The sequence below is a fragment of the Chrysoperla carnea genome, chromosome 3 (genome assembly GCF_905475395.1).
Source record: "Chrysoperla carnea chromosome 3, inChrCarn1.1, whole genome shotgun sequence".
NCBI lineage: Eukaryota > Metazoa > Arthropoda > Insecta > Neuroptera > Chrysopidae > Chrysoperla > Chrysoperla carnea.
The window spans coordinates 47885035-48009244 of NC_058339.1; the positions used below are offsets into that span (position 1 = coordinate 47885035).

General features: G+C 28.2%; 3 protein-coding genes across 3 annotated transcripts in view; 2 read left to right on the forward strand and 1 right to left on the reverse strand.

Moving 5' to 3' along the window:
* Positions 1-5253, forward strand: part of LOC123294785 (sodium-independent sulfate anion transporter) — a 17374-nt gene extending 12121 nt beyond the window's left edge. Inside the window, exons 3-10 of the mRNA XM_044875929.1 lie at positions 380-575; positions 1393-1613; positions 1671-2013; positions 2202-2363; positions 2847-3133; positions 3508-3658; positions 3737-3913; positions 4978-5253. Coding sequence (XP_044731864.1) covers positions 380-575; positions 1393-1613; positions 1671-2013; positions 2202-2363; positions 2847-3133; positions 3508-3658; positions 3737-3913; positions 4978-5183 — 1743 coding nt within the window. The 3' untranslated portion in view covers positions 5184-5253. The remainder of the gene's footprint in view (positions 1-379; positions 576-1392; positions 1614-1670; positions 2014-2201; positions 2364-2846; positions 3134-3507; positions 3659-3736; positions 3914-4977) is intronic.
* Positions 5254-8702: 3449 nt separating this feature from the next.
* Positions 8703-94115, reverse strand: LOC123295679. The gene is made up of 8 exons (XM_044877101.1): positions 94019-94115; positions 24061-24190; positions 20419-20888; positions 13288-13573; positions 12483-12749; positions 12192-12356; positions 11975-12122; positions 8703-10930 (listed from the first exon to the last, which is right to left on the reverse strand). The coding sequence occupies exons 2-8, from the start codon at positions 24157-24159 to the stop codon at positions 9492-9494; spliced, it is 2874 nt and encodes a 957-aa protein (XP_044733036.1). The 5' UTR covers positions 24160-24190; positions 94019-94115; the 3' UTR covers positions 8703-9491.
* LOC123295681 (trypsin-7-like) lies at positions 31138-32323 on the forward strand. The gene is made up of 3 exons (XM_044877102.1): positions 31138-31190; positions 31248-31477; positions 31650-32323. The coding sequence occupies exons 1-3, from the start codon at positions 31154-31156 to the stop codon at positions 32154-32156; spliced, it is 774 nt and encodes a 257-aa protein (XP_044733037.1). The 5' UTR covers positions 31138-31153; the 3' UTR covers positions 32157-32323.
* Positions 94116-124210: the final 30095 nt, after the last annotated feature.

A 124210-nucleotide genomic window follows, 5' to 3' on the forward strand; every position in this document is an offset into this window, starting at 1 on the left:
GACAGGTTCAGTTAGGAACATTAGAAGTGCGATGCACACAACTGGTTAACTGAACGCCAATGACGAATTCTGAATGATTCCTCGTCCCCTATGATTCTTCCAATGAGCTCCTGTTTTGTCGCGGTTCAAATGTTCTTTAAATATTATCGCAAAATAATATTTAATTCTTTACGTTTTTGTAAACGTACGTTAGCAAAATGTGTGTTGAGTGCCTGTTATGTGAACATATCATGAGACCTGAGACAAAAAATTTCGTAGAGTCAGCAAAGGAACTAGCATTTTGTCTAATACTTGAATGTATCATGCCTATAAAATCTCTGCCAATATAAGTCCGATAAGCCGATTATTATTAATAATAATCATAATTATTTACTTTTAGTTTGGATTATATTCAGCATTTATGGGTTGTTTTATTTATGCAATATTTGGTAGTTGTCGTGATATAACAATTGGACCAACAGCTTTAATGGCACTAATGACTTATCAACAAATTTTACATAAAAATGCAGATTTTGCAATATTATTATGTTTTTTATCTGGTGTAGTACAATTAATTATGTGTTTATTGCGTTTAGGTGAGTAAGCACGCATCAGTTAATTGATAAGATGTAGAAATTAATATTTTATTCAGTCATTCAAGTCATGTGTGTTTATTGTTTATTTATTCTTTCAATAGAATTTATCAGCAAGCAAAAAAAAATTATACATTTTTTATTATTATAGTATTTGAATTAATAATTGATAATAAATTATAGTTATTTCTAATATTGTCTTCCTTGAGAATATTCATATTCAACTGAATTAAAGATATAACATTTCATTCATTATATTCAGTTATTTACAATAAAATTTATTGAATGACATACAAAGTAGGGCAAAATTCAAATCGGCTAAGAGTAGTTTAATAGAATCGCTTTTTTCAAGATCATTTTGTATGATTTTTATGCTAATTTGAGTATTAAATCGAGTATAAATTCGCAAATATGGCGAATATTGTACAATTCGCATAATATTTTATAACATGTTCGTATGTTTCAATTTTGTTGGCGAAGCTGCTTACCGAAAATACATAAAAAGTTCGATGAATATGGCAATCTATTGAAATTGGGCTAACCTCTTGAAATTATATAGGCCAATAAAATCAAGTGCCTTCCCTTCCCATTCCCTCAAAAAAATCAATATATCGTCAAAAGACTTGATTTTTATTAGGTTTTTGTCTATCGTAATTACTTTGAATAATCCATAAACTCAAAAATCTGATTGATTTAAATCGAAATGGAACGACGGATCTCTGTGATATCATACGAAGAAATTAACAATTACAAATTGCTAAATTTTAAATTTGTGGAGAAATAATATTCTAGTAATCATTTAAAATTTTCTATTTTTTAGGTGTATTAGTAGATTTTATATCAATTCCAGTCACAGTGGGTTTTACCTCAGCCACATCTGTTATTATTGCCATGTCTCAACTAAAAGGTTTACTAGGCCTGAAATTTACTTCGTCAGGCTTTTTGGATACCATTTTAAAAGTTTATTATCATTTGCCGGAAACTAGACCGTGGGATTGCTTACTCGGTTTTTCATGCATAGTAATTTTATTAGTTTTAAGGGTAAGAATTATAATAAATTTTCGATTAAAAATTATTATAAACAAATTTTGTTTGTAGCGAATTAAAAGTATTAAAATAGTATCAAAAGGTAGAAAACCAAATTCACATGAGAAAATTATTGAAAAATCCATTTGGTTATTATCAACATCTCGGAATGCATTAGTGGTTGTAGGATGTTCCTTTATGGCCTATTATTTGGAACAAAATAATTATAATGACGTATTTATTTTAACTGGAAAAGTACGTTCTGGTTTACCAACATTTGCACCGCCACCATTCGAAACTAGAGTGGGTAATCAAACATACAATTTTATACAAATGTGTAACGAATTAGGTGCATCAATTGTATTAGTACCTGTTATTGCCGTTTTGGGTAATGTTGCCATTGCTAAAGCTTTTGGTAAGTATATTTTAATTAGTTTAATTTTTATTTTAATGAGGCCATACTTAAAACGCATAAACCGTACAGAGAATAAAAATGAATTTTTTACAAAAGACGTATCAAAGGGAGGATTAATTCATAAATAAGATGAAAACTTCTTTAATTCTATTGATAGTTACGTAGTATAATTTATATATTCTTTCCAGCAAGTGGAGATAGCGTAGATGCAACTCAAGAATTGTTGACGCTGTCTATTTGTAGTATTTTTGGATCGTTTGTGAGTTCGATGCCAGTTACAGGATCATTTTCAAGAAGTGCTGTTAATCATGCAAGTGGTGTGAAAACGCCGTTGGGTGGGGTTTATACAGGTAAAATTGATTATATCAAGTAGGTAGTCGCCTTCCACCGAATGTATGTGTTTTTCGAACAAAACATTTCAACTAAAATGCTAGTTTTTTTCAAGAAACTTGATAACTTTCTAAATTAAATTGTGTTCTTCTGTCTCTTATCAACTAGGAACCTGAGCTAGTTGATTGTTTGAACTCCGAAGACCAAGGTCAAATTCAAGGTCTGAATAAGCTGCCCCTTGCAATTCAATAATTTTTACCAGAACTAGATTTTTTATTGCTTGTATAATTTCATAAAAAATTATTTCTTCTAAAATTACACCCAATACGGCGGCTATTAAGATATCGATATGAAGATACCTGACCTGAATGAGATGTGGTATATTGAAACTGGTTTTATTTGCAATTTAAAAGGCTTTCCAAAATAGAGCCACGTAGTTTAACCGTAAAGAAAAAATTTTATTGTTGGATACTTTTTTAAATCATTTTCTTTATCGATTTCAGGAGTGTTAGTAATATTAGCACTAACATTTCTCACACCATATTTCTACTACATACCGAAAGCATCATTAGCAGCTGTTATTATTAGTGCTGTGATATTTATGATTGAATATGAGATTGTTAAACCAATGTGGAAATCAAGTCGTAAAGATTTGGTGCCGACATTTGTCACGTTTGTCTTATGCTTAGCTATGGGTGTTGAATATGGTATCCTTGTTGGTGTTGCTATTAATATATTGATACTGTTGTATCCATCAGCACGTCCAAGTATTCATGTTGAGAAGAAGATGGTGAGTTTATAACTTTTTTTATATTCTGAATTTATATATGATATAAAATGGATTAGTTAAAAATTAGATTATCATGTCGCTTACATTTAAACGTAAGATAGAGTCAAATAATTTAAATACTCTTAGCCTGGATTTTTAATCTATGCCTGACAAAATGAAAGAAAGTGGGAAGTATGCAGCCATGAATGGCTTAGTTAGGAACAATCCCGGTTCTTTCTGCAAACCTAATAAAAAACGATATGTAGGGTAGCCGGCACCTGATACTAAAGACCAAATGCCTCCCAAGTATCCCTCTTCCTTTTTTCGAGAGTTAATTAGTAGAATGATAAATTGTTTATTAATGCTAATCTAATTTTAATTGTTTTTTTTTACAGACAAATCATGGCGCTGAATATCTTCTTATAACACCCGGGAATAGTTTGTACTTCCCAGCTGTGGATTTTATAAGGGCTTCTGTTGGTAAAGCCGGTGTAAAGTTAGGATCTTCACAACTTCCAGTTATTGTTGATTGTAGATTTGTATTAGGTAAGTTAAAGTAGATTATTTTGCTTTGCCCGGACAATTTTTATATGAAACCTTTTTTATTTTATTTTTTCATTATAGGTGCTGATTTTACTGCTGCTAAAGGAATTGCTGCCCTCATTGATGATTTTAATAAACGTAAACAAATGATATACTTTTTTAGACCACGTGATGATGTAATTGCTGTTTTCAAAGGAGCTGCTTTGGAAGATTTCCAATACGTAACAACGCACAGTGAATTGGATTATATTTTATATTGTAAGTCTGAGTCGTTAATACTCGATTATCAAGTACTATTATATCGAAGTTTTACGTCACGAAGTGTAAATATTATGTATTTTTTGTTCTTGTTTGATTTCTATTTTCTATAATCAGTTCTTAAAAGAATTATAAATAGATGTAGTGACTAAAAGGTTGACTTGATCGGTAATTTACTCAGTGGTAGTTTCCTGAATAATATTAAACTAAGTATATAAGTTTCCTTTCAATTGATTTGATGATTATGTTGAATCTAAATTTTAAATCCAACACATTTTGTCTATTTGGTTTATTCACACTGTCACAATTCTCTAAGGGATTGATCACTTAAGAGTTTGGATACTGCTCAATGTAACAGTCAAGTATCTACCACTTTAGTGATAATTTTGAATTTAGACCCAAAAATCAGTATTAATTTGAAAACTACAAATTTAACTGTTTTCTTTTCAACTAGATGTGTTTTATACCAAGTAAGTCTTCTATTTAACTTCATTTGACTGTGGAAAACTGACACCGTTCATTTTAACAGCTTGACACCCTTCTTTTCTCAAATTGAACGTTATTTGAACGAATTTCATTTCGTTAACTTATTATTAACATTTATTCAATCAATATTGTATTCTATCGATACTGGTCTGTAGTTTTTGTGAATCTGTATTTGCATCCACATCAATGGGTAGAATAGCAGTATCATCTGCAAATGTAGCTGTTATCTGTGTGCCATCGACCGGTAGATTTGCGGGATAATTTTAATTAAGAGTTGGTCCCAGAACAATGCGCTGTGATATCTACACTAGATTGGGATATGAAATAATGATCAAAATTTAGCATGTTTACGATTAATTCGAAGCATAACCGCGTATAAAATAACAAATCTAATCTGGAATTATGCAAATTATTTCCAATAAATTAAAAAAGAAATTATCTGTTATCTCTTTAAATAGAGGAAATTAATTTGGTTTTAATTTTTTATTTGGTATTAATTTCCATAGCTTGTCATTCTAGGGACGCTATCAGTTTATTGTTCTTTCGAAATAATTTAATTTTATTCTTACCATTTTTAGCTAAAAAAACAGAAGCAAAAGACGAAGAAATGAAATTATTGCCAAACAATTCAACGAATACTACAAAATGTTTAAATAGTCCAAATTCGTATGAAGAATTAACAGAAATAACCACATATGCACCAAGTTCACCAGAATTTTCATCAAACATTGTCGCCACAAGTAATAACCTGTCCGTGTTACAACAGAATGATAAACGTATGTGATATAGAATCTCAAATATGAAGAAAATAATTTGTGACTCGACGTAATAGTATTATTATTTTATTTTACTTAATATTATTATTAATAATTTGTTATTAATTTTATTTGCCAAAACCCTTTTTTGAATTTTTAAATTTACCATTGTATTTTACAAACCATAAGATACAACAATGAAACATTTTTATTATCAATTATACAATTTTTTTTAAATAAAACTTTTAAAAAATTTGTATTGTTTTTTTTATTTGTATGTGTGTGATTTTGGTACATTTGAGTCGTATTTATTTTTTTTTATTCGCTGTATTTTGTCTCGAAATACTTGACAGAATTCCTTTTTATAAAACTAAAAATGTGATACGTTTTTATTTGCTGTACATTTCTCGAAATATTCTATTGAAATATTGTGTGATGGTTGCGACTTATATTTGTCATACGCTACTCAAGGTTGGTGTAAGAGGTTCATTGATAGTCAAATAGAGACAGAGTGTATCAGAGTGTAAAACAGAGTGTATCTGAATATCTATATATAATTTTTATACCATGTATATATGAAATATACATAGTATATTAAGTTTAGTCCCAAGTTTGTAACGCTTAAAAATAATGATGCTAGGAAAAAAATTTTGTCATAGGTGCTCATAAAATCACCTAATTAGTCCATTTCCGGTTGTCCGTCCGTCCGTCCGTCCGTCCGTCTGTGGACACGATAACTCAAAAACGAAAAAAGATATCAAGCTGAAATTTTTACAGCGTACTCAGGACGTAAAAAGTGAGGTCAAGTTCGTAAATGAGCATCATAGGTCAATTGGGTCTTGGGTCCGTAGGACCCATCTTGTAAACCGATAGAGATAGAACAAAAGTTTAAATGTAAAAAATGTTCCTTATCAAAAATTAACTTTGCGTATTCCATTCAAAATTATTAATTATTCCAAAACTACAAGTATTGGTTTTTTCGATTTTTTGGAATTTTTTTAAGGGGTACCCTTTATACAAAATCGAAAAAATCGAAAAAAAAAATGTTGGCTACGATTTCGATAAAACTCTGTTTATAAGGAAATTTTGACCCATAATTTACAAAAATCGTATTTATATAACGATTAGGAAACTAGTTTCGGAGATATCGAGCCAAAATATGGGATAATGGGTGATATTTCAAAAACTATGCTTTCAATCAACAAATGAATACGATTTTTGAATTTTTTGGGTCAAAATTTCCTTATATACTAAGTTTTATCCAAATCAGAAACCATAAATTTTTTTCGATTTTTTGGAATTTTTTTAAGGGGTACCCCTTTACAAAAATCGAAAAAATCGAAAAAAAAATGTTGGCTCCGATTTCGATAAAACTCTATTTATAAGGTAATTTTGACCCATAATTTACAAAAATCGTATTTATATAACGATTAGGAATCTAGTTTCGGAGATATCGAGCCAAAATATGGGATAATGGGTGATATTTCAAAAACTATGCTTCCAATCATCAAATGAATACGATTTTTGAATTTTTTGGGTCAAAATTACCTTATATACTAAGTTTTATCCAAATCAGAAACCATAAATTTTTTTCGATTTTTTGTTTATGTACTTTAGTTTATGTATATGAAATATACCAAGGTAAGTTTTGTCCCAAGTTTGTAACGCTTAAAAATATTGATGCTATGAACAAAATTTAGGTATAGGTGTTCATAAAATCATTAAATTAGTCCATTTTCGGTCTGTCTGTCTGTCTGTCGTCTGTCCATCTGTCATCACGATAACTAAAAAACGAAAAAACATATCAAGCTGAAATTTTTATATAATGCATCTAAGTGAGCAGTATTATATACATGTGTTCTCTCCCACTCTATGCAGGCACACAACAGAAGAACTATTGTATAGCTGAAAAGACATCGAAGCCACGATACAAGTCTTTTTTGCAATTTCATATAACATCTATAATATCTCTTATTTAGATGCATTGCTTAACGCATGTACTTTGTCATACTCGCGATATTTATATGCCTAGATGTAAATCGAACTAGTGGTGTATGTGTGACATGTATGTATGTGTAATGTGAAAGAGTAATCAACACTGCCTATACATGGTATTTCAACAATTAACTCAGTCAATTGTTTGTTTTCACTTGTTAATATTGTGTTTGGAATTTACGGAGATTGTCGATGTATAACGAAGCCATCCGAATTGTGTTTTTTAACGGACTTTACTGAAGTGATGAGAAAAACTTCCACCCTCCAAAAAAAAGTTTTCACTATCTTATAAAGCATGTTTTGTGAAGTAAAAAAATTTCCAAGTGGTCATTCCATTGGAAATATGAAAAAAAAAATTTAATTAAAATAAGCTAGAAAGTTAGGGTTAATACATAGGAATACTCTTCTAGGAATTTAGAATTAAAGGCACATAAAAAAGCAGCGTTGTATAACACAAAATAATTTATTTTTATATTGTATACACAAATCAAATTAATAAAATAAATTCTTTACTTTTACAAGAAATATGTAATTATATTTTAATTATATAATACGATAAAATACTTTATAAGAATTATTGACCCACGGTATATTCCCAAAACCATTAAAAAATATTATCATATTTGATATATAATTTAAATTTAAAACCCCCCTCCCCCCAAAATGTATTTACAATTAATGTTTTATCTGATCATCACTTTTATTCGGAAAATGTAATTTTCTTTATTTCATACTATCAAATACGATGATATTATTTACAGAATTTAATTTAAAAAATATTTATCCATATCCAATTTATTTAATGTATTCAAATTTATTTTAATTACTACAATCGTAATTTTAATAATAAAATTTAATTAAAATTTATATTGCACATTAGATATTACTCTTAAAATAAATTATTATTGAAATAGTGTGTAGGTATTACTAGGTATCAAGAGAAGACCAAAAGAAAAATATTATTTTTAATAACAACAAATGAGTCCATTTCCGTAAGAACCGATATCCACCGTAGCCAAGAATTCACTTATTGCGTTTCCTATGTTTATACAGCTTTATGGAATTATTTCGAAAGGATGAAAACCAAAATTATTTAACTCGTGCAAATATTGCTAAGCATATCTGTTTAGTCCACAATTTTTATTATGGCTTTCGGTTTCGGGTTTTGTATTGTTATTTAATGACTTGATAAAAAGACTGAGTAAAACTAAAGATAACGTTTTTCATCAAAGAAAATTATATTATTTTTTTTGTCATTTTTATCAATCGGAAAGCCTTTATTATTGAAGTTATACAAAAAGGCTGAAAACTGAATCGGACTCGACGGATTATAAATTCATTTAACTTATTTTACTGAAATCTTTTAGAGAAATATTGATTTTTTTTTTTAAATTATACTAAATAATAAACATAAATATTGAGATCTAAACCCAAAAATTTTGCATAAAATTTTTTGGATGAATAATACATAGGTAATATTTTTATAATTTTTTTTTGTGCTTTTTTTTTTTATTTAAAAAATCTATGTTATTAACAGTAAGACTACACTCCTATCTTAAATTTAAGTACAAAAGGCACTAGTGGCTCAATAATTTAATGTCAAAATCGCCTACATTCTTCGGTTGTATATAATAATCTGCTTTTCAAGTTTACCACTTTATGTACGTTTTATTCAACTCCTTGTAAAATATAGGTGAAGAATCTTTCCGAAATTCAGGGATTAATAGTTAAATCAATGAAGGATATAATTAGCACTTTCTACGAGATTCCCAGACCAGTACATCCACTTCGTAAAATTATCGAATTTTATACTTGAGTTATTTCTTAAGGGAATAGTTACAAATTTTGACATTATCAAAAACAAGAACAATATATCTGGGCAGGTTCTAGTCATAATTCGTTGCGTACTTTATACTGCGCGTCAGGATGTCTAAGTGATTGAAAACAATTGAAATTGTTCAATTGGTTGAAAACAAAAGACAAAAAATTGAAAACAAAAGACAGCTGGATGCGCTGTACAAAGCCACCCTCTCCACTCTAGTTTAATATATATGATCAAAATCCTTCTTGACCAAAATCCTTTTGTGGCATTCTGTGTATCGTTGCACATGCTTACAATCAGTGCTGGATCTAATCTTCAAAGAAGAGTGTCAACTAAGTTCAAACTAAGCTTTTTGATTACCTAGCAGGCAATGAAAGAGATGTACTTAGTCCGAACTGAAATTAGTCAACGACTCATTAAAATTATACTCTGAAAAATTCTTCTAATAAATAGTATAAATTTAATTAATATTTGGGGTGGTGAAAACAGGTACTTTTCAAGATCCTTTATTTAAAGGAGTTTAATATAAACCAGATGGTAAATCAGTAACTTTACTAATAGAAATTTGACTGTTTGTTTTAGCCATTGCCATTGGTGACATTGACCGATAATCACTTGATGGTATACTAGATATTAGTTTTCTTCCATGATTGGAGCCACTATACATTCCAGCATTACATTGTCCCCGTTTTATTGAAAACGTACTAGTACTATGATTGGCGCTATCATTTGGTAATATTGATCGATTTGTTTGTAAATATGATATAGATTCATTGTTTGTATCGAACTCATTTGATGGTAGAAAAACACGATGTTTATCTTCATAATACGAGGAGGACGTTAAGGTTGTAACATTTTGTTGTGATATCCCAGAACCTGTGTTACTATTACGATTCCTTGCCACATGAACAAACACTTGTGGTGGTTTTGTTTTATTTTGTTTTAAACTTTGTTTACGTAAACATTTATTTCCTACACCATTTTGATAATCTGATGTTAAAACAATATCGACCATGGAATTTAAACCTTCATCAATTCGATCTAAACTTTTTGACTTGATTTTATCTGCAATCGCTTGTTGATCAATGGTTGATGTTTCCACAATTTGTTTATTATGTTTTAAAACTGGTGTAGCTGTAGGGGAATTAATATCAACGATAAATAAGCCATCAATACTGCTGTGTTTCACTGATTTAATATTGGCATCTTTAACGTTAACATTTGGAGGTATCAATGGTTTATCGTAATATCGTGCTTTTTGTCGACGTCTTTCATATTCTTCAGCACGATCTCTAGCATCCATAATACTATTTAATAGCGCACGATTGTCATGTGAATTTTCTATAATTTCCTGTCTATCGACACGTGGTAAATTTTGACATTTTGATGCACTTAATAGTGAATCAGAATCATCGTCGGATGTGAAGAGTTGATTTTCTTCTTCATCAAAGAATATTTCTTGTTGTCGACATTCATATTGGTCTGAATCATTATTTGCTGGGAAATATAAATGTATTAAACTTTTTGTTTTGCGTGGAGGTTGTGGATGTAAATTAGATGGAACTATTTCAGCTTCAATATTTTCAATTGATGGCTGTGAATCAACTTTGATTTGTATACAATTATTTTTATTTTCGGTAATAACATTATTATTTGCTTTTGAGTTTTCTGTTTCAGCATCGTTTATAATATTTTTTAATTCTTCGATAACTTCTTCAATTGTTGTTTCATCCTCGTGTCCATCAATTTGTGTATGGTAATATTTTTTACTGTTGTTTATTTTGTCTATTTTGTTATTGTTTTGAATATTACGTTGACTGCCTTTTGTATTCACTAATATTGTATCATTTTGTACATTGATTACTTCATAAACCATTGGTTCCCTTTGGATATCATCGTCTGGTGATAGAGATCTTTCTGACGATGATATACCCTCATCTTCAGCAGGCGTTGAATCTTCTGGAATAAAAGTCTTTCTATTAATATCAAAGGAAAAAAATACACTCAAGTAATAATATTAAATAAATTCAATAAGCGAACTAAAAACATTCCAACGTAGTAGCATATTATTTTGATTTTAATTTTAAGAGCTTAATGGCGCTGAAGAGGATTGCCAAAGCAATCAAAATCGGCTACTTAATTAATAATAAATTTTATAAATCTAGCTAAACATTTTTGTTGTGGGTCCTGAAGGGGATATATTTTAATAAAATTTATAATACAGCCCATAGAAATGCTCATCTTAATTTGTTTGTTCTCAAACGATGAAGTAAATTTTCGTCAATCGTCGTTAAAAACATATTGATGAAATTAGATATCACATAAAAAAAGTTAATTGCTCAATCTAATCCGTGTGGGTGCTACGAAAGCTATGCTTCAAGTTTATTGTCAAATATTGATAAAATTATTTCATGATAAAATAATTTTGTTAATCTAAGCAATGAGAATTTAGAGAGATTTTCTGGTGGTTTCTCAGTTCTCCATCAGGAGTTTTTTTATTCCTGAGTCAAAGGGGTACAAGGCAATAAGATGAATCTTAGACAGACTCCACCTCAAATTTGCATTGGTTTTTCACAAAATTTTAGAAACGACTTTGCCGAACGATATTTTTTAACATTTTTTACCAATGTTAAAGACTTTCTTTCGATGCTAGTCATGATACCAAAGCGCACAACTGGAGTACAGAACGAGAATTGGAATACGAGTGATTTACTCCGGATAACTTTGACAAGTATTCACGTTGAGAATACTCTACAACATGAAAATATTCAATTTAAATGCGCTTGTTACCGGATTGCAACCTAAAAGATCTTTTGAAAGATGGTTTTTCGGCTTATTTCTGTTATTATAAACACTCTCAGCATAAAATATTTTCTTCAGCCCTTTAGTAATAATAATGCAAAGAATGGCTACAAGAATATTATTGCCAATTGTGGATTATAATTTTTCAATTTTTCCAGTAATTTCTCATTTTTCTCAAATATGTCATATACGAATACTAACCTCGTTTACTAGAAGATGCTCTTCTTGCATTTATAATTTTATTTGATTTTCCTTGCTGCTTATTCGAAACTTCTTCTTGTAATTCTGAACAACGATCCTTTAAACATTGTTCTAATGACATTAATATACCTTTTTCCTCTTGTAAAATCTAAAAGAATTACAATATATTGTAAGACATTGTTTATAATAATAATTATTTTAATATATTATCACAGACCTTAACTCTACGTTCTAATAATCTCATTTTCTCTTTTAACGAATTATTTTGTCGTTCAATTTCTTCAGCATGTGACGTCAACTTTTGTATATCAACATGACTATTTTCCCATTTTTCCAATTCAGCAAATACACGTTCTGTAAATGGCGAATTTATGGGAGTAATCTAGAAATAAGAAAAACTTATTAACTGTCTATTTAACGCAAGTAAAATTCGTTGAAAACAAATAATTTTCTTTCAGAAAGATAGAAAACTTGGAAATTTAATTTTAGAAATTGTGATTGTACAAACCTTTTTAAAGACATTTATGTCAAATCCAGCTTGTTCCAGTTCAGCTTGAACATAAAGTCGTTTTTGAGAATTGCCTGCACTTAACATAAAAGCATTTAAAAATCGTAAGCCAGCTGCTAATAATTCACCGTGATTTCCAGATGAACTTAACACACCAACCAAAAATCGAAAACGGACAGGCTCACCAAATCGCAATCGTAATGTGGATAACGATTCTGATACTGGTATATGCCCATTTCCTGGTGGTTCACATGCCATTGTAAGTAACTGAAAGAAAGAAATTTATAAAATTGAATTGAATCTCTTAGCTGGAAAACTATAAATGCTGCCCGCTTTGGTCACTCCTTGGCATTAACAGGATGGCAGAGTGATAGCAGTTTATAAAATTACTACGTACATCGTGCGATCCGAAGAATAGTAAAAATTGTAGCCAATAATCTACCAATGATTAGGGATACTTCAAGGAATCGTGGCATATTGCATATTGCAAGGAATCGTGACATAAAGCTTATTTTACGATGGTTCGGAAGTTCTTCTGGAGAGTTGGGCTTCAAAGGCATGCAGTACATCATAATTACTCTTATATCTAAATAATCCAGAGACACAAAAAATTTATTGATTTTGTAATTAAACGACATATTTCTGCAGTATCGACTGAAGAAATTACTCTGGGATATCATACCTTGTACCAGATTTTAATCTATTTCTTAGAAACTATTCATCTTATCATCAAAGAGCTTATAAAACTTCAAAACTCGATCAATAATTTGTAGTAACCCTGTAGGATAATCAAGGATTGCCTTACCTTAAGTGCAATAATTCTCGATTTGCTAACATTACTCATAATACCAACAGCTAATGTATACAGTCCTGCTGGTGATGATGCTAATCGTCGTATAGCATCGTTGTGTCGTATACAACAGCTAATTAAACATTGTAAGCATACAAGTTCATCTAAGAGAGCACGTCGTTGTATTGCTGGTGGAACACGTTGCATTGTACCACCCGCTTGACTCAATTGTACACCACGTAATAATTCCAATAATAACGTAACTCCATCCAACGGTTCTCCAACAAATTCTTGGACAAAACTGTAAATAAACATCAAATCTTATTAATTATGTAACATTACAAATACGCTGAATAAGGTAAATAATCAGTAGATGCAGCAAAGAATCATTCTTTCCGGGCACCTATTTAAGAAGTAAACGCTTAAACTTAATGGTTAAGGGCATAAATAAAAAAATACGTTTCCAATTTTTGAACACATGAAATATTTACATTAAAAGGCAAGAAGGGAATCCGAAAAGTTGAAAGTGTCAAAAAGCGCTTCCTCAACATTTAATTACATCATATATAAATTTTGAAACCGCCCCCCCCCCACTCAGTTTCATGAAGCTATAGAGGTGCATAAACGTTAAAAACAGAGGAAATACAAGACGTAGCCAGCGATGTGAAAAGTGCGAGCGGTTTCGGAAGCGCAGTTCGCTTTATTGAGTTTTTTTTTCTCAATTTTAGCTTAGTTTTCTCAACGGTTTTTGGCATTTTTCTTGGTTGTTTCTCGTTTTCGTTATTTTTTATAAGACGAGATTTCATTTTACAAAGCGAAGTTTGATAAATTATTTCCCTGTTTTTATTGCATTTAAAAAAAATTTTTTTTTTAAGTAATAGAATTGTTATAAAAACTATTGACAAATGGAGTATGCGTAACAAATTTGATTGTGTATCATCAAAGTATCTTGTTTTACAAGTTATTCTTCTTGCATAGCGCAATAAACTATTCGCACTATATAAGATTATCTTAATCACTTTTTCTCACACAATAAGTAATCTTATGTAATTTGATAATGATTGTTACAGTTTGGCAATCACATTAATAAATTATTAATAAATAAAAAATTTTATTAAAAAAACAATGATTAAATTTTGCTTTTTAAACAGTTTTATGAGATTGAAACTTTAAATAATGTTGTTAAGAGATTTTCAACATCCACGCGCAGATAATGACTCCTAACCTTTAGGGTTGAATCGGCCTGCGAGTAATTTAATGTGAGTAATACGGGTTGTGAGTGAATTGTTGCGGGTGAATTGCCATTGGTGAATTGTATACAGGGTCCGTCACCATATGTGGTACATTGAGTATTTTAAGGCGGTATCAATTTAATTTAATTTAGTATTTCATTGGATATATATATATATATATATATATATATATATATATATATATAGATAGATATGGACACACACATAATATTTTTTATTTTTAGGTAGTGGGAGATTTTGGTACATAACAAAAAATAATAGTTTTAAAATACTCAATGTACCACATATGGTGACGGACCCTGTATAGGCGATTTGTTATACAGCTTTAAAGTGACACTCTTAGCCCTGTTTTAAGCCAAATAGGTATGTATAGACGTTGTAAAACATAATATGTATATTCGGCCACCAGCATTTCATTGGGATACATCAAACTGTTAAGGTTCCCGAAAGATTATGTTTTACGAATGGGAGTGACTAAAATTTACATTTAAGGAATATGCCCGAGTATCATATTACTTAATATTGACGTCTGATTTGAGTAAATATGAGCGTTAATCGAATATACTACCCATGAAATCTGGACTAGCACTATAAGCCATCAGGCGCTCGTATATTCTTTAACCTTTCGTATCATAGGATTATCTTAATAACTTCTCATATAATGAGTAAATGTTCTTAATGTAATTTGATAATGGCTGTTACAGTTTGGTAATCACAATACGAAACATGTTTTATTAATAAATAAAAAAAATGATATTAAAAATAAAAATAATTATTTCGTATATTTATTTATTATTGATTAATAGCTGGGTTACAACAACAGTTGTTTGAACCTGCTGTAACGAATCTCTGAAAGTAATTAATATCTTTTAATTCACTGAACTTTTTAATGTATCATATAAGTAGGTATTATATTATTGTTTGCAATTTTTTAATAATATTGGTTTTATGATGAGAATATCAAATATTATAACAAAAAAAAAAAAAAAATTCACTCACTCAAACTCATAAAATTTTTTAATTTTGAGTTTTTTTTATTATTTTTCATATTTCCCCCAAAAATATAGACTTATGAACTGTATCGAAAATTAAGGGGAACGGGCGGGGACTTGTTATAAATTTGTTTCACTACCCCCAGAAAACTAGCATCCCCAGCCCCCTCCTTAATTCGAATGAATAGAAATTTGATAGAATTTGCCAGCCAGATCGATGAAAGCGAGGTCTTATTTTAAAAATTTATATAGAATTTCCAGGAGAAAACAGCTTTTTTCGACGTTTATACTGCTCCGCGGCCTTTGTAGCCTCTCCAAGCTAACCAGAAGAGTTGAAAATTGGTATGTAAGTTGGTTGGTGTTAAGGATGTATACATTTTTAGGGTATCAATTTCCCAGATCTCCTTTTCTCTTTTTATATCACGAAGTCGTGCATTTTCATATTTTTTATGGCTTTGAACACCTGCACAGTCCCTTCCAATTGAGCTAAATGCATGTGCCTGTTGAGGATGCCAAAAATTATATCCTTGAAACCAATTCCTGGGCCCCTCTTAACCCTTTTTGTAACACAAAATCACATTTCCATGGTTTTTAAGTTTTTTCATACCTTTAAAGGCTCTCTAAACTGAGCAAGAGGGTTGCAAATTTGTATATTAGTAGAATTAGTGACAAAAAGACGCCTTTTGTGGGTGTCAGCTTTACAGCATACTTTCCCTCGTTTTTATAAACTCTACAGTCTACAGTACTCAAATACGAGTTAGGGGAGAGGGTTTAAAATTTGTATGTGAATTGAGTTGATGTTAAAAAATGACCTTGTGATTGTATAAGTTTTCCAGCGGGGGTTCCGCTCTTTTTTTGTGGAGAATACCTACATGTTTTCAAGAAAATGAAATGGGAAAGCGCTCATGGGAATAAAAATCTTCTAACGAGAAAAACATTAAATTAGGGAGCAATATGACTTTAATAATGGACATCTACTGTTCACGAGGTATTTTATATGAGAATGAATAGGATATTAAATATAAGTAGTAAATATAAAACTTCTTGTTAATAAATTTATAAAGAACTAGCTGCTACCCACATGCTCCAGACAATAAATCTCCAACTTTATGTACTACCAGGAATTAACTCAGTATACTTGATCGAAATGTTTTACATGTTCTACTATGTTCAAGAATATTGTTTATTATATAGGAATTAAATTCTTAATAAAGACAAACTTTACTTTCAATGACGAATAATTTTAATTTTATAATTTTGTTTACGTGTTTTTCGGTTTTGTTAATTCAATTTCTATCTATTTTATTGTTTAATTTTTATTTAATTTTTTTAATGTACGAATGAATTTAACAATTAAACGCGTCGTTCCGCTAGTAAAATAAAATAATTATTATAATTTTTTAAAATAATTTTACTTTTAAGTTTAGTATCTAACTACGAGCGTAATTAGAATTTTTTTCAAAGAGGAGCAATATGTTTACACAAAAGTTTAATAGTTTAGTCCTCATAAAAAGGTACAAATGTTTTAACAAATTTCGTGGAACTAAATCAAAAATGAATTTCATTGTTTTAAGTAAGTATCTTTAAATGTTACCTTTCTTAACAAATACTTCCTTAATTGAATATTATATATCTCTCTAAATTTTTAAAGTTTAATTTTTCCTTTAAAGTTTTTCTTCTAAACTTTTGTCATTTCTACAGAAAATGTACAGAAAATACTTGTACCACCTTCACTTAGTTTTTTCGATCTTTCTGACATTTCTTGAGAGCTCTGTTGCTTATGGTGAATATTTTTGTGAACGAAATTGAAGAATAAGTTATTTGAAACAAAAATTGTGTCCCGAATGAAGGAACCAAAAAGCGAAGTTGATTGTAATGCTTTATTTTTGTATTCAGATTATCTCTAAAATATTGGAATTGATGTCAAATATTGACATTAAAAAAATTAGAAAATAAATGACCGATTTTTCAGAAAATATATTATCACTCTTTCCTGTTAGCTTACTACAATTCAAATTTACAATTTTTGATGCCGGTGTTTCGAAGTAGAATTCCTGTAAGCTACACACCTGTGTCTAAGTAATTTTTTTATGCAGATTCTCTCACTTAATTTTACATTAATATTTGTTTTGTCTGTCATTCTTAAAGAATTTTATAATAGATTATAAAATAAGTCTACCATAAAAATAATGCAAGTCCTTGAAATGCGTATAAAAGTTATTTTAGTTCATTAAATATTAATATCTTCTCAAATATTGTATTGTTTAACTTTTTCTCAGCTTTATTCGCTAACAATTATTTTCGTTTTTTTAAAACTAATTTCAACAGAAAATCATGTTGAAATCTTGACCATTTTAATACGCTGTTATTAAGTTCACCTGCAGCTTTATAAAGTTGTAAGCAAATCTTAGTTATTCAGTCAGCTTTTCATTGGGTGTGTTTTTGGTTTAATATTTGGGAAATTTATTGGCAGTACAATATAATCATAGTGCGAGAGCCCATGTTTGCATGATGAAACGAAAATTTTATGATTTGTTTTACCTACCGTATTGAGCTTTATGGAAATCGAGTTTTTCGATAAGATTTTAATTTTTGCAATGGCACTTTTTCAACCATTTAGATAGTTGGAAACTTTCTGGCATGTTATTTTACTAATTTAGTTACCTGTGATTTTCTTGTCAAACTTATTTTGCCAATCCTCCACAACCCAAGTAAAACAAATCATAGAATTTTCGTTTCGTGCTCATGAGATATCGGAATAAATTACGAAATAAAAAACTATGTAGTGGAAGCGTCGAAAAACATATTAAAGACAGTGGTGTATGTAGGTTTAGGCCCGTGAGGCCAAACTTTAGGGCAGCAACATTTAAGGGACGCCAAAGTTGAAGAGATTCAGGTTGAGTTGTTGATTTTGACTATAAAAACCGTTATTGAAGCCCATCGATATGAATATTGATGTATATTTCGTTATAAAAAAGGTGGGGTAGAATGCTCAGGTTCAAGGAGGCCATCACCATTAAATCCATCATTGACTATAAAGTGTAGGTCCTAGTTTTAATTAGATTTTTAGGATTGGCGCACATTGTTGCAAAAAAGCGTTGTTTTTACTTAGCTGTACTTTAAACAGGATAGATTGATTGTTTTGTATTGATACAAACGTGGTTATAAAAAATAGTTTTATTGAGAAAAAAATGTTTGATGAGTGTGTGATGAGGATGACATTGAAGAATAATGCTATTTCAACTTTTTGACGTACTGATCAGATATAAACATTTTTTCGTTTATAAATAAAAGCGTGTTAAAATTTGGTGAATATCCGCATGAAAAACTTTAATAAACGCTCATTAACTAACAAAAAACCATACCTACTTTATAGATACTTCTTAAAGATTCAAGTTCAGTATTACTTTAATGTAAAATAATGAGTTCAAATACCTTTAACATTTATCTGATATATAAACAGTTCAAATTACTTGTTAAGTATTTAAACTTGAAAGTAATTATAACATAATATTTATACAATTACTTACATCATAACACTTGAATATATTCTACATTTCTATGTGTAATTATTTCTTTTTTTAAATAAAAATGTCGGAAACTTGTTTGAAACTTAATATATCATTTATCATTCATTCAATAATTATAATTATTTATGTAAAACAAATTAACAAATGTATATTTGAGGAGGATAAATTAAATCAAACTTCATTGCTGATGAAATCTTATAAAACTTACTTAGCTTCTGTTAAAAAAAAAAATCAAACATATTTAGGCCCGTAGATATCCATAAAATTTAATAATAAAATTTCCATTTAATTGAAAATTTAAAAAGATAAACATATCCGGTTCTTTGCGTCAAATTGGCAAGGATTTTAGACATTAATTCCTGCTCATTAGGTGAGTGGGTCTTGAAAATGATGTATTTGTAAAATACTGAACAATTAAAAAAAGCAGATCAAGAAACCAAAACTATTCCAACGTATGTGCATAAAGTCTTGAATATTTTTACCACCATATACAGTTTTCTTTAAGGGGATCATTTTCAGACAATCTCCCTTTCAATGTTAGTTTGCGTGATGACTTAATAGAGTAATTTTATTTTATAAAACATTCCCATACAAAAGATACCGCTTAAAACAACGAGTATAAATATTTATGATATAATTCTTAAATTGAATGTAGTTATTGTTAAAAAAATGTAAATATACCCTAAGGAGGAAGACAGTTCAAGGTCATTTCAACGTAGCATGACCAATCTTATTATTTGTAATTGTGAATAAAACCATTAAATTAATTCTTCTATATATTTATATATTTTTTTTAAATAAATTATTTTTTTAATTAATAAGTTGCCAAAGAGACATGACTAATAATGAAAATGGCGGCGTGTACCTAAGTATCACCCTAAAGGTCAATGTTTATTTTTATAACATGTAAGCTGGCCTATTTTCTAGATAAAGCCATTCTTTTATTCTTTAGCCTCATTTCTTTCAAAATTACCTAGCAGTTTTCAATTCACGAGATACATAAGTAAAACAGAAATTTAGGATCATATTATGATTATTATTGTGAATATGTTGTGTAGTAAATGGACTATATTTTGTCCAAAACAAAATAGCCTTGTTATTACCTCTAAGAAGCGTTGATTTACATGAAATTATTTCTAAATTAAAATGCCATGACCCCATGTCTAAAATTAAAAAGAAATTTTATTGATGTCCCAAACCATTTTGCTATTATATCAAATTAAAACCTAATTTGATCACTCAGTACGTCCAAGATAAACCGCGCAATCTGGTAACATTAAATACTATTCATACTTAGCATAAATATAACACCTCTAAATATAAAGTTCGCTGACTTTAGTACAAATTTAGATTATACAGTAAAATATTTACCTTGGAAATGCAAAACGTAAATCCGCACGTAGTTTTGATAATAATTCTGATACAGAACTAAATTGTCTTAAACTCATTTCACCAGCTGCTGGAGTTGTTAACATTGGATTTCTATAATCACGTAATAATGTACAATCACCTAAAGCCATGTTCATATTTCCACCAGGTGAAGAACCCCCAGACATACATAATGTATCCGTTAACAATTTATTATTATTTCCAGATAGTGAAGAGCTGTTTGATGTCGATGGTGGTGCTGAATTTGTACGTGATGAACGGCTACCGGTTGTATTTGTATTACCTTGACTATTATTGCTACCACCGGGTGATTCATATAAGCCATATTGTTGTTTTTGTCCATTTAATGTTTGTGTACCATTTGTGGGTGTGTTATTTGATGATCGTTTAGCCCATTTTCTTAAAGCAACAGCATAATCTTCTGGATTGTATATGGGAGGGCGTTGTTTTTCCTAGAAAGAAAATATTAAAAAACATTTAATTCTGATGTATGGGATAATGTTTATAAAAGCCTTCGGCAATAAAAGTTTGGGACTAAATAATCAAGTATTTATTAGATAGAGTTATTTGAGTTTATTGTCTATCTTTATCAAGAAATCATTTTGTGAATTCATTGGATTTTAAAGAGCATTGTGAATCTGATATCTCGAGAATCATAATGTTTAATAGGCTATTATTTCTCAATAAATGTTATTTTTTACAAAGGAATAGGAACTGATATTGTTTCGGTCACACCGACTATCCTCTTTAGGAAAAATTCTACATCAATGAATGAAACTTTGCATTTATAGTCTTTGATTCATTTCAATAAGAAACCGATTAAAATTCTTTGCTCAGTGAATAACTTCTTAGAATATTTTAAGCAAGTTCGTACAGTTTCATATACGTTATACCATCTCTGGAATTCACTGAATCTTCCGGAAATACTTTTTCAATATTTGTTTTTTGTGTGTGCACATCACACTTTCTAAATTTTGATACCAAGAGTGAACAGATTATAGAAAATAGAATTATAGATATATCACAAGACTTTTCAATAAGCATTAAAATAATAATATCATTATAGTTTTAAAAAGGTTTAGCTCCAATGAATAGGAAGAGTTAATAGTAATTATAATAGTAATTGAAGATAGGTATTAACTATATTAATAAAGAGTCTTCCATTAAGAGTGATACTATTACTTAGTGATAAACTTAAATTAAACAACTTGAGATATCATATAAATTTTGTTTTTATTCAATAGCAATTATATTGAATAAAATTGCTTATTGCTTATAATTGCTTGCAAATTATTGAACTTTTTTTATCCAAATGAGTTCAGTTTGAGCAGTTTCTTATGGACTTAATAATTTTTATTGTTCCATATTGTCAATATAAAATTTCTATTCAGCGTTTAGTAAGATCATTAAATATCTCATATTTATAATAATATCTCATGTGACCCTTTAAAAGTAAGCTAAATTTTATTTCTTTTGTAGGTACACTCCTCCCTGCGAAGCTTCGGATCTTATACAGTGTGATCTTTTCAAAAGTATCCACAATAAATGACTGTTGAGCTGATGTGATTATTGTTTTGAGTGAAAACACAACGATTTAGATATCGAGGGGGAAGTTCAAAAATGGTACCTCGAGAATTTTAATTTTCACCCCTTTGCTCCTAGCCACAACAACTTTGAAATTTCAAATGGAATCTCCTACTTTGTTAAACATAATTCTAAAGGGCATAAAATTCTCTATTCACGATAAAAAAAAAAGTGAAATCGAAATTTTTGGTTTCATTCCTTCATCTCCACCCACACCGACTTTGAAATTTCAACTGGCACTTCCTCCTTTATGATACCTCATTTGGAAAGGCATAAAATTCTCTCTTCTGGGTAGCCTATTTTAAGGACCAATCGATCGAATTCACTTTTTTATCATGGTTAAAGAGAAAATTTTAAACTCTTTCAAATGAGGTATCACAAAGTAGGAAGTGCCATTTGGAATTTCAAACTTTATGAAATGTTTATGTTGAATTTAAGTTAAAAAGTGCTATCAATCTTAATGGAAAACCTTTGAATACCTGGTATAATCATTATAGGAACGGTCTATGACTATAGATTATTAATACACACCACCAACTATGGTCAGAGGTGGTACAACTATTGACGATAATAATAATGGTTATTATAATAAAATATAGACGATTTAATGTATTCTTTATGTGTTTTTTCTTCCATAATATAAATTTTCACTTATATAAAATCATTAAGCGTGTACGTTACTTTAAGGGGATTCGTATTTACATACAGAGTGGAAAAAAAAACCGATCAAACACAAGTGCAATAGACTCCATCATAAAACAACGCATTACTTTTAATATTTTGTAAATATGACCCAATTTTGTTAGTGATAAATTCAAAAAAAATGAATGTTTCTTGAGAAAATGGACCAACATTGGATTTTTGTTTATATTGTCTTAAATAAACTGTTTGTGAAACCTTTGGTTCTGTATTTATGATAAATGGAAGAAGGTATTCATGAATTGTTATATATTTTCTTCATTTGGTTAAAAAATATCTACTAAATTTATTAAAAATTAATTTTAATTAGCTAGGCCGATTAATTTTAAATATCTGGATGACCGAGCTTCGCTCGGTATTCTTAAACAGACACAAATTTTATCACGAATAGAAGACCGTTTTAAATGTCTCCACACAAATACCAATTTGAATCATTAACTACGATATACACCAATGGATGTCAGGAAGAGTTATAATTTGCATTGTATTTCATTAACTACGATATACACCAATAGATGTCAGGAAGAGTTATAATTTGCATTGCCGGTTTCAGTTTTTCATGAAAAAAGGAATAAAACGACGTTTTTTTAAAATGAAACCTTGTTAGATCGACTTATCGCCCCAAAAAACCCCTACATACTCATTTTTTAGAAAATCTTTGGAGCCATTTCCAAGATCGTAAATATATATATACAAGAATTGCTCGTTTAAATATATAAGATTTCATGCAGTTTAAATTCAGCAGGAAAAGAAAGAAGAAATATGTAATATGAAAACAAAAATTTATTAACGAGTATATTGAAAATTTTGCACTATTTCGAATATTTTTTTGTAATTATTTCCATTCTTAAGTATGTTCGTAATTATTTCATAATATATTTCATTCGATTAGACTCGGTCTATATACTAAAATTGTAATTAACAATAAACAATATAAGTCTTTTAAAAAAAAACTAATTTTATGTAGTTACTAATAGATAGTTCTAAAGAATCATTAAAAAATATCGTAATGAAATGATTGATAATAATTACTATCATTGTATTAATTTACACCGTATATAGGTTGATTTGATAAGCCAATTTTTTCAATTCCAAAAAAAAAAAACAGAAAATTAAGTAAATATGGAATTAATCGTAATATATGTGTTATACTGAACGCTTTTAAAAATCTAGTAATAATAAATAAAATTAGAATATGAGCTACTTTTTTAATCACTCAAGTTTTTAGAGGCTTTCGTTATTTGATTCATTATTTGAGGTATACTTTCTATAAAATTCGCCATTAAAATGTAATATAAATTATTCAGTAATTACATTATTGATAGATTATAATATACATACTTTGCTGTAATCCTCTTCGGTTAACCAGGACTGTTGTGGCTCATTTTGTTTTTTTACTGTTGTACCAATGCGTCTAGTTTCGTCAGAATTTGGTGGCATTCTGGTTGGAAGTAGATCCGATTGTAAATCACTGTAACAAATAGAAAAATATCCGTTAGTTTCAAATTTATAAAATAAAACAAGCCATGGATAGATCTGGGTAGTGGGCAGCGCGGTGCGATCCTTGATCCATATTGCCGTTAATGTGCTTTGATCGACACCTCAACGAAGTCGATATTATTTTTGTTCTCGTGATATCGGCGACGTAAAAATGACTACGTACGTACGCACATACATACTTTTTCTCCAAATTTTTGTTAATGCCTTGTCCTAGCCATCAAACGTGAAGATATGTTGAAAATTTCGATTTCGAAAATCGGATCCATTACAACAACTTCCTATATTTTAGTTAATAAATAATTTTCGTATAAATATTAAAAAACAAACACTGAATAACTCGATTAATAGGCAATTTTTATTTAGAAAAATTCATGGTTTTAAAAATACATTGAAAAAAATTGAATCCCAATTCTGGTAAACGTTAATTTGCTAAGAGATAAGAAATATATTTATATTAGTGTATGTATGTAATATACTTACATATTGTATACAAATTATATACAATATATTCGTTTAACAGTTCAAAATAACGGGTATTTGGAATATCTTAAGCAACTCTTGAAAGACGAGTGATAAACAACATAAACACCATCTTTCATTATATTTGTTTGCGTTTTATAAGAGCTGAGCAGTGAATAGGTCCTAAATGAGGTAATTAACACAACAATTGACCAGGATGGCGCATAATTAGAACATTTTAATATCGAGAATTCTCTCTCTACTACCTTTTAGAGCTTGTAAGAGTATGGTTTCTGAGAAGAGTATTTAAAGTATTGTCGTCAAGTCATCTTGCAATCATGCTAAACAAAGCAGTAGTGTCCTCATAGCTAGAGTTAAGCTGTGGTAAAGCGGGTTCACAAAAAGTAATTTCCAAAAAATTACTGATAATGCCCAAACTTTTTAGAAATTGAAAGCGATATGGTAGTAATTTTAGGAATTTTTTTTAGTTTTCTCAAGTTTTGAAAGAGATTGTTCAAGATTTTTCAGGAAGCAATTCTTGCTTGAAAATCAAGTTAATTGTACGTCGTCAATAAGTGAGTATAACAAAAGTTTGAGTCGCGACCAGAATTTTAATAACTGACTAACGTTAATTTACGATTTTTGTTTTTTTTAAACTTTGTTCGTCTGAAATATAGCTTACTTAATAGATTAAAAATAATTTTTCCAAATATAGGTTATATAGTAATAACCTATACAACTTTTATAATAAATTTAAATAAGACTGAAGGAACAGGAAACGAGATGTATTTAAAAAAAACTGGTTTTTGCGACCTTTGGATCTTAAATACCTATGAACGCTGAAAAGTGCAGACCATATGTGACTTTTGAGTCAACATTTGTACTATCAAATTAAAGATTTATACAAATATTCAGATAATTCCGTTAGATTTATAGGTTGAGCCCTTTCTAACTAAGATAAGCGGATTATTTTGCCCAGCTTTAATTGAAACATGCATGAAATTAAAATAATAATGGTAAAGTAAGTAATTTATATTTATAAATTTATTAAATCGGACAATCAGAACAAAATAAATAAAGTATAAAAACAGGTTTCCTTTTAAATTTGATATTTTTATAAGGTGACTTCTCTTGGCTACTGTTATATTATTATTAACATTATTGATTTCAATGTTAAACTCAAAAAGAGTTATTTAACATTTACAGAAGATATTAAAGTAGTAGTGTGTATATAGGTATCCATATACCACAAAAAATATAATAATAATAATAAAACAGGAAGCTTACTGTATTCGGAATCAAAATCAAGAATATATAACACAATACAACATAACAAAAAACTTCAATCATTCATTCTTTATAGAATTACTTTTTAACTTTTAACATTTAAGGCATTCTAAAAAAGTAAAATAAACAATTGAAAATAAACAATTGACGGAATTAACTGATGAAATAACCTGTGTTATTGTCTAGTTTTCGAAAACTGTTCGAAGTATTTTCTAGAAAACTTTTTTTTTTCCTTTTTTCAAAAGTATTTTATAAGGCTTACTAATTGAAGCTACCTACAAATTTTCTTTTCCCTATCTTTTATAGTTTTGGAGAAAATGGACACCAAAGCTCTGCACTAATTTGCCCCTCATGGAAAAACAATGATGTCCCCTCATGGAAAAACAATTAACTTTTGTTCCAAGACCCAAGACCCAATTGACCCATGTTGATCATTTATGAACGTAAATTGACTTTGTATGTCCTGAGCACGCTATAAAAATTTCAGCTCGAATATCTTTTCGTTTTTGAGTTATCGTGATGACGGACGGACAAACAGAAATGGACTAATTAAGTGATTTTATAAACACTTATACCCAAATTTTGTGCGTAGCATCAATATTTTTAAGCGTTACGAACTTGCGACTAAACTTAATATACCTTGATATATATTTCATTTATACAGGCAAAAAAATGGAAACGGTTATTGCTTTCTAGACAAATAAATTTGGTAAAAATTTCAAATCATAAATCTATTTATAGGCTAGCTTTTTATTTATTACAACGGAACACGAAGTATAATTTTAACATGGTTACCAAAAAGTAAGTGGATGCGAATATTTTAAATTAAGCTTTCAAATTTTACCCAAATACAGCATTAGGGTGCCAAGAATGAAATTCATTTTTGAAAGATATTAATTTTTATAAAAATCTGAAATGTACCAAATATAGAACCAGCCACTTAAGAAACATTATTGGACTAACCTTTAAATGCAATAGATAATTATTGAAAAATTATTAAAAACCGATACGCATAAGCCTTACATATAAAGTTCTAATAAAATTCAGGTCAATTCATGAGCAGTAGAACAGATGTTCTATATTAAATTTTGCTGGATTTAAGAAAAAAGTTCTGTGAGTAAAAATGGATCGAAATGCGATGTTTAAATCGACACTTTGTTAGAATGCCGAATAAGAGTTACACCCTGTTTATAATAGAATTTGCAGGTAAAAATACAAACTTTAACTGCCTTTAAAAGGAACATTAATAAGTGCACTTTTCTTTCTTATAAGAAAGTATAAAATCAGTATTTTCACCTGTTTGTTACATTTGCCATTGGTTACAACTTGAGACCTCAACGATAATGTTTATTTTGAAATTTTTTTCTTCAATTTATTTTTTAGTTCACAGTGTTAAAAAAAAGGTTACTTTGAAAATAGTTGATTGATTTAATCACACACTTATTCTTCTCGACGCTTCCAATATTTTTTTCAAGGCTGACCAAAAATGTCTGAAAAAACACTTTTTGACCGGAAATACAACGTAAAAACTGTTGCTTTAGAAAAAAATTTTTAGGGGCAAAACTGTGTATCTATAGCTCAATTGAAATATTAGGATTCCCTAGTTTGATTTTAAGATTTAACCTGTTTAAAATTTATCTTTCCTTCCAGATTATTTACAAGTGAGACTTGGTTATTTTACCAGTAAGTCACTAATACTGTAACGCGTAGATTTTGACTAAATTCTTGGAAAATCGAAAAACAAGAAGTAATTTATTACAAAATATGCATCCATGTAAATGTAATAGAAACAATTTCTAATATGGTAGGCCATAAACACTATTAATTATGTAGACAATTAATACTTTTATTGCTGTGTCCTATAAAAGTGATTCTGTGACGCCAAAATAAAACAATTTTATTATATGCCAATATATACATAAAATATTACGAGGTCTTAATAGTTATGTTATTATAGAACAATTTATTTTTCACATCTATTATAGAAAAAAATGTATGTAATTCATAAAAAATCATTTCATTGTAAATTATTGCGAACATTGTTTAAATTTCAGTACTAGTTAGCAATAAAACAATGTCTCTTCCTTCCGTAACTACATCAAACGCATCTTTGATTTATTGATTTCCATATTCTATATAAAATAGATACTCTTGTACTACTTTACTAAAAATTATTTCAAGTGCATATGTAATTTAAAGTAATTTTAATAAACTTAGTCATGTATAACATAAACAGTTAAACTATTGACATAAATCTATAAATTACTAGTTTTGTATCATATTATAGTTTTTTTTTAAAACAATAATAACAATAATCATATATGCAAAAATACACACAATCGATTAAATACAAGATAATACAAAAATAATCATCTATTGATGTGGTAAAGTAGTAGCGTATACAGGCTTTTCTTTAAAGATTTAAAATTTAAATCAAACTCATAAAGATTATATCAATTATTTATCAATTACCGATATTCGGTTCATTGGAAAGATAATTTTATGTCATTTGTGTTAAAATATGACTTTGGACCCAATGGAACCTAGTGAAAACCACACATAATACAGGAGTCAATTTGAATTTAGTAGATAGTTTTTCCTTGATATATTTTGTTATTCGTCTGCTTAGACCTATGGAATAATAAAGCATAACAAATATGTAAAATTGCAGCATATGTGTGATCTTATATCTGGTTTATTTTTTCTCGAGATATGTAAATCTTGCCGATAAACCAGACACATAAAATTAATTGGAATCCTATATTTGCCTTTATATTGATGGCGGGCATATGCCTAACTGCTCTATACAAAGGTCGAAAACTCGATTTCCGATTTTTGTAATGTTTCTAATGGAAAATGAAGTTTCTGATTCCTCTAAACGATTTTCTGAATGTAACTATTTCTTGGCCTATGTTTTTTTCTCAAAATCGCCGAAAAATTACGTTTTACGTTTCTAAAAAAAAACGAAAACAATTCGATCTCAGAAAAATTCATGAGGATATGCGAGAAACATAAGTATATGTTCGAATAGACAACACCAAAACAAAGTAACTACTGGTGAAAGGAATCTTAGTTAACGCACTTCTGGTACTACAAGGCCGATGTGGCCTGAGTACAACCGTAGGCGCTTACAAGCGCCGAAAATCTTACGCCGCCTCATTACGATTGTTGCAAGAGTTGCAACAGTGGAAACGATGTCCTATCTTCTTTGCCACTGTCTAGCCATGGGGAGATAGATTCACTTGAGCAGGATTGAAAACCTGTATGGCCTGAAGTACGTTGACGTCAAAGCACTCCTGCTGTTTTTAAGCCGCTCCAAATGGTTCATGGATTAATGGGTGAGGATGGATCAATATACCTACACAACAAATCTTATGATCTAAATGTGTCCCACCTCAGGCAGGCATTCCAATCAAACCTGGCCTACTTTGTAAACAATGTTTTTTCCAAAAGGTCATTCTCGAAAATGTTTCTCTATTTAAAACCACGTCTATGGAAATAAAGTTTAAAAGAGTTCAATAAACAAACACAAAGGTACGTGCATAAATATATACATTTATTTATAAAATGTTTAGAACACTTATATTGTATTCAAAAAATATAAATCACCAGAGCGTGACTATCACTGCAATATTATCATCTTTATTTCAACTATTATTTTGTTTAAGATTTTTTTTTCTATGTTTTATAGAATATTTTAAGTACACGGGAGATTTAAAACACAATAAAATAGAATACTTGATGTCTGGCTGGCATTGAAACGTATAATTATTTTACCAAAACCAAAAAAACATTTAATGCTATTGTTTTTCTATGAGAATATATGAATACACATCTGCATGAGTGATTCTAACTTGGGAATCGACAAAAAGGTACTTCTCAAGTATTTGCGAGAATTTTGCATGTTTAGGGTTTCAATAAAAGCAAATTAATGCACTTACTAACACGGGAAAAAAATTCTTAACATCAACCGATATGAGGTTGTCACAACTTCATCGCGAGATCTAATATGGCAAATGGAGCTACGAATGTGATACAACTACCGTATGGGGTTGAGAGGTGAAGTGGACACAAACGCATGAGATGTATGAAAGTATATACTGTCTAACAAATTTCAAATATTGTTGTTTTGAAATGCAACATAGTATTGTGGTGTTAAATTTATATATTTGGGCTTTTTTTTGCGTTGACCTTTAAAAGGCTAATTTTCTTAAGAAAAATTTTGAAAACTAATATTCATTAGTTAAAAACATGACAAATATATAAAGAAAATTATAGCAAGCGGCACTCTTTTTTCTATAAAATACAATTAAAATGATTAAATTGTATGCATTTGTAAGTTATTTCTTCTTTCTATAAGTGATTTTCTCTAAATCTTTAGGCATCAATATTTCAAAAGCTATGGTATAGACGGAAAATTTTACTCTTAATTTTCGTCTAATTTTCCCAAATTCTAACAGAATTTATTACTAAAATTCGAAACAGAAGTCTCAAGAATCATCATACAAAAAGTCAAATCAGTTTTGGTTTTGGTCATTATTTGATATTTGAGATACGTAAATTTCGAATTTTGAAGCACAGTAAGAATCCACGTTTTCGTCATTAGTGTATCTCCTAATTACAATTGGCACATGAGTAGTGCCCATGCATTGTTAAAAAAGTTGATAAAAATATCATTACTACTATCAAGTCACACATTGTTTAATTAAAGTTAATGATCGAAAGTTTTTGGAAAAAATAGAATCGACACAAAAACAAATTAAATCCTATTATTTTTACCTATAATGAAGTTTAATTAACCATGTTAAGAGACCTTTTTAGATATAAGAGTATTATTTAAAGTTATTTACGCATAATCAAATGTTGAAAAAAATTGTTTAGTGCCAGTAAATTGTTTAGTACTCTTTTAGAGTGTTTATTTTTAAGACCAGCAACCTTTTGCGCTGGATTTTTCTTTAGTTTTTGTTATACATTTCTTTTTATTTGAAGATAGTGCTCCGTCAGTATCGTTATCCGAAACCCTTAACATTAGCGAGAAGATACATTACGATAAATAATATAAATAGTGTTTTTTTGATGTCGGTTAAAAATGCAATCGCAGAATTTTAATGATGTGGTTCAGCTTGTATAAAATAGCTCGCAGTGTCTGTAAAAATATTTTCCAAACTGAATACAAAATCAGTTCAAAATGCTTTTTTTTACTGTTGCTGTTTTGTGCTTTTCATGTAAGTAAAAAATTCTAACATTTACGTATTTATCAGATGTAATTTTATTCTTTTTAGTAACATCAAGCTCACCCTTGACAAATCGCATCATTAATGGCACCCTCGCACCATTTGTACCATGGATAGCAAATATTTTAACAGAGTATAAATCAGTACCTATACCATATTTTCCACAAGCTTCGTATATATCAATCGAACGTGACTGCGGAGGCAGTATAATTGCTCCTAATTGGGTTTTAACAGCCAGACATTGTATTTTTACTCATGAAAATAAACCTTTGTCTGAGGTAAGCACATTATTTTTTGTTAGTTAATCTGAGCCTCACTCAATTCGAAATTTCAAATTATGTATTTGCAATTTACCAAAAGCGCTGTATTTTTCAACAAATGTTTGTATTAAAAGCTTCTTTTTTTTATGAAAATATTTTAAAAAACTAGACTACAAAATCATATTTGTAGGAATTCCATGTAAGTGTTGGAAGTAATAATTTGTATAGCGGTCAAGTTATAAAAGTAATTGACATCGTTGTCTTCAATTCCGACCCTGAAGATGATCTTGCTCTTTTGAAATTGGAAAGTGATGTAAAGATCATCCCAATCAAAGTACAGTATGAAGATAATTTGCATTACGAAGGAAGATTAGCTACAATTTATGGATGGGGCAAAACAGAACTATTTAATTCGACAAACCTTTTAAGAAAAACTAATGTACAACTTATAGATCGTGAACAATGTGGACAGAAAAGATTTATTTGTTTTGATCCTAGCCTTACACATTCAAACGCTTGTTCTGGAGACAGTGGTGGACCAATGATTGTTCAAGAAAACGGAGAAACACGATTAATTGGTGTTGCTCATGCTGTATACGTCACTAAGGACGGCTCATGTGCAGAAGGTTTGGGTAAACCTTCGTTGTATGTTAGTACAGCATATTATGGTTCGTGGATTCAAAGTGTTATTGGTTAATGACTTTAATGTCACATTACATGGATATTTTTCGTTTGAATTTATTGAAATAAATTGATTTATTCAAACATTACATAAATAAATTGTTTCTTAAAATTATTTCCGTCCTGTCGCTCTATTAGCTCAGTTGGTTAAGGCGTAACCAATTCCGCCCGCGTCATCTAAAAACCCGTGTTAATTCATTAAAAAATCTCTTCAAATCATTATAAAAATTTAATATGAAACCATATTTTAGAATTTATAGCTCTAAACATGTTAATTCACAATTCAATTAGTAAATGAAAATTGTTTATTTTGAAAAAGTGAAATTTTCCAAGAATAGTACTTATTATTATAATATTATTGTTTTGCAGATAAAATCATAATTTTTATATAATAAAATTTTTTGAATAACAAATTATTCAATGTTCAAGCTATCGTTTGTATAGCATAGGTTATAGACACAGATACAGAGTGATTCATTTAAATTATATCAAGAACGCCCAATATCAATAAAAATTATGAAGTTCGATAATTTTTTCATTTTTGTCAATCAAAAGTAAAACTACAAGGACTACTCCGTACTGTAATATCTATTTAAAGACCTTGAATATAACTTTCGCATCAGTGCAAAGCAAATTACAGAATATTGAATTTTATCAATATAAAAAATATTTATGTAATTTTTGATCAGTTTTAAGCAAGAAAGTATTCTTGTGATTTTTTCTCCAGACGCCTAGTTTTCAAAATAAAAATTCTTGAAAAATTAAAAATTCAATATTCGAGTTTAAGAAAAATGAGTCATTTTTTTTCAATATCTGAGGGAATTCGCTTAGATAGCGCAGCTTTGGCGCTACGAATTTTTGAATTTTAGATGGATTTTGATATTTCTCCAAAAGGGCATATGAAATCAAACAAACTGAATTATATGAAGGATTTTTTTAAAATCATTTTTATTGGATTATAATAAATCACTCTGTATTTAATTTTTATTTCAAAATATTACAAAATTAACAATAAACAAATAAGATGTTCTGTGTACTTATATGTTGTCTAATGGTAATTGATAGTGTAATATAATATTTTGAATGGGAAAACAAATTATATTATGATGGATATGTTAAATTATTATTTAGAAAAAATGGAAAGAATATTATAATCAACTAAAGAATATTACAATAAATTATAATAACTTAAAGTCATAAAATAATATCGCAATTATAAAATATCGCCTTTGTTATATATCTTGTTTATATTAGATATTATATTATTGAGAATTTACATAATTTGAATTCGTTAATTTTTTCTTTACGGAAATATTATGATAAATTTTTTAAAAATTTACGTAGATTTCTCATTGGTTGGTCCTGTAGACCAAGACCTTTCTTGTGCTGTTATTATAATTCTGCAGGCAAGAAAAAAATCTACGCCTCGTCAACTTTACGAACTTTTTTTAAAGAATAATATGAGACAGTGGGAAGCCAGGGAAATAAGGGCCAATAAATATTTTGTTATACATTGGTTTTTTATAAGAAGGTTCGGAAATTATAAAACAGATTCACTAAATGAGAATCGAAATAACGGTTGGTGCTAAAGCTGTACGAACAAGATACGATGTTCTTGAAAGTTATAGAACATTCAAGCGAGTCAAAAGAGAATATTCAAAAAATATATTGAATTCATTTTGGAAAACATAACAGAATGCTTTAGATAATTTTGGAACGTTATCGGGACTTACAGCTCGTCTTTATCATATACAGCAGGTCTTCATCTTATATAGTGACGAGCTTTTATTTATTAACGTACCATTTTTTCTAAACAAATACTTAATGAGGTCATAGATGTGCCGTGCTGTCAAATAAGCCTTACTTCCTACGCAATATCGAGCATTAACTTCCTTCGAAAACTCTCCTTCTTGAAAAGGTTTAATATGCCGAGCAATGACATTTGCAGTCGAGTAACCTGCCAAGCTCATTTGGCAATTTTTGCCAACGTATTTAATCATAGATGTTGGCTGTTTATTTTTGCCTTTAATTTGGTTGGCTTTTCTGACTAACAGATTAGTGATTTGTTTCAAAATGCCGATTGTAGTCCACGATGTAATTACAATAACAAACGAGCGTGCGTTCATATGATCTAGCATTCGTTTGTTATAATTGAGTTCTTTTTCCTCACATGCTTTCATAATCATATTAAGTTATGAACGCAGCGAATATTCAGACTGATATGGTCGTGGTACCTTGAGCCTTCTCTAAGGGTATAAACACGAGGCCAGGTCGAATATCTCTTTGGTGTCTAAGGAAAATGAAGAAAGGGGGTCTTATGGTAGACCAGAAGTAATATTGTATGGTGGTATTTGTTTTCTTTAAGTTCCAAAACAGGGGAGGAATTCCACAAGCTCGTATTGTTATCTTATTAACTCATTCTCTTTTTATTCAGAACCTTTAATGTATGTTGTTGCTGCTTCATTGTTTCTTTGATAATATTATTTAATTATTGTTAAATTTCTTCATTATTAACAATAATAAATATTCAATTCAATGTTTGAAATGTGTTTATAATTGATAACTTATCATACATTTATTCATTTTTATGTCAACGTTCTTGTTTACATTTATTTTCAATTACCTAACGATCGGTATACAAATTTAATACTCATAGAATCATTCGAAGTTGTTCAAGAGATTTGACCTTCATCCCTTTAACTCTGAGAGGTCGTCAAATAACTACCAAAGAAAATAAGTGATTGCGGAAATTCTTTTATAAAAGGAGGGTAAGATATAGTAAGATAATGGCAAGTAGCTCGTTTTGTAGTTAACCAATCAGAAAATAACTTAAACAAAAATTTTAAGAGTTTGATGTAGGCATTATGTTCTTACACCAGATTGGACCTAGTTCTTTGAGTTTCTTTAATAGCTATTAAAGAAACTCAATTTTTGGTCCTAAACGGTAAGAGATAGAGTAACACTTTAAGTTAGAAAGTTGATCCTCACAAAAAAACTAACAATTTTTGTTTTAAAAATTTTTTTCGAAAAACTTAGCTTTCGGAGGAAATGCGACTTAAAAAGATGTCACTATTGCATTTAATCGAAATAATTAAAGTTTATCCATAACTGTAGGTCAAAAGCATGAATGTCCTCTATTGCCCTTGAAAATTTTCGGCTAAAGTATTTTTCCGTAGTGAGCAATTTTTCTTTCGATTAAATGCCATGATGAAATATTTTAAGTCTCATTTTCTCCGAAAGCTGACGATTTTCTAAAAAATAGTGTAAATAAAAAATTTTAGTTTTTTATGAGGATTAACTTTCTAATTTAAAGTGTTATTCTGTCTCTTAAAAAAAAATCTCTTACTAAACTAAAAAACGAGCTATTAACCAATATAGATTAAAATGACCCACCCTGTATATACGTAAAAAAGGAAGATATAGAGACGACTTCAAAAAATTTTGTAAAAACTACAGCTCGGTTATTCACGTAATATTTTCTATCGGAAATCTAATTATACCTGTCATGTTAAAAGTGTCGTTAAATCACACACTAACTAAAGTAAAAATAAAATTAAACTTTCTCTATTTCAAGTAAAATTATCTTGAAGAAAATCGATTTATCATGACATTAATGTATCATTACTACAGGGAAATTTTATTAACCTACTTGTAATAAAGTAGAAATATTAGAAATTTTTTTAAATATATTTTTAATGCATTTTAAATGAATTTTTTCTTATGTATTTTATATCACTTATAAGTAAACAGAAAATTTTTAATCTATAAAATTTTTATTTACTAAAGCAACACAGTGAAACCCTTAATTTACTTATTAATATATTGTTATTAATATATTAAAATAATGATCAATATTCAAGAGAATAGTAGGATACGCCGAACTAAGTTTGGTATAGAATACAATCACTTTCACAAGCGTGAAAACTCTCCATCCTGTTTTGAATGTGTGCTAAATTTGTTGATGTTGAAATGTCGAACAAAAGCTGTTGGTAATTTTTATTAGGAATATTTTTGTTATGCTTTTTAAGTTCTGCTTCATATCTGATCAAAAGTTAAATAGAGATATTTTTATTAGATTTAGTTAAATATTTTTGCTCTAACTTTCAGAATTTTTTTGTAGATTAGATACTAAAGCAGTTTGAAAACTGAAAATGATAAAGTAAAACTTGTAAGTAACAAAAATGTTTCTCCTAAACAAATTAACGCCAATATTTACAGGAAATAGTAAATTAATAGAAATTGTAACTATTAATAAGTTATTGCTAATCAAACCCTGCGTAGGTACTCAGTGAGCCATCCTTTTCAATTCAGATTCACATTAATGAGTCAGACGCTCATCAATAAATATAAATTGAACAACATAGAATAATCAAATAAATTTAACTCATAAAAGTCAAAATGTAAAAAAAGATAATAAATAAAAGAATATAATACCTACACAGGTAACAGGTAATTAAAATCAATTAAAATTACACAAATCATCAAACAACATAATATGAAATTACACACTTTGATTATATTGTTTAAAACAACACAAACAAACAACGCTAATGAATTTAATAATTATTCAAATTAATGAATAAATAATTTTTTTAATTTATTATTTTTGTTTGTATACATAGAGGAAAGTTGTCTAGGTTGATTCGGTAAAATTGTTGGAGATGATGAAATTTGTTTATTAATGTTTCCTATTAGTAATTAATTCTTTCCATGCCATTAAAAATTTAAAAAGTCTTGGCAACACATTTGCTTTGTTTTCAGTTATATGAAGAAAAACATGGAAAATATTAAAAATGCGAATCGATTGGGGGGCTCATGTTTGAGAAATATGCCACGAGAATTTTCCATTTTCATAAAATATTTGGTTTAGAGTGTTGTTGTGGGATAATATCGATTTTCGTCGATGTTAGATATAGTATAGTTAAGGTTGGCCCGCCACTTTTCGAACGTCATTGACTAAAGGAGGCGAAATTATTTATAAATCATTTTTCGTCTGTTTACCTAGACTTGTATTCTAAATGGGCTTGAATTTGCCAGTTTCTTTTTAAACACTGTATAAAACGAACCACAAGATATTAAGCATCATGTTACATTACATATAATTAATTATAGCGAAACTGACTTAAAAATAGTCTACTATGAATAACTATTCATATAATCTGAAAATACACAAACCGCTATCTAGTCGTTTAATGAAAATATATGTTAATTCTATTGAATGTACAATCTCGTCCTCATATGTTATCTAATATAAAGTGCTAAGATGGAAAAAGCTATTAAAACTATCCTGTATGAGGACTTTCGCCTTACAATAATTGATAAGGTACACAAACGTTAGAAACAAATTTAAAAATCTGGTTTCATAATAAAAATATCTGGTTGTAGATATGATAAATTATAAATTGTGGTGCATCTGTCTTGTGATATTCACGACTCCATATTTTTTATCTTTATGTATGTATGACTAGTTTTGTAGACCTAAGCCAAAATTAAATAAAAATTATGGCTGACCTTGATAACCTTCCCATAAATATAACATTTATTATTATTTTTATTAGTAGAAATAATAATAATAATAATATTAATATAATAATTCTGTAACAATCACAACTACCCATCATTATATTATTATTATATTTTGAAAGCTTTCACTACTTGGTTAATTTAAAAAACTAAAGATATAATTTTAATCAACATTATTTAAATAATAAATTATTCATATTATTCCGTCCATCCGTCGTCCCTATCTTATTATTTATAAAAATTATTGTAATAATTTACTTTATTAATTACGTCTTCATATTGTGGGAAATTATTATTTAGTATCTGTCGAAATTCTGGAACTTTATTTTGAACTTTAGCTTTCTATTTCAATGTTTTATAAACACTGCTTTCTTCGATGTTATCGGCAAACATCTTCGTTGAATGAAATTGAGTAAAAATTTTCCATTGACTTATTTTTGAACAAATATAAATTGGCGTTCTTAGACTTGGAACCTCGCCTTTACATTTTTAATTGTTGTAAGGCGAGCTTCAGTAATATTGTTTTGATAATCGAAACCTATTTGTGAAGCGACAAGACTCTACTTAACTATTACACCAACTAATAGCAGATACCCACCCGCTTCGCTGTAAAATTTCAATTTTAAAAACAAAGATTACCGCCTTGTAGCCCTCATTTTCCTTGCTTGTGCGAATTAATTTTTTGTGCGGAATCCTTTTTTTAAAATAAAATACGTCCCATGCTACTTACTGACAGTGTAGCATTCTTTAGGTGAAAGAATTTTTAAAATCGCTTAAGTAATGAACTCAAAAATGACGGATTTTCATACCGACTTTCATCCTTTATTTTACTCTCTTAGTAGTAAAATTTCGGAAAATCCTTTCTTATCAGATGTCTGCGTCTCATAAAGAAAACGCTATCATGGTTTCTACGTTCTCTTCTAAGTCTCTACGATCAGCGATTTAGGCTGTGCGTTGATCCATCAGTCAGTCAATTAATCAGTCATTCAGGATAAAGTATTTTGTATGTATAGAAGATTAATCAGACAATGATATTGAACTTATGTTATAGGAAATTGAATACATAAAACATCGGTTATAACAACATTGAAGGAATAACAATTATAGTGGCTATATCGGACTGTCGTTATAAGCGATATGTTAATTTTTATATTAAAGTGAAAGTATGGATATATGTTGGTAGATAATGGTGACTGATTTCAATGGCATTTGGTCAATATAACCGATATATGATTAGTAAGGTCCAAAGTAAAATTGTCGAGACTCAAAATGAGCGGCCATGATTGACCGCTATAGCCGATACAACCTTAGCAACGATGTTGTTATAGCCGAGACATTAATATATGTATTAACTATCAATTTCGTCGTAATAACAAATGCCGTAATTTACTGATTTTGGCTGTGTATGTTTGCCGAAGTAATGTCTTGCTTTTTGATTATCAATTTTGGGACTAACACTACAAACAGTTTTACAACACTAACAATAATTTTTTCTTAAAGAACTCTTGTTGTTTCAAGAGAAACATGTCTAAGAAAATAAATTACTAAATCAGTCTTTTTTTTTTAAATATGAAAATATCATTAGAAGTACAAGAATGGAATGAAGATATTACAATTTTTTTAATCTTTAATATTAATAAAACAAAAAATTTACATTTAATAATTAATAAAATAATCTGTGAAAAAAAACGGTAAATTAGCAAATAAGCAATTTTATTGTTATAGAAATTTGTAATATGATACCTATACAAGTTTATCAGTAATTATACATAATTGTATGATACAATATATCTATGTGATTATCATAATAATTGATATTATGTTTTGTTTGATCATAACTAGATTACCTAGACTATAATACTCCAGACTATAGAGAATTTTTTCCTGCATTAAATTACAGGAGTTATTTTTTTATTTAAATAGGTTCAGTATCATGAACCGAAAGTAAATGCACAAAATCCTTACAAAAATAGGCGGGGAAAGTACCTCCATTTTAAGGAAAACCGGTTTAGGCTATATCTTCATAACCGTGCACTTTAGACCAAAAATGGTAATAACTTTTATTGTAGATAATTACATTACCTACCTTTTTTTGTATCACTAACGCTTTATGACTTATACGACTATGATGATTTACTTATGAACTATTTGACCGATATCTATCTGTCTTCTAATATTTGTTTAACAAGAAAATAATAACTTAATTTTTAAATCTACAAATTTCCTAAAACATTTTTATTTTTCTAAAATTAATACTTATGACGTTATAACCAATTTCAGATATTTTAATCGATGCATTCAAACAAACAATTAATCATTAAACAATTTATGATATTTTATTTAAAGATGGCAACATAAACACTGATTATATTAAAAATATCGTTTAGAAAAGGTTGATTCAATATAAAACCATTCATATGAAGACCTTGTTTGATAAATAAATTTCAAGTTTTACTTCTCAGTTGGCATATTTTTAAAACAACTTCTCTGAAGCTGTAATACATTCTTTAAGATATATCAATTAATTGCAACGATTCCATTGTATATTTGGGAATTTAAAGATAAAAATATTACTATATCAACACGTATAAGAGTGGTTTATTCAATTGTTGCTCTGATTCTAAAGGTATCATTATTATCTTATTTTTTTAATAATTATACCTAAACATAGAGTCATTTCTATTCCATTTTTCATTTCTCTGATATGATTTAAAGATATGTAAGTATACGGATAGTTTTTTTTAAACAAAAGATGATTTAAAAATAATTAGATGTATGTGACTATATAATTTATAACGTGGTTCTACATAAATAATATCAGATTGAAATAACATAAATTCAATTATATTTTGGAGTTTATAATTGAATAAAATAAAATCAATTTACTCTTAGTAGTCTGGACAATATTCGCCAGAAAATAATGGAATGATCTCTAATCTTTACTATGAAAATTATAGTAGAGATTAGACATATTGAGCGTTTTAAAAGTTGAGAACTCTATAAGAACAATTTAAAAAGAATTTCATTGCAGTTTTCTACAAAAATGGACACTGAATACAGTCGAGGTTCTTTAAAAATATGTTACTTTTTTAGAGATGTTGTAGAAAGAAATATTTTTTGGTGTTTCGATCAAACTGGTCTATCAGTTCTCTATCTCAAATCGTTTTCATAACTCAGGCAAGGGTGGTGTGCCTAACTTTTGAGAGAAAAATAAATACGAAATTTTAGTTTTTTACAAATTACAACAAAAAAAAAAAAAAAAATGCAAATAAAAAATCAAATAAAAAATCAAATAAAAAAAGTTCAAGTAAAAGTTTTAAGAGTAATTGTGCACATTTTTTTTCAACTTTCTAACTTCGAAATTGACGTAGATACCTATGCCAATTTCAAAATAATGCTTTTTTTTTGCAAATTCATTCAAATGAAAATGATCCATTTTGCTAACCGTTAGAGATAGAACAAAAGTTCTATTTTGTTTGAAATATTTGTTTGCAAACATCGTTGTTTATCCGCGAAGGTGCTAATAAGTTCAAAACTTTGGTGTCCATTTTCTCCAAAACTATATGGAGTTGAAGAAAATGAGTTGAAAACTATCAGATAACTTCAACCAGTGGTCTTGTAAAACATTCTCGAAACATTCTAGAAGAAAAACAAAAAATTCTAGAAAATTTTTTTAAATTCGCGGCCTGATTATATTGAGGTTCAATCAGTGTTTGTTTGTAAATTTTAATATAGATAGAAGCCCCAATAAGTGCTTAAAAATTGAATATGTCCAGTACCATAATTATATGATTTCAATTTTGATAGACATACCTAGCTGATTGAATGGGAATATTTCTAAAAAAATCAATAATTGCACGCCGAAAAATTTAAACTAAATTTCCATTTAATGTTAAGAAATCGATATTTGCATAAAAAAAAGACTAGTGACATAATCCTCAATAATGGATGGTGCCTACAAGGTATGGCCATGATCTCGTTGCAGATTATTCTCAAAACATTTTATTTTTATAGTTTGCATGCAATGATTTAACTTGGTGATCACCTCTTAGACTACAATCATCATTCATTCATAAATGTCAATGACTTGAAATAAATTAAATTTGACCCAACCAAAATACAATACGTATTAAAAAATAAATCACATCTTATTAATTTAATATAATTTTCATAAAATAGCCATAATAATCTCATCATTATAGTTTTATTTTGACTTATATTTGTTAAATATTTTACTGCATGTAAAATTAAAAGAAAATATAAATAAAATATTATAATGGGGACAAATCATGCTTAGGAGTTTGTTGAGTTTTTAAACTTTATAACGGTCTTTTTTTGTGTGAAATATCCATCCATACATCTTTTAGAACTATGTTCCTTTTCGCACGTTATTGAAAATAGCGAAACATAAAAAACGACATTAGAAACCGACTATTTTCATCTAGGTTATCTATGAAACTAAAACTTTTTCATTCGATTCAGCTTACCATTAATTTTGAGAAAATGCAAGAATATTATTATATTATTATAATATTATAATTATTATATTATTATTGTATTTTTTGTGGAAATTTTATGTTTTATTATTTAAAAAAATTGCGAAAATTTAAATTTAAAAGAGTTGTGAAAGTTATTAGAAGTTAAAGATAACGGAGATAATTTAAAGAAAGTACAATGAAATATTTATGTTATATCATAATAAATATCCTGATAAAACTGAACGTAATGTACGCACCTATTGGGTTAATTACTAAATCAGAAGTATGTCTTTTTAAAACTAATATTATAATTAATTCATACAGTAAAAACAAAAAGTAGCTTTAAAATTAAATTCTTTAAAGAATCAAATAAAAAGCATTGTAAATAAAAAAAGTCAGTGCTACTTATATAATGTATAAAGGTACGAAACGAATATAGTTTCTACCGGGTGACCCAAGACACCTTTCGTTCTTTTTTTACCTAAATGGAAAGAAACAGAGCAAAATTTTAATTAATAGTACAGTACGAAAAAAGATGCCCTTGGGTAAGAATCAATTGAATTCGACAGACAAGGCAAATTTTCATCCTGCAATTATCCAAATATTGAGTTTCATTTCGATCATTTAGTCGTTACTTACTCAGTTTTATTGCCAACATTTTGTCCAAATTATAATATTTAATGAGTATATAAAATATGTGTATGCATGAAGTTAAGATGAAGTATACTTTAAAGTGTATGAAAAATATATTTTATTCATTTAAATTCAAATACAAAACATTTTAGAATAAAAATACATTCATTTTATTACACGCCTATTTCCGTTAATTTTTTTTGTTAGTAAAAAAAATACCGTTCGAAAATTTAAAGATAATTAACAAAAATAATTAATTGGTGTTAAAGTAATTTGTCAAGGTATGATTAAATATAAAATTTATAGGAAAATTTTTAATATCAAAATATTAATGATATTTTTATTTGTGTAAAACTGGCTGTTACACTTGACTTGTTATCCCAGTTCTTTATCAGCATCAGCCAAATTTTAAAAGCAACCAAAACGGTTCTGAAGATAATATTTAAATTATCTATGGAAGAATGCTTTATTAAAATCTCCAGTAAAAAGATTCCATGGAAAATTCGAGGGAATATCACCGATATCCTGAATGAAAAGAAATTGTCCCCTTTGTTATAAAATCATAAAATGGGGGTATTTGCCATAAGTGTTTGTGTAATTATCTGTTTGTAACATTATTATATATCTACCTAAAATGTCAATCAATTCATAGGGAAATATAGGCACAAGAAAATTCTGAATGAATACAGAGAGTTTATAAATTTTTAATTTTTTTTATTTTAAAAGTGTACTTCAGATTCACTAAAAATCATACACAAAAAAAAAACTTTCAACCGACTTCAAAAGAAAAACTTTTCCAAAATAAATTAATATGCGTTAAAAAGTAAAAAAATAACGATAATATAATATAGTTAAAAATATTGTTATTTTTGGAGTCGGTATCAGCCAAGCTAATATAGCAAACTGTCCTGTCAGAGTTGTTTCCTTGGCTGACACCGACTCCAAAAATAACAATAATTTTAACTAAATTATATTATCGTTATTCTTTACTTTCGAGTGCATATTAATTTATTTTGGAAAAGTTTTTCTTTTGAAGTCGGTTTTCATTTGTTAAAAGTTTCTTTTTATTAAATAAAAAGAAAAGGGTGCATGAATTTTTGTAACATATCAAGGCTTTATATAAGTTAAGTATTACATTAAAACAATAAGAAATTAAATTTTCTGAATATCATAAATCAAAATATTAACATTTTATTTCAATGACAATAATTTGTTTTTTTCAAATCTTATATATATAGGAGACTTTCTATAGATATAGATAGATAGTCACTCATCACGATATCTCTGAAACTATAAGACCTAGAGAATTGAAATTTGGCAGGAATATTCCTTTTGCCAAGTAGAGGTCAGCTAAGAACGGATTTTACGAAATTCCACCCACAAGGGGGGTTGCGGGGGTGTTCATGAATAAAAAATTCATATTTTTCAATTATGGCTTTTAATAGTTCAAAACTTGCTCAGAATGTTTTAAATTACATTTAGAAATTTTTTTAACCTTCGGAGGGTAGAAAGGTGTAGCGAGAAAGTGGGAAGGAAATATCGAATATTTACAAATATACCTAAGTGGGGTATCAAATAAAAGAGCATGGCGTGTACATTACAAAACTGTTATCCAACGCAAGGAAATGTGGAGGGAGGGGTGCAAGTGGGGATGTTGCCCAGCAAAGCGGGTAGTTCCCAGCTAGTATTTTATAAAAGACAGCTCTTAAAATATATAGGTTGACTAAAAATTATAATTCATTGTCTCTATCATTATTTACAGACTATATACAACATTCTTCATATCGAAATAGATAAATCGATGTTAAAAATATCATCTAAACATTTTGAATAAATATAAAAATAACGCATTTTCCATTTCAAATTTTATTAAATATTTAATAAGAAAGAAATATTGTTTGTGATCGGTTGATCAGGCCATTATAATTTAGTTAAATTGCGAAAGTAAATATGTCTTATGTAACACCCAACAGTTCCTTTTTTTCATTAATTTAAGTAAATTTTTCTACAACGGTATTTTTTAACCTCCCAACTTAAAAATAGGAGTGTTATAAGTTTGACCGCTATGTGTATATGGTTCTGGTTTTTGGTATCATTTGAAAGGTAATTTAAAGAGTAGTGTTTTTAGTTATGTTTCAAGTGCGAGCTTAGGGTTCCCTTACCCGAAAAACTAAAAATTGGCGACGATCCTTTTCATTTCATCGGATGCCCTTGATATTGTTTTAAGGAGGAGTGTTATAAGTTTAAAGTGTTTGGCTGTGCGTCTGTGTTTTCACAGTGGCATCGTAATCCTTAAACGGTCGAACCGACTTGATTGAGAATATTTTATAGCTAAGTTTCTAAAAATCGTTTTACTAGGAATGAATCGCATTTGCCGGGGGTTTTTTAAATTTTGTAAATTTCACTTGTAAAATAATATTGATATTACATTGATATATTGAAACTATTAATATCAATATTAAAATATCGATCGGAACTCTGTTGGTATGTACAATAAACTTCAATTTCTTGTCCATGTATAAAAGTAGATACTTATATAATAATTCATAAATGTAGAATTTTTTAAATTTTGTTCGATAAAATGGCACCTATGTATATACGACGCTAAAGGAAATACCATCGAAATAATTTGAGAAATTTCATGAATGTCTAGGAGTACCAAATGGTTTTTCATGTTTTTATAAAAGTTGAATTATTTAAAAATTTGTAGAAGGGCACCATTACTGACAAAAATGAACTTTGTTGTGTAACAATTTTATCATTGCTGCTTATTTAATATTTCGGTGCTTTACGAAATTGGAAATTTCGTCTACCTCTTTCAAATAACATTGATACCAAAGACCTCGATATATTAGAGCTTATTTTTACCCTGACTATACAATGGCGAAGGTTATGTGTTTGACGCATGACCATTTTACTTATCATAAGAATTTCAGATGAAAATATTTTCTTGTTTGCCTACTTTTAAGAGCGTGATTTTGTAGTCGAGATTTTAGTTTTTGAACTTTATTTTATTTTTAATGTCTTACACTCAACTGTAAACCATCTCATCAAATATTTCGATGTACTTTGAAATTTTAAAAATCTTCTTTTTATTATTCTCTTTTCTTTGATATCAAACCATCCTATACATAAAATACCATATTGATATAATAGGTTGTTAGTCTTATATCCATTGTATTATAAATGTTTGTTATTAAGTTGCATGTGTGTTATTATTATTAAATATTATTGTAGTTTAGTACTCGTATATATATTTTCTTCAAAAATTGCATCATAATATTTTACAAAATAATTATATTTAAATATGCAAAAATAAATAATAATACAACATATTAAATAAAAAAAAATTGCATAATTTTAAAATACCAAAATAAAAAAAATACAATATTTATTTTAATTAAAAACAATATGAAAATATAAATTTATGTTTACGATAAAATATACAGCAAGTTTACAGCTTGAATTCAATGTTAAAATGATGGAACTGTTAAGAAGTTGATAAACCAATGTATGATTATTGATTTGTTCGTTCACTAGTTTTTCGTTTTGGTAGGAAAATGTAATACTTCCCATTTGATTTCTTTCAAATAATATTTTGTAGTGAAATGAGGAGTTTGTGGAGTAAATTTCTTCTTAACACAACCGTAAAACTTCCCAGAAAGAAATCCCGTTTCCCATAATAAATCTCAAACTGTTTAAAAGCAATTTAGAATAGGAGAGATTGATCAAAGAGTTTTAGATATTTTTCGAGAAATTTGTTAACTTCCCAGAGGAAGTTAATGGGACCGATTTTGAAAATCTCCAGTTTTACATATTTCCGCGGTTTCAAGGTCGCAATGTACGAATCAAACCTTTTCAATGTGATGTCTGTGTGTGTGTGTACGTATGTGCGTATGCTCGTTCGAATTCTTTCGCCTCGATTATCTCGCGAACCAGTTATGACATTAACACGTGACTGGGCTTATTCGACGCGTAATCGTGTATTTAAAAATTGAAAGAAGAGAAAATTCAGGAGAATTAGTTGAGCCGTTTTTTAATGGTAATAAAAAAACTGGAATAAACTGAATAAACAGAATCTGAAAAGTGGATAAAACACATCATTTATCGATGGAGATATTGATCGTTCCAGCATAAGCTGCAATACATGTTCGAAGAATAATCTTTGATGTATTTTAATGTATTTTCCCCCTCTGGGAAGTTAAATTTTATAGGGGTCGAAGCTATAAGGGTCGCACTCACACGACTTCAGTAACACACCGACTATGGACTGCCAATTTTTTAATTTTCTAGAGTACCCCAAAGAGAAATAATAATAATTTCATGAAATTCTACAATCAGATACCATTATCTGCCTTACCGTTCCTTAAACTACATTGAATTGTATTATGTTTCTAAATAAATTCAGTAAATTTAGTAAATTTAGGTATAATGTAATGCTAATATGCTGACCTAATTTTCTTCAGTACGATATATTCTTAAATAATTTTTTATATAGGTTAAGGTGTTTAAAAAATAATTTAGAAAAATTTATTGGATTCAGTAATTTAGAAATAAAATTGATGAATTGTAGAAATCTGGAAACTATCTGAATATAGTTCCATTGATAGTCATAATATATCATAGTTTTATATTTATCAACGCTTTTCTAGTCGAGATTGGAGAAATTACGAGTTTTTGTTGTGTAAGCGCAGGCTAATTATAAGAATTAATTTGAAAACTATATCCTATTTTCAACATTTATTACTTTTCATCTTTGTGAGCAGTTTTTGTTTTATGTCAAATTTTTATTGTTCCATATTCATAATTTTTTTTTTTTTAATTATTATTTTTAACTAGAATTTTCCAATTTTGTAACTAACGGTAAGCATATAAACCAATATACCAGACATCTACATATGGTCCTCAATATTTTTCCAAAAATATGAATATAAAGAAAGCGTGGTTCAATTTTTTTCTGTCTGGCCAATTGTTTATGAATCATTCTGTATATAAATTTTAATGTAATTGCATGTTTATAATTTTTGAGAGAATTTATAATTTTTTTGTTTTAATTTCAAAACGTTTCATTTAATATAAGAGAAAAAATTACATATCCAAACACATGTAAATATTATAATACATATATGTGTTTTGATGTGTGATTTATGGTATTATAATGTATGTGATATTGACATTATTTTTTTTAATAATTGTTTTATGCGGATCGTTTACCTTTCCTGTCAAGGTATAATATTATCTGATAATATTTACTTATTTAATTAGGTGTTAATTTCATAAGTTACACAAGTTTTTATATTGTCGTTACTGGGTTAAATGAAAGTGAAATTAAAATGTTTTGGTCTTAGGGAACCTATTTTTGTATTATTTTATTACATTATTTCATTTATAAAAATGTAGTTTCTTACGCTTTGCAAAATTAACAGAGTTGATTAAACGGTAATTAACAGATAATATTGTACACCCTTCAATTCTTTTTGCATTCTACCGTTTTAATTAAACTTTGAGATAGAAAGCAGTGGACACTTGAATGTATATTGGTGGATTTTTCGCTACTACTTGAAAAATCTCTTAAAACAAATCAATTTGTGAAGCAACTAAATACTTTTTCTTTATACAATTCTGTTTAGCTAACGTCTATAAATTTAGAACACATTGTTTGTAAAATATTAAGCAAATTATGCTAGAAAAATACCTTTTGGAAGATAATTCTAATTTTTTATATTTTTGAGATTCCCATTCATGAAGGAAAGGGGCTCATTCGGGAATAAGTATAACATCCGACGTAAATTATTGTTACTAAACTGATACATAAGGGGTTTGTTATTTATTAACTCTTTTTATGGTGAATTCCCTAATTAAATCCTGTAATAATTGTAGTTCTGTAAACTGAAAAGTAAAAATTATGAATATTTAATAATATTTAAATATTCAGTGAGCATAAATCCGACAATATAGCCGCCACTTGAATGACACAGTTACTTAAATATGGAAGTTACTTATTATGTATAATTATATATTTGTACAAATTAAAATTAAAATCATTTAATTAATTACTTTATAATATGTTGTGAATAATCCGTATAATAATTAAAAATTATCTCTTTTATTAATTATCGTTGTAATTATTCACTCTACCAATTAAGTTGGGTGGAAGGGGTGTGTTGGAAGTATACATTTATATTCTAAAATCTCGAATCAAATAGCGTCACAATAGCGACTCAAATTCACGAGACACCCCCAAGCTTTTTGATTTATTTCGCTCTTAATAATAGCACATAGAACTAATTCCTCTTTTTATGAAACATTCAATAAATTCAAGAATTTTACTGAAAGTTTTAAATCTATATTTTTAGAAAGACCTTTGCCTATAATAAACACCTTGAATCAATCAAGAAAGAAAATACATTATTTCATTATGATTAATATTTTAAGACATGTTATTAATTAATTTGTTAATTAATACAATTAATAAGTTAATTAATTAAACAACGTTAGGCAATGTACTTTTGAATAACCTTATCATGTGACGTTTTTTTCTTCATGTTTTCTTTATTCAATTCTTTTATTTCCCTTTTACGTAAATTATGAAGCAAATGGTCCTTGCCAAAAATAAATGTAGGTAAATACTTTTGTAAGGTAGGGATGCGAAAAATAGTTCTTTTTTATAGATGTTGGCTCATGATTTCAGTGTGCTTTCGTAAATCGAGTTTTCCGGAAATTATGTTTTTCTAGCGAAGTTATTTACTTGATACTTTCATACAAGTTTTCTTTTTCTTTTGCTGAAGTAACAAAGGTTTCACTGGTTCTAACAAGTGATGCCATCTATTCTGTATAAACATGAATTAATTATTTCTATTAAAACTCTATTGCAGCTAAAAATCTAAAACCGCAAAAATATGTCTAATCGAATATGAGCTAATCGATGCTTTCAAAATGCTGTATGCTCGGAGTTAAATTAAAATTTTTTGTCAAAATTAGGAAAATAAAAAAAGTCGCAATAAATTTCCTGTGGGCTTTCATATCCGTTACATAATATTTTCGATTAAACTTTTCGTTAGGCATACTTAAAATTAAATTTGATTATATTAATTCAAACCTTGAAAAAAAAATTTCTTATCGTTTTGATACCACATAGAAAATGTAACAATTCACTCGTAAAATAATATAATATGCTTAATAAAATTGCAAAACAATAATCAGCACCCTTTTGTAATAAAAATAAATTAAAACTTATAAAAGTAAATAACAATAAATATTTCAATAGAAAACTTTATTTCCGATAAATAATAAAATACACAGAGTGTTAAATAAGCAACAAGACATCAAAAAACTTTCAGATTAGGGTTTTCATTCAAGTTTTTAATTAAAAATCTGGACAATAATTTAAAAAACATAGTTTTAATTTGGTCTAATTATCAAAAGTTTCAAAATCCGGACTCAAATTTCAGAAGAAAAATTTCAAAAGCAAACCGTTATTTTTTATCTTCATTCTTGAGTTTTCCATTAAAAAAGAGAGAAAAGAGTGTTGCCATAAAAAAAAATTTGACTTCTTAACAAGATTACTTAACAAGATTAGTTGACTTCTTAACAAGATTACTTTTCAACCTTACAGGTATAATTTCAATTTGCAAAAGTGCTGTTGTGCTACCGAGTCATAAAAATGTAAGTCACAAAGGTTGCTCTTTCCGAAGTAAAATGCGGTTAGAGAACTGTTGGCTAGGGGGATCAATAAAAGATATAAGCAATGGGCAATAAAAAGTGAGGAATACTATTTAAAATTTTGAAGGTGATCTTCACAGGGACTTTTATGGTTGATTTAATACATTTTCCAAGCAAGTATTATTTATTTCTGGATAGTCATATGAAGTCATTCAGCCGTTTAGTTATTTATGTAACACCTGGTAAGTATAATAATTAAAAATCATAAATAACGGTGTTGAGTTTGTAATTATTTTATATGGAATTGATAAAAATGTTTTCAAATTCAAATGAATTAATATTTTAATACCTGTATGGTATTATGATACCATTTATAATATTACCTAGGTATACATATACTAACATATACTTGAAGGTTAAAGATATAACTTTATTATTTAAATTAAAAAAAAATATATGGCTTATGTTTTTGAAACAATTCACAAAGTTTCGTAATATCCGATACAATTTATGATTATTATCAATTGTTTTAGTTCTGACATCATTTTTAATATATTGTTTTCACTTGTCGTTGTCGGTGTAGTTTTATTTCAATGTAACCATTTTAAATAACGTTACTTGAAAAGGATTAACTTATAAACCATCAGGTTCTTTCAAATTAACGCAAAATAATCTACGTATATTGAAAAATTAGCTTGTTTTTGAAAGGAATATTAGTCTGTTTGATATTTAAAGATGTAGTTAAAGACGAAAATATGTACCTCTCTTAGATATGTTTTAGGTAATTTTAGCTTTGAAGTGAAAAATAAAATACTCCAGAAATTGCAGTTTTTAGTTTTAAAATTACATATATGATTTTTTCTCAAATCAGCTAACAGATAAAAAAACTATTGCTTTTTGACAAAAAATTGACTATCTGTTTTGAGATTTTAAATATTAAAAAAAGGAAAGTAAATCAATGATTTCTTACTAATGAGATAAGCTTCTTTAAAGAAGGGTTTTTCATGGATAGGGAAAACTAACGCTGGTCTTAATCGTTCAAATTCTCAAACTATCATCTGTATATCTGCGTTACTAATGAGTCCAATAAAAGAACTTTATTTCTAAACTTTAGTTTAGAAATGGAACTTGCATTCTTCTAAAATGTCAAAGACTTAAATGTTACCCCTGACGGCCCTACCGACTGATGTACAGATGATTATATCAAAAAATTGGAAACCGCAGTCAAATTTTTTGTATAATGTTCATTTCTTTCTTCTTTATTTCAAAATTTTTTTTTTATATCATAAATTAAGGAAATGTGGACTAAATAATTAAGATATCGAATAAAAACTAGATTATTAATAAAATGTCTATAAGTTTCCCTGTAAGAATTTATTAATTTAATAAAATAATGTAAGAATGCAGTAAGTGAAATAATCATAATATTTGAATGATTTGATAGAAAGTTTGTTTTATTTAATAAACCATATATTTTACGTATGTAAACATAAGAGCCAGTCATGCCTAATTTCTATTCTTAGCCGGATTTTTTACACGAAAATATCATTTTTGATGGTGATACATTTTTGACCTTACTTGATTTTATTGAGCGTACCAGTATCGTTTTTACAGCATGTTGCCATTTTTACGTTTTAAGAACTACTTGTATGTCATGTACTTCTTGTACTTGGTTACGTAATTTTTAATAGGACTATCTAACATTATATAATTTTAAATTAAAAATAAAAATTTTCAGCCAACCTCTGGAAACGTCTTGGATATCATGATGTTATTGTAATAATATGACCCATTATATTTCATTGATGCCAAAAATGTTTGTCTTTTTAAAATGAAAAACCTAGTGTTATTTGTAAAACCATCCTAAGAATTATTATTTCGTGTAGGGAAAGTTCTCCGGAAATTTTTCTGAAGTTCGATTCTTTTTTGTAGTTTATTCCCTGGATTATATTCAAATAAATATATATGATTTTGATTTTTTCTTTGTCCATCCATAGTTTGGCCACACAATCTCTTTGCCAAATAATTTTTTTACACGATTCGTTCGGGAGAAATGATCTCGGTTCACAGTAACAGCTATAGTTACAGAGGGTGGACTGGCTCCTTGAATATTACTGTTATTATAAATTTCAATTTATTTAAAAAATATTTCTATATTTTTATTAAAACAATAATTTTTAATTATTTAATGTAGTAAGTAAGTAATTGTGTAAGATTTATACATTTAATTCAAAAATATTTTCAATATAATCAATCATACTATGTTATTAATTTTAATTAAACATGTGTACCTAAGTATATCCTTTAATTTTAATAATAATTATACATGTAATGTATACGTATATGAATAATTCAGTTTGATTATGAATATTGATTATGAATAATGCGTGGTATTTAATACAAATTATTATAAATATTGTTTATTTTGTTATAAACAAATATGAAAAAACTATTCAACTGTAACATGAATATTCCATTTACAATGTGATGCAAAAGTGTAATCACTCTAGCGGTAGATGGTCTCATTTTTACGAGTGGATTATATTTTTCTGTTTATTTCCATTTAAGTAGAAAAAAGCATAATTTGTTTGTAAAGTGCGAAATAATCGTGTCAAGTTTGTGTATCGTACAAATGCATTTTCAACAAAGTTTCAAAGAGACTTGTCACAAGAAAACAATGATAATCAAAGAAACTATTAGTTCTATGTACAAAAATATTATCTCTTAAAATTTTCTATGCATTCTAATAGCTCTTATGTCCAATATGGGAAGTCAGTGTTCAAACGGTTAAAAGAAAAATCACTGGAATATTTTTATTCTATTTTGAATGACCTATTCAACGTGATCATATGCATGAACGAGGTGCACTCAGCCTCTGAAATTGAGGAGCTGCTAAATGAAATTATCAGCGGAAAGGTGGTAAAACACATATGGTATTAAAATGGGCTCTATAGCCTAAATTTATCCTTCGTGGGCAGCCAATATAACCTAGCCTAAGTTAAATTACTTAAATAAAAAATAAACTAATTAATATTCAAAAATCAGCACGTTCTATATTGAATAAATAAATGATTTTTTAAATTTTGTATGATTTGATATGCCAATTTAATATACATTATCTATAAACAATAATGAGATTTTAATTATAAAGAATTATAAATATATTTTTTTATTTCTTTGAAATTAAGTAATAATATAAAACAAAGCAGTAAAATAATATAAGTTTTTTATTATTATTAATAGTATGAATCTTGTATTAGATAGATTTTATAAATAAACAAAATGTATGTATAATGTAATTTATACGATTATAAAAACATTATTATATTCACACGAATTCATTTATATAAACAATAGATTTTGTAAGACTAACATTTAACATTTATTTAAATATATATAAATATTAAAAATAATAATTATTATTAATAATTAATAATGGCTGTAAATACAAGAGATTTTCTTTCCACGGGGCGTATGTAATTCATAATTTTGCTATAAAAATTAAACCGCTCGGCTCAGTGGTCAAGCGGTCTAAGGCGTTACTCTTTGACCGTTTGGCTACTGACTGGGAGGTTGCGGGTTTGAACCAGGCTGCAACAGTTTGAGCAATTATAATTAATGGGGGTGCAGAATTGATTACACTGTCATCGCTTGGATAAGGAGGAAGTAACCGAACCCACCCACATCAAAAATGTAATTGTAAATATGTATATACTTAAATAAATAAAGAATTAATGATGTTGGTGGCCTCTGTTATAAAACGTATATGTCAGAGAAACGGAGGTTAAACTCCATTATTATTTCCTTTTCTATAAAAATTAACTAATGTAACTGAATATAAGAAATTGACCGCTGTTTCCAAAAAAAAATATTTAAAATAATTTTTCACTCAAATATGGACTAAAAAGTATAAAATATGTTAGAGATGATTTACCTTAAATTTGGTATTACTGGATATTTATAAAGGCTGTATAAAATTTTACGTTTTAAAGTTATTTTGTACTTTTTAGTTCGTATTTACGGTTTTCATATGCCCTTGGAGTTTTTTATACCATGTCTGTATGAAATATACATAGTATATTAAGTTTAGTCCCAAGTTTCTAACGCTTAAAAATATTGATGCTACGGCAAAAATTTTGGTGTAGGTGTTCATAGAATCACCCAATTAGTCCATTTCCTGTCTGCCCGTCTATCTCTCAACACGATAACTCAAAAACGAAGAGAGATATCAAGATGAAATTTTTATAGCGTACTCAGGACGTAAAAAGTGAGGTCGAGTTCGTAAATGAGCAATATAGGTCAATTGGGTCTTGAGTCCGTAGGACCCATCTTGTAAACCGTTAGAGATAGAACAAAAGTTTAGATGTAAAAAATGTTCCTTATAAAAAAATAAACAACTTTTGTTTAAAACATTTAGGCGCAAATTTTATAGTATGTATTAATATGGGAATATTAGTTATGTATGTGTGGCTATTTAAAAATGGATATCTTTTTTTATTTACGTGATGTCAAAAAACAAAAAATTGCTTCATCAACACAAGTTCCATTTATTATGTTAAAAATCTAATTGAAGTATAGAATTACCAGCGCTTCCACCAAATTTAAAATATATATAATCATTGTGTGAGTTAGAAACATATCGATAGCTAAAACCAGAACGAGCGAGCCTTCATGGTGACCCGTTCAAAAAACAAGAAGAGAGTGTTTGATGAAAAAGGGGCTTAAGGCCTTTTATAACATTAACTTCGTTAAGCTGTTAATGCCGTTATTTCAATTAATTGATTGATACATGATTTATTTAAAAAAAAGGTGACATGACATAAAAAATTATATATATGGAAAAAATCATTTAAATTATCATTTTTGAAAGTGATTACGGATTAATTAATTTCAATATGATCTTGTTTTTTCTTACAGCAAATTTAAACAAGAATCATTCCCAGCATGTTTAGTGGTACATAAATGAGAGTTAATTTATTTGATTTTTCAATTTTCGGTTAGTAGATACAATATTTATAGAAAACACGTTTTCCAATATTCTACTAAAATTAGTTATTATGTAAAAATAAGCACAGCAAAACCTAAACAACCAAAATAAACAATTTTTTCTTTAGGAACTGTTAATTTTAAAGAGAAATTTTAAATTAAAAAATTTATAAGACATAGTTTTATTTTATTTTTATTTCTTATATAAATCAGATCTAATTATATCAGACAGATGATAAATTCAATTACAAATTATTATAAATAAAAAAAAAACTAAAATTAGAGATTATCTCATTTTTATGTATAATACTAAGTAATAAGTAAAAAACACAAATTTCACACAAAAATTACTTTGAATTTTTATTCAACCGTAAATTAATTTAAAAAAAAATATTTAAATTTTTGTTATATATTAAAAAAAAAGAGTGATTTTTTTGAATTATAATAATTCGTTATGGATTGTTATTCATAACAAAAATGAATTTAATAAAAAAATATATTTTAATAAAAATAAAAATACTGTTTACTTTAGAAACCATATATACCTACTTTCCGTTAATAAATAGCGAAATGTGTTATTTTTTTGGAAATTTTGTTTTGATGAATTGTTCGTATAAAATACAATAAGAGTTAAAAAAAAAACTTTTTTTTCAATAAAAAAATTTCTTAAAATTTTGTGGTGTATTGACGAAGTTAAAGAAAGTGTCAGTTAACGAACAATAACATTAACATATTTCACTTGAGTTAAAAATGAAAATTAGTATCATGATATTAGTATCAAATCTTGTAATATCTTGTAAACAACCTCTAAATATTGTATTATATCTTGTAAAGGTATCTATTCTTCTCGACGCTTACAGAATCAGGTTTAACAGATGAAAAAAATTTCAAAAAATAAAAATGCTAACTTGAAAAATTGGAATTAATTAACGTATTGCTTATCTATCTCAAGTTTTGATGTTGACAGTTCATTGGATTTTAGATTTGAGCCCTGAGAAGTCGATATTTTGGGAATCATAATTATGTATAATTTTAAGTCGGTGTTCACGCCTTCTTCAGTTTTAAAGTTTTAATTGGCGTTAATCGAAATGTGCAGGAAAATAAGCGAAATAATGTTTTAAATCCGAATTTTTGTTTATCCTCACATAAGTTAATCCGCCTCGAAGTATATGACTTGGTCCACTACAAATATTCAAAGAGGTGATTTTGCGATTTGGTAGAAAAAAGGAAGAAGGGAAAAGGAAATATATATATAACAGTATATCTATCGAATATCCAAAGTTTGGAAATAATTTGAAATAATAATAATTTTTTCAATTTAAGATTACTAGACAAGATATTTGTCAATATTAAGTTTACGCTGTATGTATCATATTAAAAAGCATCAATTATAATCGAGAGACCATGATGTAAATATATATCGCATACATGATTAAAAGTAAACAAAAACAAAAAGTAATAAAAATAAATAAGTGAATAAACAAAGTAAAAATAAAAATTGAATGAGTTGAAAAGTTTCACTCTGTGTCTTGAATGGCCTTATTGGTGGGGCGCTTGATATGAATCCAAGAAGTCCGGATTCGAGTCCTGGTTCGAGTGTATTTTTTTCAATTCTCTTTTATTAAGATTACTAAACAAGATTTTTGTCAATATTTAGTTTACGCTGTATGTATCATATTAAAAGTCATCAATTATAATCGAGAGACCGCATGATGTATATAAATATCGTATACATGATTAAAAGTAAACAAAAACAAAAAGTAATTTGAAAAATAGTTTTTAAAATAGATTCTTGCAAATATTTATGGAATATTCAAAATTATATGAATACCAAAAAAGACAGGTAATGTTTTTGTGATTCATAAAGAATATTAGGTCGAAATTATTAATTTAACATATAATTATCAAAATTTAGTTTTTTATTTTGTTTGGTTATAATTATATGATGAATATGATACACTCTATTGTCTTTAGTCAGTAATGAACCGTTTGTTCATTTCAATGATATTTGTTTAAAATGTGTTATACTACATATTATTAAATTGTGGTAAAATAATATTGCATTGTCCAATAAACAAAAACATACAAACTAACCCATTTAACCTAAACTAAAAATCTGATGTGAACGCCATACAACCTCTGTATACGGAAAATATAAACGCACTCATTGAATGTATGAGGACAGAACGAGAATAAGAAAAAAATTGAAAAAATGAGACGTTTTAAAACTGGCATTCACACCCGGGATTTTTGGTTCAACAATAAAGGTTTTTTTGAATGTTCGTACGTCCTCTTTTATATACATCGAAATGCGGGTTTCAAAAACCTTTTAAATGAAATATATTTCAATATAAGCTTATTTAAAAAGCATGGTAGGGGGTGGGTTTAAAAAATTTGTTTTTTACAAATTACAATAAACTATGCGACAAAAAAAACATTTTTATGGGTTATATGGAAAATTCGACATCAGTCAACTATCTTATTACGTAACCAACGAAAATTAGAAACAAACAAATTTGTTTTGTTCTTTTTATTTTCTGTACAAAAACTGGCAAAATCATTTTTGAGGAAAACTGTAAAATTTCCTGGATAGATATTTCCTGGATATATCTTAAAAATAATATTGAAAGAGCTGGTACTAAAAAAACTACTAGGTTTATTTTTGAGAAAATACGAAAAACAAAATTTTACTTCCGATTGAAATATGAAATATGTCAATGATGTTCTATGTTTTTCCGATTGAGAGACTTCTAATCACACACTTCCTTACGGACTAATGGAAAAACAATTCATTGTTCAGATTCAACAGGCTTTACAATTTAAAGATCCGTTCTAGCTAGAAAACATTATCTCCACATTACTTCGTGTATATAGACAGAGGTAAACAATATATGAGATCATACATCCATCATACATTAATTATTATATGGTGCTGTTAAAAACAATAAATTTTTTTCTCATGTCATTTTATGATATTTATCTGTCAATATTAAAAAGACCTCAAATTAGTTGTTTTTTTTGCTTACGAATTTTTTTTTAACGATGTTAACAAAATATTAAAAAAAGACAATAGTAATAGAGAGATTAAATTTAGTCTTGAAAGCCATTATATTTATTATATTCTTTTTTGTGTTAATGGATTTGGGTAATGTTTTTATAACACTCATCAACAGAAATTGGAGTCATTTATAGTCACTCATATTTTATGTATGAAATATATATTCTATTTTATTACCATTTTCAAAAAACATATTAGTAGAAAAACTAAGGTCTTTTTGCTAGACTGCTAGATCCAAATATAAATAAAATTTAATTAAATTAAAAGTTTGAAGTCAAATATTTAAGCTAGTAAATAACATGCAGTCTCTAGCCATTAAACATGTAGGTTAGGTTAGGTTAGGTTAGAGTGGCTATCCTGGGGTGGGACACACTTAGTTAGTTTCTAAGATATCGATTAAAATCGTAAACGAAAGGTGCTATTCTGTATAAAAAGCATAAAATTTACCTCTTTTGATTAATAAGTAAGTATTTATCGAGATAGGACGAAAATCGCTCTTAAATAAAAATACAGTACTTTAGGCGATGTTCTATTCATTCAATCATCAAATAAATCCTATTATTATATTGTTAGGATCCAAATTAACCTCAAGAGTAAATTTTATCAAATTCTGCGTTAAAATTTTTGTATTTTCTCAAATTTTTCACTTAGGAACATGCAGAACATATAGACGGGGTTAGCTACCAAATCAGTTTCTTCAATTTATATTCCAGAAACTTGGCGATCAATCGAAATATAAACTAAATTTTGTTGTTTTTGGATTGTTTAAGACTGAACTAGTGTTTTGTTTTCTTTTGTCCGATCAAAGTTACTTTATAACCAGTTTCTTTTATTCCAATCAAAAATTTGGTGATTCCGTTAAAAAGTTGTAACTACTTACAATAAATTTTGAGATTGAATTCGATAAATGATAACTCACCTGAAACAAATGAAATAAATTATTAATAGACTAGTAGGTTTCAAAATATTGAAGAATATCTAAATTTACAATTTTACAAATTTTTACATATAGAAAATACAGTAAATACATAATTAGTATTTATTCTACATACAAGACAATTCTATGAAAATATTTTTCTTCAACATCGTCCAAATCAAATAAACTCACGGGAATACATTTAAAAAATTCTATTATTCTTTTATTCATCAACAAGTTTTCTGCCTCGTGTTTTTGTTAATGACAATTAGCTGGAGTCGAGGTACCATATATTATAAACAAATTAGGTATTTGCACGTGAATTATGTACAATTTTTGAAAAACCTTGTATATATGAATTATTTTCTAAATAATACATTATTGTTTGTGTATTTTTAACAATATTTTCAACTTTTTTTGAAGGTAAACTTCAAGAAAATAATTATGTTAATAACCGAAGACAAAAAAAAAGTAAAAAACCATAAACAATATATCATTTATTACAAACAATAAACATGTCAGAAATTCGTTATCTAAACGTTTTGTTTTGATATACGAAAAACATACTTATATTATAATTACATTGCTCAAGGTAATTGAAAAAATTCACATACATGTCAACAATTTGACGGAATCAAATTTCATTTAATTGGTAATACAGTCAGTCGGATATATAAGTAGCGATGCTATTTTTATCAAGTAAAATACCTCGACTTATTCGTTGCAGTAAATGTTGTACTACGATAATTTCAAAAAGTTTGTTATCAAATACGCGGGAAGAGTAGATGAGCTTTTAGTGAAATGAGCCTTTATTTTTGTCACTGTACACGCGTAGGCTCCATACACCCAAAACTCAGATATACGAATAAAATTAAAACCGGTTTGCTCATTTTTTCACAAAACGATTAAATTTGAGATATTTTATCTCAAAAATGAAAACAATTTTTAAAGTGAAAACTTCTTTTGCCACATTGAGCACTTTTTGGGTGATCATCGTCACCACTATTGCATGTGTTTGTAATTGAACTCCACCTAAACGGATGGACCGATTTTAATGAAATTTTGTGTGTGTTTTCAAATGGTTGCGAGGAAGGTTTATAATTTGGTCCACTACAAAATATTTTTGAGGGTTCTGCAACAAAAATTAAAACCAATGAAATAAATGGTGGAAATGCATGTAAATAATAATCTAGATTATATCTTACTATTCAAATGTATTTATTTTCGCTCCCACCATATTTATCTGGAATTGCGAACAGCTATTTGAATAGCATTGAGGTATTATTTATTGATTATTATTCAGCTTTTGTGAATAGGTATTTATTAGTCAGGCCGAAGGCCAGTTATTCCCAAGTTTTAAGTTTTCAGCTCCATCGACAGTCCCCAAGACTGACTATTTTTTTCTTTTTAACTAAAAAACGCAACCTCTCCGAGAAAGAGACGATCAATCGACTTCAAATTTTGATGTTAATTGTATTATAATATCCTTAATAAGTACCATAACTCTAATGTTATAATAACTCTATGCTAATAGCACGCCAACTACCCTAAGCCTAAGCCTATTTATTTTGTGTTGATCAAATGGAGGAAAGTTTGCTACTTGGAAGATATTGATTATCGATTGGTTAAATATTAAAGAGACATAATACATTAAAGTTTGTAACTTTCGAAATTTGGATTTATAATTTTTTTCTTAATATTACACATCATTTTTTAGACTTTGAGAGTATTAATATCCATTGTCATTGAAAAATACACTTCTAAAAATTTATGGTTTATGTATGCTTAGTTAAAAAAAATTTTATCTACGAAAATCCGTGTAAGTAAGGTGTTCTTTTTTAATTCTGGGTGACCAATTTGTTAATGAAAAAAATCTTTTAATTAGTTACTCGAATCATTGAATATATAAATAAAATCATTGATAGTAAAAATTACTTTAGATTGATAAGATATTATGTTTACGACTTTAGCTCTTTTTATCAATCAAAATGTTAAAATAATGCAATCGTAAGAGGAAGGTATAGAGTGAAATTATATTGAAATTGTGTCAATTTCATAAATAATTTTTATTAGTTTTTCCTATTTCTTGCAATATTAAGTACAATGTCAGGTATGAAATTTTAAAAATATGTGTGTGTAAGAGAAAATAATAAATCATTTCTAAATAGGTAGTGAAAACGAGGTGACCGGATACATATGGATACTTTAGATAATTAGATAATAAAAATATTTATTAGAAAATATATGTTATTTTATTGAAATGCATCAAATCATATTAATGGATTTTTAATAATTAACATCCTAATAAAGACCTCTTCATCATTTTTTGTTATTACAAATAAGATTTATGTATTGACACTAAAGATATAATTTCTAAAGATGGGAAATAGTCAAGCAATGAAAGTTTAATGTTTCAATTTTTGTTTAAAACAAGTGAAAACAAACAATTAACTGAGTAAATTGTTGAAATACCATGTATAGACAGTGTTAATTACTCTATCACATTACCCATCCATACATGTCACACAAACATAACTGATATTCCCATATAATACACACTATACAATTTGCGCCCTCACGGGTAAACAGTGATGTTTACGAAAAAATGTTTCAAACAAAAGTTGTTTAATTTTTTATAAGAAACATTTTTACTTTTGCTGTATCTCTAACGGTTAACAAGATGGGTCTTGCGCACCCATGACTCAATTGACCTATGTTGCTCATTTACGAACTCGACCTCACTTTTTACGTTTTCGAGTTATCGTGTTCACAGACAGATGGACCGTCGGACAACCGAAAATGGACTAATTATTTGGTTTAATGAACACATATAATAATAAAATTACAAATTTTTTGGAATTTTAACGTTCCTATCAACAAAACTAATGAAATTTTAATAAAAACTTTTCCAAGAAATTCCATTTTTCATGGTATATTTTTTCATGAAATCATCCTGTCCATCTTAGAGACTAAACACGCGCTCTCTATATAAGAAATAGTGGGATCAATGGTCGTCACTTTTATTTTTATAAATATACTTTAACATGAAAAATTTTCATGGAATAAATTATTGTTTAAGTGAATTTCTATAACATCACCCATGATCAAAATTTTTTAATAAGAACAGAAAAATTGAGAATCTAAATATTAAAAATCTCCTACTACGCAAAATCACGAAGAAATCAACGAATTCATATTACTAAAGACATTGAAAATTTGTATTTGAAATGAAATTATTATTAAAATATTTGTAATCATGATTTGATTTGCCGTGAAAAAGTATATAAAAGTGTTAACACATAATGGATTTATAATAATTGACATCCTATATAATGATTCCTCTTCATCATTTAAAAAAATATAATTACAAGTACAATTTTAAATGACCTAAAATTTATTTTCTCATAATGGAAAATATCACGGTAATGAAAGTATAATGTTTGAGTTCTTATCGAAAAAAAAAGTAATTCGTACCACCCAATTTGAAAGTTGACCAATTTGAAAATAACAAAACAAACATTGGATCTTTATTACAGAAAAAAAAATTTACACTTTCAAAAAATTGTATACAAATATAATTTTGTCATAACTTTCATACTTTTTGTGTATGTAAATATTATATTATATTTTGAACAATATTAGAACAATTATTTATTTTTCATTTTACTTTAATCAAAATTTACAAGTGAAAACAAACAATTGACTGAATTAATTGTTGAAATACCATGTATAGACAGTGTTGATTACTGTATCACATTACACAAGTTGTTTATTATTTGATAAGGAACATTTTTTATGTTTAAATTTTTATTCTTGCTCTAACGATTTACAAGATGAGTCCTACGGACCCAAGATCCAATGTCCTTTGTTGCTCATTTACGAACTCGACCTCACATTTTACGTCTTGAGTGCGCTGTTAAAATTTCAGTTTGATATCTTTTTTCGTTTTTGAGTTATCGTGTTCACAGACGGGTGGACGGACGGACGAACGGATGGACGGACAATCGAAAATAGACTATTTAGATGATTCTATGAAAATTTTTTTCGTAGCATCAATATTTTTCAGTATTAAAAACTTGGGACTAAACTTAATATACTATGTATATTTCATATATCCATGGTATAATATAAAACCTTTATATATATAGTTCAGTGCGGGTGATAAAGACCATCAACCTACCCAAGTCCTTATTCGATAAGCAATTCTTGAGATATATAATCGTGTGCATAAGAAAGTCAAGTAATTCGAAAAATGGAGACTCTAAGAGACCTAACACAATCGCATGAGAAGACATAGAATTAAATGTATACGACATATACTAATATGTGAGCTAGCAAATTTTTCGAGAGTTTTGATTTGAAAAAAAATTGAAAACTGTACATATCATTTTCCCAGTGTAAAACAATCCTTACCCTATTTCAAGGTTATGAAAGGGAGATGAAGGCTATAACGCGGTGGACTTTGCCAATCTTTACTTTTAAGCCCAGTGAAGCGGGTGGGTATCATAGTCGTTTTACATAAATGAAAGGTATTTTATGATTTGGGTTTTAGTTTTTTGCAAAAAAGTTATTAATGAGATAATTGCCACTAATTAAGTCCAGTCCATTGATTTTGTTTTATAAAGATTTTTAATCGATTAAACCTACTTTTAAAAGGAATATTGAGGACAGATTTCTTTTAAAAAATATAAAAAAAAACTAACTAAAACTAAATAATAACTTAGGTACTAATTAATTATTAAGATAGTTTTAATAATGTAATAAAATTGAAGCTACTATACTTTATATCTAAAAATAAACAAAATTCTAATTATTATGCAAATTAAAATTTAATAATAAATAAAATATGAATATTAATATATATATATATATATATCTTAAAATATAGTAATTTTTTTATTTATTTTAAAAATCTGATCAATAAATTGTATAAAGTGAATATAAAGTGAGTGTCTTGACTTCCGTGCCTCAGGATAAATTAAATTGCAATCAACGATTATATATTTTATCTTATATAGCTTCATTTATAAATACACTGCAAATCGTATAATAGATACATTATATCGATCAATCGAGAAGTTAATAATGAAAAAAATAAATTTTATAAGGGTTTAGTAGCATAAATAACACATAAATTAAAAAATTTAAGAAACTTCGGCACAAAAACAAATCTGATCGATTCGATTTTGATTTTTTTTGTTTTTGTTTAAAAGGTTAGTTGATTGAGGGTGTTCTTAGCTATGTTTCAAGAAAATCTGCTCTGCCATTTGAAAATCATCACCTCTTTTCTAGTGGTTATCGGGTACGGAATCCTATACTCAAATTTGAAACACAGCTAAGAACACTCTTGATTAATTTATCATTAAAAAAAATGAAAATCGATTCATCCGTTTAGCAGCTAAAAACAGATACTCAGACACGTTAACCTCATAACACCCCTGTTTGTTAGCCGGGGGCTAAGAAAAATTTAAAGCGTTGAATATTTTTCTATAGATAGGATATATTATGCACAATTAGAGGAAGTAAAAATTCACTTTTCGGGGACAAAATTTTACTCAGGAATTTTTGTTTAAAATGAGCAATTTACCAACTATTTCTGTGCTATTTCTAAGCAGTATTTAAAAGAAAAAAAAAATGTTGCTTCTAGATAAAACCTATAATTTTATCATACGAGAAAATATAAAAATCGATCTAAGTATACTATTAATTTTTTTAATTACAGCATCCTAATATAATTTCTTATAACAAATTCTATACATTTAATAAATAATATTAACCAATCACCTGTTGGCTAATAAAATATTTTTTGTATACTGAGTGGCCCACGAAAAATAAAATCTCATTTACGCTGTTTTTGTAAAAAAAAGTCACAAAAGGAGATTTTTTCTAACACGGTTTTATTGGCTTGACCTGTTTATATGTATGGCTGTTTATATGTATTGGCTTTCACTCTTATCAAGGACGGAAGACAACACAAAAACTTTATCCAATTATCTTAACCTGAACCATTTTCTTGTCGTTAACAAAATAATGAATGTTGTTTAATTTTATTTCGAATTTTCTTTCCAACAACTTTAATTCATATTTCTTTAAAGTATACAGTGACGTTGTAATGACACAGCAAAAATTGTTGCAGTGTTTTATTCAAACATATGCATACAACGCTGTCAAATCAGGCATGGAGAAGAAGAAAGCGTCAACGAACACTTAATTTTCGGTATGTTATTTTGTTTTTTGAATGAGTGCCATTTATTGCTCTGTATAAGGATATTAAGCAACACAATAAAAAATTTAAACAATTTCCCTTTGCTTTTATCGTTGAAATTAGAGCACATTCGCTCATTTGATACGTTAATATGAGTCGAATACTTAAGATCCTTGTACCCAGAAATTTCTAACTAAAATATGACGAAAATCTTTATAAAACAAAATCAATGGACTGGACTTAATTAGTAGCAATTATCTCATTAATAACTTTTTTGGAAAAAACTAAAACCCAAATCATAAAACCTTTCATTTAAGTAAAATTAGTTTAATGAATTCAAAAGAATATCTCGTTTTTATGGCCACTTAGTATTTACTTACTAAAAACGCATAAAAAGTAACATTAAAAAAATAGTTTAATTAAAAAGTCAAGTTAATAAGCATTTATCAGGAAACCATTGATTATTAGTTGACATTCCTTCCAATTGAAAAATAACAATTATAAAATCACTTTTTTCTACGATTTCATACCGGAAGTTCGATTACTCTTTCCGTATCATCTAATAATTATAGAATTTGTTATGTAAAAAAAAATTATATACCAAATAATATTTTTAATAATTATTTTAATTACTTGAAAATAAAATGTAGCTACGCAAACTTGTATGTGGTCAATTTTAATTTGATTTCATGTTTTGGATAGAAAATTTTATTTGAATAGATAATTATTTTATAATTGTGGATTAGATTATGTAAGTTTGTCAAGTTTAACTTGAGGCAAGAACGGAATAAAAAGTAATTAATATAAATTTAATAAATATTAAAATTAATTTATTATCAGGTCGAACATTAAGATAAGAAATTCGTATGTTTATGTCTTTCATATGATTGGAAAGAATTACGACCTTACATTAAAATATTATGTAAAATATTAAGCCATTATTAACTAATTCTTAGAGTATCCGGCTTAAAACACCTGCAACTTTTTTCTTAGGACACTATTTAAAAGCAGAAGCATTTGCCGTCTCGGTTAGATGCTATAAACTTTCAAACTTTTTTGATATTTAACACGTAAAGGATAGGAATCTGTACTGTGACCATGTGCTGCTTGCTTTGCCGTATACACAGAAATATATGCGAGTGTGCGTTGCCGTGCTGCATGATTTGTTGTACTAATACAATTCTATTTAGATAGCCATCTTTTCATTTTTTCTTCAGGATACTACGTTCTCTCTCACTCCGTAGATATTCCTTAATAAATAAATATTAATTTTCGACATGAACCATAAAATATTCTATTTTTCAAAGGCTATGTTGCAACGACTTTTAGTTTTGGCTTTCAATCAATTTAGCTTTTTAATTTTTTTAAAGTGTTTGTAGAAAAACTATATCATATCTTTCGGAAATCATCCCTGAAAATAGTTAAAGTTTTAACGTTTAAAGTTTGATTCAAATTTTCAAGGTGCTTACGGTGTTAGATCTATTGAAAATATTTGTTTATTTAAGTTATTCAAATTATTAAAGTGAAGTGTTTCTGGAGTATATTTATTTTACAACTTTAATATTTTAATAATATTGTCGTTTAGATTACAGAAAAAAGAGAAAAAGATACAATAGAATAACTTAAAAAAAAACACATGTCTTCAGGTCATGCATTAAGATAAAAAGAACTTATAATGTCTACAAAAGTAAAATTTACGACTTACGCCAACACATTATGCAAAATTGCAAATATTATTCATTAGGAAATTAATTATCAAACAGGTTTATTATCAAAAACCTGACACTAAATTTTAACTTCATTAGTGAGACCATAATACATATGTGGTAATTTTTGTGATAATTTTCATTAATTATTGTAGCTTTATTATAACGAATCAGAAACATTCTACTTGAAAATGCAGTGTCTTCTTTCTCGGAAGATTTTTAATTGTACTACAAAGTTAAAACTGATGAATATCGATTTTTGTTATACAAATAGACTATGGAATAACAAAAAATCGCAAATTGATTAGCCATATTTTTTGTGGCACAATGTCATATCTTGGGGCTCCTTGTATTTTCAATAATGTTTTCTGAAGGAAAAATGTCTCATAAAATCAAGCTACAAACGGAATATCAAACATGGCGTAATCACTGAAAATTCTCTTTTTTGATTGTAATTGCTTCTTTTCTTGACTATTTCGTAGGGTAAGTAAATGCTGCAATTTTCTTTCAGGTTTTTAGGGTTTATTCTAAAATGTTTTCAATAATATTTTGAACAACACTTTTGAGTTATGGAACCGGGATTTAATGTTTTGAGAGGAAAAATTTTGTTGTTGTTGTCCTAAAAAATAATCTAGTAGAAATTCAAGCAAAATAATTTAATAACTTGACATCAATATTTAAGAAACATTGAAACGCAAAAGGTCAATTTTTAAAAACATTTAAAACTTGTTAAAAAGAAGTAATTGGTACTTAATTAAAAAATTTCACTTATAAATAAAAAGTGTGCTTGAAATTTTTCACTAAATAGGTATACAATTTAAAATTAAATAGCAAAAAAAATTACATTTGACATGCGATTCATTTAATCAAAACATTATAATTTTTGTTTTCCTATTAATCTAATTAATTTAATAATACTTATTAGCAATGATAATAACTATTTACATTCCACGAAAGTGATGTATCATTTTAGTACGGAAGCTAAGTGATCAATTCAAATATAGCTAAAAATTATGTTTATGTGTTCAATCAACCATTCTCAAACATGCGCCGCGTTCGTTATTCCACGCTACCATGATTATTATACCACTAAACGACGTATCGATTTATTTAAGACCACATCGATGAAAGCATGTCGAGATGGTGTCAATATGTTGGCAAATAACAAATGCAATCATAATGACGAAATCTTTAAAAAATTTAAATAACGAGTCGTGTAGATGAGCGTGAACGGTCTCAATACCTAATTTTAATAAGTGAATTTATTAAAATTTAACCTAAAATTATAGCTTAGGAAATTGTTATAAAATTCATTTTCTACAACTTTACCAGTATTAAAAATTCCCATTTTATTAATTGAAATAGTTATTATCTGTGATCGGTTAATATGTTTAATAAGATTTTTATTTATTTAAGATTTCGAAGTCAAAATTGAAAAACCTTAAGCTTTCCTATTTGTCGATTTGTCATTATTAAAAATTGCAAATCCATAGCCAATATACCGAATAATAATTGCCTATTTCTCGAATATCTGTCCTTTGCCTCTCGAATATTTCTTGAAAATTTGTATTCTTATTATGGTACCGTCTCTTTCAGAGTTTTTCTTTAAAACAATACAGATATGAATCTTAAAGTAATGTTAAGATATTTTCTTGACCGAAAATGTAAAAGTATGCTGGAGATTTTTATTAGGATTTTCGAAGCCATTTCTATTATTTCCCTACATTGATATAAATTAATAGACATTATCTCTTGAATTATTTTATGTGGAAATCAGGTACATAATGTTTTAATTTTTCTCACATGTACCTATTATCCTTTCGATATCTAATAGGACGGTGTACTCCTTTTTCTAAGTTGAAGTTTTAAAAAAGTGAAGGAATGGGAATGAATCAAATAGTGGTATTTTCTACTTTTTTTAAGTAAACAATCTTTCTACTCAAAAAATTCAAACGTATCTACTCAAACATCGTGGATTTGTAGTTTTACCAAGTCATGTAACAACTATTTTCATCGATCGAACACAAAATTAGAAACCATTGAATAGCTTCCGTACTATCTAAGCTAATTGTTTTGTCTTTACATGTCAGTGTTTTTATCATGACACATCGTTTGATATGCTGAAATAAATTATTTACAGATTAAAAAATAAACAAATTAAAATAATTTGTAAAGAAAGTTTTACAAATTATATGTTATCATCTCTTATATTTGCAATAAAAAAAATTAAATAGTATAAATAATAATTTTAATTTATATTGATATAAATCAGTTATTTAATTAATTTTTATAAATTACTATTTACACGAATGGTGGTGATGTTAAATGTGTGGACTTTTAAAAAAATTCCATTTCTTGCTTGTATATGGCACCGTAGCTCTTAAATGGATCAACCGATTTAAATTTTTGTTTGTTTCACAGGTAATTTAATCGAGAGTGTTCTTATGACAGCTACGTTTCAAGTGTGAGTTTAGGGTTGCGTATCCGGTTACAACAATTACGCCCTTAAAACGGCTGAGTAAATTTTCTTCAAACATAGATAAGAACACTTTTAATCAAATTACCTTTCAAACAAACAAACAAAATCCAAATCGGTTCATCTGTTTAGGGGGGACTTTATTTTATGTTTAGCATTTCTTTATATTCTTCATTTAATATAATAATTATTAGACAATTCATTCAATGTCTGCTTAGACCCAGTTTAGGCCTGTTTTCTTAGTGCGATAAGCCCGAGGCTCTCAAACTTACGTCTACCGCTCACTTCGACAATCATTTATTTTTCAGCGTCCCTTATATATCACTTTTACCCGATATTTTATGTTTTACCGTGTGTAGGTAAATATTTGAATATTAATTTCAAATAAGCTTTACGCCTGAAAATTTTTTACCAATAAATAAGTCTCTTACTAGTAACTTTAGTTTGAATCACACTATACAGATAATTGTATAAAAGACAGTTATTGGCTGACATCAAATAAAATTATTCAATTTTTCAAATACCATTTAAAACAGTTAGCACATTAAAACTATTGAACAATACCTAGTTAGTTATATATCATTTATTTATTTATTATTGTTCAAGCAACTATAGTTAGGTATTGTTTTTAACCAAACACGATACCTAAATATATCAATAGCTAACAATAAGTAACGTAATACAAAATATAAAACAAGCAACATGCAATAACATACAAAGAGTTTTTATAAAGTTAAAGCGAGGAGCTAGTTAAATAACATTGATAATTAATTTATTTATACCTAATAGTATTTTTCAAAAATAAATAATTTTCACAGTGTATATCACTCTACGTGGTGGAAATTTGATATAGGGTGTCAACCGAGATATGCAAGATATTAAAGAGTAGTCCTGAAGAACAGTTTTAATATTACTATAGGCAAAATGGGGGATCATAAATTGTAACTTCTGCGGGGAATGTAACAAATTAGAAGAATCGATACAGCATCTGCTGTGTCGATACCTGCAACTGAGAAACCGACATTCTAAAATTTTGGGTCAATAACAAAAATGGATATCGAGAAAATAATGGGCTTCGTTTAAAGCTGGAAATACCTCAAGACGAAGATTTAAGAGAGGTTAATGAGTGTTCTAGCAGTAGTCAATGCAATGACCTAAGGCCTGAGAGGAAGTGTTGTTATTGGTGACAAGTCAACCTAACGTAATATACAGGAGGACATAACTATAGAAGGAGAATTCTTCATCAACAAAAATGATTGATCAGACAGGGTGAATTTAGTCAGATAGCCAGACGACTATTAAAGGCATAGCGTCAAAGCTAATAAAATCTAGAAAAGTGGTGAGTTGCCGAGAAGCGTTATCTTGGATAAGTGACGGCTTTCTACGGTATCTATCCAATCGCTAAGGATATTATTAATGAAATTACAAAGAAAAAATTTGTATGGCATAATCGCTATGATCGTGTCGTTGAATTATACGTGCCTACTGAATTATAAGTTTGTCTTAGTATACAATCACTGAAGCTGTTGGGGCAACTGCTGCTAAAAATGCAGCAATGGGAAAGAAATGAAAATCTGCTGTGACAATGTCTAGCGTTGAATCTGGTATTCTAAAATTTGAGGTAAGGTTGAAAGAGACGGCCAAAATTAACATGAAAGAAAATAAAAAGCTTTCATTACATCAGACCAAATATTTGATTCACATTTTGGTACATGAGTTGGTATTTCTATAGTAAAACTAATGTTGTACGAAGAGTAAGTATGAAGATTGTTAATTATCAACGTCAACTGCCAAAAAAGAGATGTTTATCGTACAAAAATGCATCGAAGTGAAATTTCTATGAATATTTTAGCATTAAACTTCAGGCATAATTGTGATACACATCATTATTAACACGTTCGACATATGTTGGTGGTTTTACTTTTACTGACTTCATATAATCAAGATATGAAAAAGACAAATTTGAACACCTAATAAATTACAAATTGTCTTTTTTTTACAGTTTCTACAATAAGTATTGATCATGGTGATGAATGTTTTACGAACTTTCTGTATAATGAATATCAAAACTTTAAGTGAATGAATTGTTCTTTTTTATTAAAAAAACTTGTGATTAAATATAACTGTTCTTATTGTGGTCATATAATAATCATCATCTTTATTATAATAATAATCGTGGTCTCTTGTTACAAATCCATCAATGTTTGTTACAAAAAGAACTCACTACATGATACAGGTACCCATAAATAAAGTTAAATTTATTGCAAATGTATGAAGTATTACTTCCAATTTAATTCAACCTTATATTTAAATGAATCGGCTAGCAGCTGAGCTTGTTTAGGCACCTTAACTTGCTTTGACTACTGGCTGGAAGATTGCGGGTTTGAATCCAGGCAGCGGCAGTGCGAAAAAAAAATAAATGGGGCGGTAAATTGATCACACTGTTGTTGCTCGTATAAGAACGAAGTAATCGACTGCACCTGCATCATAAAATTAATTGTATATTCGGATGTAGTTTAAGAAATAAAAAAAGATTAAAAATAATGCTGTGGGTGGCCTATATTAAAGACATGGTCTGAGAAACGGAGGTTAAAAAACTATTTATTTATCAAAAATTCAGTATAAATGTGGTGGGAGCGCAAGTAAATGTGTATATTTTTGGATATGAAAATTGTTATTCCTGAAATCCTGATAAGGATAATCAAATTAGCTTATTATATTATTCTATTGCCATTGGTACTTGATAAGTATGCTAAATTTCGAGTAAATTAGACGTTTTGGAGGGGGTCAAAATCATGTTCAAAGATTTCGTTACATACTAACATACTAACATACGTATGAAGTTAATAAAAGCGTGTTAAAAATATTTCTTTTTACAACACCCTGTATTTCAAAATCGCATTTAACACCTTCATTTTTTGGCTTAAAATTCTTGCTATATGTAATATAATATATGAAGGGTATCGTAAAATGAACCTATACCGCTATTTATATTATCTATACCGCTTAGAAAAATTGATTGATAAAAAACGAAGGCGGACTGAAATTTACAACGTGCAGGCATAAAAAACTTCGAATTAAGAGATAGATAGTTATACCAAAATGGGAAAAAAATCAAACTTTACTTGTTTGAAACATTTCGTCATGAACTTTATATAATTTTAAAAATTTTTACTTCTCTATTGTGCCCATGTTAACGAGATTAACTTTTCAATAAAATTGAATTCAATAAAGAGATGGTTTATTATAAATGCACGAATTAAAAATCTATCAAAGCAGATGTTTGTTGCTATAATGAGTACATATATTGGAAGTATTAAAAACCACATTATAACCTAAACAAGATTAAAATTACAAATGTAATTCAGAAGATACAACAGGTAAGTATTGTGTGAAATATATAGTAATTGAAAATTCAATTTAAATCACAATGACAAAAAAAGATCATTTATAGAAAAAAGTTACTCATAGTCGCAATTGACATATAAATCTTAAGAAAATAAGGTCATTTGTAAATCGACTTCTTGTATTAACATTTTATATACATTAAGGTTAATTGGAGACTTTTTGCTTTAAAGTTTAAAAACTTTTTATCCCTATATATTAGATATAAATGTGAAAGTAAGCATGTTTTTTTGTTTGTTTGTTTGTTACGCATTGACGCTAAAACTTGCGAATTGTTTTGAATGAAACTGTACAGCAATATAGCTGATACATCAGAATAACACATGAACTATAATTTACAAAGATTTATTAAATAAAATAACAAAATTTAATTTAATTTGACATTTACCATTTTCTATTTTTTACAGAAATTTTGAACTATAAATTAAAGAATTCTGTAAAAATTTAAAATAGATATACTCTGATATACTCAATGAATTATGACTATTTTACATTTAACAAAATTGAAAACTGTGTATATCAAGAGAGGATGGAGGCTATAAAGCGGTGATTTTACTTTTAAGCCCAGTGAAGCGGGCGAGTATCAATCTAGTACGATATACGGGGTGTTCCAAACCACCCGTCCAGGCTGATTATTCTGAATAGTTTCAAAAAAAATTGAAACGAAAAAACACGTATCAAATATTTTTTGAAACTCTATCTAACCATACCAAAAACACCCTCCACCCTCAACCCCTGTTAGGGGTAGGGGGTGTAACTTGAAAAAATCAAATGGAAACCCCTATTTTTTTCTGCAGATTTGGATTCTTCAGAAGAAAAGACAAACATTTTGTCTAAGAAATTTTTCCCGATTTTCGGTAGATCACGCTACAATCGACAAAAATCGTTCTTTTAGATTTGGCATTAGAATTGCAGTTCAAGTGAAGGCGAGAAAAGTTTTTTGAGTCGAGAATAGTTATTTTCAATTTTGTTTTTGTTTTTTTGAAGAAAAGACTATTATGTTTTTGTTTTTCATATTTTATTATGATTTAGAAAAATTATTTTTGTAAAAATGTTTTTTTTTATTTTGGAAAGTCTGAAAAAAAATTAAATCTAAAATGATTCATATCTAATTCTTTCTAAGAGCTTTATTTAGCATCCTCCCAATTGTCATAGTGGTTTACCTCAATTACCGCAATTCGACATTTTCGCTTCTCTTTTATTTTCGTTGAATTTCTAACTTTTGTGTTGCTTTTGTTTTGTTTTTGTTTTGGTTCTGTGTGTTTGTGTTTTTATTTTTATTTTTACTTTTTCGTTTTGATTTTTGTCATTGAACGGCGCAATTCTTATGCCAAATCTAAAAGAACGATTTTTGTCGATTGTAGCGCGATCTACCGAAAATCGGGAAAAATTTCTTAGACAAAATGTTTGTCTTTTCTTCTGAAAAATCCAAATCTGCAGAAAAAAATAGGGGTTTCCATTTGATTTTTTCAAGTTACACCCCCTACCCCTAACAGGGGTTGAGGGTGGAGGGTGTTTTTGGTATGGTTAGATAGAGTTTCAAAAAATATTTGATACGTGTTTTTTTGTTTCAATTTTTTTTAAAAACTATTCAGAATAATCAGCCTGGACGGGTGGTTTGGAACACCCAGTATACACGATTTTATATTTTTTGTAAAAATTGCGGCATATAGCATATTCTTGTAGGAAATAAAAAGTATTGAACTAAAAGTGAGTAGCTATTTAAAACTTAGGCGAATATGAGGATCATGTTGAAAAATCGAAATGCCCTCCTACAAATTCTAAAAAAGGAAAAAGAAAACTGAATAATCTTTTTCCTGTTATGATTCTATTTGCGGTTTTTTTTTGAGTAAATGGATATTTTTTATGGACATCGTTGCCTGAGCTCTCAGCAAATTTAATGTTGTAGAAATTCATCTCTTTGGAAAAATTTTATCGTATATTTATTATCAACCATTTATAGGTCTACTTGCGAGCTTATACTTGGCACGTATCCTTTTTAAAATAGGGCAATATTTTTCTTCCTCAGTTATCACTAGAGTACTTCAATACGAAAACAACATGAAAATGGATGGAATGTTTAAAAGGATTCAAAATATTAAATGGAATATTTTATAACATATTGTGGTTATCAACTCACGCAGAGCGGGAGAAAACCAACAGTATATTCGAGCAACAAAAAAAGTTAAATATCTGGTTTTTAAACATGTGTGTTAAACTATGCATTATAGCTGCTATAGTAAGCAAGTAGCATATGTACTAAGAAAACAGAGGCGTTTCGATGAAAGAGTGCCAAATGTTTACACAAAAATTAAAAAAAAAAACATTTACTATGAAGAAATTTATCAACTAACGTTTATTATTCTTTAAGTAGTTATTATTAATATTTGGAAAGTTAGTTAGATTAAGCATACGTTCATACATAAAAACGAACAGTATTGATTAGTTTTCTCTACTGGTATTATAGCTTTTTGTTTTAAAATCCATTGAGCTTGAAAAAAAAATTATTTGAACAGGGTCTACTTCCTTTTGGAAGAAAAATTTTACTTCGAAGTTCTTCTTACTCAAAATTAACTCTAACTCTCTCTTCAAGATTTTTAATTACTGATTTTGCTCGACCACGAAGTGGATTTTTCCAAAATATTAAAATTCCAGCTTGTTATGTTTTTTGGGTTTTTGAGGTATTCTGTTAATGAACTAATAAGCAAATTTGTGAAAATTGATAGGTCATCGGAAAAAATAGAACGAAAATTTTAAAGACCTGGAGTATTGTTGTAATAACGAGTAGGTTGGGTTGTGTTTGTCGATGAGAGAGGAGTTGGTTGGGTTCTGAAGTAGTTTGCACTTGTGCTCCAAAATAGGTTACTATTACAGAAATTTTTTTCGGCCCATTTTTCCCTAATCCAAATTTACTAGACCATTTCATTTTTTATCATTTAAGATTAAACTTTTCATACCTGCAAAGCAAATTGTTGAATGCATACATTTAGTCTAAAACTTTTACATTCAAACTGTGAAGGAACGAGTCTTGATAAACTGCTTCATGTTCTTGAGAAATACGAAGCACTGATCGACCACAAATTTTCATTACCGAAGATAGTTTATCGAAGACAGTAATCGTAAATAGTATATTGAAAAATGAACAATATACATACAAAGGCGAGAAAACCATTACAGCAAATAACAGCGAAAAGAGGAAAATATCAATTATTATCGCTTAGTGAATGTATTTTATTCAACCTATTTTCGTTGGTCTTTGGTGTTCGCCTTCATGCTTGGCTGAACCTTAAAATAGTATTCACAACTAGATAGTAAAGTAGTATTTCGTAGACGTGTTTCCCTTTCTTGCTGCGGCACAAGGCTGGAGAAGTTTGAATTATTAAAAATTGCCGGATATGATTGTAGTATGCTAAGCTTTTATAAATTTATTTGATTTTCACTGCTATTATTGAGCACACTACGAGAAAGAAACAAAATTTGAGGGTGGGGTTAGTCGGTGGGGCAAGACGGAAAATATAACGCCACTCGAATGTGATGTTTAATTAGCAATGGTTCCAGCATTTATTTACTGCCCCTGATTGGCTTACTAATTTATGGACTTTATAATCTCTGAGTATCTTTGAGTTAAACTAACAGTTCATAAAAACAAAAGGCTAGTAAAGCCATCCTTCCGCCACTGAATTAAAAGAATATATTATCTATTAAATATCCAATGATGTTTTCATGTGATTGGAATGGACCGTTACAATTCCTCCAGTATATTTGAATCTTATACATATATACACTCACATATGTGGATGTTAGTGAGGTATTTAAAGTTTTATAACTGTAATTATTAACTTGGATCATCATTATACTTCTATCTTACTTTTAGTGATTATTAATTTATTTTTAGGTGAACTGTTTTTATTGTATCTCTTTTTACTTTTTTTATTTTGATTATTTTTATTTAAAAAAAAGAACTTAATATGGTTTTTTTAATATTTAATTCGATAGGTCTTTGGGTCAGTTTGAGAAATTATTGTTTTGAATAATTTGACAAAATATATTTAATTCTATTTAAACTTGAATAATCAAGATTGTTTAGTGAAATAGTAAAGAATTTCTATGGAAAGGGAAGGAAAAAATCTATGCAAAATCATTTTTTATCTCAATTGAAAGGAACTACAATATTTTGCCAATTTTTTGCAATTTATTATCGTGGAATTTGATTAAATATGATATTTTCGGTACCGTGACTCAAGGAACACGATAATATGGTTCATTTAACGATTGAGTGGCTTTTAATTCCGAATTTAATCGTCAAACAAGTAAATAGTTATTTGTAACTTTAGTTAATCTCACGTGGAAGTAAAAAGTATGATCAAATAAAATTAACAGAATATTTAGATATAAGTACCTAAGTATGTAAAATATTTAAATAATCTGTGAAATATTTAGACCTTGAAACATTATAAGGATCAAATAATTGTCAATAAAACTGGATTATTAAGTATATTCTACGAATATTGTTAAGCCGCATATTGTACCAATAGGGCTTTTCAATTAAAAAAGTATTCGTTTTGTTTCGAACTGATGGCTATCAAGTAAAAACGTATCACCCATCTTCTATTTTTATCAAAAAGCGTTGTTTGATAAAAGTAAAATAGATTAGATTTTCTTTAGTTGAATAGTTTGTTGACAACTGTACGAAACAATCATGGTTTTTTATTTTTAACTATATCGATGAAAAGACCTATTGAGTACATACATACATACAATTGTAATAAATCTGTATTTTGATATTTGTTTGGGAGCGGTTATTTGATTGAATATAATACAAGTATTCAAGTTCAATTAAACATTAAGATTTTCATTTATATTGAAATTGGAATCAGTGAAATTATTTAAAAAAAAAAGAAGCAAGTCATACTCCTACATTGCAGCAGTAGGTGTTGTGGGTGTTTATTAATATGCCGCATGTAAGTGCGTGTGGGCATGTGTCCAAATCAACAATTTGAAATATTTTGGTTTAATGGAACTAGAGCTGGTAACGTTTTCGTGAATTTGTCTTAAGACATCTGAATTTCGAACATTTCATTATTATATTATTTATTATACCTAGTTAAGAATAAAGTAAGTTTTGCACCTGAGAGTGGGTACGTTAACTAAACATACAAATTGTAGTTTTGTAACTAGAGCTTGGTCGTGGTTTTACACTTTTCTACCACGCGTCCAGCGGATATAGAAGAGAGAATGATGAAAATATTTGGTTTCTTAAAATATTGTAAGTCTACCGGATACTGGGCTGTAATCATTTGATTACCCTGTATCTCATTTGATTATAAATTTCAATCACTTGGATGGTAAAACTACTGGTCATAAAATAATAAAAGTTGAATTAATCGTTAAAAAATCCATAAAATAAAGTTTAATAATGATTACTAATTCTATTATTAGATTTATAATTTCAATTGAGACCTTCTGGGTTAAATTTTATACATCAATTATATAAATTGTGTCCTTAAAGTTCAATCAAAATTCGCCTTAACAAATAAATTTTATAAACACAATTATCATTATTTTCTGCAAGCGACGAGTAAAGCCTTGTCTTAGATTTTAGTAAATTTGTAAAATTTTTTTTATTTTCAATTCAACTCAAAAATTTTTGGACAATTTTTTTTTTTTTTTTTGAAAGAAAGAAAATAATTAAGGGTTTTCTTCTTATCGATCCTTGGCTCTTAATCTATTCGAAAAAGGAGGGTGTACGCAGTATAAAATATTAACTCATGATTACAGTAAATAAATTAAAAATATTTGACCATGGGCATGGTGTTAAATTGCTTAAACAATAAAATATAAGCAACTATTAGTAAATGTTTTCATTTTACATTTGCCTTGAGTATATATTTTTAAATATGGCACATGCAATCAAAGAGTTTTGGAAATTTAATAATTTTATGATTTGCCTACAAGAAAAAAAATATTAATACACTCGATGCCAAAATTTTTGGGGGAGTTACGGTACACCAGACTTAAAAGGAAAGTAAAATTTTTTTTTATACAAAAATTCGATATTAATTCACAAGCAAGAAATTATTAAAAGCACGCCAAGTAAGACTTAAAGCACGTAGGAGGTAGTTTGGTGCTTAGCATAATGTATTTAGGAAAACTGAAACAGTTTTGGGAAAATAAGAGTCTGGGTTAAAAACTTAGTAATATAGGATTTTTTCTTGATTTTAGAGGCAAATAGGCCCAATGTAAAAAACAAGGCTAACGTCGTAAAAAAGTTTAATCTAATTTTCCAGAAACTGTTCCAATGCATTATCAAGTTCATTTCATTCAAACTGTTTTCCTTAAGGCATTAACAAGTTAATTTCGTTCGCAAAATGTCTTGTAAATAACAACTAAGTACGATATTATTTTTTAAAAAAGAAAGCAAAAAGGGAAAACTGTATATTGAAATTATCAAGCTTTCAAATAAACATATATACATTATTAAATACGTTAAAGTTTCAAATTTAGATTTAAAAAGGAATGAAATTTTGGAAAAAAAAGAGGAATCAAATTAGCTATTTCAAAACAATGACACGCTAGAACACTGTTAACATTGTAATAATTTGTTTTATTTTCATTTTCTGGAATTGAAAATATTTTTGAATTTAAAAAAAAAATTTGTTTATGAAAATAAATCCTATTTTTAACAGTATTTGATTATCGCAGGAGAACTGATGTGATAAACTAACTCTAATACTAAAGTTAATTATTATTTTCTTTTAATAATCGTAAATTATAATTACAATCTTTAATTACAAAGCTCATAAATCATACAAATTTTATATGCTTTTCTCAAGTTTTGCCAATTTTTGTATTTCTGTGTTCTTATAAATACGAATAAAAATCCAATATGACGTCATAAGACGCCTGTGTGTTAAACTTATTGGCATGTATCAGTAGTGAAATACACGTATAATTGGGTAGGTATAGCTTTATCCGATGTATTGGGTATATATGGATTATCAGAAATATTTGCTATGGTTTTTATCAGTCAGTGATAGTAACCTATTACCAAAGCTATAAAATTTAATGAATTTGAAATATGAATGTTTAATGAAGTTGGAATATTATAGTCTGCATACATAAGTATACATATACTTTTAGCCCATACAACGGTTAATATTATTCTTTTTAATCTACCATCTGTTGTTAGTTTATAAAATAATTAATCTTATTTCACTGTGTACCTTGGTTAACACCATATAGTTAAAATCATAAAGAAACAAATTTTTTTAATAATCATAAATTATGACTTAAAAATATGATACTAAGGTATTATGATAAAATGTACCCACAGTTAATAAAATGAATCAGTCATTATACGTGAAATTGCCAAAAGTTAAAAAAACCCTACAAATTTTTTGAGTAAGGAACCCTAAACTCGCACTTGAAATATATCTAAGAACACTTTCCGCTAAATTACCTTTTTCCTTAAAGCCTTCACTAAACTGAACCGATTTTGGGGATCATCGCCTGTTTTTAAGTTGTACTGGATACAGAACTCTAAACTTGCATTTGAAACGTAGCTAAAAACACTCTCTATTAAATTACCTTTCAATAAAAAAAAATCAATATCGGATCATTCGTTTCGGCACTACGATGCCACAGATAGGCAGACAGACACATAGCGGCCAAACTTATAACACCCATTTTTTTGATTCGGGAGTTTAAATTAAACACTGGGACGGTTCAAAAATCGAAGAAAAGTTTTTTAAAACAGTGTCCGAAAACTTTTTTGGGTAAAAGTTTTGCAAGTAGGGTAAAAAAAGATATACCTACTACCAACATTTAAAAATTAAAAAATTATTTTGTACTTTTTGAAACTACTGTTTAAAACCGATAGGTTCCACATCAATCCACATCGGTTATAACCGCAACCACAATAAATACATATATGAATATATAACAACTTCGATTATAACGATATATCGCTTTTAACTACCAACGCATACACTATCATACTTTTGGTCTATGTACATCCTTTCAGGGAAACGAATCAACATCAAAATGCTATTTTAGCATTATAAACTTTCTTTCAAACCTCATTAATTTTATTTTGGACATTCAGTATTTTTCATAAAAAAATATACATAAAAAATCATATTAATATAATTTTTGTATGTATACTGATACAATTTCTTTTTAATTTTTATTTTTTTTATCACTTTCCAAATCAAATTTTTATTATAAAAAACATTATTGCAGTGCGTAGGTATGTAAAATTATTAATATTTTTAATAATTAAACAAAATATTAATTATTTATAATTAAAAACAATAATAATAAGTGAAAATTATGTTTTTAATCATTAAATAAAATAAAAATAAAAATTTATTAAACAATCGGTATTTAAATTGTTAATCACTTTGAGAAGGGGTTTTTAATGTAATATACCTAACGTAATATAGTATTTAATAGCTTACAAACTGCTTGTTTCATTAATTAGTTTCGCTAGGTTTACTTCGATCGTGACTTACAAATATGGATTTTTTCTAAGGTTTAGGCATGAAAGGTTGGCAAGATTTTCAAGAGTTTATTTTAAGACGACTAAGATCTGGCAAATTAAAATTACTTGATTTAACCATTTTTTTAAATTATTTTGATAATATCTGGTCTGGGGTGATCAACAATTTTTGATGGGCAGCAATTTTCGATAATTGTTCCACAGCTTGTAGTTGTAGCTACTTAAAAACGGTCTCAGACTCAAATAAGAACCAAAAGCGGTATTATTTATCATTTATATGATTAGGATGTATAAATGGTGTTAATACAGAAAAAAGCCTGAGATGTTTGGAAAAATAACACTCTGTTGTCACTGTAAATATCACGTGTTAAAATGTTTAATAAAACTTATTTTAAAATTATAAGAACATGTTTTTTTAATTAAAAATTCACATTGACAACATTTCTAAATTTCGATGTAAACAAATATTATTCTAGATATAGCACGCAAAAATATCCATGACCTTCTGCCGCGTGGTAAATAGGACATAAAAATGGCAGAGCGACCATTTTTGTGATAGAAAGGAAGGGGGAAGTAAAAATTAAGAAAAATTTCTGCCCCTTACCAGATAAACTTCCTAATGATCGCAAAAAGTTACATGCTGCAGGCCGACATTTTCCTCTCGCCGAATATTTCCACTATTCTTCCTGAAGTTTTGATTCTTCATATGTAATACAGATTTAAATTCACTTTAAATATTATTTTCATATGAATTCTTCATTTTTCAATATTAGATCAATATAGTAAGAGTCTCTAAGAATCATTTCATATCAATCACAAGCACCTAAGTATTTAAAAAATATGTGGTGAAATTTCTAAAAGTAAAGATCAATAAGTATAAAACTTTCAACACCATCCAAATTTGAGATATAAAACAAAATTTTAAGAAATGTATTACGATTTTATTTATTTATCATATAATTATCATTCATAATTATTGGATGCATTTAATGATTGATTTGGAAAGAACACATGTGAGAATGTTAGCTGAAGGCTCGTGTACAGATCATCAACGAAACAAGTGTCTGGTAATATACAAAAAAATCGTGAGGAATTAGCATATTGCTTCGTTGTGCCAAAGGATGTATTGTTGTTTTTCTCCTCCTCGTCCAATTATATATGAAATATAATTTCAATTTTTCTCAATTTCCACTTGTTTATTTTTAACAAGTGAAATTTACAAAATTTAAAAAACGCCCGACAAATTTTTCGGTTGCGGAACCCTAAAACTGCATTTGAAATATATTTAAGAACACTCTCCATTAAATTGACTTTTACCTTAAAGCCATTTCCAAACTGAGCCGATTTAGAAGATCATCGCCAGTTTTAAGTTTTGTCGGGCCCCCTAAATTTGCAATTCCAAAAAAATCTGAATCGGTTCATTTGTTTAGTTACTACGATGCCACAGACCGACAGAGATACACACAAAGTGTTCAAACTTATAGCACCCCTTTTTTTAGTTCGGGGGTTAAAAATGTATGTTATTAAAAATGTTATTAAAAATTAAAACTGTGACAAAATTCATATTATTTTTTATTCCAATCGTATATTAAATGGAGAATAAGGTGTAAACATCTTAGAACATGCAATTAAATGACATAAAAAAGGGAATTTCTACTAATTAACTTACGAACTACAATATTGTAAATCGTATAAAATTGATTATATGGTTCTATCGTTTTTGTGCCACCTATAGTTTCTTGGAGTCGCAAATAGAATAGAAATTATCTTTTTTTACTATGTACTGAACCAAATACGAACCTAAGATCAAAGAGTTACCTTAAGCTTAGATCAGGTGTCAGGATATACAAGAAACCAATTACATATTTTAAAAGTTCGAAAACCATTTTCTTAATTTTATTATAGTGTAGCTTTCTTATTTATACCTTATTGATAACTAGTAAGCTATATGTATTGATAAAAAGAAAGTCTTCATAATTATTCACTTAATTTTAACTCTATTTTTTTTTTTAAATAAATCAGATAAACCCACACAGCAGTAGGTTCCAAAACTATTTAAATTAAAACGCATCTATATTTTAATGCAAATTATTAATAAATTGAAAGAAATAATCATTTCTTTCAAAATAATACTCATTCAATGAAATGGATAATGCTTTACAAATTGTCAAACATAGCCTAAAAATATACTTTTATACTAAATTTATATGAGGTATAATCACAATTCGCAAAGATATGCTCTCGCCCTCTGGCATTTTTCATTCCGTTTGGAAGTCGCCATTTGTTATTATTTGCAATGGCATAATGTAAATATAAATCTTTCAATAAGATATTTAACACAACAAAATTTGTAGTGATAAATATAGGTGACATAGTTAAAGTGATTTAACGACTTTATTTTTGCATGAAAAACAACAAATCGTTATTTTGAGTTTTCTGCTTCTTTATCCAAAGCTTAGAGTTTCCACTCATTGTGATCGCTTCGCGAAAAGAGATAGAAAAGAAACCATAAATGAACTTAAACCAGTGAAAATAAACAATTGACTGAGTTAATTGTTGAAATACCATGTATAGACACTGTTAATGATGCAATCGTTTGTTTTTTGACGTCACGTAAATGAAAAAAGATCTTTGAAATAGCCACACACACACATAACTTATATTCTCATATTAATCCATACTATAAAATTTGCACCTAATTAGCGCCTTCGTGGGTAAACAGTGATGTTTACAAAAAAATGTTTCAATTAAAAGTTGCTATTGTATATATGTATCTTCACGTTGGTGGAAGGGCAAGTCAGTACATCAAAACATATCCTTTTGTCGTAAAATTGAAATTATTTGCGCTTACACCATAATTACAATACATTGGATTTTATTTGTTACTGAGTTTGTCTAAGTGATTCCCAAACAGTTAAGTCAATAAAAGCTCCATCCTTGAAACTTCTCTCTTGAAAACTCTTCCATTTTTTGAATCATTTATAATTTTGTCAAAAAGGTTGAAAGAAGAACATGAAAATTTGTGCGTTTTAGAAGTTGCTGTCAGGTGAAAATACAAAAGTATATATCTTATCATATCAATACCCACGCAGAGACAGTAAAAAAAAAGCATCAGGTTTAAGATTGAAAAATAAATAATAATGAAGCGAAATATTCACGATGCTGATAAGAATGGCCAGAAGTTCGCAAATGTCGAAAGGGTTGAAATCGGGTTCTTTTTTTTAATTACATTCTGTTTTATACCCATTTCGGCAAAGTTACAATATTTAATAAACCCGCTTAAAATCATAAGTTGTTTAATTTCATTTATATTTTGAGTGATTGAGCTAAGTTTGAAGAAAGTAAGTTGTTAAATACAATTTAGTGATACTTCAAATTTAAAATTTGTTTAATTACAACTTACCAAAATAAAAGAAATAATAATTCCAAAACAATTTTATTCAAAATCACACATAAAAAATTTTCAATCACAATAATTAAACCACAAAATATCGCGCCTTAAAGATCATTCACATACACAATTTAAAAAATCATACATGAGGTGCAATTGCAATTGTATAGTTTACTACAATACAAAAAAAATTTTAATATTATTTTTATCACGTTTTTTTTTAAATAAATGTTGTTATGAAACCAAAAAACCAAAACAAAAACATTTATTGAACAACAACAAAAACCAATGTTTCTATATTTTATCAAACAACAAACCTCGAAAACTTCAAGAATTCATAATGAGTATGATGATGGTTAGGTTACACGATACACCGAACAACATGTTTTTTTTATACTACAATACACGTTATAAAACTGTTTGTAACATTGTTTATTATTAAAGGTGAGTCTTTATTTGATGATCAACAGTTGCATGTCACATTTAAAGTACTCACACATACAACAAGTCACACATAAGAACAAAACGTGGAATAAAACATCAACAACAAACATTCGGTGATGATCAACAACATGACTTCCTTACTCTCTTAAAGAATGTATGCATCTACACATTTACACAGAGTCTACCTCTACTTTACCTGGTGTTATCGTACAGGTAAGTTTGAATTAAATGTAGAAATAGTATTATAGTATTATTCAACTTGTTGCTTGTATTTTGTTTTTGTAGTAGGAGTTCGTATGGGAAGTCAAGTATAGTGAAGACATCATTGAAAGTACGATTTGTATTATTAAAGTACGTCGCAGTCGTCGATATGGATGAAGTATGCAGTAAAAAAATTGTTAGTACAGGGGAAATACGATGATTTTACGTGAACAGGCTAAGTTTTATGAAAATTCTAGGATATCTCACATTTCCCAAAAATATCTAGTCAGTGGCTAGGCAGAGAAAGTAGAACGCATACGTTTATTTTTGTGTTTGTTATGATAACCACCCCCGTAATTTTTTTTTTCTGAAATTTTCAAAGCGCTGTTATTGGCCTGACAGGCAGGGGTGGACTAGTGATAAGGGTCTCACCGGGAACTCATAGAAGGTCACAGTGGCCGGTCAAATTGTCGTCAGGTAACTCCGTTTGCCTTTTTTGGAACTTTGCTATGGGCTTTTGTATGTATTTTATCATATTGAGCTTCTATATTGTACCAGGACTTTTTATCTTTAATTTATGGCGAATGAAGTTATTAAATTTTTAGGTTCACAAAATAAGTATAACAAACACAATTATTTGCTTGTGTTTTTTGTTGATTTTTATATTTTGAATATTATTCAAAGCGCCATGAACCCGTAATTTTTCAGCTCCTCCGGCAATTGCTTATTAACTTTTCCCATTTTTTTAGAACGTATCACTCAAATTCATCATCAGCATATGATTTAAAAGACAATTATTTCTAAATTATTGTACTTATGCACCAAAATATTGTTAAGATATAACAGGGGATCATTACAACTGTATTATTATTTAACGGTTTATAATTTATGGTGGAAGCGCAAATAAGTATATTGGACATATTAGTTTCTTAATAAATTGGCGCTTCCCAAGGCCTCCACCATAATTATGCATTATTAATTTCGCATAATGTTAAAATATTTATACTTTAGTTGTTTTACTGTTTTACTAACTTTTTGAACTTTAAAGTGTGTTTTCGAGCATAGTACAATTTAATTGATTCGAATTTATATTTTTGATAAATATAAGTTATTTTAATTCAGAATTTAAAGATCGAACTACTTACATGAAACTTTTTACCTTAAAACTGTGTTTTTAAAAATGTTTGCTTCGATAAAACAACCCAAGTATAGTTATATCGTAGATTTAAATACATTTTATTTTAATTCAAAAGTTGGTTAAAGCGAACTAGTTGTGACAAAGAATGTAAGGTATAAAGTCTATTTATGGTGAAAAATTTTTATATTTCGACAAACAAAATCATTCGTCAATTTTTTAAATAAATTTAGTCTATTTTAGGTCTAAAAATTATATTTTTTACATTTTTTTAATGTTATTTAACACAATACGTTATTAAGCTCTGAAAAACGTAAGATATATAACTTAATCTTTAAAGTAACAAATTTTTATCAATGCTTATTTATAACTGACAAAATGAAAACCATAATAATCAACCTTGACCTATTAATTGAAATAAAATTGAATGATTGATAAACTGACCTTTATCAATCCTCCAAATAGCAGACATAAAGAATCATATAAATTTCGCTTCATATCGGGCTCAAGTTCTATAAGAGATAATGTAAAATTTTATACTTTGTACATTGTAATTCATATCACAAAAGTTTGCTTACGTTCGAAATTTTTGGCGAAATTCAGCATTAATCAAGTTTAAAGTAACCTAATGCTACACGGTGAAAATTGGCACGAATGATTTTATCTCGAAAATATTTTTTTAAATTTTACTATACAATAAGCATTTTGTTTTGAATTTATGTACAAATGTGGATGATTATCTTTCTGCAAATAGAGAATCAATAATTATCAGCATTATAAAGACATGATTGACGATTCATATTGTACAATAATTTCATTATTTTACGACGATGGAGCACACAAAGAAAATGCAGAAAGTCAGATCTCGTACTAATAGTGGACGTTGCCACTGTATGTATATATAAAATACAATAAAAAACAAAAATACTCAAAATATTTCTGTTGATGTCTTTAAGATTATATCTAACAAAAAATTCTGGAAAACGATATTTTGGATATTAAGTCTATAATTTCATTGATTTAAACAATAACTTCCTCATTTACACATGTCTATACTAAATTTTGTTTCGTATGCTTTTAAAATATTGTTAGTATTACTCAAAATATTGCCAGGTACAGTAGTTGATTATCATTCAGAATTATTAAAAATTGGAGGAGCTGGAAATTTGTCAAGATCGTGTCTAATAATATTTTCCTCTACGAAAATTTCCAGGTAGCCTGGAAAATTTTATACTGCGCGGAAAGAGTCGGCACTCACGTTATGGGAATTTTGCTCACGATTGATTTAAAACATAAATAAAACTATCAATTTTCAAATGGTATATTTCGGATGAAATTTTTTCTATCTTCAAATAATTTATCCTATTTTCGAATTTTTCAGATTTGTTCAACTTATCTACAATTTTTTTATATATATTATTTTCAAGTTCTTCAAAGGTCGCACACTTAGGCAACTAAAACAACTTGTGATAGAAAAATAGTGAAATTACCTAAAATGAATTTAATTATTTATCTATATTTTTTCTCTGCTCTAACATTTCCAATCTCAAAAATCATAATTACGTAATCAAACTATTTTTAATTAGCTAGTGCATTAAATAATAAATTTATATAAAATTAAGCAATTTCAAGTCAACGGGTGAAGTGAGTACAGTCGAAAAAAAGGTTTTTTCATTGTCGGCGACGATATTTAAGTAAGAATATAATTTTTTTTTAAAATTAGCTAAAGAAAGCAGGGTGTTCCTAGCCCGGTATCTACACAATTTTAAGATGCGTGTCGTTCTTTTGTGCTATCAAAACTTTTCCAAGACACTGAATGAGAAGTTTTCGGCTCTAAAAATTTTTGAAAAAAAAAAAACTTCAAAGTAAATTTTCAGTCATTCTTAAAAGGCGGTCAAGGAATACAATAAATATGAGAACAGAAAACTTTTTAAGGCTCGGGTACATAACATAAAAAACATAGCATTTATTATTCTTATATGTATATAGTAAATAAAATGCATAGTCGTAATATTTAGTATGTGAACTTTTTAATAAAACGCATATTAATTCTTATAAAATAAAAATTATTATTTATAAATAATAATAATATAAATATTACGTACGTTTACATATTTTTTTTTCAAAAATGCTAATAACGCATCCATAAGAGCATTGAACCTAATTGTTTGGATACAAGAACTTGTGTATTTTAATATGAGGGGAAGATAAAGTACCTAAGGTCAAATATACCCTCAATCATTTTCTAGTTTCCATACATATATTCGTTCATATTTACTAGATATTTATGATGAAATGAGGGTATTTTATCAGAATGCAGGTAAGCTGAAGATTGCTTGCTATTTTTAATTATTGCTCTTAGTCATTGCATATTGTTTTATAAATCATACTGTAAATTTATTATTAGAGAGTAAGTTGTTATACCATGTTGCAGTTAAAACTTAACGTTAAATTTTAAGGGGGTAAAGTTATGCATCTTTAATCAAACATCATAATAGATACATAATAATATGCATGCAATTTGAAATTTTATTATAATACTTTTTAAATGGGTTACCAGAATAGATAAAGGCAGTATAAGAGGTAAAAAAAAGTCTCAATCTCGCAATTTTTTACAATTACTAGTACCGGTAGGAGGTACATGATTTTCCAATGCTACAATCATATACAACCTATGATGCTGTTCTATGATGATTTAAAATTGAAGAGGGTACCTTCGAGTACAAATGGTGGGAGTGATTTAAGGTAGATTAAGGTGTGATTCACAGTAAATTTTAATGTTGTATCATGAAAAATACTTCATGTACCATGGACAATACGTTTTTATTGATAGTTTGAATTCTTGAAAAAAATATGTAATGTTCAGGAAAAACAATGCTATCATTAGAGATAATTTTCATTGTGATATTTTAATGTATGACTTTCTAGATACTTTCTAGGCATGGTGTTTCTAGGTACTACATTTTCCCCTTTACGTACATATACTCAGTTTTTTTTACATTTATTTATCGTAGTTTATTTATCCATGATAAAAAAGTAACTAATTTAAATATTATTAGTTTAATTAAAAAACTACTTATACTAGTATGTAAATGTAAATTAGTGTTGGTCTAAGCAACTTTGATTCAAGAAATAATTCTTTTGATTTACAAATCCAAACTTAGCGAGGTATTCGGAGGATAATTTTCACTTTTAGTTAAGTGTTCCCTCTCGCCACTCCCTCTATAAATACTCAATTAATAACTTGTATGTGGACGAGTAGGCTCGTTGGCATATAAACGCAAATATATATGTGGAACCGTAGTTTTGTCGAACTATGCTTCAAGACCTTTCTACTATCTTTATACTTCAAGAACTTTCGTTTGAAAGAATCGCAGTAATTATGTGCGACTCATAAATACTCGATCCCTTTTAACTAGATACTAGAATTGCACTAAGAATATAAGGTTATTAAAATTTTTTTACAATAAACAAATATTGAGAAGAATTATAAAGACGGAAAAATCAATTTTTGAATTAAATCGGCTCAAACCAACATTATTTACAATGTTTTTAAAATTACACCGGAAAAGTGTTGTCAAAAGTTAAATTAATTTATTTTTAGCATTTAACATAACATAAAAAAAAAAAAAACTTTTAACGAAATTATTTTTTTAAATAAATAAAAAACCTGTACTTACCGTTTACCGGATATTTAATATGTATAGTATAGCTTTTAAAATAATGTAACATATCTTGTTCACTATTACGTGTATAGATCTATTCTCATGTAATGTTTCCAATATATTTCTTACTTAGCGAAGGTGAATCTCTATATATTATAAATGCGAAAGTAAGCATGTTTGTTTGTTTGTTTGTTACGCTTTCACGCTAATACTAGCGAATGGTTTTTAATGAAACTGTACAGAAATATAGCTCATACTTCAGAATAACACATGAGATATTTATAAAGATATATTAATTAAAAAAAATTTTTTTAAATTAATTTTAATTTGACATTACCATAGATTACAAATTTCTATAAAAGTAGTCATTTGACATTACCTACCTTAAATTACAGATTTCTGTAAAAATAGTCAAAATAAAATATTTCACGGCCATCTTCTCTGCTTATACATTTTTAAAAAAATAGAAAACCATACATATATTTTACCTGTGTAAAAAAATCCTTACCATTATTTCGATTTGTATTGAAAGGGGATAAACGAGAGCAATCTTAATCAAACTTTACTTTTAAACCCACCGAAGCGGGTGGGTATCACTCTAGTAACATTCAGAATTAAAGGGTTTATTAACATTAAAATGTTTTATCTATGAAAATTCTTAAACTTCTAGTTGACTTTACGATTTTTTTAAACTCAATTGACTGACAGATTTTTTGACCTACTTTATTCACTCATAAGTTTTTTTGACAAAAAAAATTCTCCTTCTGACGTCATAAGCTTAAAATTGATGAATATCTTTTTTTCTATTCTAATAAAGAAGATAAATAAAAAATAAATTCAAAAATCATTGCATCGTGATAATTGCAGTTTTAAGAATGTTTGATGAGGTACACCCCATTATTTGAAACGTCGAAGAGAATAATTTTTCCATTTATATTCAATTTTACTCTTGCTAGAGAAGCAAATTAATGAAAAATTCCGTGATTCTAAAGCGTGGCTTTTTCAAAAGCATAATTGCGACGCAGACTACTACAGGCTAAGTTTACGAAAGCTTCTGACTTGTTACACTTTTTTTTTTAAATTCGATGATTCGATTTTTATTTATTATGTTATCGCAAGATACTTCGTTGCGTTTCCACTGTCTCAGTTTTTTATCAATGTTTCTTCTTCTTTTGAAATACCAAAATTTGATTTTAAAATTAAGCGGGATAATTCAACTAGAAAAGCGGTAAGGAAATAAAAATTGGACAGCAAGGTTCAAACAAACATGCATCAGGAAACCGTACAATTATTATGTATCATTAAAGTAGCCGGATAAATGTGAATGATTTAGACTGATTTTTCGACATGTTGCACGAAGTTCTCAACTGGTGATATGAAAAAATATAAAAAATAATCGAAATGGGAACTAATATTTACATCGAATAAAAAACATAATAATGTCATTCAATTTAATATATCTTCATCATTATGTTGGAAATATTACCTCAGATCAGTCTACACTCACTTGCTGCATAAGTATACTTTTATTTAATACATATTAAAAAGATTCAATTTAAAATGCAACTGAATAATGATGAATGATCGATGGTAATTACTGTAACTTGTTCGTATCGATAATATACGTATTAATTTATTTAATTGGAATGCATCAAGTTAATTTTAACCTCTATGTACAAATTACTATTATACTGTAATTATTATTGGAAAAATCAAAGATATCAATCAGTCAATACGTCAGTCGTAAGCAGGGTTAAAACTTACAACTTTTATGAGACAGTAAAACATCCAACTTTTCCCTGGCAGCTTCGCCTCGTATGTATTATCGTGTCGAATTGACCTCGTCTCGAATAGCCTTGGGGAAAAAATGTAACATATTATTTGAACAATATTTTCGTTTTTTATACGTTATTTTAATAATAGTTTTGTATTTCCTAAACCTCGAATACGAGACCCATGAAAGAATCGGTATCGCATGAAGTGATAGCTATAGCATCCAGTTTGAAAAAAAATGTATTTACGTATTTTGTCTACGCTTCCACCATATCTATATTTCGTAGCGTATATTAATTCTGTACGTTATTATGTAAACGTTTGTAACAAAATTATGCCTTTTTATATAAGCTTTTAGTATTTACTATGTGTTACGTTTGTGTACAGAGGTTGTGTGACGTTTACATAATATTTTTTTTTTTTTTTATAAATGTATGACATGACAACATTTTTTTTTTTTCATAGAATAAAACAGAACATTTATTCGTGATTGTGAATTGAAGAAAAAAAAAAGACAAAGATTAATAAATTTAAGTGCATTCCATCAATTAAACATAATTGTTATTGAAAAATAACTGTATTTGGATAAGTGGCTTGTTATTGAACTTATAATACTTTTGTTTTGTTATTAGAATTGTTTAGGTGTGCTAAGACAAAAACAAAAATTAATTATTAAATGGTCAGTAGACGGAATAGTAGACAAAGAATAAAACATTTAACCATAGTAAAATCTACGAGGGATACATCATTAAGAGTCAAACTTTGAAAATTTGCAAATATTTCTTCAAAATGAATTTACTTAAAAAAGAATATAGTTTTAAAAATAATAGAAAAACATTGAAAAGTGTCATAAAAAGTATAAAACGTAATATATATTTTTTAATTCCGATCACTCCCTCCCCCCACTTTAACAAGCTGCAACCTTTAGAATTTTGAAATATTTTTTGTTGTATAATTTTTGTTGTTTAATTTTAACTTTTTTGTGTATTTTTAAAATAGCAGTATATATATATCAGATAAAAAAAAGGACTAAAAATATTTTCTGGCCCAAAATTTGTGATTCTAGATTAGAATATTGCCTTAATTGAATTTATGAGTGCTCTTGCGAACCAAAGATATGTCTTTCCATCACCTCCACAATACTTCGAATTTATTGATATTTCTGATTAAAATATATGCAGTTTTATTTTATATTTATGTATCCAGTATAATATTTTTACTTTATTATTTTTAGGCAACTTTATATACTTATATGTAAAAGCTATAGAGTGGCTGTTAATACCTGAAGTTCAAAACAAGCGTCATTTAATCTAATTGTTGTTTTCAATGTTAGTAAAATATCTTATTAGTTAAAAATAAAAAATCTGCTTTTTAAAGTATAAAAACTAAAAAAAAATTATTGTGCAAAGAGCGACAATTTTTTGACAAACGCAGAAATTTTTCCCACTTTTTCGTGTAACGCAAAGTTGCTAAAAGTTCATTCAGGACAATTTTTACTTGCACTTCATAAATTACTAATTGCATGCCTATTGCAAATTCAGATGTAAATAAAATGATAGCAAAAAGATGTAAAATGACAGCAAATAAATTACCATTTTGAAAAGTATGCTATTCAAATATGGAAAAATTGTGCTCAACAATGAATGCTATTGTTGCATCCAATACCAACAAGTAATGTATACCTATTTGTTAAGAGTATAAACATAAAATGGATTACATACCTTGTACAATCACTGAAATCATTACGATTCTTACAATAATCACAACTACAATATGAATATCTTGAATTCAAAGATGAATCTGAAGAACTACTGCTGATTGTTGATGATATTGAATTTGAACGCTTTCTATTGGTGAAACGTGATACTTTCGTTTCAGCAACAACAACAGCCCAAGTACGATGTATCAAATAGAAAAGATATAAACCATTATGATTGTTGCTGGTTGTACCACGTTGGTTTGTGTCTGTACTATTTGTTGTGGTTCTAGTACTCGACGCTGTATTTCGTTTTTGTTGCTGTTGTTGTTGCTGCTGTTGAATTCTTGTGGCTGCTATACCCATTATTGTAATTAATTTTTATAACACCACAAAATATTAATTATTATTCAAAATAATGAACACCATACAACTTTGTTTGTTCTTTAAACGTTTATTAAAAAATATTTACATTTTTTTTATTAACATTTTTTTTAAAAAACTTTTTTTAATTATAATTTTCACTTAAGTATGATTATTATTATTTATTTTTGTTTTGTCTTATTTTTAGAAAAAGAATAATTTTGTTTTGTTCTTTAATTGTTGATAAACATAGACTTTCAAAAATATAAATTTTAAAATAATTAACTGTTTACCATTAGCAAGCAATATTGCTGGTCTAGTAAATTATGCATTGATGAGAAAATAAATGCTTAGTTGTTAAATAAGACACAGATATAGATTGACCTATATGTTACTGAAAAGCACACAGGAAGGATTTATTTAAGAGCTTCAAATGAATCGGAAACGAAATGCAAATGAAGTTATTCATTTCTATCGACGCCCTCTCAAAATTCACAATCGAATCGATTGAATAGGAAAATAATTAGTTTAGAGTCAAATTCTCGAAGAAATTTTTTTTTATTTATAAACTTAAGCTAACTGAAAAATTATTGAATAATCTGCAATCTGGTCGCTGCCGTATTGAAAAATTTTGATTTATATTGAAATGTATCGAAAAGAAAATACAAATTGAACTTATTCCTCATTCTTATCGAAACCTATTCAAAATATAAAATCTTAACAGTCAGATAGAAAAGGAAATAATTATTTTAGATTCAGATTCACTCCTATCAAAACAAACTTTAAAAATACAAATCTTAGACTGAATTAAAATAAATAATTTGCATTTTTCTTCAATTTTTAATCTGATCTCGAACCCAGCAAAACACAACTCATTGAGAATTATCGTCTCGAGAGAATTTTTATAAGCTCAAAGTTAAAATGACAATGAACTAGCAAAGTCATATCTTAAAGTCGACGAATTATATGTTCAAATAAATTCATTTTTTTTGGCCCTCTCTTAAAGGGATGAAACCTCATCAATAAATTTGTTTCTTTCCAATAATTTTATTCATTTTTAATGAAAGTTTTCAAAAAATTTCAAAAAACTTAAAATCAGCCAAAATAGAAAAATGCCCAAAATAGTTCGTTTGTCTTCTCAACAATTGATAATAAGCAACTGATAAGTTCAGGACATAGAACTATGCAAATTAATATTCCTGATTTTAGAAATACCTATTTTATTTATAATCAAATCTTGAAGGCTTTGAAACTAATAATGTTGGTGTTGGCTCAGGGGAATATATTTTGAACATATTTTTCTTTATACTTAACCAATTGGGTCTTGGGTCCGTAGGACCCATCTTGTAAACCGTTAGAGATAGAACAAAAGTTTAAATGTAAAAAATGTTCTTTATAAAAAAATAAACAACTTTTGTTTGAATCATTTTTTTGTAAACATCACTGTTTACCCACGAGGGCGCTTATTAGGTGCAAATTTTATAGTATGCATTAATATGGGAATAAAAGTGGATATCTTTTTTTATTAACGTGACGTCAAAAAACAAACGATTGCTTCATCAACACTGTCTATACATGGTATTTCAACAATTAACTCAGTCAATTGTTTGTTTTCACTTGTTTGAGATAATTTTGAACAAAAAGTATGCTTCACATAAACGAATTTGTTCAGATTACATACAAATCGTAATTTCACTTATATGATTAAAATTATTTCATATGCCGACAATATTATTTTAGTCGCCATTTCAATAGATACTATTGAATGATAGATTATCATGTAGGTATGATCAAAAGACTGAAAGTCGAATGTCGACCAACAAACTATTAAAAGTGAAATTTTAAATGCAAAGTATTGTTATAACATGTATATACGAAATATATCAAGATATATAAGTTTGGTCCCAAATTTGTAACGCATAAAACTATTGATGCTACGAAGAAAATTTTGGTATAGGTGTGTTCATAAAATCACTGAAAGAGGCTATTTCCTGTTTTCTGTCTGTCGGTGATCACGATAGCTAGAAAGCGAAAAGAGGTTGAGTACGTAAATGAGCAACATAGGTCAATTGAAACGTGAGTCTGCACCATTCATCTTGTAAAACGTTCGAGGTAGAACAAAAGTTTAAATGTTAAAAATGTTACTTAAAAACTTTAAATATAAAAAAATGAAAAAAAATTTTGTTTGGAACATTTTTTCGTAAACATCACCGTTGTGCCCGTGAGTGCAGGTTAGAAAATTTATTATAGTACGTATTATATGGCAATATTCGTTTTGTGTGTGTGACACCACAGTCATATTATATACACACGACTATGGTTACCTAAAAGTGGTTATCTTTTTTTACTTACACAAAAAACAAACTATTACGTAATCAACACTGTCTATACATGGTATTTCAACAATGAACTCACTCGATTGTTTGTTTTCACTTGTTTTATTTTCATCTCGAGTACTTGAATTTATCACTTTTATTCCCGACCTGTATGGCCAAATTGTGACGAATTTGGACTTCTTAAAGGCGTCTAATTATCAATCATTGTTGTATTCCCACTGTTATCTTTTTGATGACAGGTTAAAGGTTACTGTTTTTTACAAAAAAATTATTGATTTTAATTTGGTTACAATTTCAGTATAATATTTTGATATGAGGCAAAATACGATACCTCTTTTTGAAATTTATGAAAATCGTGAGAGATTTTGAAGTCCATGCAGTGTGTGAACATTTCATTTATTTTGTTGACTTTCGCCTATTTAGATTCCTATTTTGGAATTCTGTCCTTGGGCTAAAAGCTGGGTACGCATATGATGAGGTCCCCCAAAATTTTTATAAATATCAAACAGATGTAATAATACTTTATAGTTTTACTTTGCATTTATTTTTACAAGATACTCCACAAATTAAAGCTTTAATAAAATTAGTTTATTTCATTCTAAAACAACCTTTGACCTGGTATGGTAGTTCGGGCTGAAGAGCTATATCTATTTTTGGACGACTTTTTACATTTTTTTATATTTTCAAAGTTATAATACGTATATTGTGGAACTCAATCGCTCTAAGACTGTAATCTTTAGGTATTAAAATAGGCATACTGGTTCTTAATAGATAGCCCTGAAACGTTTATACATCAATCACATCTAGATATGTAAAAGAAAGTTTAAGCACCAGTTTTGAGGCGTCAGTTTTGCGAAGTACAGATGGTGAGTAAAAGTGAGAATTGAATGCCACACCCTATGGTGTCTCACTCCTGCACTAACTCTGCACAAGTATTCGAACCGAGTTACATAATTGTCGTATAGAAATGGAAAGGGCTTCGGAAATTGACGAAAGATCCAAAGTTTTGATGTGAATGATGGTATATGCATACAGCCCATATGCAGTAGTGTGTAGACAGGCAGTAGTGTGTACAATAGATTCTGTATTTATTAGATATCTTGATAATGTTATGTCCAATACTTTTGTAACATACTTTAGTTACCATCGACCAATTGTCACAGTAATACCGTCCTCAGAGGCAACATCGAATATAACTATTATCGAAGTCACTGATTAAACGAATTAAGTAGTCACGATTTGAAATAAACTCGTAAATTTTTGTATTTAATGAAAATAAATGTTTGTTCAATAAATAGTCATCGTTATCTGGAAAAAAAATGGTAATATTTTATTTTATCATTATGACATATTTAGTTCCTATCACAATCTGTTCTTTTCTGCATATTACTTTTACAAAATAATGTCGATGTTTCACATCTGCCAGGCGTCCCGTGACGGCTCACATTTTTTTTAATCTTCTGGGACTGAAGTTGCGGAATTTTTATAATTCGCTTTAAATACTTATGCAGAGTTAGTATCCAGCGACGTTGTACATACCTCAGCAGGGATGAGACACCACGAGATGTGCCGTTATATTCGCACCTGTAAATTTACTTTTACATATAGGAGCATCTTTCTGGAACATGATTTCTGATGGGTCATTTCTCTTGAAGAATGTTAGCCCTCTAAGCTCGCTTTATACTAGCCTATAGTAAAAAGCGAACTAAAATAAAATTTCTCTTCAAATTTTTCAGTTTTGTGTTTTAAAGAAAATAGAATACAAAAATAATAATACTGTTCGCTCGAAGTTATGGATAACATAGTTCCATAACTTGGTCCATAACTTTACAACTCCATAACTCCTCATAAAATGGTAACGTTTAAATACTGACAATTTCTATTTCTAAGCGTTCTTTTCTGTATAAAAAAAATTCGACACACAATATCCCATTGCAAAAAATTATTGCACTAAAAGCCAACACTAGAGATTTATTTCTTGAAACGGAGTTATAGTGCACCCCTCTACCGCTGGTTTTCGTAAATTATCGCCATAAGTGTTAAGCCATGCCATACTCAAATTTCGCTAAACAGGTGTTTTGGCAATATTCACAAAAATATCCTTTTTTCGAAAATTTCAATGCGTTGTATCTAGAAAAGGACGCTTTCCCGACCGTAAATGTATGGAGAAATTGCCATTATATTAACTTTATTTACCATTTGATGAAGTCCTGGTGTTATAAAAAGGCTTCCAGAGCAATATTTTTCCAGAAGTATTGATAAGATTAATAAAACCAGAGTGTCAAACTTGAATTTTATAAAAATATGTTTCTTTTTGAAATCATTTCATTTTCAAAAGGTAAGTTATCAAAATTTAAATTAAGTGGCAAAATTTACAGTGTTTTGTATAAAAGGTTGGATTTAATAGAGATAGAATTTTTCACTATTTTCTACATTCATTCTAGTGAGACGGTGCCAAGAATGGAGTACATTGCAACAATGTTAAGCATGAAGAAATGGTGCAACAATATAAAGCATGAACTTAAGTTTTAATGGTTCGTCTAGCGCTTAAATTTGCCAACAATTAATCATTTTAAAATTACATCCAAATCAATAAATTAACAAAATAAATAATAATTGACAAGATGAGTAAGATCTTGACCGTAACCTTACATTAATTTTTAAATGTCAATACACAAAACAATTAAATATCAAAAAACAAACACACAAGAAGACACTATAAACATATAGTTATAAACACGCTACATCATTGTTGTGAATGAAATAAAACCACACGCACTTAAATATCTTCGTTAGTTCACTTTGTTTTAAAAGTCACAACAAACAAACTATCACTCAGTCACATAGATAAAGGTATAGTAAGTTAAGTTTTTTAATAATTGGCTAATAATAATAATAATAATAGTATAAGATACACACATCACATTGTAAATACAAGCGTGTAAATAAAAACCATACATATAAGACTTTATAATATTATAAGTTTTACTTGTTTTTAAAGTAATTCTTGTCTTTCCGTTCGACCGAGTTCTTCTGAGCGCATCGTGTATCTATCTCTCATTAATGGTGTTATATATATCTAAGACCGAGCGATTTTTTAGGATTGATGATTAAGATTTTTAAGATTGATGTTTTTTTAAAAGAAGATTAGGATTGATAGCAAATATATGAAAAATTTCTTTAAGGGCAATATAAATAATAATGAACTAAAAAGAGAGAAGATCCTTATGGGATATGGCTTTCAGAAATGCATCCGATTGCAAACAGATTGAAAATTATAAACAGGAAAAAAGTCTGTAAAAAGAGCAGTTTTCGAAATATTTAGGGTGAAAACTTACTCTCTACCTAAAAATTAGCTAGTGGATTTTCTTCTTATTTTAGTTTATTGTGCCAATTGAAAGCTTGCATTTAAAAATAATTTTTTACTTCAATTAAGTGTTCCAATACTTCCGCTTTTTATATAAGTTGTTGCCAATGACCCCGAATTTTATTTTGAAGAGTATTTTTAGCTTCTCAATATAGGAAATAATTGTAATGAACCCGATCTTCGAAATAGAAATTTAAAACATATCTTCACGTTTCATGGGTAGGTAAGATTTTGTCGTCTATATCACGCAAACCAAAAATATCGACTTCGTTAAGGTATCGATGGAAGCGTATTAATGGCAATATGATCCGAAAAGATTTTAATAACATTCAGTTGATTCGTTTCGAGTCTATAATTATTTTGTACTTCTTAATAATAAGTGTTAAATATAAATCAAGCTGTGTCACATGTAGTCATTAATAATATCTCTGCATGTGGACGACATTTAATAAAAGAAGAAGGACGATATTTTATGACTGCACAACTGTATGTTAATAGATTGGTCTAATTGCAAATTTGCTTTTAACTAATTTCTAACCAGAAATTTATCAAGAAAAAGAATTTTAATCAGGAATTTATCAAGGAAAATGCTGAAACCAACTTTTGACAAGTGAAAACAAACAATTGACTGAGTTAATTGTTGAAATACCATGTATAGACAGTGTTGATGAAACAATCGTTTGTTTTTTGACGTCACGTTAATAAAAAAATATATCCACTTTTAAATAGCTACACACACACTGATATGCCCATATTAATGCATACTATAAAATTTGCACCTAATAAGCGCCCTCGTGGGTAAACAGTGATGTTTACTAATGTTTTAAACAAAAGTTGTTTATTTTTTTATAAAGAACATTTTTTACATTTAAACTTTTGTTCTATCTCTAACGGTTTACGAGATGGGTCCTACGGACCCAAGACCCGATTGACCCATATTGCTCATTTACGAACTTAACCTCAGTTTTTAGGTCCTGAGTACGCTATAATCATCTTGAAATCTCTTTTCGTTTTTGAGTTATCGTGTCCACAGACGGACAACCGGAAATGGACTAATTAGGTGATTCTATGAACACCTATACCAAAATTTTTTTCGTAGGATGAATATTTTTAGGCGTTACAAACTTGGGACTAAACTTAATATACTATGTATATTTCATATATACATGGTATAAAAATTGATTACGATATATGGATTCCAAAATTTTTGGATTTTGATATAATATATCGTAATGAATTTTCAAGTTTGAGCCAAAGCTATTGGTTGAGTTGTAGCAAGTATTGTAAATTAAAAATTTAAAAGTTGTACGCTGAGGTAAATCTGAAAGCCCACGAATCAAGTCACTGCTTAGATGAGACGTAAGTAAAAAAGAAAAACTCAACAACCAAGATGTTCTGGAATTTGTGTTGAATTACTTGCTGGAAATACTTTTTTAAGATTGCTATTTATCTCTACGACTTTTCTCGGTCTGATCTGATTAAATAATATGTGTGCTAATTTTTATCAAATGTCAATTTTTCACTACATTCAGAAAAATTGAAATCCAGGTTTTGCATAACTGTCAAATTATATTGTCAAAGCATTTTTTTTTATTTATCCGGAACTAATAATGTCATAAATATACTTTTTTTTTTTGAATAATTCATAATATTTTGATGTAATCAATAATTCAATAACTCCATACATAGAATAAATAAAAATTGTTATTATTGTCGTTGTATATTTTTTAGAAGAATAAAAAGAAAGTTTTGCAGTTTATTCCTGAAAAACCGGAACTACATGAATATTAATTTACAATTCTTTGTTAGTAGAGATCTTGAAATTATTCTAGATGATAAATAATATTTTCATTATATCATATTTTTATGTAAGAATTGTTGATAAAAGGTAAAGTCCATTCACACTGAAAATGCATTGTAAGAGCGGTACCACTAGATTGGAAATTTTTATTGTTTTTATAAACATGATTTTAATTTCATAAAAATTTAATCGAAAAAGGCTTGTTTTATTTATATTGTTATTTTAAAAAATAATTACCACTAACTAATTACCAAAAACGTACCAAGCTAAATTAATCGAAAGAGAAATTTTTTTAAAACTCGTGCCTCAAAAAACGAAGCTGGAAAGCAACGTAAATTAAAAAAAATTCTTCTAATTAATAGGATATCTTTTGTCTATTCCATTTTCTGACTTTAAACCTGAAACAGCCTGTATACTGCAAGATAACATTCTTCATGCTATCACAACTTTAACCGACCTGAAATTGAAACGCAATGCTAGTCATTAGCAATGCAAAAACGATTTAACTTCTTTATAAATAACACAAACAACTTTATAAAAACGAATTTACATTTAGAAGATGTAAAAAATTGGTTCCCATTAGCAATGATAAAATGGTCAAAAATTATACATTTCGTATTTTAAATGCCTATAAACTTCATTCCATGAACAGATGTAATGTCATTTATTATAATTAAAAAAAAGATTTTAATTATAAGATGCTGGTTTTTACGCTAATATTACCATAACCTTATGAACTCATTCATTACATTTTAATTAAGCGTACTTATACAGAAATGCAAGAACACATCAATATTGCTGAGCAGTAAATTTTGAATTCTACTTTATAAATTCAGAATTTTATTATAAGCGAACAAGCTTTTAGTTCAATCTCTTTTTGTGTATTTTTGGGTAGGTAGGTGAATGGATTACATTATACTGCTTCTTTTCTTTGCTTCAGCATTTTATTTATCATTGAGAGTGAAATATCTATTAAATCCAAAAAACGGTCTCTCAGTTTTGTTTTACATAAACATAATTAATGAGGTTTTTTTAAATTTTGTTGTTATGTTACACCTTTTTTCCCTGAAATTATCCTTAAGAGTCCTCTGTTTAACTTTTCCAGAACAAATTAATATGCACTAAAAAGTAAAAAAAAAAAAACGATAATATAATGTAGTTAAATTTATTGTTATTTTTGGAGTCGGTGTCAGCCAAAGAAACAACTCTGATAAAACAGTTTGCTACATTAGCTTGGCTGATACGACTCCAAAAATAACAATAATTTAAACTACATTATATTTTTTAACTTAACTAAGTGCATATTTATTTGTTTGGGAAGTTGAAGTACACTAACTAATTTGTCACTAAAAAAAGAATCATCGAAATCGGTTGGCGTGATATTGAGTTATTCGTCCTCTTGTCGTGCATACTTAATGCAAATTTAAGGTTTTAAAATTTTTATGGTTTTCCCATGGATGCCGTTAAAGCGCCACCTTTCAAATAGATAAAGAATCCTGAGGTAACATACATTGAAGTCGGCTAAAAAAATGAATCCTAACTATTATTAAGTGATAGTATTAGAATTAAGGAAAAAATTTTGACATTTATATGTAATTTACAATCATCGGCAATAAATTCTTTTTATTTTATCTTTATTATATTCTGTACCTATACAAGGCCTTAATTTTTATTTCGGGGAATACCTATTTCATTCAACTAAAATCGAGTCTAATTTTATTTAAAAGTGAAGTTTTGCTTTGCCCAGCCATAATTCACTATCACATAACTAAGTAAAATACAAAAAAACTAATATTATCAAATCATCCCAATCACAATTTATTCAAATTTATGCACATTTTTACGATACATTACGTTGGTCAAAATGTTAAGATGGCTGGTTGGTATATATGCACACATATGTATAAGTTATGTGTGTATTGACACAATATTATACTATATACAAGTATACAAAAATGATATAAAAACCAGAAGTATCAATTTTACCGTAATGTTAAAATTAATTTTGTAAAAAAAATAGCATAATTATGCAAAATATGACACGATTATAATTGCCCACATATATTTTGAATATATTTTGAATTGAATTTATACTCTATAGTGACCGCAATTTATGTAAACATTAACTTGTATAATACGGGGCAGCAATTTATAATGCAACAATAATGCACATAATAAGATTAAAGAATATAATACCTACATCTGTAAACCGCAATTTAGTATGTAATATACAAGAATAATTATAGATAATCATTGGCCACACAAAAATAAACCAGCAAGAAAAGCCCATGCAAGAATTACTAAAGAAAGCACAAGCTGTGAATACGTAATAATTTCAGACAATTTATTTGTATTTCTAATTGTAAATTAAATTTTTTAACCACCGAATCAAAAAGAGGGATGTTTTTAGCTGTCCTACACACAAGCGCAGGATGCATTTTGAAGCTGACATATGCTTAAAACTCGATTTATAAATTTAATCGAGGAAATGCTTTAAACGATAAATGTTAGTTTTAAAGACACCCTTCTTATACTGTCATCGAATTAGATCTAGAATTTTTGGGTTCAATTAATACCTCACTCTGATTCATAACTGACAAACATTAGATGAATCCTTTGAGTTAGAGAGTTGTGTTGAAACATTTTTGGAAACCGAAAAGTTGAGGCAGTAATTGATAGCAAAAATCTAGCTCTTTTGTGCATTTGTTCATTCAGTTTGAACAAAAATTTATATTTATAGAAAAACAAACCACTTATATTGGATTATTGGGAAATTTTTTTCGACAAGTGCCTATGATTTCACAGAAACCATTATACGAAATAGCAATTTTGATACGAAAAAAACAATTTTGGGTAAACCTTTTTAGCCCGTTTTTGCCAAAACTGTACCGGTTGCTGAAAAATGTTGCGAACAAAAAAGTTTCTTTTTTAATCAATAACATTTTTTATTTAAAAATGTTCATTTATCGATTATCAGTTATGGAGTATAGTAAGCTTTTCATTCACCTTGAAAACCTAGATCAAGTTTAATATCTGCGCAAGATGTGCGCCTACAAAGTGCAAAAAATCGCAAAGCCGCGAAGTGTACCTTGAATCAAAACAATCACTGATCAATGATTTTACAATTAGTTTGGGTATGCATCCATAAGTTAGGGTATTGCTAGCGTTAAACTAGACTAGAATGTCCTTAAGAGAAATTTTCTTTCAATGTTTCAATCACATGCTTTCCATGATGCTGCTTTCTAGAGTAAAGTACAAAAATTCCGAAAAAATCGATGATTGTGATTGAAGATACACTATAGACTTTTACCATCTTATATAGAAATAAATTTAAAATATGGATTTTTCGATAACTGCAACAGTCTTTAAAGTATCAAAAAAATATATAAATTGTAGAAATGATGATAATATCAAAAATTTCTCATATTTATTCAATTGAAATTTCCAACAAATCCGGTTCTTTCCTTGTAACTCTCTTAAAAAATAAAAATCGGTTCATCCGTTTAGGACACATACATGGTGGTATTACTAACTCCAATCTGTTTGGTTCGGGCGTTAAAAATAAAATTTTCTTCAAGATACGACACCAACGACCTAGATACGACCGTTTATTCACTGAAAAGCTTCTAAATGAATTCTATTTTTTCATCAACAACTCCCTGTAGAAACTCTTCAGTAGAATTACAACAACTTGGCCAAGAGAAAGCTAGCAAAACAAGGAAATGTTTGGTGAGTTTGTATCAACAGCTCGTATCACCAATTTGATTGTTATTTATTTTTTGGATATAAACAAACATTTAGTGAAAAATTGCACGAAAATGTATATAAAACAAGTTTAAAATAACAGTTTATAACATTTATTTTACATAATACCAACATAAATACGCATTAAAGTTAAAAGCATTGTATTTATTCATTTACAAATGAAGTTAGTGGGCTTGTTTTAATATTGTGTTAAAAGTTTAAAAAAATTTGAATGGAATTCTATAAATAAATAATAATAATGAATAAACACAAAACTAGATATTTGCATTAAGATTGCTAAATATTGCATTTGTGTAAAATATTTATTACCACTTATTGCTAATATTCAATTCTAAAGCTCAATGTATACAATCTGCTTCATATATTATCTATCCATTGGTACATTTAAAATAAAAAAATTAAATTTAAAAATTACGAAAAACCCGACTGAGTAAAAAGTGAAATTTAAAGAAAAAAATTACAGAAACTAACTGCGTAAAAAATGAAATTTTAATTAAAGTCAAGTAGTCTCGAATTATGTTTAGTAATATTGAATGACTACTTTAATGTATTAATTTCAAATCTTTCTAATAATGGACGGCTTCTAGTCTATTATTCTTGTATTTTTTTAAGTTTTTCTTACGCAGTTTGATTTTTTGATTTTTAGTTCACAGGTCTTTTTTAACGCATCCGGGTTTTTTGATTTTCGAATTTACTTTTTTATTTTATATTATTTATTTAGCATTATTAAGACTTTTTGTACTATAATATGCATAATATTTAGTCTGTTTTGAATATTTTTAAGTTATGAGCCCTTTATTTTCAGAGTCATGTTGTAAAGTTGGATAAGTAGTTTCTGAGATATTGACTAAAATCGTATAATAAGTAAATTACCGGACAATTTCTTCCCGACACCTTTCAAACTTGTTTTATCGCAGAATCAACCTAATTTTCGTGTCTTGTAATTATTTTACCTTTAAAATCTTTAAAGAGGATACCTGGGACGGAAAGTAAGACCATTTTTACGAAATGTAAATAAAATACTGCCAGATAGTTAGTTCGTCTAAAATAGACTTTATCATACTATAAAGACTCTAAGAAGTATACCATAATTATTATTACAGATATTGAACGGAATTAAAAGCCGGTCGGTAAATCAGAAGATGACCTATGTGTAGCTGGTTTGTAGACTAACCTGTTATCTGTTATAATATACCTAGTCACCTACAATGTCCTACTAAAAAGAGCATACCACTACTATAAATTAAATTAATTACAATACTTAGTTTGTGTTTATATGTTTTTTTATTTTTAGTCAAAATTATTTGTTGCTATTATAATTGTCTTTAATTATTTGCAATTAATTGTATTATATGTATATAGAAAATTAGAGCTTCATCACTCAAGTCCTATTTCCCCCCTCATTGAATATTTCTTAGTAAAATATGTTTTTTATTGAAAGGAGATTCAGTTTTTAAAGACATATCTATATAAAGCTGCGGTAAGATAGTTGGCTCACTCAAAATACACATCCTTGACACTTATTGAACTCTATAGTTTAATTTCGGGTGGTTGTACCTACTGAAGTTTAAATGCACAAACATTACAAAAAACATATCCTTGAAACTAATCCAATTTACATAACGAGGTCAGGAGGAGGGGAGAAAACTAGCACTCTCAAAAAGCACATACTTGACACTTTTTAAGTCCTCTAACTTAATTTGGAGAGGCTGTACTTAAGTTTAATTCGCAAAAAACGTAACATAAATATCGCAAAAAAACATAATGTTTCGTTAAAAAAAATGAAGAGAAGACTGGGTAGCTGGCACCCAAAAGGCAGATCTTTGACACTAACCCAATCTGCATACCAATTTTCAACTCTTTATATCAATTTCAAGAGTTTAAAGCAATAATATCGTCGAAAAACACCATAATATTTATAGCAAAGTATACCAAAAAGTAGCGAGAAAAAAAAATCACACCAGTTCAAAAACCCATAAATTGTGATCTAGTAGTCATACAACGGATTTATAACACTCCACCCCTCCTGGTTGGCATTCTTTATATTACAAAAGTCTATATTTTTTGGGAAAATATATATATAAAAATAAACACCATACAATTATCTAATCTATTTGAATATATTATTTAGTTATACGGTGTAATAATGTTTCTTTCTTCTTGGAATGTAATTATTATTAAAACGTATTCGAGGTTTTTTTTTATGTTTGAATTCGATTCTAATTCAAAATGTGATTAAAATAAATACGTGTTAATTAATAATGGTTAGTCATTAGTTCATTTAAATATGCAATCAAGATGATAACAAGTGAAATTTACAAAATTTAAAAAATCCCCGACAAATGCGATAAATTCCTTGTAAACCGATTTTTGAAAACTTAGCTATAAAATGTTCTCAATCGAGTCGGTTCGACCGCTTAGGGGCTACGATGCCACTGAGAAACACCCAGAAGCACAGATAAACACTTAAAACTTATATCTCCTTCTGAAATCAATATCAAAGTGATGGTCAAGGACATCAGATGAGATGAAAAAGATACTTATAGAGTTATCATTTTTTGGGACAAATTTTTGGAAATATTTTAATTGAAATTGAAATATTTGAGTTGACTTTGGTCTTTTGAATTATTTTTTGGAATGACTTAATTATTTTACCATTTTACTTTTCGAAATGAATGGAGCCAGGTTTATTTGACCATTCATTTCCATAGTAATTATTTATATGTTAAAATTATATTGTCATGCCTTTACCAAACTGAATCGATTTTGAAGATCATCGCCAATTTTTTGTTTTTTCGGGTTCGTAACTCTAAGCTTGCACTTAACATAGCTAAAAACACATCATAAGTATTAATTTAACTAATATTGTTGCGACGGCGGGAATCGAACCCGCTACTCTAGGCATACCGCGGACGGAATTGATTACGCCTTAACCAAGCTGTGATAAGTCAGTGTAGTCAGTGTAAAATACCGCATCCATCGGCCTGTAAAATAAATAAATAATGTCTGCTGCTTTTCAACGATTAATGTTTCTCGATATAAAACTCAATTTTATATTGGCTTCAAAACCACATCATCATACACAACAAAGAACTTACTTGCTTACAAACAATTATTGTTATATACAAAAATTGTTCTATACAATTTATTTAACATATAAAAAGTAATTTTTTAAATAAAAATACTGCATAGATAACATTTTTCTTCAATAAATATAAGTTTTTTAAGTATTATACCTACACATACATTTATACACACCATGTACTCACAGTACACATTATACCAGTATTCTCAGCCTGGAAAAATTGAATCTGTGTCTAGTAAAAAAAAGTTCATTAGTCACTCGTTTTATATAAATATTGCTTTAAGCTAAGTTAGGAGAAGGGCTCGTTTGGCAGTAACGATACTCATCTGGTGGTTTGAAACCCATTGTACTGCTCTATTTAGAATAAAATCCATTTACATCCCTAAAACTTTTGCTTTGAAATATTTACAGCTTTTACCAAAGCTCCTAACTTTCCCAATGTCTGTTTCCAACGCTTCTTCTAGACCGTTTATAACAAAAATTGCCATATGGTCTTAGGTACAGCAGATGTACGTAGAATATTCAGCAGAAATTGCCATTGGCAATCGCCTATTTTTCAGACTGGTTTCGATTTGAATTTATTGAATTTATTTATTAATTGAAAATTGTTTATAGTCTTATAAATATCGGTTCTATCCTAAGACAGGACATTTTAAAGTAATTATAGACGCCCAAGAAAAAATTAAGTTTTGATTGATTCAATTTTTTCCCAATCGGGGTGTATTTACTAGGTGGTATACACATCATAAGATAGCGCATTACTACATAACTGCAGTAATATATGATTAAAATGTTTGTAAAGTATTTTACCGAAGTTTAAAGGAATCTGACCTTTTGTAATAGTGTTGTGTTGTTTAATATTCATTCATAACTATTTTTCTATTAGTATACAAGATATATCTTCTACATGTAATGTTAAATTCAAAATATTGACACAGTCTGAGCCTTACCACGCCATAAACATGAAAGGTTTTACTTACTTGATTCTATCTATAACCACTAATCTAGGAAATATTAGAACAAGTGTGTAACGGATTTAAGGCAGCTCACGTACGACAAATGCAGAAAATCTGTCTAAGTGTCATAAAAACTTATTGTTATTCGACGAATGGAAGATGTATTCGTTTCACATGGCTTTTGCTGGCGTTTTAGTTCTTCTTTTGTAGATCAAAAATACCTTATTAGCAACGTGGTAATATACACAAGATGACGTATCCGAGATGTTGATAATGTAGGCCTCCAATTACATGGATTATTTTTTATCCGACTGTGGTGAGCTTCTTAAATTTATTCAATTCTTTTTCTTTATTTTAGTTTAGTTTCATTTTATTGAATGGAATTATGCCATGCACAGTTCTTCATCTCATCATTTTATTAAATATAATATCTCTCTGGTCTTAATCTATAACCTTTTATGAATTTTCCTGTAAGTATATACATGGGATAAAATAACAAACATGAACAGTTATAGGAGAGGTGTGGTGAGTTCAAAATATGTAAATAGAGAGGAAGATCTTGTAGGTTTACTCAGAGGAGACTGACAATGAAAAACATTCCTTAAAAACTAATTTTAAGAATGCTGATTAATATAAGGATTATATTTTATTTCTTGTTCCTTTTGCGTTGTATATTAATTTTAAGGCTTAAAAGTTACTCAATTTTTGATAAAAACTAATTGGGATTTGTTAATCATTTGCAATTGTTAAACAATTTGTGGTCCATATTTTTGGGGATACAAAAAAGGCAGAAGACCATCTTCATTACAAATAAAAAGCTTCAAATGCAAAGCTTCATTTTTCTTTAACGAAAATAGTTTTATTTCGAATTTAACTAAATATTTTAGGACTAACATGTCCTTAATAAAATGCCAGCAAGTATTCATTCACTACATCTCCTTCATCTAAACTATCCACTGTTTCGGTTTAATTTTTTGGTGCCATTGGGTTCTCATTGAGAGTGTTTGCTAGATACTCCACGTGGACGTTTTTTCTGCAAAAGCACTCTTTATATATTTTTTCTACTGGCAAAATATGGGTTATCAATGTATGAATGAAGAATCTAAATTTGAATGAAGGATCTAAAGAGAGCATCGGCGCGTTATAAAAAAATTGTACATAGTCGAGTATCGTCTAAAGACGATCATTCTTCATGCATAAGCAAGATATTAAACTGCTATATTTATATGCAGACAGCATGATTTATAACTAAGAAATCCGAATAAATCCTGTATCAAAGAATTCTTCCAATAAAAAGTAATTATTTTATTTGATCGATATCTAAAAATACTGTTATTGTAAATTATAAGCTGTATTTCTTGAAGATTATTATAAAAAAACAATATTTAATTGTCAATTAATATTACATTATTTACTGCTCATGTAAATTATAAAGTTATATAATATGAAGTGATTTATTAGTTTATAATATTAATAATCATAATAGTTATTTACAATACTAGTCAGATAACAGCATTATTAACGTATGCCTGCGAATTTGTACAACGAGTGCGTAGCACAAGTTGGGCAATCAAATCAGTTTCATTAAAATCAATCAAATATTTTTCAAGTAACAGTCAAATGAACTGTTTTACCATATGTATGTATACATATATATCTAACTGGGAGGGGAAGGGACGAACCCCCCCTCCAAATATGAGGAGTAGTTCTTAACATTGACTACAAACCTACCAAATTTGGATATGCACCGATGTCTCCTTTTGCGAATTTTAAACTAAAAATGATAAAATTTCTGAAAAAAATTCCATTTTTGACGTCATTTTGATGGTTAAACATGTTGCACCACTCCGGGAAAGTAAAAAATTTCAAAAAATACTTCTTTTGATGTGAAAAGAAAAACCCCAAAGTTCCGCTGCCCGAACTTTTAATCCATATAACAGCCTTTTTTTGTTTAGTTTTACTCCAGTACTTACATATGAATGCTGAAACGTGCAGATTAAATTTAAACAACTTGAATGATATCTTGAAGTCCACTTTCTGAGGTTCGTAACCAAAGTAATATATACGAGATCGTAACCATGAATTTCATCGATCTGGAATAAGATAAAAAAGAAACCACCAGGTCGTTACAAATTCATCCATGGCAAAGTACCTTTCGAAAGGTATATATTTCATTCTACTCTCACTTTTGAAGAATAATTTTGAGTATCAGCTATCTGCCACCTATTCAGAAACACTTGCGTTTTGTAGTATGGTTATTAATATTTTCTAATAAATTTCAAGTGATTGTATAATGGTTAAATGTAAGTTCGCACAAATGTAGTACCTATTATTCGCACCGTTATAGAAGTACACTTTTAAAGTTGCTGATGCATATTATAATAAATCTGTATTTGTTTAAGATAAAATTAATAAAATACAAGAGTCTAAATATGGTTTATTCTGCATTGATTTTTCACATGTAATATTTTTTTAGCAAATACCTATTACGTGTTTTTAATTTAATGATACCTAGTGCATACCACACAAAAAGTCTTTCTTATGAGGCTAGAAAATATTGATGGATAATATTGTTGGGGAAAACTATCGATTCAAATAAGAAGTAATAGGATCGATGCATAGACATAGAATTTTCCATCGATATAATGGGTGAGAGATTTAAAAAAAAAAGACTGAGGATTAGTGGATTCAATACTTCACCCCGATTAGCTAATTTTTTACAGCCTTTTAATGTGTGATGGTCTTTACACTATGAATCTACTTTCAAATAACATTAAGTTAGAACAGTTATTTAAAATTTGCCGCGAACTTAATTTGGAAGTTTTTCGGGGGTATTGCAGCTCTATTATCTGGCTGGAATACATTAGTACTTACAAACTCTTGTATAATTAATACAAGTTGTATTTTTAACTGGATATATGCTCGAAAATCGGGTTAGTTTAACTGGAAATCTCATGCAGATATTAAATTCGGACTGGAATTTCAGATTCAATGAAAATAAATAGCATTGCCTGATAATTGGTAAAAGATAAGGCAACACTTTAAATAAGGAAGTTCACATAGCTTTGTCTAAATCTCTTTCAAATTTAAGTCCCTTTCAAAAAGAATTTTCTGTCAAAAGTTTTTTTTAATTATATCATGACCTGACCATTTATGTTAAAAAAATAAGAAAAATATTGGTAATGTGTGGTCGACCCTAAACGAACGTGTATGTAATATTATATACTTATATCGATTTAACTTATTGATGCGAGTGAGCGTCTACATATTTACTGATGACCACATAAATGAACTTGTAACCTACACCAACTCGAAGATGTAATAAGATAACAGTGAGTATGGAATACATGAAGCAAAGATAGATACTTGTCTATATAGAAAAAACATTTAGAAAATAATTTTTGTTCCCAATTTAAATAAAAGTTATTATTAAACCAAACTAAAATATTCAACTCATTTGACGAAGGTGAATTATTTTGAGATATACCCAGAATCACTCTCAAATAAAAGTTTGTCGTATAAAATTTTAGGTGATATCTGCAAAACTAGTCACCCAAGTCTTAAATATACCCGGTGTCAAGACATCTCATATGCCAAGTTTCATCTAATTACAACAACAGGTGGTTTTTATCTTGGTCTTGCAAAAATATGTATCGGTCTTGTAGAGTTGGGTCTTGGTCTTGGTCTTGATAGTTGGGTGTTTGGTCTTGCTGAAACAAACTGGGTACTCAAATTTTGCCACTGTTTGTACTTCACTGTTCCTATTTGCCACTGTTTGTACTTCAGACATTAGAAAATTTTCAAACATCATTATATAAATTAAATTTCATGCTTAACATTGGTAATATAATCGATTCTATTGATTGATTATTACAAAATAAAGAATTTTTCAATAAAATTATAGAAATGGAATGTTATAAAATATTGATTTTTTTTATTTTCAAGCATGTGTGAATGTTAAACCACATCATTAGATATCTTATTATATCTGTTTTAGATTCTCAGGGTACTATAGTGGATAAGCAGTATCATTAATGCACTGAATGTGCAATAAATAACATCGTAGATATACGGTCAGGTGTAGTGTTTGAGATTTTTATTTCAGAAAGGCTGGAACTTCGGGAGATAATTTGTTGTTGATCGATGCATATACTGCTTTGTTGTAGGCCCGAAATCCTTTTGTAGTTTTTAATTACCGTCTAATTCGAATATCGTCCCAAGTAAGTTTGATTTAAAACTTGCCGCCACAAATAAAAGTTTTCTCTTGGAAGAAAAGTCATATTTTAGTACAAATGTAAAAAACTGAAAATATATCTTTGTTCCCAACTTTAATAAAAATCATTAAAATAAGGTAACATTGACGCAAAAATTGCGTTGATTGTATTTATTTGCTTTTTGTTTTTGTTTTTGTTTTTTTTTTTAAAATCTATTTTGATATATGACGATACCAGTAGATACGTTCGATTTTGATTATTAAACCCTCTCTAAGTGATATATTAGGAACTGTTATTTTAAGTGGAAAACGAATTTTAGCCAGTGTTATTATTGTTGATAGGTTAAAACGGATATTTTGATGAAGATTGGAGGAATTTTTTTTGTTTGAATTTTACTATTTTCGTAAGAGATTACCTCGTAAATTGAATAAAATTTTTGTGTAAAACTTTAATAAACATCCATAAAACTAGGTAATTTTGACTTAAAAAACTGTACACAAGCAATACAAGCACACTGAATGTTTAATTTTTTATGTACGGAATCTAAACTTGCATTTAAATGGTCAAAGAGAGAGTTGTTATAAATTTCCCTTTATCAATAAATCTGGTTCATTCCTTGACTTTGTATCTTTGTATATCAATTGTATATGCCGACTTTCTTTTGCATAAAAAAAAATTAATTCTTATCTATATCAATAATTTTAAATAAATTTTATTTTTTAAATGCATAAAAATGCAATCTGTTCATTTTTAATGTCAGATATATTAATTATGAATTGAGCTATCTTTTTTATAATAAACATAAGTTTTAATTAGCTTATAAAATGCATAGTTTAACGTAGAAAATTAAAAGTCATTTTTTCTACCCAAAAATATTGAAATACATGAAAATCCTTGATATGATGTCTATGCGATGTTACACACAAAAATCGTCTTCAAAAAGAGCGCTAACGGGGCCTGATTCAGACGTCTATGGACTTGAGAATGACTTCATCTTTATGTTTAATAAATTTTTTTAATTTTGCTTCATTTTGAATAAAAATTAAATTTTTTAAATTCATATCAAATATACAGTGCCTACATAATACTAAAACAAATCATATAGAGCAGACGCTGAGAAGACAAAAATGTACAAAACTGAAAGATAATATCTTTTTCTGTAGTCATTAAAGCCCCCCGTTAGCTAGGGTAGGAAAATAACCTTAATAAATTGAGCTTAATTTTTCTGCTACAATCACTAAAAAAATGTAGCTGATAATATTAATCTTTTAATTAAAAGCGCCCGATATTAAATACATTTGAAATATTGATTATAAAATTTTTAGATGGGTCTGAATCTATAAGACTGAGTTAGACAAATTTTTTGCTGTTATATTTAATAGTTTTTATCTATCGTAAGTTTAGGACTTTGCTGTACTCTCCAAGAAAAAATTCAACAAGTATGCTTTTTTTACACCAAAAATAAATATTTTAAATAATTTTAATATTGAGTTTGGTATCTAAGACATCTATAGAAAAGAGTATTTTAGAAAATGAAAATGAAATTGAGACTGGAATCTTAGACTTAGCTTTGGAAATATTGAAAATTGAAATTGTTATCCTTGGCAACAATATATTTGGAAAGGTAATCGAAAAAAATAAAACTCAAAAAAATATACCCGCAAAAGACAGAAAAAATAGATCGAAAATTTTATAGACCCGCAATATTGATTTAATTACGAGTTGAATGGGTTGAATTTGTCGACTGTAGAGGAGTTGGTTAGGTTCTGAAGTTTTAAACCCTTGCGTTCAAAAATAACAGAAATTTTTTCACTCTTTTCTTTCCGGATCTACTTTTCCGGTCTATTTTTTCTACTTTCATATGGAATAGAGTTATTGAGAGTACTATGAAAATAACCACGGAAAAATCGGGACAGTATAATTCCTTAGGATTATCTTGAAAATCAAGAGAACAATATTTGCGATATAATTTTGGTAATTGAAGCGCTTTTTGTTTCTTGACTAATATATTATTTACAATGTTAATATTTAACATCCGTGCAATGATCTAATTTTATTTATTTATATAATTTCCATGTATTGGTATTTCAAAGCCGCTAGTTTTTAATAAAATCACTGTTATTATAAATATCGATGTGTGGATTCTACATATAATTTTAATGTCAATAATTAAAATTTATATGTATGCAATAAAATGCATAAAATATATACATATACTAGCGGCCCCGACGGACGTTGTCCCGTAAAAACGTAACTCCAATTCATGAATACCTATACTACGTTTAGCCTGTCCGCTAAACCCATCCCGCTAAACCCCAATTTAACTCCTATTTATTGGAGTGGCCTGACCTTCGACCTTTGGCCTGACCTTTGATAGTAGAGCTCGCTGCGCTCGCATATGGCTCTAATAAATGCCTATTGACAATACCTGAATACTATTAAAAATACATAGTACACATAGTATACATAATGTGATATGATTTATATGCGCTCCCACCATTTAATGAAATTTCATTTTTTTGGTACGGAGCCCTCAAAAACAGTTGTAGTGGACCGAATGGTAAATCTAAACCATTCTCCAATCCCCTTGAACTCACACAAAAAATTTCATCGAAATCGGTCCAGCCGTCTAGGAGGAGTTCAGTCACGTACACACGCACACAAGAAATATATATATTAAGATTACACAGTAAGTAGAATACATTACATGTTGGTGACTACGACGGGGTAATAATTTTGAAATTTGCCTTAATAGTTAATTTTGAAATTTGTCTTAATAGTACCAACATTTTTAAGTCGTAAAGAAAATCAATTGTAATTCATTTTATGCAACTATGTTCCTTATCGAACCATATTTGTTTGCTGGTTGGTAGTTAAAACCAAAAAAACTACATCTAGATTTCCTAGGAAACAAAAACTTTATTAATCGATTCAGGTTTGCATGAACTTGGAGAAAAAGCAAAAATCTTTTTAAAACTATCAATTTATATACTTTGATAAAATTTTATGTTTTATCATTTTAAAAAATTGAGTTGTGAAAGTTATCAGAAGTTAAAGAAAACAGGTACTTTAAAGTAAGTACAATGCAATTTTTATGTTATATCATAATAAATATCGTGATCCAATCAAATGTAATGTACTCCAATATTGGCTTGACTAATAAATCAGAAGTATGTCTTTTTTAAACTAATACTACAATTATTTCATATAGTAAAAACTAAAACTAGCTTTAAAATTAAATTTTTAAATTTTCAGAAAAATATCATGTAAATAAAAAAGTAAGCGCTACATTTACAATGTACCAAGGTGCGAAAGGAACAAGTTCCTACCGGGTGTTATGATATTGTCTGCTTCAGTACAGATAGAAAACTTTTGATATCAACAATGATTTCAAAACAAATATTTTTGTGGCTATATTGAAATATATTTTTCTCCGAGATCATAACCAAAATTAATTTAAATTAATGTTGCAATATTACACATAATACCTCTGATAACGTGGAGCTGCCATGAAAAATAGTAGATCATTATTTTTTGTCAGCAATTGTACAATGTACCACTTTCTTACGTCCATACAATCAAAATATTTCAATTTTGAATATTCATGTACAAACACAGGCCATTTATTCAAACAGGACATTTAACATCAGACAATGTTTTGAAAAGATTTTTATTAGGTGAGGAAACACATTTGTTTCGAGGCCTTGCTCATCTAATTTGTAGAAATTATAGTTTGAAAACAATCAAATCTCAACCAGTCTATCTATAATTGATCACTTTTGAATAATAATAAGTCACTGTAATTTGGAAAAAAAAAATTAAATGGTTTATCTGAGTATCTATATTAAATCCTATCTTCTGAATTTGTTTTTGTAAAAACACTGCAATAATTCCTCATTATATGATTGCAGCGTAAAATATTTTTTTATTCGTATCACATTATTTAAATCTGGGAGAAACTGTATGAAACGATGGTAGTATTTAATAAATCGTGATAAATGTACAACATCATACACGATAAAGATTTCATAGATAAATGATCATATCTTATCGTGGAATAAATTAGCACTGCGTGCAAAAAAATATGTATATGCAATCTTTAAATATATAAATAGGTATTATTATTTTCTATAAATAATTGTAGTAATTGTCACTTTGTGTTGACAATTGTTTTACAAAAGCTCTTCAGGCAAAACGTTTTTTTTTTCTTAAATATTTAAATAGCGTGATAATGTATTTTCTATTAATGTACAAGTAATTGTTGCTATAGATGAGAAAAGTTAAGATTTCACATGTTGCAAGTTATATTATTTCTGGAAACGTTATAGGTATATTTATCTATGGGTATTTATATACATTGAGTTAAAGCGTTGTTTCTCGGAGTCAATGTAGGTACATTGGATCAACTTTGGGATAATAAATGTCAATGTGCTTTTGTTTTCCAGTAAAAAGTAATTCATTTTTTAAGTGTAAAACATACCAAATTTCTGTTTCCAGTTTATTTATTTACAAGTTGTTTATTTTACTCAATTACAACTTAATGGGCAGTGTAGGTTAGGTTAGGTTGTATTGGCTGTCCACGAAGGACACACTAAGGCTATAGAGCCCATTGTGATACCATGTGTTTTACCACCTTTCCGATGATAATTTCATTTATTAGCTCCTCAATTTCAGAGGCTGAGTGCACCTCCTTCATGCATATATCATGCACTACACCAGCCCATCTCAATCATTAATTACCGCAGACGGAGTTGGTTTCGCCTTAACCAACTGAGCTAATAGGGAGACTTTGCTAATTGGTGAGTGTACATAATGCTTAAAATTATTATGTCCATCTTTATAGGCTAGTATATATAGGTAAGCATACGTGGAGAATAGGAAGGCCTATGCAGTCCAAAAGTAAATTTATAAAATCAGCTGCGAAGCTGTTGCTGGACACTTAGAGAAGAGAATGCCCATAAGAAAATCTTGAGGAGTTTCTAGTGTTTCAATCACACGCGTCCAGAGCGGCATTTACAATTTTTGTTGCCCGTAGGTGGTTTTTTGGTAAAGGTCTTCTTCAGGGGAACGAAATTCTTATAAATTTTAAAAGAGGAAATTATGTAAATTAAAAAACTAAATTTTAAATAATGATTAATCAAAATAAATGCTCTTTTAATTTATTACTACTTTATAACGCCTTTGAAGAATTAAAGAGCGAAGTTTTTTTTTAATCAACTGTAGTAGGCACAAACTAGTTTATAATTTTGCGAAAAAAATCGGTACTTTTTTGTTAAATGCGCCACTGCATGCATCTTATTATCCTTTCCCCAGAGTGAACTGTGAAGATTACTTATTGAAAAGAGCGTCTTTAGGAGCAATCAGTGGGAGTGATAGCACTTAATAAATGTGATCTCGCATAATACATGCATCATATAATATGATTTTGAACGATGAATCATATTTAAAAAAAATGTAAATACTGCTAGCGATACAGGTTAGAAAATATTTAAAATTATAAATAAAAGAGTGTGTACAAATAATAGTGCTATATGAAGAGACTTTGTCTATTGTAATTTTTTCACAAAAGCCTTTATAAAAATATAAAAGTAAGTTGTGATTCAAGGTACGACACCCTAGCCTATTTTAATTTAAAGGCATTAAATACGCTTTCACACATGCGCTATCATGGATGGCGGATGTATTGTAATTAAATGAATAGTAATAAAATCATCTTATCTAATACCAAGGGTAAAATTTTTATTATATCCTGAGCCAGATTATAATTGGTTAATACGGCTGCATGTTTTACAAAATGTTTTAAACTCTGTAATTCCAAATTTATAAATGTCTGTATAATAGAGTGCAGAATCAGACCTTAATCGTGAAAAGGGGCCGAATTAAAAATAGGTATGACGATAGAGAGTTTAAAATATTCATTAACTTTTTGAAATGTTTGAATGACTCTGTAATAAGAAAACAATTACCACCTGCTATGTACATTACCAGCTTGATATATGTTATTTGGTTTTGGTCATCCTTTATGGGTAAGAATCGAGGTAGGACACCACATAACATACCAAACACTGAGCCAGTAAATAGATATTGAAATATTTAACATGCCATTAGGAATTTCAACAATTCAAAATTCTAAATCACAATACTGCACATATTATGCATTCTATAAATGTGTATATATTCGTATTATTGATATTATTTATTGAACAGATAGACATTATCGTTTGACAATTTATTATTTTGTATCACTTCTATTTATAGACTAATATAGACCACAGCATGGTATATTTTGAGTACATAAATTTTTTTTTTTTGGTGTGATAAACTAGAACCTAATATTTTAAAATCTCTGTTATTTAAAATTTAAAATAAAAGTTTTGATTGAAAAAACTAAGGTTGTAACTAAAAGTTATTAATTAAAATATTTATAACATTTGAAAGTACAAAATAATTTTGTTTATAAAAATGCAAAAAAGTTTTACACAAGGTTAAAAAAAAAAATTTGTTTTCCATTTTGATAAAATATATCCTCTTTAGGACCCACAATAAAACATTTCTTTTATTTTATTTGGAGTTCTGAAAAGGATATTTTTAAGATGCCTAATGCAGCCCACAGAAATTCTCATCTAAATTTGAATAACCATTATTTGATTGAAATCTCAACCATTAATTTAGGTTATTACTTGCGCTTCCACCAAATATTTTTTTCAGAAAGCTACAATCAAATTCAAAGCGTAGATAATATTTCTGTCTTTTTTTCACATATAAAAAAAGCTTTCATGTGTTTTGGATGAAAGAATGATTTTTTCAACGAGGATTTCACTATGTTGCAATGAAAATTTATGTTTTAGTGCGAATCTGATCAAGAATTAAAATCAAAATTAAAATCTCATTCGATGCTGCATGCCTGCTTTTGAAAGAAATACTTGTATATATAAAACTCACTTTTTGAGTTATTTTCTCATCATCTTGAGTCTTTTAGTATTTTAGGACAATTGCAGTAAATTTTGAAATAGAAACAATATGTACAATTTAATGTAAAAATGATTTTATTCTATTAATGTTTGAACATGATTTTGGTCATGAAACCGAATAGAACCATTAATTATATACAAAAATTAACACAACTTTTAAGAGTTGCTCTGGTGTGAGTCTATTTATTATGAAATGGCCAACCAAAAAATCAAAAGCAATTGTCTGCTTTCAAAACGATTATCGAACAAAAGAATCTTCCAACTCAAAGATGTGAATTTATAAAAAACACCCTATAATGAGGTTTTTAAATTTTTATCTGTAACCAATATCAAAGAGAGCCAGGTTTACTAGTAAATCTCTTTACCCACCAAATTGGTAGATACAAATCAGTTTTTTTTTTTTTTTTGAAGTTGAATAACCATCCATTGAAAGCTTAATTAATGCTAAACTACCTTTCAATAAGTTGGTCGCGAAATCAACTAGTTGAATAAGATAAAAGAAATATTCTTACAACAATGAAAGCCATATACCTAACTATATTCAAAATAAAGCTGTAGTGTAAATACTTGTAAAGGCAAATTTTGAACATTAATCAACTTAATGTTCTATAGTAAGAATAGTACACAGTAAACCGAGTGATTCATTTAAAAGCATTATACGATGATTAAAATTTGTGCAACTTATTTGGAATTCTCACCTTAAAACCCGCTTTTTTCGACGTTTTTAGACTCAGCATAACTACACAGCCCTCCAAACTGAGCTAAGGAGTTAAAACCTGTTTGTAAATTTAGTTTGTACACCAAGAAATGCTCAAATATCATGGTTTTTCGCGATTTTAATGCTTTGCTCACTTCTTAAAATCGGGAATTTGAGCTTGTTAGTTGAAAATCTGCATGAAGGTTGAATTAGAGTCAAAAAGTGCCATTTGGAAGTAAAACTGGCTTTCTATTCCTTCCCCTTTTTAATGTCGAAATATTGTGGATTTTATAAAATTCTACAGTTTCGAGCAAATTTCAAAACAATAATAGCAAATAAGCAGCATCGAATGACGGTAACATATGACCCTAGTGATAGCTCACTACTGCTCGCGAGTTCTTCCCACTATGGGAAGGTATTGTAATGAGTCTGATTTTCGAAATAAAAATTATCAGCATATCTTTACGTTTCATGGTTAGGACAAGGCATTGATATCAATTTGGAGAAGAAGTATGTGTGTGTGTGTACGTACCTAAGTACGTTCGTAGACATTCTTTTCATCTTCGATATCGCGCGAACAAAAAATTTGATATTGACTTCTTGTCGATCGAAGCGTATTAAAGGCAATATGATCCAAAAAAATTTCATAACATTCGATTGAGTCGTTTCGAGTCGGTCGAGTTTTTATTTTTTTAAATTTTTTATAACTTTTTATTATGCTAGAAATTTATTCGTGTGGACCTCAAGGTTCGCACCAGACTCTATCCACGGCTTGTTTTTTTTAGGAATAGTAAGTAGGCAATTGTAAACTTCTTTAGTTGTTAAAATTGCCTGAACATATGAAAAACACTATATATTTCATAGGATGTATCTCTTATAAAATAATACAGAGTCCTAAAATGGTATACATTGTGGTTAAAATAAATATTATAATATCTTAGACATATATATGAAATGGGTATATAATATTAAATTCATGAGGTTGGAACCGCCACTGTTTTATGATCTTCATTTGTCTACTCTTATATTTTCGTTATGACAAATTTCAATTTATTTACATTAACTTAATGGAAGGGGCCTATCAGAACAACATATAATTCATAATTAAAATCATTTATAAATAGGAAGATCGTCAAGCTTGTTTGCATAATTTTCGTGCAATTGCTCTATAGGTCTGGGAAAATTATTATTAAGCCTATATCGCAAATAATAGAATAACAAATGAAGTAAAATTGTAATGCCGGCTTTTCACTAAACGGACAAAATTCATACTCAAATAATAACGTAGTTTTTTGCCAAAATTTTTGAAGACTGTCGTGTTTTGCGACAATCATTACGACCATTGATTATTCGTCGCTAGGTTTAAGTATAGATGAAAATCGATAAATTATTGTATACTAAAAATCCACTTTGTTATTTGTTCTTGCAATGAGATAATGATATAACTTGCAATCGTATTCCTTTGACAAAACTGACTCCTAATATCCACGCAAACTTTACGGAAGGTTTTAGGACTCTATCAAGTTCCTCACCGTTATGATGGGCCAACCGAAGTTTACGATGATCCTGTGAACTCAGAATAAAAATTAAAAAGAATTTTAATTAAATTTAACGTTATTTTGATTTTAGCCAAATTTGAATATACAAATAATCCAACTTAGACGATATCTTATTATCTTACACACAAGCTGTGGGATAAAAAAAAAAGATTTTGAATACACACAAATGTTACTACAAAATATACATGATAGAAATAAAAAGTTAATTAACAACACAAGGAAACAAAATGAAAATTTGATGGCAGCTAAAAAATAATAGGCCTACCTAGTTTACTTTCCCTTACATAATTTGCACGGATATACACTAGCCTAATACCCTACAAAAATCATAAAGTGTGACAAAATTAAAAATCAAAGTTGTACTAAAATTCGTAAATAAGAGACAGAATTTGGAAATACAATATTTTCAAACTTCTTCGTTCCTTCTACAGCAAACTTTTATTGAGAGAAATTGTTATCATCATTTGCATGACATTGACGATCTATTTTGGGAATTTCTGCTTCGAAATTTTCTAAAAGGTTTTTTTTATACATCTTATTAAGAATCTAGAAGTAATACTAACTCTTTCTCATCAATCACCAAGATTTCGCCTCCGGTGTGGTTCTAGCCTGAAATAATTGTTTTTAGATGAAACAGAAAGTCCATACTATTATATATAGTAAAAGTTAGACACAACTAAGGCCTTATTTAGATTCTTTTGGCCTAGAATCTTTATCAATAAGTCTTTCATGCCTTAAAGTTCAAAATAAATATCTAAACCGGAAACCAAAATTGTTCAAAATAAATAAAATTCCAATTCAACTTACTTTATTATTGACTCAAAGAAGCCGAAGAAAAAATAATTTCACGCCTCATTTTTATTCATAACTGTGTTTTGAATAGGTAATTCATGACCTAAATTAAACCTTCTTCATAAGAAACCCCATTTTATTTTCAATAATAGAAACTTATTATAATAATATATTTTATATTTATTTCAATTATATTATTTTTGATAGTTTTGATAGACATTTTTATTTTAAACTAGATTTCCTTTTCAAAATACATGATTTTTATTTTTAAGATACTAATCGTAGATTGCAAACGATTGAAAGTAAGCTTC

Excerpts from the sequence above, each read along its gene's own strand:
- LOC123295681 (XM_044877102.1), top strand. The coding sequence starts at position 31,154 with ATGCTTTTTTTTACTGTTGCTGTTTTGTGCTTTTCAT. Across the intron at positions 31,191-31,247 it reads TGCTGTTTTGTGCTTTTCAT|TAACATCAAGCTCACCCTTG; the intron begins GTAAGTAAAAAA and ends TATTCTTTTTAG. Across the intron at positions 31,478-31,649 it reads AAAATAAACCTTTGTCTGAG|GAATTCCATGTAAGTGTTGG; the intron begins GTAAGCACATTA and ends TCATATTTGTAG.
- LOC123295679 (XM_044877101.1), bottom strand. The coding sequence starts at position 24,159 with ATGCCACCAAATTCTGACGAAACTAGACGCATTGGTACAACAGTAAAA. Across the intron at positions 12,123-12,191 it reads TATTAGAACGTAGAGTTAAG|ATTTTACAAGAGGAAAAAGG; the intron begins GTCTGTGATAAT and ends TAATTCTTTTAG. Across the intron at positions 10,931-11,974 it reads AGCATCTTCTAGTAAACGAG|AAGATTCAACGCCTGCTGAA; the intron begins GTTAGTATTCGT and ends CTTTTATTCCAG.